Source organism: Dreissena polymorpha, chromosome 1 (genome assembly GCF_020536995.1).
Source record: "Dreissena polymorpha isolate Duluth1 chromosome 1, UMN_Dpol_1.0, whole genome shotgun sequence".
Lineage (NCBI taxonomy): Eukaryota > Metazoa > Mollusca > Bivalvia > Myida > Dreissenidae > Dreissena > Dreissena polymorpha.
Genome location: NC_068355.1, coordinates 186,039,498 through 186,183,676, shown reverse-complemented (window position 1 = coordinate 186,183,676; position 144,179 = coordinate 186,039,498). Strand labels below are relative to the sequence as shown.

Sequence of the window (144,179 nt, the reverse complement as noted above, 5' to 3'; positions counted from 1 at the left end):
AATTTACAATCCCTTTAACCTCTAAATGTGAGCAGGCAATGCAAATTGACTACCTGCTGCAGGTTAAAGGCATCCATGACTTTATATACTAGAATATATAATTAGGGTCCTTTAATTAAAGGGGCTGCGACAAACAAAGTGCTTTGTAGATTTCACACTTTATTGGTGTGAAACAACAAGTTATTGGAAGCTGATTGATTTCCAAACTTCAAAGTATCTTTTATCTTTCATTTTGACCAATTTGTTTATTGTCTTGGATGAAATTGGAATTTTTTGGGTATGAATTTGACATTTTTTGGGTAATAAAAAAAACACACACAAAAGACATTATTAAAATTGCTTAGAGTAAAAATATGCAACAAATTCATTCTTTCCCCACCCTGCATAAGACCCATGTGCATGTCTATTTGGTTTGTTTTGTTGGTTTTTTTTGCATATAATGAACACAATTTATAACAGCTTTAAATATTAAAGGGACATTTACGCTTAAACAGGCCTAAAATGGCCTTCTTCGGACTGAAAACACCCGCATGTGAAAATATGATATAAAATGGCCAAATTGACAGATAATCCAGCCAAACTTAATATTTTGGTGCAATATGCATAATAATATGCAAGAAAAACACATTTAAATAAGAATATATTTCTCCTTTAGGTTACAATATACTAACTAATTTTGGAGTGCAATGCTATACTCTCTAAAAACACGAACATCATTTATTAGCAGACACACTTCTCTGTATGGGCACTTGCCATGCCTTTATTTTAGAATGTTTCTGTGTGCATGTGGTAGAGAAAAAATTGTTGTTAACTTGCAAATCACTAATTTACTTGAAGGTAAAGACTTACATGAGACTTTGACAGATGGCCTGGAACCATCCTCAACTGCAGAGAAGCCGGTAAATAGATGGGCGTAAAACAGTTACCGCTAATTCGTGTCGAGTTCTTTCTTGCAAAACGCATGACCTATCTTTTTTATTCTTTAAATCAATTTGGCTTGGAGTGCTCTTAGAAAAGGTATGGGTATGATGGTGTCTATGCGCAAAAGTTTGACTTTATTTTGTGTTAAAGTTATTGCTTTCACATTGAATTTGAGTAGGAAATCTTTTGGTATATTGTAACCTGCAGCAAACACACTGACCTGATTTAGTTGTACTTTGCAGCAAACACATTTACCTGATTTAGCTGTATTATATGCCGCAAACACACTGACCTGATTGTTGTGTTAGGATGTGAACAAATTGACCTGATTGTATAATGCAATTTGACCTGATTTAGCTGTATTCAATTACGCAGTGAATACATTGACCTGATTGAGAAGTATTATGCAGCGAACATATTCATGTGATTTAGTTGCATGATCAAGCGAACACATTGACACGATTTACTTGTTTTTACACAGCAAACACATTCACCTGTTTTTATTGTATTATGCAGCAAAGACATTGACATGATTTAGTTGTATTAATTCATGTTAATTCATGATCTCCAAGACTGTCAAGTTAGAGCAGTGATTGATACAAGCAATTCTCACGTCTCTAAACAGGGTTCAATGACCGTTCCAAGGGTAATGAGCTTTATAGGTGGTCACCATACCGGACAGGGGGTTTCCTCAGGGCACTCCGGTGTCCCCCCACAGCATAAGACCACATTGAAATTGAATAACTTTCAGTAAAACTAAATAGCTGGAAACTGCAGCTCTAATTCATAAATTGTTTCAACTTTCGTGAGTCTAGTAATCAAATTTGGTAGGAGTGCTGAGACCCATAATACGGTTCCTGGCCTGGAAGGACCTCATTAACTTCAAAATACACACATTATCTATGATTACAAGTATGATGATTCATTTTTTATAACACCCCAACTTCAACTTACGAAGATAATGTTTGAGGTGTTAAACAACGCATAATCATTAGCATGGTTCTCCGTTTTTAACATTCTCTTAAAATACTTCGAAATACACACATTATCTATGATTATAATCATCTTTTTTTTTAACACCCCTACATTAACTTGCCCAGATCACTTTCGAGGGGTTAAACAACGAATTATCATCAGCATGTTTCTCAGTATGTAACATTCCTGCCAATCCCTCTTAGAGTAGTATTAACGTCTAACTTTAATCTTAATTTACATCACATACATTAGGGTGTTCCATTTTACTACAAATGTTTCACTGTTTCCACATAGGCTTTTTATATTAAAATTCATGAAGCACATGACCACAAAAGCCAATAAGAAACATACACATATTATTTAACACAAATAATGCTACATTTATCAATACAACCAGTCAATATGTTAGGGTCAAATGGTATACAGGGGTTTTTATCTGATTTTGGGGAAAGGGCCTATAGCCTTTTTTGAGAGGGAAAAAAATCGCGCGAAATGCCAGATTTTGGGGAAAAAATCACGCGAAACGCCAGATTTTTGGGAAAATAAGGAAAGTCTTAAATAATCAATTTAACATATTTTGCTGTTTTTAAAACAAATTAAAGGCAGCAGATAATTTGATTATGCAATATGATATATTTTCTACACTGAATCAGGTTAACTTATGTATTTAAAGTTAAAAAAAAAAAAAAAAAAAAAAACAACATTTTTTTAAGGGGAAAAAAATGAAGCTTGGGGGAAAATTTACCTGCTGAGGGGAAAAAATCAGAGGGGAAAGGGCCGTTTTTCGGCGGGTCCCAAAGAAGGAAAAAAAAAACTTAATAGCAAGACAATATACTAAAAACAAATAATATTCTTTGACAGAAAGTGACATTATTTATCCTAAGAAAATAATTAAAAAGTATTTTACTTAAGTTCAAAATGTAATTCAAGCAAAAGAAAGGGAGAACAAACATAGGTTCTCTCCAACCAGTTTATAATACACACATTATAACAGGTTTAAACAAAGTAAGCATACTAGTATGATATATGAGGAATTTGAGGTGAAACCTACATGTATATTACCGGTACTATTTCTCATACCAGAGAGAGGGTATATTACATATTCTAGTCAGATTGGGATATAGAGTAATCCAACCTCATGGCATATTAAAGTTATTCAAGGATTGGTTACATTATTTTACCAATGTGAAATGATAGCGGCATATATTAGCAATGCAAGACGAAGGGAGACCAATCAACATTTAAAATTCTACCAAACTTTAACCATTGGAAATTGTAGTGACATACACAAGTAATGCCAGTCCAACGAAGATCAATCAACATTTAAAATTGTACCAAACTTCTCTGTTTTTTCAGGAACTATAAATTAATTTATTTCATGGAATTTAAGAAGTTCTTAATTTCTTGATGAAAGTAATATACATACTGCATATATACTTTTAAACATGAACAAATGACATGAACATGTTATAAGCATGCTTTAATGTTTGAGGTTAATTTATGGAATTTATGAAATACTCATTCAAAATAATTTGAACCAGTAAATACAGGTGATAAATAACAGGCTTGATTATGATTTGATATTTGCCGAGAACAACTTGATATTATCTGCAATTAATAATAGTCTTTATAATAAAACTTCAATCTTCAACACAAATTTACAACACACTGCAGGGCCCATGCTTCACTTTGAGGGATTTGGGCCGGGGCCCTTATAGAGGGGGGAATTTTGCGTCATTTTGGGAGAAAAGAGGAATTTAAGATCTTTTCACCAACCATACAACACTTACAATTGCTATATTTTAATGTATAATTTACATAAATATACATTTAATCAAAGGTTAATAGCACGATACCAGCTGGCAACATATGAATACAATTTAAAAAATATATTTTTTTGGAGGGGGGATTTTTAGCTGAAATAAGGGGAAAAGGTATATTATTTTAAGGGGGAAATGGGGCCGAAATTTCGGCCCAAAAAAGGGCCCTGCACACAGTATAAAATATGGATTTCTTCTCAATTGGGTAAGGACTGCAAAGACATGTCCACATTTTCCTTCGGTTCCAAGTACATTGTAAGATGTCACAAGCCAAAAAATGTTACATGAAATGACAGTCAAAACACTTTTGACAGCAGACAAGGACTAATCACAATATCCCCTATCTAAGAAATTCAAGCTTGTTTGTTTAGCAAGCATTCAGTGATTGGGCTGCATGCCACTGAGGCTGTAACTGTTGTTGATATCAATGTTATCTTACCTGACCTGTCTTGAGGGCTTGTAATTCTTGACTAGACAACTATCCGAGGCACAGTCACTTCCACACAAAAAGGAGGATGGGCAGTTCAGGTCCAGTGTCTGGCTTTTATTTCTGCTGCTCACTAGACAACTACTTTCACTTCCAACTCAACAGGAGAGAGGTCAGTACAGGTCCAGGGTTTGGCTTGATTTCTATTTCTACTGCTTACTAGACAACCACTTTCACTTCCAACTCAACAGGAGGGAGGTCAGTACAGGTCCAGTGTTTGACTTGAGTTCTATTTCTGCTGCTCACTAGACAACTACTTTCACTTCCAACGCAACAGGTTAGATGTCAGTACAGGTCCAGTGTTTGACTTGAGTTCTATTTCTGCTGCTTACTAGACAACCACTTTCACTTCCAACGCAACAGGTTAGAGGTCAGTACAGGTCCAGTGTTTGACTTGAGTTCTATTTCTGCTGCTTACTAGACAACCACTTTCACTTCCAACGCAACAGGTTAGAGGTCAGTACAGGTCCAGTGTTTGACTTGAGTTCTATTTCTGCTGCTTACTAGACAACCACTTTCACTTCCAACGCAACAGGTTAGAGGTAAGTACATGTCCAGTGTTTGACTTGAGTTCTATTTCTGCTGCTCACTAGACAACCACTGTCACTTCCAACGCAACAGGTTAGAGGTCAGTACATGTCCAGTGTTTGGCTTGAATTTTCCTTTTCTGCTGCTCAATAGATATCTATCCCAACCACAGTCACTTCAACCTCAAATAGGAGGGGGCCTGTATAGTGTCAAGTGTTTAGCTTGAGTAACATTTCTGCTGCTCACAATATAACTGTTCCAACAACAGTCAATTCTACACTGTACCTAGACAGAACGGAGGTCGTAAATGTCCAGCATCTGGCTTAAATTGTATACATTTCTCTTGCCTGCAATACTTGAGCGCCTTGCTTGCCAAAGTGTCCTCTGTACATCAACTGTGTATTCAAAACAGAAAAAAATAATTAGCTCATTAATTATTTCACAAAAAGTAAACACAACTCTGTGAATACATGTATTATTAATGCCTTAATACCTGTTCAGCTATCACACACCTTATCAGATTCTTAAATTATGTATAAAAAACATCTATTTGAAATCAACTAACCAAAATTGCTACCTGATTATGTTCGGGAGGGTGCTGGGTGTGCTTTTATCATAGCCACTTATATCATATATTTCAATTTTTTATTAAAGGCTTATTATATCTCAATATAAAACTGAAATCAAATAATATTTATCTCAATCACACATGCTATGTCTGTTGTTTTTTCAATGGACATCAAGGATAAAGGATGTAGAAGTAAAGGAAAATGTAAAATTGCGATGTTTTTAGAATGAAAAAAAAATGAACATACTTGCTGAATAAATAGAAAGACGGTTGGCAAAAAAAAAGTTACGCTGAATAAAAATCAGTTAATTGAGTTGTCAAACATTTACATAGCGTGCTTTGCATAATCACCCTTTTCATAAGCTATCCAAAGTAAGGCAGCACATCTGATTCGCTGAATTTTATTAAAACAAGGGCTGTTTGTAAAACATGCATTCCCCCCATATGGGCTGTCCGTTGTAGTGGCAGCCATTGTGTGATACGTTTTTTGTCACTGTGACCTTGACCTTTGACCTAGTGACCTGAAAATCAATAGTGGTCATCTGTGAGTCACGATCAATGTACCTATGAAGTGTCATGATCCTAGGCAAAAACGTTCTTGAGTTATCATCCGAAAATCATTTTACTATTTCTGGTCACCGTGACCTTGACCTTTGACCTTGTAACCTCAAAATCAATAGGGGTCTTCTGCGAGTCATGATCAATCTACCTGTGAAGTTTCATGATCCTAGTCATATGTGTTCTTGAGTTATCATCCGAAAACCATTTTACTATTTCGGGTCACCGTGACCTTGACCTTTGACCTAGTGACCTCAAAATCAATAGGGGTTATCTGCGAGTCATGATCAATCTACCCATGAAGTTTCATGATCCTAGGCGTATGCATTCTTGAGTAATCATCCGGAAACCATTTTACTATTTCGGGTCACCGTGACCTTGACCTTTGACCTTGTGACCTCAAAATCAATAGGGGTTATCTGCGAGTCATGATCAATTTACCCATGAAGTTTCATGATCCTAGGCATATGCATTCTTGAGTTATCATCCGGAAACCATTTTACTATTTCGGGTCACCGCGACCTTGACCTTTGACCTAGTGACCTCAAAATCAATAGGGGTCATCTGTGAGTCATGATCAATCTACCCATGAAGTTTCATGATCCTAGGCGTATGCGTTCTTGAGTTATCATTCAAAAACCATTTTACTATTTCGGGTCACCGCAACCTTGACCTTTGACCTAGTGACCTCAAAATCAATAGGGGTCATCTGCGAGTCATGATCAATGTACCAATGAAGTTTCATGATCCTAGGCCCAAGCGTTCTTGAGTTATCGTCTGACAACCACCTGGTGGACGGACCGACCGACATACCGACAGACCAACATGAGCAAAGCAATATACCCCCTCTTCTTCGAAGGGGGGCATAATAATATTTTTCAGATTAGGAACATAAATAACATGCTGAAAGTTAAGAAAGACAGATGGAAAGAAAGTTAAAAAAAAGCTGATTAAAAATCATGCAATATAATTTCTACTTTAAAATGATTGATGTGTTATGTTGGATCAAGTTTGGATTTGACTGAGATTGGTTCCAGAAAAATATGTTGTGTTTTATGTTTCTTATTGAAACAAAATGCTACCAATGTTGGTCTGCTGAATGCCAGTAATTTATGTTCATACGAGGGAAATAATGCGTGTTGCTTTGACACGATTTTTTCATCACAATGAAGCATGGAGAAGACACAGGTAGAAATACGTTACATAAACACCAATTCAAATTGAAACGCACATCAGATTGTTTGACTACTATTCATGAATAAGACCTATGCCCATGAAATAAGAAATTCTATTTATTTTAATTGTAGATTAATTTAACTATAAATCAATATGGGCACAAATATATGGTTAAATTTATTAATTTTTTAACAATTATAATGAGACAATTAAAAATATATAATGCAGATAATCCTTAGCATACACATTTCAATTAAATTGATATAATAAATATTGTTCAGAAATTCAATCAAATAGATATTATAAATTCAACAATCTCTATTTATACCTTTCATTTCAAAATCATCGCTTGGGATTCATGGGACTGGGTTTGCAGGAAAAAGATATCCCCCAGTGAACAATTTACAGTGACACATACAAAAACAGTTAACATAATCTCTGAACTAATCCACACAATGCAACATTGAATGATTAATGCCTTAAAATCCATGTCAAATTTATCTAATTGCACACTGTTTTGCCATGCAAGGGCTTCTTGTAAATAAGCCGTATTCTTTCTGATAATAAGACTGGAATAAATTATATTTCAACACTAATAAAACATATATTAATTTTATTATAATTATAAGTGGTGTGGATAGTTTTTTATTTCATCAGCGATCAATAGTGTGACTGTCAGAGGTGCATTTAATCAATTATTAAACAAAGCCCTTAAAAAAGCGGAATACATTTCTATTTCTAAATATTGTTGTAATTGTTTTTTACATTGAATGAATTTTCATTTCGTTTAGATTGAATGACAATAAAAATACAATTTAGAATACAAACGGGAAAAAAAACTAGTAATAAGGAGTGATAACAATCTAGCATTTTATCATAAATGCATATAATTAATTTATTAAACAAAAGTATTTTTACATAGAAAATATTTGAGGTGGTACGCAAACTTTAGCATAGATTATCAATAATATGCACATTCTAAGTGGAAAAAGGGCCATAATTCTTACAAATGCTTGTTACAGTTGTCTACTCTTGTTTAAAGATTGGGGTCATGTTGGTAAAAAAATATGCAAAACATGAAAGCAATATTTCAAGGGACATAGAAAATATTTGAGGTGGTACGCAAACTTTGACATATATTTATCAATAATATGCATATTCTAAGTGGATAAAGGGCCATTATTCTTCTAAAATGCTTGTCACAGTTGTCTGCTCTTGTTTAAAGATTGGTGTCAAGTTGGTTAAGAAGTATTCAAAATATGAAAGCAATATGTCAAGGGACATAGAAAATAGTTGATGTGGTACGCAATCTTTAACATATATATAGATTTATCAATAATAAATTATATGCATATTCTAAGTGGTGGGCCATAATTCTTACAAAATGCTGGATACAGTTGTCTGCTCTTGTTTAAAGATTGGGGTCATGTTGGTCAAGAAGTATGCAAAATATAAGAGCAATATGTCAAGGGAACTAGAAAATATTTGAGGTGGTACGCAATCTTTAACATAGATTTATCAATAATATGCATACTCTAAGTGAAAAAAGGGCCATAATTCTTACAAAATGCTTGATACAGTTTTCTGCTCTTGTTTATAGATTGGGGGCATGTTGGTAAAGAAGTATGCAAAATATGAAAGCAATATGTCAAGGGACATAGAAAATATTTTAGGTGGTTCACAAACTTTAACATAGATTTATCAATAATGTGCATATTCTAAGTGGAAAAAGGACCATAATTCTTACAAAATGCTTGACACAGTAGTCTGCTCTTGTTTATAGATTGGGGTCATGTTGGTAAAGAAGTATGCAAACTATAAAAGCAATATGCCAAGGGACATAGATAAAATATTTGAAGTGGTATGCAAACTTTAACATTCCAATGCTCACACTTATGCTCACACTAACACTTACGCCGATGCCCGGGTAAGAAGGATAGCTCCACTATATCATTATTTCAAATATAATAGTGATAAGTCGAGTTCAAAAGTCATTGTGTGAAAAAATGTCAGTTAGAGCCGTTTTGCTTTTATCACTCGAAGTGTTCTGACTAAGTTTCATTAAGTTTGCACTAAAATATGTGACTTATAGAGTGTTAACAAGGTTTAACTATAGCCATTTTAAAGGAAAATTTCCCTGCACCTTGATACATGTAGCAATGTTTTTCCTCAAACAATAACCAATTTCAAACTCAGCTGAGCTATCATAAGAACAAAGATTGGACCATAAATGTGACTTCTAATGCAATAACACAGTTTTACTACAGAAATATGAGGAAAACTGCCATGCTCCCATCCATTTATATTTTTCAACAAACCAGAACCATTTTCTAACTCAGCTCAGGTATCATGAGGACAAATGTTTTGCCAAGTTTCATGAAGATTTCACTAAACATGTGATTTCAAGAGTGTTAACAACGTTTTAGAATAGCCATAAAAGGAAAAATGTCCCACCCTCTGGCAGTCATGTTTTTTTAACATACTGGAACCATTTTCAAACTCATCCAAGATATTATTAGATTATAAGATAACAAATATTCTGAGTAAGTTTCATTACAATTTGACAATAAATGTGACGTCTAGAGTGTTAAGAAGTATTTACTAATTTATTGGCATATAAGGGAAACTGGCCGGCCCACTGACGGAAGTGTTTTTCAACCAACCAGAACCATTTTTTAACTTGTCCAGGATATCATTAGGACAAATATTGTAAACAATTTTCATGAAGAATGGATCATAAATGTGATACCTTGAAAGTTAACAATGTTTTATTATAGCCATGTACGGAAAAATGCCCGCCCCCTGGTAGCCATGTTTTTCAACAGACCAGAACCATTTTCTATCATATTCAAGTTATTATTGGAACTAATATTCTGACTAAGTTTCATGAAGATTGGACAATGAATGTGACTTCTAGAGTGTTAACAAGGTTTTACTATAGCCATATAAGGAAAAATGCACCGCCCCCAAGTTGCCATGTTTTTCAACAGACCGGAACCATTTTCACACTCGTCTAGGATATCATGGGGACACATGTTCTGACCAAGTTCCATGAAGATGGGACATTAAATGTGGCACCTATAATGTAAACAAGGTTAATTTTGACTACACCCAACGGACCACGCACGAGGACAAAAGGCGATCACAAAGGCCCACCATGAGCATGTTGTGCCCAGGTGAGCAAAAAACATATTCTGAAAACATATTGTTCATTCAGGGCTATAGATAACAAGCGTATTTGCATTATTACGCAATTAAAATAACCAAAAACGCAATTAAATTCAAAATAAAGCGTACACAAACGCAAATACAAATTTAATAACATAATTTCCGGCAAAAAACTTGCATCACGAAACGCAATTCTTACCAACACCAGGCGTATTTTTTAGACTGGTTATGTTTGGTACAAAAATGTATCGGATAGTTTATAAATATGCTGTCCTATGAAGAAAAGGAGGCAGCCTTTCCAGCGTTTATCAATCTTTGATGTATTATCATAATTATTCGTAGACCTGTCCGATTTCTACCCTCATTTTCAAAGTATTCAACTCAAAATGACCCGAAAACGTGGTGCATTGCTTTGAACAGCCATAACTTCATCAATTGTGCATTTCACGAACTCGGTCTTATTCAACGCAAAAATGAATAAACTTTGATCAGAAATTCAGTAATGGTTTGTTATTATGTACAGGTACCTTTTTGAATTCCATTTGTATATATAATATAGTAACCTTAGTAGATTTTTATTATATTATATATGTCAGTCCCTAAATTACCCAGTTGAGTTAAATGTAGTGAAAATGAGGTCACTTTCAACAGCCTTGCTGTTGGGCTAGCTCTTTAGCGACGTGGTTAAAGTGTTGGACTACTACTGTGGACTTCAATCCCTGGCTTCAGCTCAGTGTTTTCACATTAATGGCGACGAGGTAAAAAAAATACTGTGAATGCAGGACTGGGTCTGAGCTGTTTAATGGTTTCTGGGAGAGCCATGCGGATGCAAGACATGCTGTAGCGGGAATGTTTGGGCCCTGAAACATTAACAGGTGGAGGAATGTAGTGAAATAATGTCACTTCCAACAGCCTTGCTGTTGGGCTAGCTCTTTAGCCATGTGGTTAAAGTATCTGACTACCACTGTGGAGGTCGTGGGTTCAACCCCCTGCTTGAGCTCACTATTTTCACATTATAAAAAAACGGGGGTGAAAAACCCAACTAAGCTCAAAAGTAGGGGGTGAATTTTTTTGCTAAAACTCTATTGAATTTACAGAAACCCAATTGTTATCAAAAACAGGGGATGAATTACCCAATATACCCAGAGAGTTATCTATAGCCCGGTTCATTACTGCCTCAATACTTCAGCCATCAAACACACTTTCAGATTCCCAAATAATCATTTAAAACCCATATTTTAAATCAACTTGCCAGTACTACCTGTGCATACGATATTGTTTTCGGGATAAGTGATTGTTTTCCTTCTTTATTATTTACCACAAAACAGCACTTTCCCAATATGGAAAAAACAACACATATTCCATTTGCTCTCCAAAAATGCCCAATTGAAGGTTTCCAAAACAAAAATTAGTTATCAATTTTAAAGTACTTGGAGCAAAAAATCAAATACACCAATTTCACAACATAAAGACTTCACAACACAAATGTGCCCAATGTAATGGTTTTTCGTGCAAACTTAACCCCAAAAATAACTGGAAATGGCGGAGTGGGGTGGGGGTGATTTTTCATAAACGGTATGACTGCTTTACACAAGGCATATCAAAGATGAAAGATGTAGAAGTCCAGTCTAGTGTACACATGGATTTTTTTATAATGCTTAAGAAAAATGTATTTGTGTGTGTGTCCCTTGGCTATTCAATAGCTATATAGAATTCTTAGATATTGCATTTATCAGCAGCACGACCGACATAGTTTTGGAGGTAATACCCTTTATTTCTGTTCATACTTAACTGTTTTCCAGAGCATAATTCTAAGAAGTTCATTGTGTGTATAGTGTGCTTTGCTGAGAACAGAAACAAGACACTATTTTTAAAAAAGGTAAAATGTACTGTTGAAAATTTAATTGATGATCAAAACATGCATTATTATTTATACTGAAACATCTTGAATAAATTGAATTTGATTATTGTGCGTTATGTTGGATATGTTTATTGTTATCTTTAAAGAGGAAAATGCATTTATAACAGAACAACCAGCTTCTTTGCACCCTAATATGTTATTTTAATAAAACACTTCTTACATGTACCTTGAAAAATATTAGAAAAAGTTGCTTCAAGACGGATTTATAAATTACACAGTTCACTTCTAAATCCTGATTGTTTTTGCGAGTATTAAAACAAATGCAATCTACTCACACAAAACTGGTATTATGGCATTTAAACAAATACATTTTAAATTTAAAGCAGTTTCAAACTTTATTAGGGGCATTTTAGTAATACAACAGGAACACTATTTCTGCTTCTGACACTGTTGGATGTTCAGTTATCGTAGTGGGACATTCACATGCCATATATTGTCACACAAAAACAAATAAAAACGAGCATTGTGTAATGCTTTAAATCTATGTTACCAGACCACATCTAGCATTGAAAGTTTGGCTATTTCTATAAGGAACACTGATTATGTATGTGTTTTATAGTTTATTTTTTAAATAGTGTACGAAATAGTCATTGATTATAATTGTTAACAGGCTTTTAATTGCCAAAAATCCATGTCAAATGTGTTTACTAGCACACTGTTTTAGTTTAAGAGCTGATAGTTCATGTAAACTGTAATAGCGTGAACAATTTGCATGGGCGAACTAATTCCAGTGTAATCACAGTAAAGGAAAATTACTACTATTACATTGTATTAGGCAACATTAGTGGTGTGTTAACACTAGTGCATTTGTCAGCTAAACTATGCAACTTATATTAAGAAATTTCTTGAAGGGACCAGACAAATGTGAAAAATTATGGAATATGGATACATTTGAATTATTTTAGTTAAAGTACGATTTTGAAATGCAGTACAGTCAGTTAACCAGTTTAGAATCACCTGGCTAAAAACATTAATTCTTTTGACCACAATAATTTCTTTCGGGATTTAGTGTCAATGCGAGAAGATGTAAAAATAAAGGGTAAAATTTATTTTGTATGATAACAGGTTAGGCAAAACGGCATATGCAGTATTTGTCAAAAAGAGCCAATTAAAGGGGCCGTCCAACAGATTTTGGCATGTATTGAAGCTTGTCATTAAATGCTTTAAATGCTTTATATTGATACATGTAAACATTTGAACTAAAAATCTCCAGTAAAAAAACAAGAACACAATTTAAAAAAAGAAAAAAAGGTAACCCTCAACAGAGCTAGAACCACTGACCCCTGTATTCCTGGAGTAAAAAGACACCCGCCTAGACCACTCGGCCATCCGCGCTCATGCTTAGATTGACTGTATTTTTTAGCTACCGGGGTATATAAGCAATCCTCGTAGTTTTCCAAAATATCGTTTTGCGTCGATACGACGCTTTATCTGTTGGACAGCCGCTTTAAAGTTCACCCTTTGGAAAATTATAAAAAAATCATTCAACTTACAGAATTAGTATTTCAAAACATTGTCATGAAATTTGTTTTCAATCGGCAAAAAGTTTATTTGAAAATAATAAAGCCTTATATATCTATATGCACATTTCAAAACGTAACTCATTCAATCAGTTCTGGTTAACTTTTTGCTGCATTTATCCCCCCTGTAAGCATAATACAAAAGCTTTCTTGCTAAAACTTTGTCAATTTATTCCTTAACCTAATGTATACCATAGAAACTTATCATTTTGTTTTTATTGGGGCATTATGGAAAATTATATACAAATAAATCAGAACTGCTGATAATCCGGAACTGGTTGACAAACTGTAAAAACATGTTTTTCCCCAGTTTGGTTGTTTTCTATTTATTTTCAATGGATGTGTCGATACTGGATCAAAATAGACAAAGTGCATGCATGTGACATCATCACGAAGGTCTCTTTTTAATGTAAACAGCAGTGTTTTTTTTCAGTTTTGGGGAAGGGGTCGGGTTCCCTGAGGGGGGGAAATTTGCGCGTAAAAGGGGAAAAGGGGGAAATTTCTATGCTTAGCTAGTAACAGTACAAAATCAAGTTTTAACACTATAATTCACCATACAGAGGGAGAAAAACATAATTCAAACTCTTTTATTCATAAACATGTTATGTTCATGTTCAAAGTTCAACATTTCTGGGCTTTTCAGCGAATTTATCAATTATTCTGGTGACCTCCTCTTCACCAAGTCTCTCCGTGTGCAGACAAAGTCTGATCAGGGACTCCAGTGTAGCTTCCCCAAGCCTGTTTCTCTGTGGGGTGCAAAGCAGGTTGCGCAAACTTAACAGTCTTTCAACACTCTCTTGACCGGACGTTTCTGGCGTTACACTGCCGGCATTTGAAGAAGACTGACTTTTTAGTTGTATTTGTTTGAAAAGAATATCAATTTATTTTTAAGTTAAAACAGATTTGTCAATTTTTTTACGATTGCTTTTGGTGTTGTGCTACATGTTGGAATACGTATGGTTTGCGGTAGATGTGGTAAAGCGAAATTCGTGATAATGAACTACGTACGGTTTGCGGTAAAGGCTAAAATAAAGTAAACACGCGGATGCAGTTCAGGAAAATTGAAGTAAATTCGTAATGAAAGACATATTTAAACGAGGTATTGATTAAAATTGAATGACACTTCCGAGAGGGGAATTTAAAAATATTTGGGGGGAAAATATAGTCAATATTAATTGCCGCCTTAGAGTCTTTTGATGATTTTTGCTTTGGCAGACTCTTGGCGTCAATAGTCCACTCTATCTTTTTAATAGCGAGAGTTTTCCTTCTTTGTCTATATTGATGCGCAAGGAATTTGGTGCGCAACATTCAAGCCCCGATATCAGACAGTTAATATCAATGGATTGCAATAATATTTACATACCTGTGTAGATAATTCATTTCTCAATAATGTTCTGTAAGAATTATGTAATGACTCTTTCCATTTTGCACGCCTGACCAATTTAAATCAACACACTACTCACATTTTCCATTCCAATCGCTGTGCCCGCTGTATACCGCAGGTAGATTTTAATCGATAACGCAGCCTATTACACCGTAATGCCTTCTTCTGATTGGTTGATATTTAAATATTTCATTACATGGCGAGAGGTCAGTGATTGTATTGCGATTTAAGCAGAAGTTTAACTGAAGCAAATTATGCCTTCAATTCGACGCTATTTGAGGTAAAAATCGACCTCTTAACTAAAACGTTATGAGTTGGTAATGTTATTTTGCAATTTTAAGCATATTGATATAATAGTATTGTATTTATTTTTCGTTATGGTTTTTACAGACCGGAGTATCAGCGTTCAGATTTATTCTGAACGCGAATTATTTCAGCTAGGGAAAATATATACTCTAAAGATGAGAGAATGGGGCCGAATAACGCCGAATATTTCATCCAAAAAACACTGAAGCAAAAGCATCGATATAACGTCCCTATCGATAGTTTGTCACCGTACGATATTGAAAGAAAAGGGGAGCAACTCATTCATCTTACTTGACCAAATGTACAGTGTCAGTGTACGATTCATTTGTGTAGAATATTGTCATTGTAGGAATATGACCATCGTTAATTAACACTTATTTCAGATTAATAGAAGCAAGAAACAAATGTTTACCTTTGTCATGTCATTATAAGCTTTGTATTCGTTACTAAAATGTATGTTTTATATTCGTTTACAACATGCGTTGTTTAACTCCGCCATTATAGGTTACATTCAACTAAAACATTGAGTATCCCTTCGTAGTCACGGTGTATTTATCGGGTGGGTTGTTCTGGATAAAATTCGTAGATTAGAATCTAGAATGATTTTAGGACAATAACATGTTTTGTGTATAATCTCTTTACATTTGTATTTGTAAAAGTAACTCACACTGGCTCGGCTGATAACGTTAAAAAACAAATATTGCAATAATTGTTTTTATATTTTTACTGCAGTGACTCATTTAAAATCTTATATTTTTCGCTGAAACCAAATATTCTTTAAGTAATAAAATTGTTTACTCAACTAAAAGCATATATAAAGTAGGCTTACATTATACCAATAACTACCTTGCAGCCTTGGTTGCCACATTGTGCAGTCATCTTGTTAAATGACAGAACTATATTTAAGGGAAATGTTAAAACATATAATCCTCTTTTGAAGTCAATTCGTTTACAGTAGAACAATGGAGCAATATTTAAAAGAAAAGGGATTTTACTTTAATTGAGAAATATTAAGCAATTAGTGAAATGTTCATAGATTGTTCTTATTGATGTCCTGTTCTGCATTCATTTCATGAACATATTATGTTAGAACAATATTGAATAAGTTGGTCATAAGAGTTTTTTAAAACGCTTTTTTAAAATCCGTTTACAAATATTATTCAGACAGCAATACTATAGTTTATGGAATATCCTAAAATTAGTATTAAACACAGTTAAACTCAAAAATTAAAAAGCCTTCTTTTGGGTTCTAAATTGGGATAATAAATATTTGGATTTAAAGCATCTATAAAATATACTCAGTTTAATATCCAGTAGGGATAGAGATATATATTTCCATGGTAAAAGCACTCTTATTATTCCAATATTTCGCTCAAATTGGCTTTATCAAGGTTTACAAATATAAATTTACTACATCTTTTTTTACTGTCTAAGAATACGTTTAAAAAACTTGTTAAGAAACATTTATTAGAAGAAATGGAAAAAAGTTGAGAAACAAGAGTATCTGTATTATAAACTTTTATCATTTGGTTTTAGATCTGTAAACCATATTGTAATACATTTTTAAAATGTAAACTATATTGCTATACATTTTAAAACTGTAAACCATTTTGTAATACATTTTTAAACTGTGTTTATGCAATCCTGTCAAGTTTCATTATCATACGATGTGTTTTCGTATTATAAAACAAGAATTATTTTATTAATACCATAATATGACATTGTGAACCCGTTGTCACTTTTTTCCATCATATATTACGAATTTATGATATAATATTACGTCACTCAGATCTACATGTGACGGCTTTGGACCCCATTGGAAATAAGTTTTATACGATCTTTCGTCAAAACTTTGCGGGTTATCCAGTGCACTTTTATATCTATATTTCAATTTATTTTATGCTTTCCGGTGGTTTATAGAGAAATATCAGTGAAATAAAACTGTTATTCCACTGTTTTAAACAGTGAAAAATATCGATATTTGTCACTGTTTTACAGTGAAATGACGTCATTTTTAAACGAAATGACGTCATGAATCCAGCGAAAGTATATATCTGCCTGATACAACCACTGCGCCACTCGTGAAGATATTGTTTTCTATGATCACTCGTGAAATAAAATCGATATTCCACCGAATCCAACAAATATCCTCTATATAATTTAATTTTGACCAATAAGTGTGATAAAGTGTAATAGAGTATATTATCTATGATGGTGACTATCTGTGCTATTTCTGAATTGTTAATAACTGTACATATGAATTGTAGTTTTTTGTTATGTGCACAAATAAAATTATTATTATTATTATTATTATCATTATTGTCTTGTACATCATTAAAGTAAATGTTTTTCAACCTCAAAAATGACAGGAAATGACGTCATGACGTCATACATTACCATGTGACATACAATTGCGCCAAAATAAATAAATAACATATACCGATGACAATTTGTACATATGGTACATAAAATATATGAAATGCAATATATTGGTATACTTTTTAGTTTGATGTTGTTGTTGTTTTTTATTTAAATATACAGCCGCTATCAAATGTGCTTGTTATGTCATTCTGGTCAGTCAAACTACTCAAGTACCTTTAAAATCATACACTTTCTTACATCCATGACCGCCTAATACTGCCATGACACCTCAAGGCCATTGGACCTTCAACCCTCGTGTGAGTACTTAGTCAAGATGAAACATCTTCACATCGCTCGATGCTGTGAATAGTAAGTTTATGTGCATACTTTTTACACAGTGCCTCAATGGTCAGAAGAGATCTGCTGAACGCAATTACGTTGTACCGGTGATTTTGTTATATTACTTACGCATAGCCCAGTGTAAAATGTCGTTATGTCGTCAGATTATCAAAACGTTGTTTACGGTAATCGTATGCAGTGGTCGGCTGAAAACATACACTCAGAGTAAGTATGTTTTTTTGAAAATGTTTTGTCCCCAATAGTTGGTTCTTACTTGTTATTGAGTCTCTGTATGAACACGCTTTATAATTTAAATAATATGTTATCACGTAATGAGAAACATTGCTTCTGTTTTTAGTTGTTAGCGCCAATAAATAATGGCGAAACGTAATTGCATTCTACGCATTTTACTGGAGTGAACTGATGTCAGCAAAATTATAGAGAATAACAAGTTACTGTCATATCGATGTGTAAATATATCAGCTGAGGCTTAGAATACAAGAACGGTGAGTTTCTTATGTTGCACAACGATAGGGCAGTGACCTATTTTTCTGTTTACTAGTATCATACATCTACGTCAATATTTTAAAAGAAATAATAAAATATTATCGCTATGATGCTACTTTTTTTAGCTCGATTAAATATGATGTTTAAAGTTTGACGTTTTAATAATTACGTCATACGCACTTGCGTTTATTATTTTTAAAGCGCGTTTTTAGCTGTTGTGTTGCTTTTTGTGTCTTAAATATATAACATCTCGGTTTCAAATTATTTGTTTAGTTGAATCTGATTCTTGTTTTAACAAAACTGATGAATTTATAGTTAATTCCGAGTAATATGACCTACCTCCAAACATGACGTGATATTAAAGAAATGTATCAGGCAGCGTTATATCAGGCAAATATCAATGTAGTGGTATAATAAAAAAGGCTTGACCGGTATTATCAATTTCAGACAAGGAGACAGGAGCGGACGCATCAATGTTGCTTCCGGTGATAATCATTTCTGCAGCAGTAGCATCCGTTGTTTTGGTGACGTCACTAGCAATGTGTTTATGTCACCTAAAAGCGAGGCGGAACTTAAAATCTGCGTCACACGGAAACGTTCGTGACGTCACGCGGTTCATTCACAGACAGATCGTTACCACCGACGCAGTTAAGCCGAGTCTTGTTTGAGCTGAGACCTTCTGTTGTATCAAAGATCTCGTAGGAAATTTTAAGGTACGGCGTAATTTTGCAGTTTAGAACAAAGTCGCTTGAATGTGATCTGTATGTACCTGATATAAAAGGGCTTGTGGAAATGACAAAAACAACTTTATACAATGTCAACATTAGATTTGCAATAGATATTGGTACTTTAGACGCGCACTGTTTCGAAAATAAAGATATCGCGCTGTGCATTTTCCCTACGATGGTGAATATTATTGTTTGCCCTTCATGGATATAAGGAGAAGAGTACTGCAATATTCAATATGCAGACGAAATAACACAGCGCTGTACCGATAACTTTTACATTACGCATTTGACATGCTGTCCATGCCAACCTCTATCTTGATTTGTGCGCATTTATTTAACGGAATGTTGTTAACTTAGTTGTCATTTGTTATATGAATCTCACTCTAGGAAAATCAGGATTGGTGCATGTGCTTAAAGTGTCGTCCCAGATTATCCTGTACAGTCTGCACAGACTAATCAGGGACGACACTTTGCGCTGTTATGGATTTTTTAAATTAAGTTTTTTCTTAATGCAAATCCAGTTTATTTGAAAAGTTTCGTCCCTGACTGCACAGGCTAATCTGGGACGAGACTTTACGTACATGCGTTAAGCCCTGTTTTCACAGAACATTGCTTATATAATGATGTATTGATATGCATGTATACATTTTGCATGGCGTGTTTAATTGTTTCTACAATTTATTGTTCAAATTGTTAATTGATGTTAATATACATTTGAACTATGTTCATGTATATACATGTATATGTTACTTTATTACAGTACTTGTCAATTTTTCGTCCATGTAACGTCAAATATTTATTTGAAAATATGTTTACATGTTCATGCATTTTATGGCGATTATTTAGTATGATAAATCCAACAAAAGCACATATTTTTTCTTTCCTTTTTTATCAACGTTTCGGCTTACGCCTTCATCAGGATAATACAAATAATAACAGAAAGCGGATGTTACGTCATTGACTTAACGTACATTAAAATGCGGGAAAATGTACGTCAATAAAATGAACGTTAATTAAATTAAGCTTAACTTTCGGATTCAAGAATACACAATTTCCTATAAAATTATATATAAAAATACTAATAGGAAAAAACAAAAGTAAGCTTAATTTAAATGAAGAGCTAGTCTTTTATGTTAAAAAGAACTTTGTTATTCATACCATTAGGGTGTAATGTTTTAAGTCTATGTATATAGTAAGTTTCTTTACTTTCTTTTTTTTATGGCGATTATTTTACACAATAAAATATAAGAAACAGCATTAATATAATTATGTATTTGTTAAATTGTATTAGGCATTAGCCACGGTGTTATAGACGTCCTGTCAGATATTTTGATGCGAGTCATCCTCTTTCTTTACATCAGCCGTTCATTTACAGTTGAACGAATCAAATAGGTGCGTGATTTATATTAATAATACAATGTAGCATCTTTGAACTGTTTCTCTTTTGAGTGTGGACTGAAAACAGCAGGATTTAAACAAAATATTTATTGTAAATGTGTATTTGCCGGCAATAAAATTATGTATACAATATAGTAAAAACTATTTACAAAATAATTTTGTTTTATGAATGCAACTAATAATTGAGCGGATTTTTCAAATCACAATCACATCATTTCAAAATTGAATTTCTACATAAATAACAATACATAATAGTTTTACTAATGCAAGCAATGAACACGTCAATATGGAAGCCTCGTTCTGGGAAAACTGGTTCTGATTTCATGTCCGTAAAGTCTCGTCCCAGATAAGACAGTGCCTTAACTGGATTTTCGCTAAGAAGATACTTCTTTTAAACGAAAATTACCATCACAGAGGAAAGTGTCATCCCTGACTATCCAGGGCGGACTGCACGTGCTAATCTGGGACGACACTTAACGCATATGCATTAAGCCCAGTTTTCCCAGAACGAGGCGCAACCTACCATTTTTTATTTTATCAAAATACTTCTGAGCTCCCCATAATTGGGAGATATATCTCCATTAAACGTCAACGACTTTACGTGATTTAAGTGCGAAAGCGACGTCTCAGTCACGTTAAAAACTGTGGTTCACACCTAAGGCACGTATAACGTCAAAGAGAAATACTTTATCATTCGAGATCGAACATTGCACCTTTTCCGCTGGAAATGTGCAATGCGGCGACTTCCGGTGAAGAACGAGGCTCGTACGTCTTGATTCGAGATCGTTCGAAACTAATTGTTTTAGTCCCGCAACCGTGAGATCACATGGGAAAGATTTCAATTGAAGTAGCTTTAACTTCCGGGTGAATTCTTCGACTCGTTGTTCTATGGAGAAGGCAAGCAACTTGTTTAGAAGATGCTCGTTGACGACCAGGCTATTTAGCGGGACGTGTGTAAAACACGGCTCTACGACGGAACCCGTAACCGCCTTGTACTCCACTTGTAAAACACGTACGTGATTTATGAAACGGACGAATGCAGCGAAATAAAATGTTACTGCATGTAAAGTCGCTCTGGGACAACTTGGGCAGGTGTCCCCGTATTCCCAGAGCGAGACTCATATTGTATTTACAAACAGATTTGCGCCGTTGGTTATTAACATGACATGTGCATTACACTGTTGGTGCCTTTATACATACAAGTCAGTTAAACTGTGGGTCGTTATAATGGGAATTACATGATACTAAATATAAATATTAAAACACTTAAAATAACAAAACACTTTCAAGAATATAGCTTGTTCGTGTGTCTAAAAATTGAAATGTGAATACAGGCCTCCGAAGTATTTCCAGAAACATTGAAAAATAGAACATAAAAATATGGCCTATGCACGGAATACCCAGAAATTTACATACAGTGTACATGTTTTAAAACGATATATATGTTCAATGTTATTATATGTTTTTATCGGGCAAACATAATGATTATTTATATACATTTGTATTCATTATCCGATTAAAATAATGTGCTATTATGAACACTATAAAAGATTTATGATCCAATAGCATTTAGTAAAAAAGTAGTTAAAATTTAATTGATAAGTAGTGAGCCCTACGTCAAACAATATGTTAACGTGTGGTCTGTTTAAGCAAACCGACACTTTCAAAACTTTGGGATCAGATATCATTTTTATAAGATGTTATAATACCAGTGTTTTGTGTATGCAAAAATGACATGTAATGTAAATTTCAAACATGGTAAAACAGATGAGAAAACAATGAGAAACCAACATGTTTCTGAAACACGACCCCGAATATAAATACCTGTATGGCGAACTCGGTCCTTGTGAGCACGCGCTCGGTGACCCCCTGCCCCAGCCCATTCCGGTCGAGCATCACTAGCCATTGTCAAGGGCGGCAACTCCATGTGGCTGCCTGGAATGCAGAGTTACCCTCTTGCCCTTGTCCTCTAGAATCGCCATCGTTGTCAGGGGATAGTAGTTGGTCTCTATCGGACGCTGTCAGTTATTTCGCCTGCCCATCAACATGAATCCGTTCTGGTCGGTGAAGATGTATCCGTTATCTACGTCCGTCTGAAGGCGCATTATGATTTCGGTATTCACCAGCGACGGCTCGATGTTCAAGTCGATTTCGTTCGTGATGAACACCGACGTCGCCTTGGCGTTGTACATGGTGAATTTCTGTGAAAATCCGGATTTGTAGGTCAAGCTGAATTCCTTTCCACTGATGACCTAGATCCTTGGCGTTGTATCGTATAGAACTTTGATCTCTGGGCTTGATCCTTAGGCTCGAACATGTAGGCGCCGCTCTTTCCCGGGATGTATTTAAATAACCACCGTTTATGTTCCAGTCTTCTTATCGTTAATGCTCTCTAGATTGCCCAACCTAACGTCAAACTGTACTTAAATGAAATCGTTTTCGATTAATATGTATTTCATGGAGCTTTTGCTATTTTCGTAAAAAAATAAAACGCTTGACTCGATGGCGTCGTTCTGGCATGTTGCAGACATTGAGATTGTAAATGTCCGTACCTCATACGGTAACAGTTTCACAGAAAACGACACAATACTCAGTCCATTATGTGTGGGATGGATGTGTTCGGACGCTTGGTACTGCTTTATGTTTCTTTCTTCCTCCGTTACCACTTCATGACCCTGAGCAATGCATACACCTACAACGTCCTCGCGCGCATACTCAACCGGATTCGCAACTACGATTTTCAAATTTTCAACCTGAAATTTTAGTTCGTTCAACAAGAGCAGTAATCTTGGACTCTCCTTGTCGAAGCTGTGTTTCAGTGCCGTCGTTGAGAGTACAGATCCCTTCGTGAGCAAGAGACTGAGCGCGAAGGCCAACGCTTCCCGCGCCTTTCGGAACGCGTTGGTAAGCCGCTCCTCGTCGTATGAGACAACAAACGGAAGTGCCGTACCGGTGATCTCGTCGTGATGCTGAAACATACCAACGTCCCGCCTGGCGTTCCGCAGCCTACCCATGTTACCTTTGTAGGATTTGGAGAATTCAGCGCAGACTGTTTTGGGTTTCCTGCATTGGTGAAAGGCTGAAACGCTGAACACGTCGGCTGCGCGGATTAGCAGCTCAATTTCGCGCGTGAATCGTTTCAGCCAATTCCGCGTTGTAAAATATCCCGTCCACGTGTCGTTTTCAAAATCTGAGTAAGGAAAAAGGGCACCGCTTAAAACTGGAAATGCTTTTTCCTGTCCGTTTATTTTTCGTAATTTAGACTCGACCTTAGGAATGTAATCGAAGAAGTCCCTGATCGTACCAAACTGGATATTCATCTTCAAGACCGATTTTGCGTTTATATATTGCATAAGTTTGCCGTAATTCGAAACGTCTCACAACGTCTCATGATGGGTGAATCTCGAGCAGATATTCCTCACCCGAAGCGTCAAGATTTACAACAGGAATGTAGGACGTAAGTGTGAACCTTTAATTTGGTGAAACTCATAATTAATGGGTTTGTCGTGCGTTGTCTTTTCTTGTGTGGAAAATCGTTATGAAAATATATTGTAAAATGTAAAACCGTTCAATCGTTTATATAAAAAGATTGTCAAAATAAAATGTTTCGTATCAGATGCTTTTTATTTGTTGTAAGTCAATATGTTTGGTCAAACAATGCCGTGTTTGTTAATGCATATTTACACAACTCTCTTCGGCGTATGGAATTAAGACATGTCTAGTAACAGAAAATTAACAAGAACCCTTACCATATGAGTCGCGTTCTGAGAAAAGCGGGCTTAAAACATGTGCGTTAAGTGTCGTCCCAGATTAGCCTGTGCAGTCCGCACAGCTAATCAGTGACGACACTTTCCGCTTTTATGTAATATTTCGTTTAAATGAAGTCTTTTCTTAGCAAAAATCCAATTTAGGCGAAAAGAGTTGCCCCTTATTAGCCTGTGCGGACTGCACAGGCTAATTTGGAACGACACCTAACGCACATGCATCAAGCACAGTTTTCTCAGAACGCGGTTCTTATATGCGTCGTGTAGGACATTCGTCACTTGTCTAAAATAAAAGAAAAGCAGATGGTTACAATAATTTCTGTCACGAGTATGCATCTGCAATATAGAGTGATAATTCCTATACTCAGGACTTGTCCATCGTTGCGCGTGTCAATAAAATATCAAAATAATACTAAATAAAATGCATTGAATCAAACATTGTCCATATCCAGTTCAATTCCCGTTCTTGGCAGCATGTGAGTTTGGTTGGTTGTCACCATACCGCACAGGTGGGGTTTCCTACAGCCCCCTCCCCTAAAAAAACAAAGAAACAACAACAAAAAAAACCACAAAACCACACCAGAAATTAAAAAATAATAATCCTGACTTAGAAATAAAGGTAGAAAATAGACGTTCTATGTTTTTAAAGTTAAAACAAAAGTTTAAGTACTGTTTTATTATTTTACTTCGTGAGAACACATCATGTGTCCTCACATGGTTTATTATGTATTTCTTCGTGATCAAAACATATGGTTTGTTGATTAAAGCCACACACTTTGCCTCTGACCATAAATGAAATACTTGTTAATCAATACATATAGATGCAATTTGAAAATGTGCAAAATTGTCATTAAATCTAAAGCCTAGTTAGCAAGTTATTAATAATTTTTCAAACGGTACCGCTTTTAAAACCGAAAGTAGGATTTCTAGCCGTATACGTCCATTTCGACAAACGCGATTATTTTTAAGTTTTAAAACGCAAAAAAGACGGATTTCTACCTTGTAAACACCAGATATATTTTTTAAATGGCATAGATAAAATTAAATATATAGCCTATTTAGCCAGTAATTTATTATTTTTCAACTGGTTCCGCTTTTAAAACAAACCGAAAGTAGGACTTCTAGACGTATACGTCCATTTAGACAAACGCGATTATTTTTAAGTTTTAAAACGCAACAAAATATGGATTTATACCTTGTAATCATCGGATATATTCTAATTGACATAGATAAAATTAAATATATATTATTTTTAAGTTTTAAACCGCAAACAAGACCGATTTCTACCTTGTAACCACCAGATATATTCTAATTGGCATAGATAAAATATGTTTCTTATTTATACTTACATTTAATATGCCAAATAAGTTGTTAGGCTTTGAGACGCAGTTTTTTCCCCATATTCAAATAAAACTATATCATCCGCGTCATGCGAAAATCGGTCTTATGGCATATGCGGCCAGAGTAGCTCAAGCCAAGCCCGCGCACTTTCCCATCAATGGCTACGCTTTCCGCTTTAAAAAAGGCACGCAAGGTTTGGTAATAACGCCAGGGTAGTTTATTCAGTATTCATATTCTTACAAGACTGTGCGATTGCGCAGGCCTGGCTGAAGTTACATTGGGATCATATTGCATAAGATCAATTTTTGCATGACCCGTGTACAAATCTCATTGCGTCTTATAAATAGAACATCTAAGCACGATACTTTCCGATAGAAAAGTGAATTCACCTTGTGTTGTTTATAGCAAACTGGCAAATGTCCGTAGACTATTTTGACTTGCATACGTCACACATGTGTGGTTAGATAATTAAACGATTTTCCTTCTACATGTATCATGGGCACTCTACTACTAGGTAGTTCTGTCTCACAATACAAGACAAATGGCATTTACCAATCGGTTTTCATAAATGTCTTTCCCTAAAATGTGTGTTATTTGATATATTGAAAACAATACTGTGTTATCAACAGAGAGTAGTCTGCATTTGCAAATTTTGCTTTGACCAATAGCATGCAGCTATTCTGGCGACATGACTTCGTCAGCATCAAATTGCATCACAGCAGTACTCAAATTTAGGATTTACCAGCATGATTTAGTAAAATTATTATATATGACGACGTCTCAATAACGTCTCTGTCACCATTATGAAAAGTGTGCAAACGTCTTAGTGGTGTCTTTCCTTAAAGCGATTTCCTTAACGTTACGTCAAGTTTATACTGAACGACGGTGTGCTCAAGTCTTAATCCAGTCATTGTTACCATTTTCACATTAGAGACCCCTGTGACATTGACACTTTACCGGAGAAATCCAAAATCAAACGATATTAAATCTCCGCGAACGCCAATTACAATGTGAAATTTGAAAGCTCTTAACGGAATAGTTCTTAAGATATTGACTGTAAACCAATGTCGACCAAAGTATGACGGGGAACTAATGGACGGATAGGCCAAAATCAATATGTGTCCCCTAGTTTCAATAGGGGAGCCAATATAGTACTAATACAACGGTTCATAGTATTTTTATTTGAACTCACAACACTTTTTCACAGTAAAATACTATTTCCATTTGAATGAGATAACTTGTAGTTATCTACTTTAAATAGTGTGCAAGAACATACTTGGGTCAGCAAAAACACATCACTAACATAAACATGTATATCTCTTTAAGTCACATAAACTATATTATTTCCATAACAAAATCAATGTTAAGCAATAACTTGTACAGTAAATAAATGCAACATTTTGCACATAGAGACCCTCATAACCATACCATTTCTTAAAGATAATTCAGATCCAAATTATTTTAAAAAGATAGTTCATGCATATCGCATGCATGACATATCTTGCGTGGAGTTCTATCTTACATTGTTTAACAGCAATCTTTTCCCCAGCTACTCTGCAGTTAAATGTTTACTGCCATCTTTCAAGATGTCAACATTAAGTTTCTAACCTTCCAGCAAACAATGTTTTCCCTACCGCACATTCAAAGAAATATTCACGAATAGTCATGATAACCTGGTTATAGTTTAGATAAATATTTTAACATTATTAAAATACTATTTGCAGTAATTTAAGGACTGTGAAGAGATAAGTAAGACATAGGCACACACAAATATGCAATACATAAAGAGTCTTTAATCAATATGACGTACACAAGCAATTTAAAACAGGCATCTAAGCAGTGTATATACACCCTATATTTACGAATGCACAATGCTTATTTGGAATGGATGACAATATTAACACATTATTGTAAAAAATACATCTAAAAGTATTAATTAAGTTTAATACTAATATGATTGTATGGTAACAATTGTTTGTTATGCATTCAAAGTAACGCAAAATGTAATTTTATTTTCTATGTAATCAATATGATTTATTTGAAACATTTCATACAATTTTACAAACACTCTAAAGCTATTTTCAGCTGTGAAGCAACAGAACAACAATGTTTCATGCATTCAATTAAAGTTCAATATAAACAATCACATTTTTAAGGAAATATGGTCTAATGGTCAAGTGAAACAAACTGTAACACAACTAGTATACTGCCGCTATCATCAGCCATAAGTCAATTCTTATTATGTATAATTTAAATACAAGTACAATATGATTGCTAAAAAGACATTTTGAGCAGAACATTTCCTTTATCATCGCAATTGCAAAACTGTAAGCATTGTATGGACAACTAAATTTTATGATTTCAAATAAATGACATTATATTTTTATTACACATGTTTTGTAACACTCAGTATCCTATTGTACCATAACTATTAATTCATTAAACAGACCTATATTAGTTTAGTAAGTATTCCACAAAATCCCAATACAAACTGATGGCTGAGAATAAAGAGTGTCATATTTTTACTAACTGTATGAATGTACTTGTTATGTTGAGAGATCAACAAAAGCATTATCTTACAACGGATACAACTTTGTTTTTCAAGCAACAACATCCCTATATCTTACGTACAAAGAGAGACAATTCAATTATTGTCAAGTGTTAGCATGTTTATTCACTCTCGCTTGATTTGCAATTGACTGATTTCCAAGTAGAAAAGATTAATTTTTCTTAAGATAATGCAAAACAAAGTTACACCAATCTTTCAATAGTTGCTTGACTTTATTTAGTGAAAAGCATTACATATACTAGTAACAAGATGTTCCTCTTGTCTAAAGGATATTTGCCTCTTCAGAATGTGTTGTTCTGTATCATTTAGAAAGGGTCAAATGAGCATCTCCACAAGCAATTTTTGTTTTTATTATCTGGCATCTAAAAGATGTACACGATGAAAATTGTTTGTACAAATACATGTTAACAGCGAAAATCAAAATGGCAGTAATAAACGCATGATTTTCATTAACAATACAATCATTTCGCAATCGCTCTATATACAAAAGTACTGACCGATATACACATTGATCAAGAATTCTTGGTCAGGTTAATCTTGTCGTCTAAATGTCTATACACAAACATTTAAGGCATAATTAACTTTACAAAAACAAAAAATAACTATCATAACTTTAGACATTATTCCCACATCTTATATTTTCGTTTTTAAATGCTTAGTTTTAAAACATATAAAGCATTTAAAGCAACAAAAAAGTCATTATTAAATCATGTTCAAGTAAATTAATAAATAACTGGTAGTCAATACCGAATAGACAATTTAAGGAAGATTAAATGATTTTGTCTAAAATTAATGAATATTGTCTTGAAATACTAAGATAATAAACAAGATGCTTGACAAAAACACCTGACACCAATGGGCACACTTAAGAGTATCAAAGCCTTAGCATTAAAATTATCCACATGTCTAAACAATGTGTGTAACTACCACCTCTATATTACATGTTAAGCAAAACAAACTGAAGCATGTCACTTTACATGAAAATAATACATTTTCTTTCAATTTTGTCAAAGTTACCAGCATCATTTAAACAGCTTTGACAAATGTTAAAATCAACATTCATAGACATATATTGAGTAACATTATATTTTCCTTAATATTTTCAAAATAAAATTTCATAATACAGACACAGTAATTGGATAGACTTGCTAATTTTGCTCTTAAAATAATATTGTTCATTATTGCTTTTATCAAGTAATCTTAATCTTATTATACTGAGTATTTAAATATAGTTCATAAAAGCCTTATACATAAAATGACTATCAGCATCATAGTTCCAATAAAAAAGAAATATTGTTTTCTTTGAACACAACTTGGATGGTCACATAAAAACATGGCTGGCCACAAGACTGTCTGGATTTCCACGTTTTGTTTGATTTGTCATTATGCGACTTCTGTCTGCATCAATTCATTAATTTTCCACCTGTCCCGATTACAAAGATGAGACCTTCAATTGTACATGTTCATACCGGACACGGGGTATGTAGATACCTTCAATTGTACATGTTCACACCAGACATGGGGTATGTAGAGACCTTCAATTGTACATGTTCACACCAGACATGGGGTACGTAGAGACCTTCAATTGTACATGTTCACACCAGACGTGGGGTATGTACAGACCTTCAATTGTGTATGTTCACACCAGACATGTGGTATGTAGAGACCTTCAATTGTACATGTTCACACCAGACAAGGTGTATGTAGAGACATTCAATTGTACATGTTCACACCAGACATGGGGTATGCAGAGACCTTCAATTGTACATGTTCACACCAGACATGGTGTATGTAGAGACCTTCAATTGTACATGTTCACACCAGACAAGGTGTATGTAGAGACCTTCAATTGTACATGTTCACACCAGACATGGTGTATGTAGAGACCTTCAATTGTACATGTTCACATCAGACATGGAGTATGCAGAGACAAGCACATCTTAAACAGCATTTATATCTCTGAGCTTCTTCCGTATGACTGGGGTTAATATGATAACAACTGTAGCAACAGGCTGTCCTTCTGATTTGCTGGTTTGATTTCGTCAATGGTCGTCTGAAATAAAGAAAGACTCATAACAGTAAATGTCAGTTTTTCATTTTATGTGTGTTACCCATTATAAACAAGAATACTAATAGCACTTTTATACATTGAGTTACATTAAAAGTTAATTATAACCACTTTACTACCAACTAACCTTAAGTCTCTCCATCAATCAAGAAATATGGGATGATATTCGATAAACATACATTTTTCCATTGGAAAAATATTTCCTTATCATTTACAACAATTTAGAAAGGGCCAACTAGCCAATAGAAAATAAAACATGTTGAAAAAGAGTTTTTCTGAGATGTCTGCTGTGAAGTAGGCAAAAAGTCACCGATGCAACCACATTTTACTTTTGACTGAAAACTTTACTACTATGAAAGAACAAGAGCGTCGCATCACGGGTGCCATGCTCGACTGCGAAAGCTTGTCAGAAATTATTATTTTTTGTTTAGAGATCACAGTGACCTTGACCTTTGACCTAGTGACCCAACAAGAGATGTGTTCGTCAGAAACAATGGCCCCTACTGCGCCGCTTTGAAATTAAATTTCTATTTATCATTTGGCAGGAATAGAAATCATCTCCCTTTAAAGCTTATTACTTCCCTTGGATTTTGTCCAATCCAACTGGGGGGGGGGGGGTCTGTACACAGTCAAAAATGACCAAGTCAGACAACACTGACAACCTAGGCCTGTGGTTTATCAAAGAAATCATAGCCATAGTTCATCATGTATCTATGGACATAAGTCCACTGGTATTTAATGAAAACTAGCATTTACAAATTAGAACAGATAAGAAATGATAATTATATCATTTAAAACGAGAGAAGTGTTCGTCAGAAACACAATGCCCCCTATTGCGCTGCTTTGAAATAAAATTGCTATTTATAATTTGGCAGGTATAGAAATCATCTCCCTTTCAAGCTTATTACTTCCCTTGAATTTTGTCCAATCCAACCGGGGGGGGGGGGGGGTCTCACAGTTAATTATGACCATGTTAGACATCACTGACAACCAAGGCCTGTGGTTTAAAAGAGATAATAGCCAGATTTGATCATGTATCTATGGACATAAGTCCACAGGTATGTAATAAACATGAAAGAAATGATTATTATATAATTTAAAAAAAACTTTGACAAATCAATCATTTGAGTTATAAATAATCAAAATAATAACTCTGTACAGTAACTGTGAAAAGAACTTCAATTCTTGGTAAGGAAATATATAATATGACATTGATAATCAAATAAATTACTTCCCTTGAAAATAATTGTCTCTAACAAATCTCTATTTTTAGTAGCAAATAATTAAAAGCCACTACCGTGACTGTAGATTCACCACTCAAAATGTGCAGCTCCATGAGATACACATGCATGCCAAATATATCAAGTTGCTATGTTCAATATTGATTAGGTATCGCCCTTTAAAGCTCATTACTTCCCTTGGATTTGTATTTTTTACCGTAGACCGTAAAGGATGACCTTGACCTTGACCTTTTACCACAATGTGTTTGTCAGAAACACAATGCCGCCTACTGCGCCACTTTGATTTATTAAACAAAAATATATACGTTGGCAGGTCAGATAACTATGTCCATATAAAGCTTATAACTTCCCTTGGATTTGTTTGTTCGACCCTAGACCTTGAAGGATGATGTTCACCTTGAAATTTTACCACTCAAATGTGCAGCTTCATGAGATATACATGCATGCCAAATATCAAGTTTCTATCTTCAATATTTAAAAAGTTAAGGCCAATGTTAAGGTTTTAGCACGACACTTACGCCGGACGACGAGCTGTCTATGAAAATAGCTCGGGTTTTCTCCGAAAACAGCCAAGCTAAAAATTAACCAAAACTAGAGCTTCGTCACAGACGTGACTAATACTCTACCTGCTGCATTGACACTGAATATTTTGCATGTTGCCTTCACAAAAAACAGCGGACACCATCCTTAATGTTTAAAACACACTAAGTGACCCCGTAACCTAGTTTTTGACCCGGCAAGGCACATGTTCAAACTTTACCTACACATCATCTAGATTCAAATTCTAACCAAGTTTGGTGAAGCTCTGATGAAAACTACTTGAATAAGAGAGCGGACACCATATTTAATGTTTAAACGCACTTAGTGATCCAGTGACCTAGTTTTTTACCCGGCATGATCTATATTTGAACTTGATCTAGACATCATCTAGATACAACATCTGACCAAGTTTGGTGAAAATCGGATGAAAACAATTTGAATTAGAGAGTGGACACTTAATACGAACCGACCGACTGACAAGCTCACTCCTATATACACCCCTAAACTTCGTTTGTAGGGTATAATAAACAAGAAGGAAAGTTCACATGATTGTATATATGTCTGATTTTATCATACAAGAAGCAATACTTTTCTAGGTCACACATGACAAAAAAAAACCACAGCTGGATTGAAAGATGTATGGACACAAAAGGGTAAATCTACATGCACCCACCAATCTCTGAAAGTGAGGCCACGAAAAAGCATGCACATGACACGAAAACTCACCCAAGGTTTGCTCTGCATGATGTTCATAGACTGAGGGTTGTGAAGCATGGGGATCTCGGAATCTAGAGACGATGACTGCCGCTGGTTCACTTGCTGTGACTGCAAATGCTCCTGGGATATACTCATTGCTCTGCTACCACGGTTTTCTGGTATAAAAGTAAATCGTGCGTCAAACAAATTCAAGACAATACTAGCGTTTTCAAGGACAAACAAAACTAATTTAAACCCGACAAAACACTTGTCAGTGTTTCGACCTTTCATATCGACAATGCAATGTCAAAAGATTTAACTAGAGCCTACATTGTGCCCACGATGTTCTAGAGTTGTAAAGCGACTTGAAAATGTGAACGCATTCAATGTAATGAAGCTAAAATAATTAGAGAGGAAACATTAGTTCATTTTGATTTATCACCAAACTTTTTTTTAAAGAATGTTTAAATAAAAACAAGAGCTCCGCAGTTTGAGACAGATGCCTCCCAAAACAGAGCTTTGACTCCCATCACTCAATCCTTTTATGACATATCGAATGAATACCAATTTAACACCTAATGTCACAGTGACCTTGACCTTTGAACTAGTGACCCAAATTTCAATAGACATCCTCTACTGTCCAAGACCGATGCACATGTTCAGTATCAAGCCAATTGGTCAATTTTTTAACAAGTTATTAATCGGACACGATTTTCGCACTTATAATTGCGACAATGACCTTGACCATTAACCTAGTGACTCTAATTTCTTTAGGGGTCATCTACCGTCCATGGCCAATGCATATGTGAAGTATCAAGCCAATAGGTCAATTTGTTGACGAGTTATTGATCAGAAAGGATTTTCACACGTATTGTGACTGTGACCTTTGACCTAGCGACCCCATTTTCAATAGAGGCCATCTACTGTCCAAGGCAAATGCATATATGAAGTAACAAGCCAATTGGTCAATTTGTTGACAAGTTATTGATCTGACATGATTTTCATAATTATTGTGACAGTGACCTTTACCTTTGAAGTAGTGACCCCAATTTCAATAGAGGTCATCTACTGTCCAAGACCAATGCACATGTGAAGTATGAAGCCAATAGATCAATTTGTTGATGAGTTAGTAATAGGAAATCAACTGGTCTACCAACACACCCAACAACAGACTGGCAAACATCCTGCAAAATAATATACCCCCTTTTCTTTGAAGTGGGGCATAAAATACACGAGGCGGGTTAACAAAAAAGGGTTTAAATATACTTGTTCTAGAAAAAGTGTTATTCATAAATGAAGATTTACCAAATGCAACACTTTTTTATGTTCAGTACAATAACAAAAACTTACGTGAGAACAGTTTAAAAGTAATTTACTTGTGTTTTATTTTGAAATAACTTGAATTTACAGAGTTTACATTTACGCACTGTTATTTTTTAAAGTAAAAATTAACCTTGAATACATTGATATAGTGACTCATCTGAGAAAACCCCAAAGACAAGTGCAAGAATGACAGCTTGTTTATTGCAAAAGACATGTGCACAGGTCGGTACTGATTAGTCTCTTTATAGGCAGGGCTCTACTTCCAATAGGGGTCAGATGCAAAGTCGTATACACACTTTTTTTAATTGCATCCTTACAAACCGACAAAAAGTATGGTGGAAAAAACGTGTCAGAATGCCAGTGCACTGTTGTATATTAATTTAATATTTTAAATTCATTTATGACAAACACAATGTCCTAGTGATATTCGACACACATTTGCATTTTTTAGAAAAACAAGAGCTTGTCATAATAGTGCCAAATCCCTGCCGACATGTGTTTGCGTGTATGATAACATTTGTTTTAGAGAGTAGAATAATATTTGTAAAACATGGCACCTGTGCCATCCATTTATATTTCAAGGATCAATTAGTTATATAGTGTTTGAGATATGCTGTAGAGAAAAAAATATAAGGAAATAAAAGAAAGTTAGGTAATTAAAGAAAAGGACTATAAAAAGTTACTGTTCTTTGTCACTGTATTTTTCCTTAAACTCATCTATTTATTTTACAGTGAATTCTTTGTTGTTCAAATTAAAATATTATTGTAAAATAAGATAAAGGGAGATATTAAAAGTTGAAAAGCTAAAATATGTACTATAAAATTTGATTAAATATAATTAAAAAATATAAATAAATAAAATATAATATAAAAAAATAATTTAAAAAAATAAATTTAAAAAATAAAGGGAGATAATTAAAAAACTACGGCCAAAAGAGTTATGGTTCATGTTCACTGCACTTCTCCTACTTGCCATCTGTTTATATTTCTAGTTTCAAGTAAATCCGTTCAGTAGATTTAGAGTAATGCTCCGGACAAAATTTTTCTTTTAAATAAAATAAAGGGAGGTAATTCAAAAACTAAGGAAGATAGAGTCATGGTTCTTATTAAGTGCACTTCTCCTAGTTGCCATCTGTTTACTTTTTTAAGTTTCAAGTTAATCCCTTCAGTAAATTCAGAGTTATGCTCCGGACAAAAATTTACTTTGAAATTAAATACATGGGGATAATTCCATAACTAAGGTAGATAGAGTTATGGTTCTTAGTCAATGCACTTCTGCTTCTTGCCATCTGTTTATATTTCAAGTTTCACGTTAATCCCTTCAGTAAATTAAGAGTTATGCTCCGGACAAAAAATTACTTTGAAATTAAATAAAGGAAGATAATTCAAAATCTAAGGTAGATATAGTTCTAGTTCTTAGTCACTGCACTTTCTCTACATGCCATCTGTTTATATTTCAAGTTTTAAGTAAATCCCTTCAGTAGATTTAGAGTTATGCTCCGGTCAAAAATTTACTTTAAGATTATATAAAAGGGGAGATAATTCAAAAACCTCGGTAGACAGAGTTATGGTTCTTGGTCACTGCAATTCTCCTAGTTGCCATCGGTTTATATTCTAAGTTTAAAGTAAATCCATTGAATAGATTTGGAGTTATGCTCTGGACAAAGTTTCCGACGGAAGGACGGACGCACATACACACAGACGGACGGACGGACGGACAGACGGACGGAGACTAATGCTATATGCCCTCCGATTTTTTTTCGGCGGGGATAAAAAATAATTTACTGGCTGACTGATGTTGAACACAAATATTGTTATAATTGTTCTCATATTTTTACTTCAGTTAATAATATTAAATCTATATTTAAACTACATACATATATATTCTTACCTAACTAAATCATATAATAATTAGGTTTAAAATAAACCCATACATACCAGATAAGGTAAGCCGCTGGAAACTCTTGTATTGTGTATTGGCCTCCACTGCTGAAGTGAGGACACTCATTTCGTCATTGCAGTCTCGGATGTCCTATTGTGAAGTCATCTTCTTTATTGAAAATGATATACACTATATTAAGGGAAATGTTTAAATATATAGTCCTGTTGTGTGTTTTTTCTTTCTGTAGAAATTCCGTTTACTGTGAGTGATTGAGCAATATTTAAATGAAAATGTTAAAACAGATAGATGGGTCGGTTGATGCCCTGTTCTATAGTCATTTTGACAAATACAAACATGTAAAAAATACAAATTAAAAGGTAAATGTTTATAGATTTACTTAGTGATGCCCTGTTCTGCAGTCATTTTGTTGACAAAACAGATGGAACAATATAAAATAGCTTGATCATCCAGTTTTCAATATCATTTTTCAAACATTATTAAAACCACATCAACACAGTTTATGGAATAACCTTAAGTAATAAATATACAAAATTAAAAAAAGAAAATCATAAAAGCTGCCTTCTTTTAGGTTCTAAACTGAGATTATTGATATTATTATGTATCAAAAGCAGAAAAAGCAATTTACAATAACATACTGCAAAATATTGGTATACACTGTGTAGTTATATGTAGCCACTTTTAAATGTGCTTTAGTTATGTCATTAAGGTCAGTCAAAGTACTCATAAAATTTGTGAACAAGTACCTTTAAAATCTTAAACATTCTTACTGCAGTGACTATCTAAGCCCATGTGACCTTGAACCTGACCATTAGGTGAGTCCAAGGGCAAGGTCACAGTCCCGTTGGAGGTTTTCATCGTAAGGCACTGGGTGGTTTTGGTCGACCCTCAACCTGGTAAGTAAAAGAATGGCAGAGTGATTAAATCAAACAATAAATCAAAGCATAGTCAATATATTGCTAGGCCGTTACTCCTCCAATTGCCCATTCCGTAATACATGGTGTAATGTAAACAAACACTCCTTATTAAATTAACATTCTTATTATCTAAATAAATTTATATTCATAAACACAATATTTATTGATTTCCGTTGATGTATTTTGCTTAACTTAAGTTTTTGTCATTGTATTTGTATAATATTATTGTTCAAACTTGATTCTCATTCATTCAATAAATCCACCATTTCACATTACGTTCATTGGTATATATTTTACTTTAACGGTCGTCACTTGTCAGTGACGTCATGCCCAAAAAAGTATAAATAGCGGATTCGAAAGTAAACAAGTTTCAGTTTGGAATACAGATTTAAACGAAAAACATCTGGTTAAGATTATTTAAACAAGAAAAAGATTATGATACAGAATAAGATGCAGGTACGAATATTTTATTATTGATTGTATATGATATTTTTTGGATATATGCTTTTGTTGTAATGAAAATAATAATGAAACTGAAATTGAAAGTAAAATTAGAACTTTTGAATGAACCCTTTGTTTTATTTTGTTATACCGCATAACAATATCAATATGCTTAAATACGTTTGGAAATGAATTTTTGATAATGACTAAAAATTATAAAGAAATTCATTCTTTAATTTGTGCATGAATACTTGTATTAGCTTCCTTTCATATGCGTCAGTGTTGTTCATGTATTGTTTCATATACAATTAAGATCATACACAGGAATCAGCAAATATCTTCTTTAACTCCATTTGTTTTATTAAAACAATCCATGCTGAGTGGACTTTGCAACAGACCATGGCAAATAGGTAGATCAAACGTGGCAGACAAATTACTTGACTGCTGCTGTTATTGCTGCTTTGGCGACGTGGCTTGGTCGTAAGGATACTGCTAAACACTGACCAAGATCCGTAAAAAACAAATATATTCTGGAGTATTGGTCATTTTCAAAATGATTGTTTCTTCATCGAACACTATTGATTACAAGTTATGCAAATGCTTTACTCTTTTTTTTATACAAAAATATTCACACAACTTTACACAACTGTGGGCACAATGTTAGTTATTAACCCTGAATAGAATATAAGTTACACAGCCTCTGAATTCCCATGTGTGGTGAGATACAGTGTTATTAATTTGATCTTGTGCAAAAGTGACTTGACCAATGATAATTTAAGGCTTTGTCACAAGATGACCATCTACCAATCAAAGCAAGACTTCATGGCGATCAAACAACTGAAGTATCAATTTAATCCTGTGAGAAATGTAGATGTTGTTTGATAAAATCTTTTTACATTATATGCAGACAAAACGCTCATTTTACTGACCAACTACATGTAATGGTGGATGATTTCATCGCTAGGCAGTGAACGTTGCGGGGTGACCCTTGACCTGGTTAGGAAAAGAAAGGCAAAGTGATAAAAATCAAACAATAAATTAAAGCAAAGTAAAAAATATTGATATGCTTAAATATGTTTTGAAACTAATGTTTGCGAATAAATTAAATTATCAAGAAATTCATACTTTAGTTTGTGCATGAATACTTGTATTAGCTGTCATGCATATGCATCAGTGTTGTTGATGAAAGTGCATTATAAAAGTACGATCTTACACGAGAATCAGTAATTATGCTCTATAACTCCATTAGGTTTTATTAAAACAATCCATATTGTGACAACGTTGCTGAAAACTGCTACAACTAGGTAGCTCAAACATGTAAGACAGCTTACTAGACTGCTACTGTTGTTTTTGCTGCTGCGTTGACGTGGCTATGTACTTCCAAACACTTAACATGATAAGCTAAAAGACATATACTTGGCAATTTGTCAAAATGCAACATAATATTTCACAATGGCTCCTTCATGAACATGATTGATAACAAGGGATGCAAGTGACTATGCTTTCTTTGTTTTTAGACACTACTATTCAAACAACTTTGCGCAACTGTGGACACAATGTTAATTATAACCCAGAATTGCATATAGGTTACAGCGCATCTGTGGGCAAAATGTTATTTAAAACCCTGATTAGAATATAAGTTTCATATCTTCTGATTTCCCATGTATGGTGCGATACTGAAAGTATTATAATACTGGGTAAAAGAGTGACTTGGCCAATGAAACAATGGGGCTTTGCATGCAACAAAATCACCACTTATAACTTACTGTTCAACGGTTTTACACAATTTAAGTTTCAATTTAATTCTTTGAGAAATTTAGATTTGATACAAATCTTCTTATAATATATGCAAAAAATGCCGCTTTGACTAAACAACTTACAGAACATTGACTCCAATATACCCTCTCCATAACGTGGTTTGTGGAGTCTTATTATCATTAATTCACATCAATTGCTGTGAGATTGAGATGTTCAGAAATAAGTAAGGCCATGGGTGCATCATGAACCTGCGTCCAAGGCTGAGGCTATTTCTGGAGACCTGAGTAGTACCAGTTTGACATTCCGCCTGGAATCTCAGTTCACTGAAGGGTCACGTATGGCGCAGTCGCACTCAGCGAGGTTTTCAGGAAGGGTGTCCTCTGAAATCAAATATCAACAAAGTGCATCAGCAGAAGGTCATTCTTATATTTACTGCAAGGTCCAACCTTGACAAAAAGTCACCATTTGATATTAAATTAGGCACAGTATAAAGAAGTGAAACTCCAGCTGCTGGAGTAGTATTGAATTATTATTATAAACAATTAGTTGGTCCTTTATTTAAGGCAAGTGACCAATTGCCCAAACAGTACAAAACAGCACAATACAAAACAACATAAACACAAATAAGAATAAAGCTGGGGTCACCGCCTTGGAACGGTCAATGCAAAGCAATGGGGGTTTAAACGGGTTTTGGAGCGCTCAACCTCACACTTGGCCCAGCAATATTCATAATACATCCAAGTGTATATAAAATTTAACCTCATAGCATTGTAACTCAAATTAAACAATAATAAAAGGGAATTAAAAAGCATTCAATTTAATTACTATTTAATTACTCAATGGTATTGAAGATACCAGAGCAACATAGTTACAACTTTTTGAGGAACAATGGAATGAAACTATGAACAAGGGTCAACTACATTCCTTCTTAATAGAAAAAGATTTAAAACAAGGGCTGTTTGTAAAACATGCATGCCCCCCATATGGGCTGTCAGTTGTAGTGGCAGCCATTGTGATTACGTTTTTTGTCACTGTGACCTTGACCTTTGACCTAGTGACCTGAAAATCAATAGGGGTCGTCTGCCAGTCATGATCAATGTCCCTATAAAGTTTCATAATCCTAGGCGTCAGCATTCTTGAGTTATCATCCGGAAACCATTTTACTGTTTCAAGTCACTGTGACCTTGACCTTTAACCTAGTGACCTGAAAATCTATAGGGGTCATCTGCCAGTCATGATCAATGTACCTATGAAGTTTCATTAACCTAGGCGTAAGCATTCTTGAGTTATCATCCAGAAACCGTTTTACTGTTTCGAGTCACTGTGACCTTGACCTTTGACCTAGTGACCTAAAAATCTATAGGGGTCACCTGCCATAAATGATCAATGCACCTATGAATTTTTATTATCCTAGGCCTATGCGTTCTTGAGTTATCATCTGGAAACCATCTGGTGGACGGACAGACCGACGCCCCCTCTTCTTCGAAGGGGGGCATAACAAATTGATAGTATATGTATATATAATATATATAATTATTTCCAAACCAGTTTTTGCGCACCGAAAAAACAAAAAACTGGTTGGCTCAAAGAAATTTTGGGACAGCACTAGCCCTGGTAGAAAGACCCCACGACACCAGTACATAATATAATCTGCAAATGTGGACCTAAACTGCATCCAAGAACGAGTCACTGTGACCTTGACCTTTGACCTAGTGACTTCAAAATCAATAGGGGTCATCTGCGAGTCATGATCAATGTACCTATGAAGTTTCATGATCCTAGGCCCAAGCGTTCTTGAGTTATCGTCTGACAACCACCTGGTGGACGGACCGACAGACCGACCGACCGACATGAGCAAAGCAATATACCCCCTCTTCTTCGAAGGGGGGCATAAATATAGCATCCACACAGGCCATAAACTATTTAAGACAATATAACATGGTTTTGCAATGTGAGAGTACACTTAAAACTGTAGAAACTGTCAGGAAAATTACGCTGATTGCATAAATTCTGATGGCATTTATGCTCAGACAAGTCGCATTTTTTAGGCAGTTCATACACAAAAATAAATTAAGAACGAGAATGCCAACAAAATACACCCAGTTAGAAGACTGGTTTACATTGATCGTGAGTACATTGGCACACATGTTTACTGGTCATTTTTCCTTCATTAAACAAGTACAGAGAATCTGGCTTGTTACAAAACTTGTAAAAGAAATTCTGCCCGAAAACATTATTGATAACTTGCATGAAGAATTAACTTAAATTGCCTTGAAATAGTGAGCAGATGTAATAGTGGATGCCAAGTGCCCAACAGCCAACATGCAGCTGCTGCTGGTTGTTCTATTATACATGAACCTTCAGGAATAACCAGGCTAATCAGGGACAACACTTTCCGCTTTTATAGAATTTTTGTTTTAAAGAAATATGTTCTTAGCAAAATCCAGTTTAGGCGGTAAGTGGTGTCCCTGATTGGAGTCAAACTCTTTACGCATTCAGCCCGTTTCCCAGAGCAAGGCTCATATCTGTTTTTAAAGCTTCTATTACTCTTATAATTACAACACAAAGTGAACATAATCTGTTATATCTAATCCTTTTAACGTGTTGTTGTTTCTGTTTTAATTTTTGATGAATTGCTATGTGTAAACATTGAACTCACTTTGCCATAGACAAAAGTAACCCAACAATGCTGAGGTTGGCATAAAAAAGACATAATTTTGTAACTCGTGAATGAAATTAAAAACATGATGAATTTGCCTTGTTTTCAATTATATAACATTTAGATTGCTTTAGAGAAAAATCTTTACATATAAGTTTTTTTTATTTTCAGTTACTTAAAAAACATATGGAATTGATTATGCTCTAAAGCAATCTAAATGTTCCGTAATTAAAAACAATTCAAATGGTAGCTATTGATGCTCAATTAAAAATACAAATTTGAGGGTCAAGCTTGAACCTTATGCATTTTCTTCACATGTCTATATACGATACAATAGTTTGTGGCTGAAACCTAAAACTAAAATAAGATAAACTGGTCAATAAATTGGAGAGCAGAAACCTCAGTTTGCATAGGGTTTAACCTTATTTGTTAAACCTTGATTCCATCTAAAGTATTAGGCAATGCCACAGTGACCCCTTTTGCAATGGGAAGAGGACTTACCTATTGAGACGTACTGGTTGTGTTGTAGTTGGGGAACACCGTTCTCTGGGCCTGAACTTGTGAGTATAAGGCCTCTGTGAACAGATAAAAGGACCTTAGCGCATCCCAGAAATGTGTCCCTATAAACCAAATAATTCATTGCATTCTGAAATGTCATCAATTACATTGGATGTAAATCAAGTTTGTTTGAGTAAAAAAAGGAATACATTATTTTTGAAAACTCTTGATACAAATGAGATATACACTAAACACTTCATACAAACATAGACTACTATATACTGTACACTAGAAGCAAACATTTTTCATCCATCTTAAACCAATATTTATTAAGTGCACTTCAACAGCAAAAAGGTGGCACGGACATAAGGAAGATTGGAAGGAAGGATTGAGAGAATTACAACCGACAAGGACAAATCGGTACGAACCCCCCTTTGCCATTTCAAGGCAATTATGAATATTAACGATAGCATAATGATTTTATTAAGTCAGCAGCCATGAGAAAGTTTTATTAATATATAAAACGCACAAACTATTTAAATTGAAATTTGAAGTAAACAAGAGATGTGTTCGTCAGACACACAATGCCCCCTATTGTGCTGCTTTGAAATAAAATTTCAATATATCATTTGGCAGGTTTAAAAATTATCTCCCTTTTATAGCTTATTTCTTCCCTTGGATTGTATTTTTTGACTTTTGACCTTGAGGGATTACCTTGACCTTTCACCACTCAAAATGTGCAGCTTCATGAGATACACATGCATGTCAAATATCAAGTTGCTAGCTTCAATATTGCAAAAGTTATGGCCAATATAAAAGTTTTCGGACGGACGGACGGACAGACTGACTGACTGACAGACAGTTCAACTGCTATATGCCACCCTACCAGGGGCATAAAAACTGAACATTATACATGGTAAATGACAGTACCAATGTACCTTATGGATGAGGTAATCTCGGCCCCACAGCAGGAAAGTTTGGAGCCCAAGGTTTAGACAGGCTTCACCATGCAGATAGAACATGTTGAGCATTTGCCCCAAGGTCCTGGGCCAGGAAGTGTTGCTGGGCGTCTGGGCCCAGCTGACCAGAGATCCTGTTTTTCAGCAGAGTACCAATCTATTGATTGCTAGGAACTAGCTCTTAAAACAAAATTTGGCAATTTAAATAAATATTGAAAATAAATGAAGATAATAATTGTATAATGTGCTGAAGGGATTAAATAATTGTTTTACTTAAATTTAATAGAATTTAATAATTAAATTAGATTTTTTTAAAATCAAGGAGAAACTGTTGTTCAAGGGCTAAATTTCAGCAGAAAAATATACAAAACTATGCCCTGACCTTTGATTAAAACTGATATCAGATTAACTTTTATTTGCTATTTATTTACCAAGTTTGATAAATTTAAAATCACAGAATTCACATTTTATGCTAGGAACTTTTCCTCAATCAGGTAGAAAAAGGACTGACGTTAAGTGAACTATATGAGCCTCATTCTCGGATAAATAGGACTTGATGTATGTGCAGTCTGCACAGGCTAATCTGGGATCTTATCTGAGATGACACTTTAATAGGACTTAATGTATGTGCAGTCTGCACAGGCTAATCTGGGATGACACTTTAATAGGGCTTAATGCATGTGCAGTCTGCACAGGCTAATCTGGGATGACACTTTAATAGGACTTAATGTATGTGCAGTCTGCACAGGCTAATCTGGGATGACACTTTAATAGGACTTAATGTATGTGCAGTCTGCACAGGCTAATCTGGGATGACACTTTAATAGGACTTAATGTATGTGCAGTCTGCACAGGCTAATCTGGGATGACACTTTAATAGGACTTTATGTATGTGCAGTCTGCACAGGATAATCTGGGATGACACTTTAATAGGACTTAATGTATGCGCAGTCTGCACAGGCTAATCTGGGATGACACTTTAATAGGACCTAATGTATGCGCAGTCTGCACAGGCTAATCTGGGATGATTCTTTAATAGGACTTAATGTATGCGCAGTCTGCACAGGCTAATCTGGGATGATACTTAATATAAAGAAGTGAAACTCCAGCGTCTGGAGCAGTATTGCATTCTCATTATATACAATTAGTTGGTCCTTTATTTAAGACAAGTGACCAATTGCCTTAAACAATACGAAACAGCCTAATACATACATATAAGAATAAAGCTGGGAACTGTCCGTGCAAAGAATTGAGGGTTTAAACCGGTATTGGATCGCTAAACCTCACACTTGGCCCAGCAATATTCATGATATATATGTGTAAATAAAATTTAACCTCATAGCATTGTAACTCAAATTAAATAATAATAAAAGCGAATTTAAACGCATTCAATTTAATTACCATTTAGTTACTCAATGGTAGGAAAGAGACCAGAGCAACAGAGTTTTTTGAGGAACCGACGATGACATGAAATTACCAACAAGAATCAACTACATCCCTTATTTTTAGAAAAAAAGATTTAAGAATATAGCATCATAAAATTAATATTTTAGATATTTAAAGCACATACATTAAGCTCCATACCACAGAGCATCGCTCAAATAATACTTGTTGTTCTTGTTGCTGCTGCCTCTGCGACCAGGCAATAGAAAGAGAGTCCCGACGACAAAGTCACCACCCCAAACCCGGGAATTCCCGACTACTGTTGTTGGATCAGATCGTTTATGTTTGAGCGACTCGTACGGAACAATTTGTTAATACCAAGCATCTAATTGTTGCTAAGCGACATAGAACCTTGGATGGAAGTCAAACTCACCAAGGCTCCGCTGTTGGAAGAGTTGCTAGGAGGCACATTAGGCTGACGCAGGACATCTTCGTGCTGAATTTCTTCAGCAAGTTGTAGTATTTGTGCCCAAAGATTGTACAACTTTAAATGTGATACAGTGTTTTTTTTTCACCATTTTGGGAATGAGGCGTTTTGACTAAATTGGGAAATTAGTGTTGTTGTTCTTTTGTTAACGAATGCTTCAGAATTGAGGATACAAGTGTGTCCAGTATTATATTTACTAAGGTTGATCTTATATGGATGGAAGATGAACAAAATATTGATCTTAACAAAATATTTTTTTTTGTTTCCATTAGGAATTTTTAGCTCCCAGTTGGGAAAAATATATACTTTTTCCTATTGGGAATGGGTCTGGTTACCGGACCCAACCGGACCTGATTTTGAATGAAAAAAAACACTGTGATAGTATATAACTTTAATAACTGAGACTAAACAACTTTAATGTAAGACAATACAACTGTATTACATATCATAAGAAACAATTGTTGTGAGTTGAATACATGACTGTACTGTAAGTGCATGAGTATTTGATTTTACACGTTTTGTCGATGGATTAGCCGAAATGTAGAAATACAGATGACCCTATATGGTGAAGTCTGTCTATCTTGCTACCAGTGGTCTTTATACTCAGTAACTATAACATATTCTGGTTAAACATATTAGCTGTATGTGATATGGAATTGATATTAGTTGATTTCTTCATTTTCTTTGATGGCATTGTTTTTGTAGGACAGATATTAGATTTAAAGTTTCAAACCTAAAAGCAATATATTGCTATTGTTTTGCAAACATCCGGGCTCTACTTAAATTAATCATTTCCCCTATATGTGACATAAACAATTTTTAAAACACAAGAACTTCAAAATAGTAATAAATCTTAGTGAACTAAGCATATAAAGCCAGTTATTTTTATAAAAGACTTTAAATTTTGCTAGAACTATCGTGGCTAGCTCTGTGCAGAGTTTATTTTAACCGTGTTTGAAATTGGGCCAATTTGGGAAAAAATCGTGCTGTTTTGATTTTAATTGGGAACATGGGTTGTTGTTTTTTGCTAACAAATATTTAAACATTGAGATTAAGTGCTATCAAGATTAATTGCACTAAGGTTCAACTTAAAGAGCTGAATAAGGAACTTAACTCAATGTCGCAACCTGTTAAACAAATACATTTGTGGGCAAACCTTGAATTGAGAATATAAGCCAGTAATTAAGTAAAAGTATAAACTTGTTGAGACTAGGAATGATGCCGACTTTCGGCCCCAAATTAAACAAATTAAATTACACTGTAATGTCTCACCTGAAGCTCAAGAAGCTGAGATAACATGATGGCCTCGCTGTGATTTCTATGGTCAAGTTTGAGGTCTCATTAACGTCAGGTTCAGAGTCGAAGTCCTTACTGGATCACACAACAAAACTGCTGTCATTTTTCTAAGCATTTTCTAACGTTGATTCTATGTGCTTTGGGCTTGGAGTGCGAAGTGCTCGTAACAAAACCGGATGTGTTTACTTTTAGCACCTTGTTTACAATATTGGGCGGAATTCACATTTGAGGCAAACCCCATGGGTGTATTGTGCCCTGGGTGTTCACAATGAAGTAGTTACTGCCTTTCTTTGTCAGCAACAGCATCAAAAGCGCATTTGTAACTCTATTACTGTCCAAACTATAGACAGAAAAAGTATCCCGCTTGGAAAGCTTACACATGTTAATAAATCGCTTCAATTGTAACAATTTCCTTGATTTTCTCCTGTTCCTCGCTGAATTTATGTTTGTCCCATAAAGAATGGAACAAATTAATCAACTTTTTATTCTTTGTGATATTCGTTGTGATGTCATACGGCAAGAACTGACTGTAAGTGTAACCATAACTACTTCTGTAACTCCTTGTGTCTGTCCCACTCTGGCACTCAAGCTTAACTCAGTCTGGAGTGTTGAAAACTCGGCACAGACATTGCGGTTGTTGAGTACAGCGCTTGATAACTATATTCTCAGAATTTCCTACAGAACTGAATTGTTCAACTATGATGACCCTTTGAGGCCAGAAGTCAGGGTGGAGGAGCTAGGGGTCGGGGGGAGGGGGGGGGGAAAGGATTGTCCTGGACTGGGGATTCTTCAGGCAGACTGGTGCTGTTCCTGGGCAAACTCGATATCAATGCTGGTGCTCTCCTGAAAACAACAACAGCACAGTGGGTGGTATGAACTAGTAACAAATGTTAATACTACAATCTATAACAAACTATGCCTTTTGATTGGATGTGAAGGTTTTCAACAGCAAAACTTTATTCTAATGAATTTCTAATCTGGCATTTGATTGGTTCCTTGTAATCAATAGCACAAACATTAATATAAACAAGAGCTGTCACCATAGGATGACTTATGCCCCCTATAAACGCTTGATAGAATTTATAAGCTTTTTTCGAAACCTAAAAGCAGATTTCGAAACCTAAACGCGGACCGGACCCTAAGTTCAAGGTCAAGGTCACAGAGGTCAAAATTTGTGTGCATATGAAAAGGCCTTGTCCATATACACATGCATGCCAAATATGAAATAGCTATCTGAAGCGACATAGAAGTAATGAGCATCTTTCGAAAACCTTAACGCAAAGTGTGACAGACAAACTGACGGACAGTCTGATCACTATATGCCCTCCTTTGGGGGCATAAAATGTATAGAACTGGTTTTATTATTATTATTTGAAGTATTAGAAAGAGTAATATAAAATTATTATTCCCAAATCAATTTATTTTTCATGCGAAACAATTCACTATCCAAAAAAAGAATTTTCGCCCAAAATGGCAAAGAAAACACCTGACAAATAAAGCATCTATTTTACCTTCTGCATATTCAGGTCATTCTTGTCCACCACATCCTCAGCATCTTTGTCCGGACTCAGAAGCGACTGGAGCAGCAGAAATAAGCTTGATGTATACTTAGGATTCACACACATTTATATAAATGTTATTAAAATCAATAACAAATGTTCAACAGCATAAAACAAAGTAAACTAGAAATAGAGCGCCAGAGGCTGACACGTATCACCATGCCGCATGTTTGACCAGGGGAAGCCCCAGGGTTGGTAATGGGGCTATGCACAGTTGAGATTGACTGTATAGTCATAAATGATATTCAGTATAAATTTGAAGTAAATCTGTGTGGAAATGAAGAAGTTAATGTAAAATAACCTAAAAAATGAGTAAAAATCTCTGACCCGGCCCCCACCACAACCCCCATAACTTTTGATCCAGGGGTCAGATCAAAATTCCAAATAATACACTGTCGCACATATGCTCACAGCTACTATGCGTGTAAGGTACGGTTTTAGTGCTAACAGTGTAGGAGAAGATAGTGGCCAGGACGGACGGACAGACGGAGATAACCACATAATAGATTTCGCAATCTGAGCGTTGACCCTAAGTTCAAGGTCAAGGGGTAAAATTTTATACGCACATGGAAAGGTCTTGTCCAGATACACATGTGTACCAAATATGAAAGCAATATCTGAAGGGACACAGATGTTATGAGCTTTTTTTGAACCGCGGTCGCAGATTTCGAAACCTGAACGCCGACCCAAAGTCCAAAAATTTAATGTGCATGTAAAGGTTTTGTCAAGATACACGTGTACCAAATAAGAAAGCAATATCTGAAAGGATACAGTAGGAATGAGTCTTTTGCGAATTGTGGTCGCAGATTTTGAAACCTGAACGCTGACCTCAAGATCAAGGTTAAGGTCACAGGGGTCAAAAATTATATGCGCATGGAAAGATTTTGTCCAGATACACATGCATACCAAATATGAAAGCAATTTCTGAAAGGACACTGTAGTTATGAGCATAATTTGAATTGCGGTCGCAGATTTTGAAATCTGAAAGCTGACTTCAAGGTAAAGGTCAAGGTCACAGGGGTAAAATGTTCTATGCTCATGGAAAGGTGTTGTCCAGATACACATGCATACCAAATATGAAAGCAATATCTGAAGGGACATAGTAGTTATGAGCCTTTTTCGAATCGCGGTCGCAGATTTCAATACCTGAAAGCTGACCTCAAGTTCAAGGTCAAGGTCAGAGGGGTAAAAAAATTGTATGCGCATGGAAAGGTCTTGTCTAGATACACATGAATACCAAGTATGAAAGCAATATCTGAAGGGACACAGAAGTTATGAGCCTTTTAGGATTGGGGATGCAGGAAAATCTCTGACGTGGCCCCACCCCAACTTTTGTACCAGGGGTCAGATCAAAATTCTGTCACTGTCACTGCCGCACATATGCTCATAGCTACCATGTGTGTAAGTTTCAAGGTTCTAGTGCTAATAGTGTAGGAGAAAATAGTGGCCAGGACAGACAGACGGATGGTGGAGATAAACACATAATCCCCACTTTTTCTCCGAAAAGCGTGGGGATAATTAATAAATCTCACATCATGGTTCAACATTCTGTAAACATTACTCAAAACATCAATATATATTCCTCCAAAGCAGGGACCTATACAAACAAAGGGATTACCAACCTCGCAATATCCCACTTCAGCATGCGCAAAACAAACCGGTGTGCGAGATTTGATAATCTCGATGCGATAAAACGATTACTGTATCGACCATGCGTCTAAGTGATATCGACTGGGAGCGATTTCGCCCATTTATGGTGATAGTTGTTTCGCAATATTGGACTTTTGTTGTGTAATAAACAAGTACATATTCGTTCATTTTTTTCCTTGTTTGCCTTGTATTGTGCTGTTTTGTACTGTTTGGGCAATCGGTCACTTGCCTTAAATAAAGGACCAACTAATTGTTTTTAATGAAAATTCAATACTGCTCCAGCAGCTGGAGTTTCACTTCTTTATATTGTAAATAATTTGTAATATTAACACGCAGTATGCTACACGGAACCCATTTACCGGATGCGTTGACGAGTAACAATACCATTTGTTTCTCAGGGTTTGAATTGCCATTGTATATCGCACATATGTGCATGTAGCAAAGACCGGTCTTTCAATTAATTAAAAATGTTAACTCTGCTGTGTGAAAAATATCAACATTATCAATGTCTGTCAATGGCTTACAATTTAAAATGTATAATTGTTCTTTATCATTCGAGACCATGAAGGTTCGCATGCCATTATATTATTCTGTTTAACTCCTTTTGAACATGATACCCATAGTAGTACTGGAAGTCTTTTCGTGTTCAAGTAATTATCAATAATTTTCACTGATAATTTTCACTGTTTGAAACAGTTTTAATTCACTGATATTTCTCTATAAACCACCGTAAAGCATAAATAAATAATCCAAACTATTTCAATTGAAATTTGGAGTAAAACATTGCACATTATACATGATAAATTACAGTACCGATGAACCTTGTGGATGAGGTCATCTCGGCCCCTGGATGGGACAGATTGAAGCCCCAGGTTAAGACTGGCTGCATCCTGGGGGTAGGACTAGAGCATTTGCCCTAAGATCCTTGGCCAAGAGCCCATCAACCCCACGCACAGGAAGTGTCCCTGGGCGTCTGGGCCCAGCTGACCAGAGAGTATGGTGTTAAGCTGGGTACCGATCCATAATTGCATGAGGTCCTGTAGGAAACAGCTTTTGAAACAAATTCCAGAATAAAAAATTAATGTTGAAAATAAATTTATAAAAAAAATTGTACAATGTTCTGAAGGCGTTTAAATAACTGTTTTACTTAAATAGAATTTGACAATCATATTATAGCGGATGTTTTTAGGCAATCAGAACATTTTGGTTCAGGGCTAAATTTCGACCAAAAAATAAACTATGCCCTAATTTCTATGATATAAACATATATCAAATCAACTTTCCTATTTATTAACCAAGTTTGATCAATATAAATACAAAGAATACACATTTGATGTTAGGAACTTTTCCTTAATCAGCCAGAAAAAGTACTGATGTTAAGTAACTATATGGGTTGCATTCTGGGAAAATAGGACTTAATGTATGTGCAGTCTGTACAGGCTTACTATGGGATGATTGTTTAAGCATATACATTAAGCCCCATATCCCAGACCACAGCTCAAATACTACCTGCTGTTCTTGTTGCTGCTGCTGCTGCTGCGACCGTGCCATATGCAGAGATGAAGCGAGTCCCGACACCTAAGTCACCAACCCAAACCCGGGAATTCCCGACAACAACTGTTGTTGAATGGCGTCAATCGCAGACAGCTCTCCTGGTGAGGTTCACATTATTCGAGAGCAACATATTAAGGCCAGTCACATTTACGGACGAGTCAATCAACGCCTGTTCTATCTGTTGGAACAAATTGTTTCACTTTGAGCGTCTCTACAACTGAAAATGTGAGACTCTACAATTTAACATATGAGACTATACAATGTTAAATGTGAGACTGTTTTAAGCTTTAAATCTGAGACACAACAACTTTAAATTTGACACAATATAACTTTAAATGTATGACAATACACCTTTAAATCTAAGACTACACAACTTTAAACAAGAGACTGAACACCTTTAAATGTGAGACAATACAACGTTTAAAAATTTTCCACTATACAACTTAACATGAATGACTGTACAATTCAAAATGTTAGACTATACAATTTTAAATGTGAGACTTCTAAAATCATTTAATCTGAGGCTATACACCATTCAATTTGACACTGTACAACTTCAAATGTATGACTATACGCCTTTAAATGTGAGACAATACAACTTTAAACGAGAGTCTAAACAATACAACTTTAAACGAGAGTCTAAAAAACTTAAAATGTGAGACCATGGTAAGTAGTGATATTGATTTCTACATTAAATGGCCTCCTTTTGTAGGACAGACCTTCTAGTTACTGGTGTTATCATCAGGATATAAAGCAATTTTGCAAACATCCAGGCTCTGATTGAAATAATAATCATATCAAATTATATGTGAAATAAACAACATAAACATTTTTTTATAAAACAAACTACTTCAAAATTGTAATACAAATTAGTGAAATAAGTAAATTAAGCCAGTTGTTTAAAAAAAAGACTTCAATTGTGATAAAAGTAGGTGCTAACTCTGTGCTGAGTCTATTATAACTATTTTTGAAATTGGGTCATAGCCTGTTGGATTGGGAAAAACCTGGATATTTTCACTAAAATTGGAATATTGGGGTTTATTTTTTGCTTACAAATACTTAAAAATCGAAAATCAGTACCATCAAATTTAATGTATTAATTTAACTTAAGTTCAATTTATAGAGCTGAATCAGGAAATACACTCAATGTTGTGACCTATTAAACACATTTTTTGTTGGAAAACCTTCAATTGGGAATGACAGCCAGCTATTATGGAAAAAATATAGATGTTTGGAGATTAGGGCTGTGGCTGAATTATTGGCCCCAAATTTAACCAAATAACATCTGACGCTCAAGAAGATGAGAAGACAAACTTACCTGATATTACTAAGGCCCCAGTTTGAGTTCTGACTAACTCTGTTGAGAGTCGAAGTGCGTACTGTACGACATTACAAAACTGCTGTCATTTTTCAAAGCCATCTCTATTCTCGATTCAATACAAGTGCCAAGTGCTCGTAACAAAGCTAGACATGTTCACATTTTGCACCTTGTTTACAATCTTGGGCGCAATTTGCGTCTGAGGCATGCCCCATTGATGTATTGTGCTCTTGGTGTTCACAGCCAAGTCACTACTGCCTTTCTTCATCAGCAACAGCGTCAAAAGCTTTATGTTCCCTTTGGACAGTTTAGACGCCTGTGAGGACAAACCAAGACGGTCCGTAACACTACTACTGTCCTAACTATCAACAGCAGAAGTATCTACTTTGGAAAGCCTACACTTCTGCATAAATCGCTTCAATTGTTCCTTGATTTTTTTGTCCCGTTCCTCGCTGAATTTGTGTTTGTCCCATATCGAATGAAACAAGTTATTCAACTTCTCATTCGTCGTGATATTCACAGTGATGTCCAACAGCAAGAACTGACTGTTGATTGAGCATTACCATAACTACTGATATAACTCCTTGTGTCTGTAACACTCTTCCCACTCGGACACTCAAGCTAAACAAAACTACTCGGGCTCGACAGTGGATAACTTGACGTGGACATTGCGGTTGATGAGAACAGTGCAAGAAAACTGGATGTGTTCAGAATTTGAGGCTGGAGGTCTTGGGGGAGGAGATATGGATCAGGGTAGGGGAAGGGTTGTCCTGGACTGGGGCAAATGCATGCCGAACTGGTGCTGTTGTTGGGCCAACACAATATCAATGCTGGTGCTCTCCTGAAAAACAACAACAGCACAGTGGTTAATATGAACTTGTAATAAATGCTTATATTACAATCTATTACAAACTATGCTTCTTGGTTGGCTGTGCAGGTTTTCAATAGCAAAACTTCATTCCCATGAATTTCTTATCTGGTGTTTCATTAGTCCATAGTCCTTTATAGCCTAAACATTGATACAACTAAATCATTTCGTATTAAAACATTAAAAGTGTTGGCTAATGCTATACTAACCTGTAAGTTCAGAATGATTATTTTCCCTTAACTTGCAGCGATGTAATTTCATAAGCCAATATGCCGCTCATCAATATCTGAAAGTTTCGTCCCAGATTAGCATGTTAAGTCAATATAAGCTAATCAGGGAGGACACTTTCAGACTAGACTGGATTTTCCTAAATATTTCTGTTCAACCAACATACCTTTAAGAGAAAAATGTTGTCAATGATTAGCCTGTGTGGACTTCACAGGCTAATCTGGTTCAACAATGCATTACGCTCCATTTTCCAACAGCACAGCTTATTTATCTTTTTAGTCAGTTTTTTCCATTGAGAAAAATTGATACTCATCTTGTTAAAAATGTCATATATTTCAATTGTTCTAATGCGTTTAATCACTTTACTTTTACTTTGCTTTCACATTTGTTTTATTGTTAATATATGTTTCAATCAATAATGTCTTCCCAAAGTTGAAAAAAACACATTTTTTCTACTATTCCTTTACAGATCTTTGATTGTTTAAATCTGTTTTATTCAAACTGGACAACAGTTCCAAAGTAAATCGACATGTAACAAAAGTTGTAAGACATAATAAAAAAAACAAAAAAAACAAGAGATGTGTTCGCCCGAAAAAGAATGCCCCCTATTGCGCCGCTTTGAAAAAAATAATTATTTTTTTTACCTTTGACCTTGAAGGATGACCTTGACCTTGAACTTTCACCACTCAAAATGTGCAGCTTTATGAGATACACATGCATGCCAAATATCAAGTTACTATCTTCAATATTGAAAAAGTTATGGCCAATGTTAAAGTTTTCGGACGGACTGACGCCATACATTTGACATTTTACATTGAAGGATGACCTTGACCTTCACCTTTCACCACTCAAAATTTTCCGCTCCATGACATTCACATGCATGCCAAATATCAAGTTGCCATCTTCAATAATGAAAAAGTTATGGTTATATGTTAAATTTTTTGTACGGACGGACAGACGCCATATATTAGACATTTGACCTTGAAGGATGACATTGACCTTCACCTTTCATCGCTAAAAATGTGCAGCTCTGTGAGATGCACATGCATGCCAAATATCAAGTTGCTATCTTCAATATTGAAAAGGTTATGGCCATTATAAAGTTTTCGGACGGACGGACAGACTGACTGACATACACACATACACAAATGCTGACATACTTACACACTGACAGACAGTTCAACTGGTATATGCCACCCTGCATAAAAACATTTTGACTAAGTTTCATCAATATTGAGCCACACATGTGGCCTCTAAAGTGTTACATGTAACAGTGATTTCATATGATTTAAACATATGTGATCTTGTAACAACAAGGCTTGTTGAAGGATTCATGTGACACAGGTGTGAAATTGCCTAGATATTGTCTAGGACCAATCAGACCAACTTTAATCAATATTTTATCAAAAATCAGGCTTCAAGCTTAGTAACAAGCTTAACATAGAGTGATCACAATTGCTTTTAGAATTGTGTGCTCAAGTCAGCTAAAGCAGATCTGTAAATGTGTTGCATCACATATCACTTTTGAGTCTTTTTGGGTCAATGGCCATATGGGAAATTCCTGATACACTCAATAAAACGCGACTAACACCACTTAACTATCATGTGCTTTTGTTGACTATTAAAACTAGAGCTTTGTCAAAGAAGTGAATTGACACAGAATATTTTGCATGTTTTCTTCACAAAAAATAGCAGACACCATGCTCAATGTTTAAAACGCACTTAGTGACAATGTGACCTAGTTTTTGGCCCGGCATGGCCCATGTTCAAACTTGGCTTAGACATCATTTAGATACAACTTCTGACCAAGTTTGGTGAAGCTCGGATAAAAACTACTTGAATTAGAGGGCGGACACCATGCTCAATGTTTAAAGGAACTAAGTGACCATTTGACCAAGTTTTTGACCCAGCATGATACATATTCAAACTTAACCTAGACATTGTCTAAATTCAACATCTGACCAAGTTTGGTGAAGATTGGATGAGAAAAACTTGAATTAGAGAGCGGACACTGAATACGGACCAACCGACAGACTGACCGGCAGACCGACAGACAAGCTCACTCCTATATACCCCCTTAACTTCATTTGAGGGGTATAATTATCATCACATAATTTATAGATTATAATTGGTCATTAAAGTTGATAACCGGATATCAATAAAGAAACAATCATGTTATGCAAAGCTACAAACATCACTGGCCCACCTATGTATCAATGGTAGTTTTAGAACCATAATTACAATTGATATAGAACCTGATTTTGAAAATAGTTAAAGAGTCTGATATGTTGGTACCTGCCGATAAATGGCTCGTTTGTTGTTGTTGTTTTTTTTAGTTTTAATATATCTCTGGATGTTCAGTTTAAAATGCAAATTTTAGGGTTAAGCTTGACACTTTCGCATTTTCTTTACTGTTCTATATACGATACAAAAGTTTGTCACAGAACTTTTAAACTGAAATATGGTTAACTTGTCAATTAATGGAAGAGCAGAAACCACAGTTGGCATTTGGTTTAACCAATTAATTAAAGTATGATTGCATCTAAAGTCTTAGGCTATTAAGAGTGGGTCTCCTGAATGCTTTGCCACAGTGACTCCTTTTGCAATGGCAAGGGCACTTACCTATTGTGATGTCGGGGCTAAGTTGTAGTTGGGGATATTTCTCTCTGGGCCTGAACTTGTGAGTATAAGCATCTTTGAACAGATACAATGGTCTTAGCGCCTCCCAGAAATGTGTCCCTGTAAACCAAATAATTCAATGAATTCTGAAATGGCATCTGCTATATTGAAAGTCAATGAAGTTGGTTTGATTAAATAAATGCTTAAATATTGCCTTCTATATATGTACTCTTTATACAAACAGTGTTTATCCCTCTGGAGCTAATTAAGTTATGTGCAAAAGCAAAAAAAGTGGAACGGATATAAGGAGGATGATATGAAGGACGGAGGTTACTGGTAAGTAAAGACAATCACAAATCTTACACCCCCCCCCCCTGCACCATTTCATAACGTGGTGACTTAAAAATCCCTATATACTGCAAAGATCTCAAGGCTATAGGCAGCTAATATGCATATTTACGAGTGCATAGTAATGTTATTTAATTTTTTTAAGTAATTAGCAAGGAGTTTAAACAACACGTGAAATTAGGAGTACACACCTGCACATTATTCAAGGTAAATTACAGCGCAAATATACCTTGTGGATAAGATAATCTCGGCCCTTAGGCAGGAAAGTTTGAAACCCCAGGTTTAGACTGGCTGCACCCTGAAGGATTCGTTGAGCATTTGCCCCGAGGTCCTGACCCAAGAGCCAACTACCCCGATGCATAGGAAGCGTCTCTTGGCGTCTGGGACCAGATGACCAGAGCGCCTGTTGTTAAGCTGGGTACCAATCAAGGATTGCATTAAGTCCTGACAACAACAAGGGCTGTTTGTAAAACATGCATGCCCCCCATATGGGCTGTCCGTTGTAGTGGCAGCCATTGTGTGAATACCTTTTTCACGGTGACCTTGACCTTTGACCTAGTGACCTGAAAATCAATAGGGGCCATCTGCTAGTTACAATCAATGTACCTATGAAGTGTCATGATCCTAGGCAAAAGCGTTCTTGAGTATTCATCCGAAAATCATTTTACTATTTCGGGTCACCGTGACCTTTGACCTTGTGACCTCAAAATCAATAGGGGTCATCTGCGAGTCATAATCAATCTACCTATGAAGTTTCATGATCCTAGCCCCAAGCGTTCTTGAGTTATCATCCGGAAACCACCTGATGGACGGACAGACCGACCGACCGACCAACATGTGCAAAGCAATATACCCCCTCTTCTTCGAAGGGGGGCATAATAAATTGATATTTAGGATATCGCAATTGATTGTTCACCAATAACAACTCAGAATAGCGTTGTATCAATGTTTAACGCGCATCAACTTGAAATTGAATTTTTGGGGTTTTAAACCTCAATGAATACATGGTAAAGTACAGTTTGTAGCAAGGTGTAATACTTAATTTTTTTAATAAAAAACAGGCCTTACTTGAGCAATTTAGAATATGAGACTGTACACCTTTAATTATGCGACTATACAACTTTAAATGTGATAATAAACAACTTAAAATGTAAGACTTCATAATTTTAAATGTGATACTCAGCAACTTAAAATGTGAGACAATACAGCTTTAAATGCGACACTGTACAGATTTAAGTGTATGAGTACTTGATCACACACGTTTTATCTATGGATCAGACAGAAATACAGATGAACGTCTATATTGAATTCAGTCTATGACACTCTATCTTGCAACCAGGGGTTGTAATAATTTAACTAGTAATTATTGCCTATTCTGGTTAAAACTATTCGCTGTAAGCATACATGCCATACGTCCCGGATCGTCCGGGACAGTCCCGGAAATGCATACCCTGTCCCGCAGTCCCGGAAATTTGTCAAATGTCCCAGATTTCAGTAAAACCTGTATGTTCCTTATATTAGCATGCAAATCTGTCTTGCCACTGATATTGCGTCATCTCCAAAGCAATGCCTGTCCGATTAGGCAAAAACACTACGTGTCAAAATCGATCAATTAACAGGGGTCCTATTATCTTGTTGATTGTCTCGTAATCACAGTCAAACAAAAGGAGTTTAAATTCGTTGTGGCTTGGCTTGCTCAAATTTGATGGCTGTGTAGTTTTAACGGATTACGCGATGCACATTCATGAATAAATCCAGTTTCACCCGGATTTTCGCAGTGTCAGATTCATTCACACTCATATTGCGACAAACAACACGACTTTACGCTCAGCGCATACAATGTAAGTTGTAACAGTTTGACGTCATAGCCTACACCGCGCACACCACCCATGACAACGCCTGAATTCATCACCCGTGTTACACGCAGTCCACGTTTTAAGTGTATACAGTGACTGAAAATTAAATCAGCACTGAAATATCTCATGTTTATATACATGTGCTCTTTTCAAACACGCAAAACACGTGGCTTGTATCTAGTAACGGATGTAGAAATGTTTAATTTGTCTATTGTTTAAAAGCAATTTACGATGTTAATTATAATTTCTTCTTCTTATTTAAATAACTTTTTTTTGTGCATTGATCTTAAATGGATGTTAAATTTGTTTATTCCTGGTAAGTTACATAAGTAATTTAACTAATTGGATATCGCGAAAAAATGCGTACCAAAAATACATGTATTACTTCATATATCGCTATTTGTATACATGTCCCGGAAAATCGGCAAAAGTCCCGGAAAATTTAGCACAATGTCCCGGAATCGGTCTGAAAATTTATGGCAAGTATGGCTGTAAGTGATTTTGAATTGATACTTCTAGCAACTGGTGCTGAAATTGTGTGCATAAGGAAATGAAAGCAATATAGTGCTATTGTTTTGACAACATCCGGGCTCTAATTAGAACAAGGGCTGTTTGTAAAACATGCATGCCCCCCATATGGGCTGTCAGTTGTAGTGGCAGCCATTGTGTGAATACGTTTTCTGGCAATGTGACCTTGACCTTTGACCTAGTGACCTGAAAATCAATAGGGGTCATCTGCGAGTCATGATCAATGTACCTATGAAGTTTCATCATCCTAGGCGTAAGCTTTCTTGAGTTATCATCCTGAAACCATTTAACTGTGTCAAGTCACCGTGACCTTGACCTTTGACCTAGTGACCTGAAAGTCAATAGGGGTAATCTGCGAGTTACAGTACAGCTCACGCAAAACCAACAAAATCCGCGGACACATTCTTTTGTTTTCGAAATTACTCCGCATCCACAACGAGTCTTAACACGCGGCGATTCGCCGAAAAAAAATACAAATATTTATTATATACTATAACACATGTTAAATAAGAAACAGATACAAATAAAACGTTGATATGTTTACTTCTGCGTGATCGTGTAAACCTTTGGTAAGCTTCTCTGCATACGGAACTTCATACATAATGATTTTGTAGGTCATTATAACCATATCAATGAACCTTGCACAGTTTAATCCCGAACATGATCTCGGAAACAACATTTGCTTTAAACATCGAAAATAACATATTGAGTATTTTAGTTTAGTTTAAACCTATTTATTTTATCTCAATTGCATAGAAAGTAATTCCTACTTACTAGTATTTGAAATGCTCTTGAGTCCGTTTCCTGGGCCTAGAACCAGTACTTGGTGTCTATATGGGAGATCGAAAGAACGCTCCCACAGCGGGGATCGAATCCGTGACCTCACGGTCGCTAGGTGGACACCATATCCATTACACCACGGCGACCTTCACATTGAGCTTTGAGTATCATAAGATTTGCGAATATACATATGAGAAACAAACAACTTTACACATAGAAAACAAACAAATAATGTTGACAATTTTAATAAAAACTTATATTCGTTTATATTTAAAAATGATTACTTTCACTTCGTCCCGATTTTCAGAAATGGCCAAGCACATGTTGCATCTAAATATAAATTGAATAAACGAAATTATCGGGCAATATATTGAAACATTTAACTCGGCATAAATGTTACCACCAAAATAATATTGTGACGCAAAACAGTATCATTATTGTGACAATTAAATACACTTGTAAATATGCTGTTCTCTTAGAAATTGCGCGAAAATAAAGATGACTTGTGTAATATCACGTTATCTGCCCGGAAAGCGTGAGCATTTTCATTGTAATTTTAATAAATCTGTGCAAATAATACCAGGATATAACAAGTTATACAAGCGTGTGCGAATGCAAAAGGAAATGCAGTGAGAACCTCACCTTAAAATATCGAATTTTATACTGAAACATTAGGCGGTAATTTTTTTTATTTGTCTGCATTTTTTTATACTGAAAGATTAGGCGGTTTATCTTTTGATATGTCGGCATTTTGTTTCATTTCAGACTCCATGCAGTTTTCAGATCATAATCTCAGTGCTTTATTACCCGAACTGCTCGTTAGTTTCTGGACACGCGTGCTACTGAAAATAACCACCGGTTATGGCCCAAACAAGCACAAAGTGTCAATTCTCCCGTGTGTTTTATCCCTAAATGTTAGATAAGCACGTGCACTATTAATTATTATGTTGGTCAGTACAAAAGGCCTTCTGAAAACCGCCGACTGCGTCTTTGTTTTATTGCTTAATCAAGCACCGATAATCCAATATCCCGTGAATTACAAAAACATAAACTTTAGGTAAGCGCGTGTCGTCTGTCAAAACCATAATTGTATCAGTAAACATATCGAAAATTCTCGTATATGATCTCGTAAACGGGACTTGCTTAAAACATTAACCATAACAATATTTTTTTTCATATGTTTTGCTTAAAACAATTGAGAACCAGTCAAACATACACAGACAAAACAAAATATAAATAATTATGAAAATTAAATGGAAAAAAAAAAACAAAGTTGGTTTATATTCGAAAAATCGCTTTTCCTTTCTCCCAATATTCAGAAAATGACGTATACATGTTGCATAAAATCTAAATACATGTATAGATGATGCTGTTTATTGGTCGTTGTAAAAAAATATTAACTATACACGGCACTTTGTGTACAATCAGATACAATACAATAATTGTTGTGATATTGAACAAACAAAAATATGAAAATGATACAGCGTTTTTGACTTTTATTTTATTCAAGGATGTCAAAATCATTTGCGAGATACCCCGATACTCAAATGGAAATTCACTACGAAGCTTTTACAATGTCGTCTGCGCTACATAGTTTTGTGTATCAATAAAATCACCCACGCCTATTTTCGGGCGCTTTTTGTTTTAGACAAACACTGGACACGAAAATATCATGGGCATATACACGTATTTATTTGTGTTACCCTTGTCCCGATTGGACACTTATTTCATCATATCTTTAAATAGAAACATATAATGCCGAAATGCATTTTATATTTTAGAAAAATGTTGGATGTCTGTGATTATGAGTTTTATTGAGCACTCTTCTCCTCAGTATTAATCAGAATTTGCATTTGAAAATGGAATACACGGGATTAGCCGGTAATGGATAGAGACGGAAAATTTTGCATGTATGTGGTAATCGATTATGACAGTAATAAAAACATGTATCGGGGAAACGATAGACTCGGGATTATACGCATCTATCAGGGAAAGGGTTAAGAAACAGTTAATAAAGATAATTTGGACAGATGATGCAAAACCTTATTGTCAATGCATTATATAGTGAATTGTTTCGCAACGTAGTAACGCCCCATGTAATAAATTTTACGATGCAAAACTCAAAGTCCATTTCTATCCGAGGTACATGTACATTGTAAATTATAATTAATACGATTGTCTGCCAAATGACTCGACACCATCAACAAATTCCTCGGCATCATGCCGAGACGATATGAGGAGTGCCTTGGCGGACAGACGAGGCTACTCGGCGACCAGATAGTCGATTCCAAGTCGACTCCGCGAAAACAAGATGGCCTTTGACTCTGCGGATCACGGAATATGTTTGTTTTGCGTGAGCTGTACTGTATGATCAATGTACCTATGAAGTTTCATGAGCCTAGGCATAAGCATTCTTGAGTTGTCATCCGGAAACCATTTTTCTAAGTTGAGTCACCTTGAACTTGACCTTTGACCTAGTGACCTCAAAATCAATAGGGGTCATCTGCGAGTCATGATTAATGTACCTATGAAGTTTCATGATCCTAGGCATAAGCGTTCTTGAGTTATCATCCAGAAACCATTTTACTAATTCGGGTCACCATGACCTTGACCTTTGACCTAGTGACCTGAAAATCAATAGGGGTCATCTGCGAGTCATGATCAATGTACCTATGAAGTTTCATGATCCTAGGCATAAGCGTTCTTGAGTTATCATCCAGAAACCATTTTACTATTTCAGGTCACCGTGACCTTGACCTTTGACCTAGTGACCTGAAATTCAATAGGGGTCATCTGCAAGTCATTTTCAATGTAACTATGAAGTTTCATGATCCTAAGCATAAGCGTTCTCGAGTTATCATCCGGCAATCATTTTACTATTTCGGGTCACCATGACCTTGACCTTTGACATAGTGACCTCATAATCAATAGGGGTCATCTGCGAGTCATGATCAATGTACCTATGAAGTTTCATGATCCTAGGCCCAAGCTTTCTTGAGTTATCATCCGGAAACCACCTGGTGGACGGACCGACAGACCGACCGACCGACAGACCAACATGTGCAAAGCAATATACCCCCTCTTCTACGAATGGGGGCATAATAATAATAATATCCAAGTATATGTGAAATAAATAATTCAACTTCAAAATAGTAATAAAACTTAGTGAAATAAGCAAATTAAGCCAGTTATTCTTATAAAAGACTTTAAAATGTGCTAGAACTAGGGGCCAGCTCTATGCAGAGAGTTTATTTTAAACATTTTTGGATTGGGACAATTGGGAAAAAATCATGCTGTTTTGAATTAAATTGGGAAAATGGTTGGGTTTTTTTTGCTTTAAAAATTAAACATTGAGAATAAGTCAGGGGTGTGATTGAGGCAAAGTCAGAGGGGAGGAAAATTATTAGTTAACTTAACAGCATGACAAACATAATAAAGCAGAATATGCATATGAATCTGACTATACACAGACCCACTATCATATAAATCAAATCATGTTTGTCGGCATGCCTGTTTCAGACCCACTAACATATACATCAAATCTTGTTTGTCGGCATGCCAGTTTGTCTATTTCCGTGTTCGAAGGATACTCTTCTAAAGTGTTTTACTTCGCGAGTAGACAAAACTCCAATTTGCAAACACTGGTTTCCGTGACACAAATTCACTGCGCACATTTCTTAACAAAATATGTGTTGCTTGTATCTAAAATGTAGTTTTTTTTCCGTTGGCAAACACATTTCATTATTCCTATCAGACTAGGTGATGTCAGTCGCTTATTCGATTGTTATTTGTCATTTCAATAATCTTAATTTTTGCTTCACAACGGCGCCATTTGCAAACGAATCAGCTAAGAAATACCAAACACATTTTAAGAAAACGATTTTAATTGGAAGATTGGGCAACGACAGCCAATTATATCGCTCGTTTTAAAAATGCTTAGTAAGAATCTACCAGTGTTGAATGCGGAGAGATTTGGCAGGCCTCGGATATTTCAGGCCGCTTATGAAATATGTCCGCGGAATCGGTGGTAGCCCCTCTCCCCCACTATTTTTAAAACGGATTTACGCAAATCTCAGAAGTGTCCCCCCGGGACAACCCGATCCGCGCAAATCCGCGAATCCGCAGAAATATCACACCCCTGTAAGTGCTATCTATATTAATTGCACTAAGGTTCAAGTTATAGAGCTGAAATAAGGAAATGAACTCAATGTTGCAACCTATTAAAACTTTTTTGGCGGGCAAACCTTGAATTGAGAATTTTAGCCAGTAATTATGGGAAAATATAGACTTTTTGAGATTAGGAGTGGGACTGAATTTTGGCCCCAATTTCGACAAAATAAATAACACTGTAAGGTCTCACCTGAAGCTTAAGGAGCTGAGCTGATATTGCTAAGGGCTGAGTTTGAGTCCTGATTAACGTCGGGTTGAGAGTCGAAGGGCGTTCTGGACCACACAACACAACTGCTGTCATTTTTCAAAGCCTTCTCTAGCCTCGATTCAAAACTAGGCCTATGGGCTCGGAGTGCGAAGTGCTCGTAACAAAGCTAGACATGTTCACATTTTGCGCCTTGTTTACAATCTTGGGCGGAATTTGCGTCTGAGGCATGCCCCAATGATGTATTGTGCTCTGTGTGTTCACTGCCAAGTCATTACTGCCTTTCTTCGTCAGCATAAGCGTCAGAAGCGTGTTCTTTTTGGACAGTTTACACGTCTGAGAGGACAAACCCAGATGTCAGTAACACTATTACTGTCAAAACTATCAACAGCAGAAGTATCTACATTGGAAAGCCTATACTTCTAAATTAATTGCTTCAATTGTTCCTTGATTTTTTCCCCGTTTCTTGCTGAATTTTTGTTGGTCCCATAATGAATGGAACAAGTTATTCAACTTTTTATTCTGTGATATTCTTTGTGATGTCCAACAGCACGAACACTGGCTGTTAGTGTTAACATTTCTAGTACTTATATTTAACAAAACTAGGGCTCACTCAGGCTTGAGTGCGGAAAACTCGACCAGGACATTGCGGTTGTTGAGAACAGCCCGTAAAAACTTGACGAGCTGAGAATTTCCTGCAGATGAGAATTGTTCAACGATGCTGATCCTTTGAGGCTGCAGGTCAAAAGTGAGGAATTAGGGGTCAGGGGAGGGGAAGGGTCGTCATTGACTGGATCTCCTGCATGCTGGACTGGTTCTGTTGCTGGGCCAACTCGATACCAATGCTGGTGCACTCCTGAAAACAACAACAGCACAGTGGGTGATATGAACGTGTAACAAATGTTTATATTACAATCTACAACAAACTATGCCTCTTGATTGGATGTGAAGGTTTTCAAGAGCAAAAATTCATTCTCATGAATGTCTTATCTGGTATTTCATTGGTTCCTAGTCCTGAAAAGCACGAACATCTATACAATTAAACCATTTTGTATTAAAACATTAAAAGTGTTGGCTATTGCTATACTAACCTGTAAGTTCATAATTATATTTTTTCATAACTTTCAGAGATACTTTCATAAGCCAATATGCAGCTCGTCAATATAAGCAAGTGTCGTCCCAGATTAGCATGAGGGAAAAAACTTTCTGACTAGACTGAATTTTCATCAAGATGATTCTTCTTTTTAACAAAAAAAAATACCTTTAAAGAGGAAAGTGTTGTCTCTTCTAAGCCTGTGCAGAATATCTGGGACAACAATTAAAGCACATGCATGAAGCCCCATTTTCCACAGCATGGCTTATTTATCTTTTTAGCCATTTTTTCAAGCATAACAAGACCAAAGAATGAAAAATTATCTTGTTAAAAATTTAATATCGTTTGAGTGTACCCATTCTTTTAATCACTTTACTTTTACAAAGCATTCAAATATGTTTTACTGTTAATATATGTTTCAATAAATGGAGGGCAAAAACTAAATAAAAATGTCTTCCCAAAGTTGCACAAAGACACATACATTTCTTACCATGCCTTGAAATGTCTTAGCTTGTTAAAATCTGTTTAAATTCACAATAGAAAACATATCCAAAGTAAATCAATATCCAACAAATTAAATGTTCAGTTTCAGTGCTCATTTCATTATTCCACTAGCATATAAGGAAGCGCCTATTATGGTGTACTTTATAAAGAAGGAAAGAAAATCTGTTCAGTTTTCACATACACCTGGGAGTAAAATTATGTTACAGGCCACCTGCCCTTAATTACTTCTAGCTGATAACACTACTTTGCTCTTACTTTGATGACGCCCACAAATCCAAATTTTCACAGTAACCAATACCAAGACATGAATTTTTTCTAAGTAAATTGAAAACATTAACTTTGTTTCATATGTTTAGGGAAAATGAAAGTTTCAGTAAAAATATTACCCAAACACCCTCAAACACAAATCATATACATGTAACAGGGCTTGGTTTGTCTCATCTTTGTGAAGGTTTCAGCCCACTCATTTAAAATTTGTTAAAAGTTGTGAACAAATGAGGAGCAAACTCCTTAAAATTGCCAAAATTTGAGTCACAAATTTGTTTTAATTGTGAAACTTTGAGTCACGAAATTCTCAAATTTGAGGAATTTGACCTAGTGACCTGAAAATCAATAGGGGTCATCTGCCAGTCATGACCAATGTACCTATGAAGTTTCATGATCCAGGGCATAAGCGTTCTTGAGTTATCACCCGGAAACCATTTTACTATTTCGGGTCACCGTGACCTTGACCTTTGACCTAGTGACCAGAAAATCAATAGGGGTCATCTGCCAGTCATGATCAAACTACCTATCAAGTTTCATGATCCTAGGCATAAGCGTTCTTGAGTTATAATCCGGAAACCAGTTTACTATTTCAGGCCACCGTGACCTTGACCTTTGACCTTGTGACCTGAAAATCAATAGGGTTCATCTGCGAGTCATGATCAATCTACCTATCAAGTTTCATGATCCTAGGCATAAGCGTTCTTGAGTTATCGTCCGGAAACCATTTTAACATTTCGGGTCACCGTGACCTTGACCTTTGACCTAGTGACCTCAAAATCAATAGGGGTCATCTGCGAGTCATGGTCAATCTACCTATCAAGTTTCATGATCCTAGGCATAAGCGTTCTTGAGTTATCATCCGGAAACCATTTTACTATTTCGGGTCACTGTGACCTTGACCTTTGACCTAGTGACCTGAAAATCAATAGGGGTCATCTGCGAGTCATGATCAATCTACCTATCAAGTTTCATGATCCTAGGCATAAGCGTTCTTGAATATCATCCGGAAACCATTTTACTATTTCGGGTCACAGTGACCTTGACCTTTGACCTAGTGACCTCAAAATCAATAGGGGTCATCTGCGAGTCATGATCAATGTTACAATTGATATAGAATCTGTTTTTGAAAATAGTTTAAGAGCCAGATATGTTGGTACCTGCTGATAAATGGCTTGTTTGTTGTTGTTGTTTTTAGTTTTAATATATCTCTAGATGTTCAATTTAAAATGAAAATTTGAGGGTTAAGCTTGACACTTTCGCATTTTCTTCACTTTTCTATATACTATACAAACGTTTGTCGCTGAACTTTTAAACTGAAATAGGATTAACATGTCAATTAATAAAAGAGCAGAAACCACAGTTGGCATTTGGTTTAACCAATTAATTAAAGTATGATTGCATCTAAAGTCTTAGGCTATTAAGAGTGGGTCTCTTGAAAGCTTTGCCACAGTGACTCCTTTTGCAATGGCAAGGCCACTTACTTATTGAGATAAAGGGGCTAAGTTGTAGTTGGGGACATTTCTCTCTGGGCCTGAACTTGTGAGTATAAGCCTCTGTGAACAGATAAAATGGTCTTAGCGCCTCCCAGAAATGTGTGCCTGTAAACCAAATAATTCAATGAATTCTGAAATGGCATCTGCTATATTGAAAGTCAATGAAGTTGGTTTGATTAAATAAATGCTCAAATATTGCCTTCTATATAATTATGTACTCTTTATACAAACAGTGTTCATCCCTCTGAAGCTTATTAAGTGATGTGAAAAAACCAAAAAAGTGGAACGGATATAAGGAGGATAAAATGAAGGACGGAGGTTACTGGTAATTAATGACAATGACAAATCTTTACACCCCCCCCCCACCCCCTGCACCATTTCATAACGTAGTGACTTAGAAATCCCTATATACTGCAAAAGATCTCAAGGCTATCGGCGGCTATTATGCATATTTACGAGTGCATAGAAATGTTATTTAAAATTTTTAAGTTAGTTGCAAGGAGTTTAATCAACACGTGAAATTAGGAGTACACACCTGCACATTATACAGGGTTAATTACAGCCCAAATATACCTTGTAAATGAGATAATCTCGGCCCTTAGGCAGGAAAGTTTGAAACCCCAGGTTTAGACTGGCTGCACCCTGCGGGAAGGATTCGCTGAGCATTTGCCCTGAGGTCCTGTGCCAAGAGCATACTACCCCCAATGCACAGGAAATGTCTCTGGGCGTCTGGGACCAGCTGACCAGAGAGCCTGTTGTTAGGCTGGGTACCAATCAAGAATTGCATTAAATCCTGACAACAATAAATTGATATTTAGGATATCGCAATTGATTGTTCACCAATAACTCAGAATAGCGTTGTATCAATGTTTAACGCGCATCAACTTGAAATTGAAAGTTAGGGGTTTTAAACCTCAAGAAATACATGGTACAGTACAGTTTGTAGCAAGGTGTAATACTTAATTTTTTTAATCAAAAACAGGCCTTACTTGAGCCATTTAGAATGTGAGACTGTACACCTTTAATTATGCGATATACAACTTTAAATGTGATAATAAACAACTTTAAATGTAAGACTACATAATTCTAAATGTGATACTCAGCAACTGAAAATGTGAGACATTACAGCTTTAAATGTGACACTGTACAGCTTAAAGTGTGAGACTGCACACCTTTAAATGTGACAGTTTATGACTTATATGTGAGACTAAACAACTTTAAATGTGAGACAATTAATACAACTGTATGACATATAATAAGAAACAATAGATGTGAGTTGAATACTGTAAGTGTATGAGTACTTAATCACACACGTTTTATCTATGGATCAGACAGAAATACAGATGAACGTCTATATTGAATTCAGTCTATGACACTCTATGACACTCTATCTTGCAACCAGGGGTTGTAATAATTTAACTAGTTATTATTGCCTATTCTGGTTAAAACTATTCTCTCTAGGTGATTTTGAATTGATACTTATAGCAACAGGTGCTGAAATTGTGTGCATACGGATATGAAAGCAATATAGTGCTATTGTTTTGACAACATCCGGGCTCTAATTTCAATAATAATCATATCCAATTATATGTGAAATAAATAATTTATATAACTCCAACTTCAAAATAGTAATGAAACTTTGTGAAATAAGAAAATTAAACAAGTTATTCTTATCAAAGACTCTAAAATGTGCTAGAACTAGGGGCCAGCTCTACGCAGAGAGTTTATTTTAAACATTTTTGGATTGGGACAATTCGGAAAAAATCATGCTGTTTTGAATTAAATTGGGAAAATGGTTGTTGTTTTTGTTAAAAAAATTAAACATTGAGAATAAGTGCTAGCCTATCAAGATTAATTGCACTAAGGTTCAAGTTATAGAGCTGAATAAGGAAATGAACTCAATGTTGCAACCTATTAAAACATTTTTTGGGGGAAAATCTTGAACTGAGAATTTTAGCCAGTACAGGCTTTTTCCGCTCCATTTTGGGAAAACGCCACACTGGAATTTTGGGAATTTCGCATCGTGAAAACCCCCATTTTGGGAAAAAAAATTAAATCGCAAAATTGGCTCAATTGGGAAAAACTATCGCATGTGAATAGTGTTTCATATATTTCAAAGAAGCCGTTAACTGGTAAATAACGACTATTTTGATAACTTATTATTAAAATTTTACAAAATATTATGAACATGTGTGATAAGTGCAGGTTTTTTAATCTGAATTTGGGGGAAAAGGCCTGGCCTTTTTTGAGGTGAAAAAAATCGCGCGAAGCGCCGGATTTTGAGGAAAATAAGGAAAGTCTTAAATAATCATTAACATATTTTACAGTTTAAAAAAAAATTCAAGGCAGCAGATAATTTAATTAAGCAATATTTCTATTTTCTACACCGGATGAGGTAAACTTATATATTTTATGGTTTAAAAAAATTTTTTTTTTTTTTTTTGGGAATAAGGAATTTTTTTTTCAATTGGGAAAAAAACAACCAGATTTGCATTGGGAATGGGGCCGAATTTCGGACCCGTGGCATAGGGCGTAAAAAGCCTGCAGTAATTATGGCAAAATATAGACTTTTTGAGTCTAGGAGTGGGACTCAATTTTGGCCCCAATTTCAACAAAATAAATAATACTGTAAGGTCTCACCTGAGGCTCAAGGAGCTGAGCTGATATTGCTAAGGGCTGAGTTTGAGTTCTGATTAACATCGGGTTGAGAGTCGAAGGGCGTACTGGACCAAACAACACAACTGCTGTCATTTGTCAATGCCTTCTCTAGCCTCGATTCAATACGAGGCCTATGGGCTCGGAGTGGGAAGTGCTCGTAACAAAGCTAGACATATTCACATTTTGCACCTTGTTTATAATCTTGAGCGGAATTTGCCTCTGAGGCATGCCCCAAGGATGTATTGTCCTCTTGGTGTTCACAGCCAGGTCATTCTTGCCTTTCTTCATCAGCAAAAGCGTCAGAAGCTTTTTCTCTTTGGACAGTTTACACGCCTGAGAGGACAAACTGAGACGTCCGTAACGCTATTACTGTCAAAACTATCAACAGCAGAAGTATCTACTTTGGAAAGCCTACACTTCTAAATTAATCGCTTCAATTGTTCCTTGATTTTTTGCCGTTTCTTGCTGAATTTCTGTTGGTCCCATAATGAATGGAACAAGTTATTCAACTTTTAATTCTGTGATATTCTTTGTGATGTCCAACAGCAAGAACACTGGCTGTTAGTGTTACCATTTCTGCTGCTTATATTTATCAAAACTACTCAGGCTTGAGTGTGGAAAACTCGACCAGGACATTGCGGTTGTTGAGAACAGCCCGTGAAAATTTGACATGCTGAGAATTTCCTGCAGAACAGAATTGTTCAATGATGCTGATCCTTTGAGGCTGCAGGTGAAAAGAGGACGTTAGGGGTCAGGGGAGGGAAAGGGTTGTCCTTGACTGGATCTCCTGCATGCTGGACTGGTTCTGTTGCTGGGCCAGCTCAATACCAATGCTGGTGCTCTCCTGAAAACAGCACAGTGGGTGATATGAACGTGTAACAAATGTTTATATTACAATCTACAACAAACTATGCCTCTTGATCAGATGTGAAGGTTTTCAACAGCAAAAATTCCCATGAATGCCTAATCTGGAATTTCATTGGTTCCGTGTCCTGAATAGCATGAACATTTATACAATTAAACCATTTCGTATTTAAGGATGTTCGATCGTTTTGTGATAATTTTCAAAATATCCGGAATGCTATAATTTTTTGTATGGTGATTAATGAATCTGTATCTGAAATTAATATAAAATAAAAAAGAGAGGTCACCGTGAATAATTTTGAGATAACGAAGGTTTTTAAATGCCATGTGCGTTTGAAAAAAGGTCATTTTTGCGGGGCATAAATTTGGGGGTATGGTAAAATGTTTTTGTGTAATACATTTAAAATGGCATAATAGTATTGAGATTGCATTAGATTAGCAACTGTAACATGTGTATTATCATAGTGAACAGTTTTAAAACCAAAAATTATGGAAATCGTAAAAAATAATGAGAAATAAGTATGAATAGTTTTTTGTTTGTTTTGAATTTTTTATTGCACAGTTCAAAATAGATAACATGCAATACAGATACATATTTCTGTTGATGTAATATTCATATTCATTTGAAGTTCTCAATAATTAAAGGAAACTAGCTAAGCATTAAAATGAAGTAAAGAAATTGATAGGTCACCGTGGATTTTTTTTTGCTATAGACATTTTAATATGGACTTAATTTCAAAAATACAATGACTAACATTGTAATAGTAATTAAAACATATCTGTATAATAACTGCTCCATAACAATCAAATTATCAACTGAAATGTGATACACGTAGAAATATTTATAATTTATATTGTTATGAAAATATTTCAGATGTAACAACTGAAAAAACAATGTTGATGTTCATATAAACATCTTAAATTACCCCACCCACCTGTTACCCATGTTGTTGGTTGTAAATTGAACATATGTATTAGGTATTTTAAAATTATTTTTAGAACTGTGTGATGTGTATTTAAAGACAAGAGGCCATGATGGCCCTGTATCGCTCCACTGCTGAAAAAAAGACTGAAACAAATATTCTCCGCATGTGCAGATACTTAAATATAGGCCCTATTTAAGCACATGTACAATTTTGTGACCACCTGGGCTGGGTCAAATTTAACATCAGGGGCATAATCTGAGCAAACTTTGTAGAGGACTACTATATCTCACTCCATACAAAATGTGGTGGCCCTAAGTCTTAGATGTAGAGTTAAGGACAAGAATATTTTTAAAGTTTTCACAAAATAAGCAAGATACAAGCGTATATAATGTTCAATTTTGTGACCCGCAGGTCAGGGTCAAATTTGACCCAAAGTAACAAACTTGGTAGATGACTATAAGATGTTCCTGCATACCAAATTTGGTAGCCATAGTCAGAATGGTTTTTGACAAGATTTTTTAAGATTTCACAAAATAGGCGCTTTATAAGCGTTTATTAAATTTTGTGACCCCCCGTGGCAGGGTCAAAGTTGACCCCAGAGGCATTATTTGAACAAATTTGGTAGAGGTTTATAAGATGTCACTACATACCAAATTTGGTAGCCCTAGGCCCAATAGATATGGACAATTTTTTTTTAAGTTTTCACAAATTAAGCACTTTATAAGCATATGTTCAGTTTTATAACCCCCGGGGCAGTTTCAAATTTAACCCAAGGGGCATAATTTGAACAAACTTGGTAGAGAACTATTACATGTCACTACATACCAAATTTGGTAGCCCTATGCCATACTAATATGAACAAGAAGATTTTTAAAGTTTTCACAAAAAATGCCTAATATAAGCATATGTTCAATTTTGTGAACCTCAGGGCAGGGTCAAACTTGACCCTAGGGGCATAATTTGAACAAACTTGGTAGAGGACTATAAGATGCCACTACATACCAAATTTGGAAGCCCAAGGCCCAATGGTTATGGACGAAAAAATATGTGAAGTTTTCACAAAATAGACCCTATATAAGCATATGTTGAATTTTGTGACCCCGGGGCAGGGTCAAATTTGACCCCAGGGGCATAATTTGAACAACGTTGAAAGAGGAACATTCCTGAGAAATTTCATCACAATTGGACCAGTAGTTTAGGAGAAGAAGATGTTTAAAGGAAACGTTCAGGCACGCACGCACGACGGACACAGAATCATAACATAAGCCCCGCTGGCCTTTGGCCAGTGAAGCTTAAAACAACAAAGAATACAATAAGCTGGGCAATTATGTTTCACACACCATCTGTGGTTTAATGCACTGCCAAAAATATCTTACAACTAAGGTGAAACATGAGAAATACAACTGACATAAGAATCACAACTATGTTCGTCATCGAGAAGGAAAAACAATTATGTAACAGCTATTAGATTTCATAGCTTATCTATATACAAGATGCAAATTACAATTGGTTAGATGTCAGGCAACAAATAACTCGCTTTTGTACATATTATTTTCTTTGATTTTGTTACTCTGATTTGTCCGTTTGTAACCTCTGACAGGGGGCTCCTCAAACCACTCAGTCCGTTTCTTTTTGATACAGGACTCAAATGTTTAAGTTGAAATCCACTTCCTGCAACTTTCCTTGCAACACCTTGACTTATAAATTTTGTATCAATTATGGTTTGTAAAGATTTGATGTTGGAAGCAACATTTAGTTACACATTGTATGTTAACACTGCTCGGTAAAAGCTGAATGAATATTTGTTAACAATTTTTGGTCAAGAGGAACAGAGTTCACTAACTTTTGTAAAGCTAAAATATCCTGTATAGCGCCATGTGCCATGTATAATTCACCAATGACGTCTTTAACTAAATGTTCCCGCTTATATGATTTCATATTTGGTAATATTTCCTTTAACATTTTTAAGTATCTAAAAAGCCACAAATATTTTGCTGAAACTCAAACATTTTTCAACAAGTATGGATAGCACGGAGCAAAACTTTACAATCAAAAGACTCTATATTATGCCCAACTAAAATAATTGGTGAACATTTCTGTAAGAATGTTATAAAACTTGTCAATGCAGATTTGATGGGGACAGCTGTTACTGTTTGTCTCTTGACAAGCATAGAGTCGCTAACAACTGTCACTCCAGTTATTTCTGACGCTTGCAAGGAAATCTTCTTCTCATGCATCACATATGTTGAAAATTGACCAGTTGAATGCACTGCAGCTATCTGAATTATGTGAGAAGTGTGCTCTGAAAAAACAAAACAAAAATTTTTAATAGAAATTGCACAAAATCCATTTTAGCCCCGTTAATCACAGAGCCCTGGGTCGCTCCCCCAAGTACAATGTAAACTTCTTAAAATACATTTGAAGTGTTTACAATAAATATAAAAGGGAAAAACATTGCCCCCCACCAGGACAGGACTTTTTTTTAAGCTTAATGTGAACAATCGTAGAAGAGGTTCCTTCACATCCATTCTCTATGCATTGTGGTTTAAGAGAATGTTCAGTTGAAGGGTTATTGATCGGAAACAATTTTCACACTTATTGTGACCTTTGACTAAGTGACCATAATTTAAATGGGGGTTATCAACTGTCCAATCCCTATGCACATGGAGAGTAAAAAGCCAATCAGTGAAAAAGTTGACAAATTATTGATCGGAAACTTAATGATCTACCCACAGACAAACATCCAGCAAAACAATATTAACTCTCTCTTCCAAGGGGGGCATAATAACTGTTATTATGAAAATTGAAACGCTCTTTTCTTCCATTCATGGATATATCAAAGTAAGTTGTTGGCATCTAATGATCTTATGTATTCATAAATCTGAAGAAGCGAAGAGAAGAGTGTTTAAATTCTTAAATGATGCACAATAATGTACTAAAGCCAGTTGTGGGTAATGTAACATTGCATCATCTAAGTGGTATTTACTATCATTTTATCAATAAAGATTAAGAATGATGTATTAAATGAAAGCAAAATGAGAAATTAGTCTGAACATAACTCTTGTTGCAATTCAATCATATGCTAGGTTGACCAACAATTCACACGATATCTCTTACACATTGAGTTACTCAGCAATAGCAGGTTGAATTATGTTATACATGTAAGTAAATATGTATATTTTTTAATAGAAGTTCAACTTAGGAGATTTAGAGTACCTAAATACCTGAATTGGACCAAGATAAACTTCTGTATGTGCAACACTGCCCTTGTCAAATAAAAACGCACTTTTTACCAAAACACACATTTAGCGCACTTAAAAGTGCGTTAATTGTGTGTTTTTTGTTAATATGTGCGTTTTCAGTGTTCAAAAGTGCATATAAGTGCGCTTTTTTTGTGCGTTTTTTCTTTTCTAGTGCGTTATTTAAGTGAAAAAGTGCGTTTTTTTGTGTGTTTTCTTCATCTGTAAGTGCGCTTTTGAGTGTAGATGTGAGCAAAATGTGTGTTTTTATCTAAGAAGTGCGTCTTTTATTTAGGAAGTGCGTTTTTTGTGTGTTTTCTTCATCTGTTAGTGCGCTTTTGAGTGTAGATGTGAGCAAAATGTGTGTTTTTTATCTAAGAAGTGCGTCTTTTATTTAGGAAGTGCGTCTTTTATCTAAGAAGTGTGTTTTAAGGTTTACAGATGTGGTTTTTTTCTCACAAAAGTGCGTTTTTCTAATTTGATGTGCGTCTTATTTAAGCATAAGTTAGTCTTTTATTTCATAAGTGCGTTTTTATCATATGTGTATCTAAAAAGACACATGTTTAACACACTTCTTAAAAAGTGCGTCTTTAACAACCGTTTAGCAAATGTTGTACAGAAATTGAACAAGAAACAAAATTGTTGCAGGCTCTAACAATTTATTTACATCAAATGATTAAACATAGACATATATCTCAGTAACCTGTAATAATATAAGGGGCAGTTTGAATAATTAGTGGTTGTCCATATTAACCTGTTTAATGTTTACATACTTTATCATACAATGCATACCCTATTGCTTACGTTTTAATCTCAAACATTTCTAAAAATTTCCACCTAAATCAGACTTAAATAACTAATTTAAAATATTGAAAGTGTCAAAAGTATTATATGGGCTTGATAGTATCAATTATATTTCCTCAACATAAATAAGTATTTGAACTTTCTTATACTGATATTTATACCCTAATACAATTAATGTCTACCACATTGACCATAAACATACATTTTAAAAGGCAATTAAAATAATATTTATACTATTAATATTTTTTGCTAAAACCATTCAGCATGTTATATTTAAATATTTACAATTAAATATAATGTGTCAAGGGTGCTGTGTATTATTCAATAAATATTTTGGTGTTGAAATGACTGCCTTATCAGTATTTCTCAAATTATGCAATTTTTGGCTTAGACACAGCATGGTATCAGATAAGAGAATAGCCAGTCCCTATCAGTCCTCCATCTAAGCCTAACTAAGGGGTGTTGATATACTTATGATTTGTTCAGGCACCATCTATTTGAGAACCACAGATAGGAAGTTATTTTTTGAAAACAAGCAGCACCAGCGACTGACTTTAAGCTAGAATTAAGACTTATTATTCTAGTGTAAAATGTCTTGAAATACTTTCAGCATGAAGTATTGTGTGATGAAAAAAATGTGTATTTACTACAATGTGTAAATCAACAATAAAGGAGATTAAAAGTGGGTGGTTAAAGACATATAAAGTGATATGGTCTAGTTCAACAACTTCCTGTATTTTTGGAATACTGAAGAACAGTCTGTTGTAACAGGTTCGTATTTTCAATTCTGCATCCCTTTTTTATTTAGTTTATTGAATTAATTATGATCATTATCATATTTATGTATTGTCACTGGGAAATGTAAATGGATGAGTAAATGCAATGCAATTTTAAAGAAAAACAACACCATTTGAATTATTATGGCTGTATTTTATGGTTATTGTCATCTTAAAGTTATTTATACCTATTTTTGGTCATTAATGAACAGATTTTTCACCCATATTAAATGAGAACTTTTAAATTTAAAGGTTAAACCCCATGGAAAGAATGTGCATCATCGCATCGCCTGCCAAAAAAGGGAGCAAAAGAGAGACTTATACCTGATGTATGGACTTGAATACCAGGTTTTACCCTGCACAAGCTGGCCGACATGAGGAGAACAGGGAAAACCGCGCCCTCTCCTTGACCAAGAAAAGCTGGATTTGTTTAGAGGTAAAACTATACAGGGTACTGGTTATTGCATTTTAAAGGGGTCACACTTCCGACCAGTCCACACAGCAAAATGAGACCACATAAATTGGTACATTTTCGAACAGTATTTTCTATCAAACGTATTTATTTATGAAAAGCGTTAAGTCACATGTGATCAGGGGATAAAAATTGCAAAATAAACAACCAAAAACAACAAGCAAACAAACTAGTTTTGATTTAAATTTATAATTTTTATAGCAACAAGATTACCATAACAGCAATATTCAACACTTACATTATAAAATATCTTTCAGGACCTGATCAAATGAGATCATGCACGAGACGCATCGCGCAAAGGCCATGACAGTATAATAGTTGCAAAGAAGTTTGACCGGCTGGTGGCAGACTTGGAGAGAAAGATGAGAGCTGCACTCCGCTGCCTCAAAGAAATGCTGAAAGGCCTTGATTGATATGCATCTTTCTTATGTATAAAGCTGTTCGTGTGTATATACTGTACATGTTATTATAGTATGCTATTATTTTTTGTTTATTTATAATCAAATTATGTTTATATTTATTTCATCAAATTGCCATTGATATTTAATTACTCATGTATGTTAAAAAATGTTGGTGTACATTAAAGTATAAAATTGAATTATCTTGTAATTATTAAAATACACAAATATATATGTTTATATAATTTTTGGTTTTTATTGCATATCTGAATTAATAAAAACTTTTAACAGCATATAATTGAATCAACTGTTAAGGCAAAAGATGCACCTTTAACGCACATGTGTGCTTTTTGTGAGTGCGTTTTTTGCTGCCATTCATGTGCGTAAATTGTGCATTTTGTGTGGGTTATAACTGCGCTTAACGTGCGTTAAATGTGCGCTTTTTGTGAGTTAAATGTGCGCTTTTTTATTTAAAAAGCGCACATTTAACGCACATAAAAGCGCACATTTAACACACATATGCGCTTTTATGTGGGTTATAACTGCGCTTTTCGTGAGTTAAATGTGCGCTTTTTAAAATAAAAAAGCGCACATTTAACTCACAAAAAGCGCACATTTAACGCACTTAAAAGCGCACATTTTACACACATAAATGGCAGTCAAAAACGCACTTATAAAAAGCGCACGTTTAACGCACATTCACAAAAAGCGCACATTTAACGCACTTAAAAGCGCACATTTTACACACATAAATGGTAGTCAAAAACACACTTATATAAAAAGCGCACGTTTAACGCACATTTAACGCACATAGTAGGGCACATTGAACACACTTAAAAAAAGCACACGTTTAACGCACATAAAGAGCACATTTATCCACAAAAAGCGCACATTTTCTTGTTTGTTTTTGTTAAAAACTCACTCGGTAAGAAAAAGCGCACAAAAAACGCAGTGCCAATACCGCCACGTTTAACGCACGCAAAACGTACGTAAAACGTACATTTCACACACTTTTTTGAGAAGGGTGTGAATAAGGAATATGTTAAAAATAAACTTTACCTAACCCTCTTGTTTCCAAATCAAAGAAAACAAATTCCTTCCCAGTAGTGTCTAGCCCTGCTGGACCAGGCTTGGGTATAGGTGGGGGTATAGTTGTAACTTCAACGTCTTGGTCCTCTATGTTTGAACTGTATGTTGGTCCCGCTCGTACTTCTTGCACTGTCCTTTGAATGCCTAAACAGAAAAACAGAATTTCAAATTGGAAAATTTGCTTGCACCTTCATGGGTTATCTCCGATTTTTATTTAAAGAAATTATTACACAGCACATTTATGCTTTTACAATAATCAATTTACAAACATTAGCATATGCTTTTAAATGTTACTACTACTTTGCATATATATAGAGGATATTTGTTGGATTCGGTGGAATATCGATTTTATTTCACGAGTGATCATAGAAAACCATATTTTCACGAGCGGCGCAGCCACGAGTGAAAATATATATTTTCTATGATCACGAGTGATATAAAATCGATATTCCACCGAATCCAACAAATTTTCTTTTTATTTTATGTTTTTTTCACCGTTTATTTACATTGTAAATGAGTTAATCTGGACACTTTCGCTGGAGTTATGACGTCATTTCGTTGAAAAAATGACGTCATTTCACAGTAAAACAGTGACGAATATCAATATTTTTCACTGTTATTTTTCACTGTTTAAAACAGTGGAATACCAGTTTTATTTCACTGATATTTCTCTATAAACCACCGGAAAGCATAAAATAAAATTGATGGATCTATTGATACAATCTACAACAAGAAATGTGTCCACACGACACGGATGCCCCAAACTCCAACTTTGTAACTATATAAAAAAATAATCCATACAATTGTAAGAAACCCAGTTTGGTGAAGATCGGATGAAAACTACTTGAATTAGAGAGCAGGCACGAAAAGTGTGAGGGACTGACCGACCAACGGACAGTGCGAAAACTATGTCGCCAATTGGGGGCATACAAATGAAGAATACTGTGTTTTAAATATAAAATGCCCATAATTAAAAATACCGTTCGAGTTTTAAGTCTTATGCGTCACTGTTTTGCTGCACGAGTAACAGCTATAGCCTTTCTTTTTTTGTGCTGAAGGTCATGGAGAAGGGCCAGTTTCGATGTGAAAGTCCCAGGTGAAATACCCAGTTTTTGATTTACCTGAAACAGATTGCAGTAAATGACAGAACAGTTGACAATGCACAATGCTAGAATATGCTTATGCGGAATAAAATAATATGAAATAATGTCACTAATTTACAAAAGTTACAACATTTTATAAGACCTAGTGATCTACATACACACAAATAATAATTAATGCAAGCCCTTTATTTTCAAAACCAATACGTATTTGACAAATTGAGAATATTTATGTTTTGTAAACTTGTAAAATTTCATATTTATTACCGGTATTAATAACTAGGACTGCAGGAAGAAAATAAACTTATGTCACTTTAAAATATACATGTTTAACTAAGGACAACCATTCACATTCTACTGTAATTGTGTTTACTGGCAGTAAATCAGACAAAATATGAAGGAAAAATATAGCAAGTACAATATAAAAAGTGTATGCATGTAGACTACATGCGAATTACTTAGAGATAACTATCTGAATGTATTCAAAAGTATCAGTAATTTAGACAATAAATCATGATATAATGCACCAATGTACCAATGTACCAAAAAGACAAAGAAGTCTTACCCAAATGCAAGCTTTGTGATCATGTCATAAACTCTGCCATGTTTCCGTCCAGTAGCCGCATTATTCACTGCACCACAATTGCTAAACTGTATGTCCAAAACACATGCCTGTCGAAATCCATGCTTTCTACAGTGTTAAGTAAATTCATGGGCACTTGACAAGCACTGCATGCTAAAAGCGATTCGGTCAATGTGTCGAGTTCAACGACACGTCTACCAATTTTATATCCAACTAGCATCGCTGTTGTCACATGTGGTCACGCTTACCGACGAACCGATAGAAAAATCGTCAAAATAACAGTGGTCATACCGGAAATCCTGATTGTCGGTGGAAATAGTCTTTCTATTGAAATCCACATTGTTCTTTTGAACGTTGTTGTTTTCAATACCTTTTAAGTTTCGTTTTGTATTCCGAATTATATCCAAATTAGACATTTTAAATGAAAATTATTAAGCCAAGTATCTGATTCTCATTGTTGACAAATTATCGTTTCGTTATCAATAGACGCTTGCATTTGCACAGAAAATAACATCTACAGCGTAAGCAAGCGTTTCATCGATGTCAATCACGAAGTGACGTCAAGCAATCGAACGCTTGGTTTCAATGCAGTAAATCTCGAAAATATGTAAATGCCGAAAATTTGAAGGCGCATTATCAAAACAGTAAAACTAGAATTTACACTCGTTTATTCCAACCTAATATTTTGAAACCGTGAAAATATATAAAGGTTTTTAATTTTCACGATATAGTGAATCAATTACCGTAAAGTGGAAACGATCGAACATCCTTAAAGGCAAAATCTCACTACTGGTGCAGATTTTTTATTATCTTCCTTGTTAGTGTCAGCTAAAATAATTAAAAAGCAACTTAAGAGGAAGAACTCACTGCTGGTGCAGATCTACAGTTATCTCCCTTGTTAGTGACAGCTAAAATGATGTAATATATGGATATGGATAGGCCGCGTCCCCGCACATTGCTGGACTTTGATACGGCTGAGCCTTTCATTAAACAGTCTTCCGCTGTGCTCAGCAATTGCTGTAACATTAAGGGGACCAATATGATATATTTTGGCTATGTCAGTATTTTGAACTTGTACATGTAAGTTAGTAATACACCAGCATTTTTTGCAAATTCCTAGCATAAAATCTTCAAATTGAGAATGATGGGTCTTTTTAATTGCACGGAACTTAATTGTAAAAACCCATCAAAATATTATTTTACATGCTTTTTGTGGCAATGTTAAGTGTCAGTGTTCATTTTATTATTCCACTTGCAAATACAGAAGTGTCTATTATGAGTGCTTTAAACAAGATGTGTTTGTGAAACACAATGTCCCCCTATATGACGTTTGAACTTGAAGGATGACCTTGACCTTGACCGTTCACCACTCAAAATGTGCAGCTCCATGAGATGCACATGCATTTCAAATATAAAATTGCTAGCTTCAATAGTGCAGAAGTGACATTGCATGAGCGATTTTGACCCATATATTTGACCTTGAAGGATGACCGTGACCTTTCACCATTCAAAATGTGCAGCTCCATGAGATACACATGCATGCCAAATATCAAGTTGCTATCTTCAATATTGCATAAGTATTCATAAAATCAGTGATTTGGGCCACATATATTTGACCTCTGACCTTAAAGGATAACCTTGACCTTTCACCACTCAAAATGTGCAGCTCCATGAGATACACATGCATGCCAAATATCAAGTTGCTATCTTCAATATTGCAAAAGTAATCATAAAATGAGCGATTTTGGTCACATATATTTGACATCTGCCCTTGAAGAATGACCTTGACCTTTCACCACTCAAAATGTGCAGCTCCATGAGATACACATGCATGCCAAATATCAAGTTGCTATCTTCAATATTGAAATACTGCAAAAGTGTACATTAAATGAGCGATTTTGACCCATATATTTGACCTTTGACCTTGAAGGATGACCTTGACCTTGACCTTTCACAACTCAAAATTTGCAGCTCCATGAGATACATATGCATGCCAAATATCAAGTTGCTATCTTCAATATTCTAAAAGTTATTGCAAATGTTAAAGTTGGCGCAAACCAACAGACCAACAGACAGGGCAAAAACAATATGTCCCCCACTACTATAGTGGGGGACATAAAAAAGGGAAATAAATGGCTGTTCATATACACCTGGGAGTAAAATTATGTTACAGACTACTTGCCCTTAATGACTACCTCCTGACAAAACTAGTTCTTTCGTACTTTGATGAAGCCCAAACATGGAAAATTTCACATTTACCAATACCAAGACACGATCTTTTTTTGAAAGTAAATTGCAACATTAACTTTGTTTGATATGTTTAGGGGAAATTAAAGTTTCAGAAAAAATATACCCAAAACATCCACAAACACAAATCAAATCACAGGGCTTGTTTTGAGTCATTTTTGTGTCATCCTTCGGTCTTGAAATTTTTTTAAATTGCGAAAAAGAGTACATTGTGAAAATTTCAGTTGCAAACTTCTTTAAATTGTGAAAATTTGAGTCACGAAATTCAGAAATTCATGAAAAATGCCATTCCCTAAGAAGGAAAAATAGCCCTGAGTCATGGCTCCTTTCTGACAGACTATTATTTCAAAAAAGGCCCTGACAGATAAAACAAAGCAAAATATTAGTCACCAATTCAAGATGGAGACTGGAATGTTTACCCCCTGATACTGGATAATGATTTATATTTGTTGGCACCTCCAGGTTATAAAAAAATACTTGTTCATGGACACGTAAATTTGTGGATTCCTGATTTTGTAATAACACGAATTAGCCCCGGGTCATTTTGTTATGTGTTTGAGTTTATTTAGTGGATTAGTAAACCCACCAAATGAACATTAATTAATTTCCAACAAATAATAATGAATTTAGAGTATTTTTTCAACATTTTTTTAGTAAAGTGTTTGAAAAGCTTTATTGTATTTATTTTTTAATTTTGATACACAATTGTTCATTTAGAACAATAATTTTAAATCTTTTTTAGAGAGGTGTATTCCTTGCTCAATACAGGCGAAAACCAATAACTAAACCTCGCTGGGACAGACGACAAAAGTTAGACCCATCTGGAATTTGATCGAACTGATTTCAAATAGATGTATGTTTACTAACATAACTTTGCAATAATTTGTTGAATTAGTAAGAACAGAAAATATATACGTCATATTTTTAAGTCATCAATATTTTAAAATAGTTAAATATACAATCAAAAAATTATCATATGTAAGGAATAACGCTAAGAATCAAAGCAATTATAAGCATTTTATACACATCACCGAAAAATAAAACAGCACGATATGTATTAATTCATTTTTTTTTTTTTAAGAATGACATGATGTAAAGATACAAAATTAGAAAGTATCCTCTATGATTAGTCTGTGTGTGCAATACACAGACTAATGTGTGGATGACACTTTGAATGCGTTAAGAACCCGTTTCCCAGAATGAGGCTCATCTTGTTAAACTCTATGACAGACTGTAGGTGGAATTGCTTTGAGCCTCCTTTTGAGAAAACAGTAATTTATTATTAATATTGCGTAAAGTGTCTTCCCAGATGAGCCCATACAGCCACACAGGCTACTCCGCTAGACGGAATTTCGTTTAGAAGAGACTTCCTATATTAAAAAAATTCCCTAAATGCATGGATGACATTAATGAAACTACATACTGTTCTTTTCCACCTCATCTTTTTTTGCATTCTAAATAAACAGGAAATACACATGCATACATTTTCCTTGCCAAGTTATGGGTCTGTTCAACAGACCCAAACCCAAAGCGTTTATTAAAAAAAATAATATCCTCAGGATAATTATATCTCAATCATATTTCGATAAGATCTAAATAAGAGATGTGTTTGTCAGAAACAGAATGCCCCCTATTGCGCCGCTTTAAAATTAAAATGCAATCCCCAGCCATGGAAAGGCCGCGTCCCCCGACATCACTGGACTGTTATACAGCCAGCCTTTCACCAGACAGTTGTCTTCTTTGCTGAGCAGTAGCTGTAACGTTGAGCGAACCAATATGGAATATGCAAACTGCACAGGCTAATCTGGGACACTTTACACACATGCATTAAGTCCTGTTTTCCCATGCAACCTTACATTGTTGCCAATGCATGCATGAAAACTAACTCTAAAACTTTTATTACACTGTTCTGGGAATGAGGCCGGGGTCCTTCTTATTGAGAACAAATGCATTCCATGGAATCATATTTATAAGCTTTATTAAATATCTCACAACTTTATAAAAACTCAAGGCCTTATGAGGATGACAGAAATTCTCGGGGTGTTGTGTAACTGAGGTTCCTGTATGATAAGTTGGAAAGCATCGAGCTGAAGAAGAGTTTGAGTTATTGATCCTCAAGTAAAACAAGTCCTGCTGTAAAATTGACATACACAATAAAAGACGCCATTTTATGTTTTGTTAAATCATATCATTCTTGTCAATTTCATCTTGTCAAAATTCCCCCTATTAATGCATGTGCTCAAATTCTTATCCCTTATAAGTCTGCGCAGTCTGCACACACTAATAGGGACAACACTTTCCTCTTCAAAGGTTTTTTTCGTTGAAAGGAAGTGTCCTTTTTACAAAAATCCAGTCTAGTCGTAAAGTGTCCTACCTGATAAGCTTATGTGGACTTGACATGCTTATCTGAGACGACAACAATTAATATTATTGATGAGCCGCATATTGGCTTATAAAATAACAGCTCTGAAAGTTTAGTGAAAATTATCATTTTGAATTCACAGATTAGTATAACATTAGCCAACAATGTTTTAATACAAAATGGTTTAAGTATGCCCCCTTTCAAAGAAAAGGGGGCATATAGTGATCTGACTGTCCGTCTGTCTGTCTGTCCGTCTTTCCGTCACACTTTGCATTTAGGTTTCGAAAAATGCTCATAACTTCTATGTCCCTTGAGATATAACCTTCATATTTGGTATGCATGTGTATATGTACAAGGCCTTTCCATACGCACACCAATTTTTACCCCTGTGATCTTGACCTTGAACTTAGGGTCCGTGTTTAGGTTTCGAAATCTGCGTTTAGGTTTCAAAAAAACCTCATAACTTCTATGTCCCTTGAGATATAACATTCTTAATACACAGGTTACATTGTAAACCATTATTATTTCAGGGACATTATTTTGGTTGATTTTAAGGGTTCACTGATCCACAAATTTATCACACACAGAAAAGTAACTGACACAAATTCATCATTTATTTTTCTGAACTGAGAAATCCACAAAATAAACTAATGTGTCCGTAAAAGTCTTTTTGACCACGAAATTTCGGATGAATATATATATATATATATATATATATATATATATATATATATATATATATATATATATATATATATATACATATATATATATATATATATATGAGTTTACACTATACAAACAAGTAAAAAGGGTATTTTATCTTAAGTAAATTCATACTTTTCTTTTCCACCTCATCTTTTTTGCATTCTTAATACATAGGGAATACATAAGCAGGTCTTTTCCTTTTATGGGTATGTGAAACGAACCCATACGCAAAGCGTTTTTCTTTCTTTAACAAGGGCTGTTTTGTAAAACATGCATGCCCCCAATATGGGCTGTCAGTTGTAGTGGCAGCCATGGTGTTTATATGTTTTTTGTCACTGTGACCTTGACCTTTGACTTAGTGACCTGAAAATCAATAGGGGTCATCTGCCAGTCATAATCAATGTATCTATGAAGTTTGATGATCCTAGGCTTAAGCATTCTGTAGTTATCATCCGGTAACCATTTGACTATTTCGAGTCACTGTGGCCTTGACCTTTGACCTAGTGACCTGAAAATCAATTGGGGTCATCTGCGAGTCATGATCAATATGCCTATGAAGTTTCATGATCCTAGGCTTAAGCATTCTGTAGTTATCATCCGGAAACCATTTGACTATTTCGAATCACTGACGCCTTATATTATATTTCAATAAGATCTAAAAAAAGTATATTACTAGCGTAATATGATTTTATTCTTTAAATTTAAGTTTTAGAAATAGTTATATTAAATTTGTTTTTCTGAAATCAATGGACTTTTCGCACACAAAAAATAAAAATCCCAAAATTGCATTTTTTCCCAAATTGGCCATGAAAAGGCCTGATAATTAAAAACGTCTTTGTTACCTTCTGTGTATTCAGGTCATCCTTGTCCACCACATCCTCAGCATCCTTGTCCTGACTCAGCAGCGACTGGAGCAGCAAAATAGCTTGATGTTTTTCTTGTATGTATATTTAGGATTCACACAAATTTATATAAATGTAATGAAAATCAATAACAAATGCTCAACAGCATAAAATGTGGCAAATTAATAAATCTCACATCAAGTGTTACCTTTCTGTAAACATTGCGTAAAATTCCAATATATGCGTCTCCAAAGATTACTTAAACAATATTTTATATAAAAAATATTCATCCATATACATTTCTTACATGGCATGGTGTTTATAGAAATGAAAGTCTAAAAATAGCCTTAGTTGCTATGTACATGTGCATTTATGTACAAATATGAAATTTTCAGTTGAAATGCTTTGTTTTTTCATGCACAGTTTACAAGAACTAAATGTTAGGACCATAATGACACAAATGTTATGACAACATAACATAATATGCATTAGATCTAATGTTCTAACAAAAACCCTCACAGTGTGTAATTAGATAACAATATGTTCACATAAATCATTTGTATCTTTAACTACACATTTAATGTTGTATTGTAACATCACACACTACTATGTTTGTATGCTAAACAACACATGGTAATTGAAATACTAATTACAACAACTCATACATACATGTTCACACTATTCCACTCTGAACACCAGGATGTTGTCACCCCACCACTGTCCCACAATGATGGATGATGTGTTGCTGCTGTAGCAGACTGACCATGGGCTCCTCACTCCATCTTCCCGTGTAGCAAGAGTAGCCAGCTTACTCTGCCCCTCCCAGCCCACCTGTAGTACAGTGTCGGACAGGTATCCACAGACCAGCACCTGGCCTGCAGGGGTCACATGTAGACCCCATGGGCTCTCTAGTGCTGGGTCTGAGTATGTAGCCAGGAGTGTGCCATCCCTGGCCAGGGTGAGAAGCTTGTGCTTGTAGTAGCTGGTGATGTACAGCCTGTCTCCTGTGGGACTCACAGCACACTTCACTACTGCAAAACAGAGTAACATCAAGATATTGAATTACTGTCAATGTTAAATAATCTTATTAAACATACTGCAGTGATATTGTATTACGCATATGTTGCTATAAAGAGGCCTTTACACATCTAAAATATATGCATACATTTCAATGATTCAATAGTTAAGCGTGACAATAAACTTCAGTAGCAGAGCTATTGTGTTAACGTTTGACATGTTGAAATGCGACTGGTGAGTAAGATATGAATTGAAGCAAAACAATTACACAGATGGAAACAATTACACATACTGAAACAATTGAACAGTTCTATCAACAGGTAAACATATTGTACATGTACAATCATTTTACAACCACAAAATTAAGACAGGGTCAGAAAGTGTCTCTCTCCCAGGAACACAGTTTCTATTTATAGACATGTCATGTAGTGACAGTCAAAATACTTCATTACTCATGATTATAAATCAATATTTCTGAATCTTGTTTTGGCTACAATGTACTGTAGCATTCAAAGGGCACATATGAATTATATAACAAATATTTTATAATACCTCAGCGGGTTTTCTGCTATTACATCTGAATTTTATTTTATTATCATCTCACAAGTATATAACTATAATTTATAAGATTTTTTTTTCAAAATAATAAGATAATGGCCTAAAGGGTCAATATTTGTTGATTAAAAAAATAAATACCAATTCGGTTCATTTACTGGATAAAAATTCCCAAATTTGCCATTGTATGGATTTAAAATAAAACAATTTGACTAGACATAATACGAATGTTATCAGGATGAATTCACCATGATTCTTACCTGTATAATCAGATGACCTATCTTCATAGAGTCTGCAGAGCTGTTTGCCACTCAGTGCGTACTTGTACAGAGCAGTCTTAGAGCAGATAAACAGTTCTCCCTTATGGCAGGCAATACCTGTACATCCATGTTGTAACTCAAGCTTCCTACCAAGAGTGAGCTGGCTCTGGGTGACTGTAATAAACTGGACATTATGTGTGTTGCTAGCATTCTTATCCAGAGCCACCGAAACCTCACTGGGTGTGATCTGACACATGTCCCTTACATATACAGTCACATCACAGTGACTCACCACCTGGTACTGCTGGTTCAGCAGCTTGCACCTCTTATTGTTCCAGTCTGCGACCAGCACCTGCCCATCAGTCAGAACATATATGCCTGTGATATAACATGTACGTGAATCACTTGGTATGCTCACATTGTGCTTAGTATTACTCTGGACATTAAACGCCTTGCCTGACTTTCCCAGCAGAGTCAGTGCCTGCTGTATTATATGCTTACATTTTATGCTGGCTATAAGGCAGAGCTCCTTATGATCTCCAATTTTCTGAACAATTTCATGGAATTGTGACAAGTCATTGTGAAGACTGGTGCATTTATGAATAGAACTTGTAACTGACCCTTTAATGCTTATAACTTCATCTTTCATCTCGTTAAGTTCCTTCGCAGTAATATTATCGAATTCATTCAAGATAGAAACAAAATTCCTACACATCTCTTCTTTTAAATATTGCTCATTTCCGCCTGATGTTCCCACAGAATTATTATCACATTTATCTATATAAGTATTTAAATTGCCACACATTTGCTCTATCATAACTTCCCTATGTTCATTGTATGTTCTCTGCAATGACTGAATGCTGGCCTCCTGACTGATCTGCAGGGTTTTAATTTCCCCCAGGGCAGTTTCCAGCTCCACTGACAGCCCCTCTAGGCCTGAGGGCTGCGAGTTGGTCAGCTCCGAAATCTGGGTCACTTCTCGGCACTGGCTAAAATAAAAAATTTATACATGTACATACCAAGGAAAAGTCAGTGATATTATGTAATGCTTCAAACAAGAATAAAGTGTCAAATAAAAACATACATGGACAATAAATTAACACTTCTTGGGCTTAATATGGGGGTTCATAGATATGCACTTTTCCATCCATCTGCATGACTTTTCTGTTGTATATAACTCAACATGTATTCCTGCAACTTAACAAGTACAGTAACCAGGCATGTGAGCTAATGCGCACTTCTATATGTTGTTTCTGTTGTTTTCATCATCATTGTAGTAGTCTCATATTTATACAAAAATGACATTTTAAACAAGGGCTATTTGTAAAACATGCATGCCCCCCATATGGGCTGTCCATTGTAGTGGCAGCCATTGTGTGAATACCTTTTTTGTCACTGTGACCTTGACCTTTGACCTATAGTGACCTGAAAATCAATAGGGGTCATCTGCGAGTCACGATCAATGTACCTATGAAGTGTCATGATCCTCGGCAAAAGCGTTCTTGAGTTATCATCCGAAAATCATTTTACTATTTCGGGTCACCGTGACCTTGACCTTTGACCTTGTGACCTCAAAATCAATAGGGGTCATCTGCGAGTCACGATCAATGTACCTATGAAGTGTCATGATCCTCGGCAAAAGCGTTCTTGAGTTATCATCCGAAAATCATTTTACTATTTCGGGTCACCGTGACCTTGACCTTTGACCTTGTGACCTCAAAATCAATAGGGGTCATCTGCGAGTCATGATCAATCTACCTGTGAAGTTTCATGATCCTAGGCATATGCGTTCTTGAGTAATCATCCGAAAACCATTTTACTATTTTGGGTCAACGTGACCTTGACCTTTGACCTAGTGACCTCAAAATCAATAGGGGTCATCTGCGAGTCATGATCAATCTACCCATGAAGTTTCATGATCCTAGGCGTATGCGTTCTTGAGTTATCATTCAAAAACCATTTTACTATTTTGGGTCACCGTGACCTTGACCTAGTGACCTCAAAATCAATAGGGGTCATCTGCGAGTCATGATCAATGTACCTATGAAGTTTCATGATCCTAGACCCAAGCGTTCTTGAGTTATCGTCTGACAACCACCTGGTGGACGGACCGACAGACCGACCGACCGACATGAGCAAAGCAATATACCCCCTCTTCTTTGAAGGGGGGCATAATTATGTCCAAATGACCAAATATAACTGTTTAACAATTTGAAGTGAGATGCTTTATTTTCTGATGTTTTATATGTCTTTTTCCCTTTTAAATGATGTACATTGGTGTGATTCTATGTTTAAATAATTAATTTTGAAACATTCATGCAGCATACTGTTTAATACATTGATGTTAACATTATTATATTGTTTTGGTTACCTGTGTTGTTTATCAAGTTGAAAAAATGTTATTTATATACAAAAAAAGCTTATTAAGACTTATGAAGGTATGATTTATGAAGGAACTTATTGTTTTTTATGTAATAACATACTTTTTAAAGTGATAATATAGTCAATGACATGAATGTAGTAAAAAGCTTTCTTTGAATGATTGTTCTTATTAATAAGATTGGAATACCGGTAACCGACAGTTTTCACGCCGCGAAAAAGTGGCGACAACTTCTTTGGGCCAGTGAAACCCCTGTGATCTATTTGTGGAAAAGAAAAGACACCATTGTTAAATGTTTGAATGATCAGGTTAGTGTGTGCAACTCCATATGTTTGTTCAAAATGTTCCTAATTATTCTCTAGTTATCATCAGGAAACCATTTTACTGTTTCGAGTCACTGTGACCTTGACCTTTGACCTAGTTACCTGAAAATCAATAGGGGTCATCTGCCAGTGATGATCAATGTACCCATGAAGTTTCATGATCCTAGGCGTAAGCGTTCTTGAGTTATCATCCGAAAACCATTTTTCTAAGTTGAGTCACCGTGACATTTTAATTGTCAGGTAAACTCGTGCAACTCTATATGTTTCTTCATAATTTTTTTACATAAATGCAGTTGTCTTAAATGGATTAAAATTCAATGATTAAATGCATTTAATAATGGCATTACTGTAATATAACTTTTATCATAATTGAAAATCTGCTTATAATATTATTATGGGTATAACAGGAACTAAAACTGACTACTAAATCTTTATAATTTCATGTTATAATCTTCTGTGACCTTTGACCTATTGACCTTAAAATGGATTGACCTCTTAATTTTCCTCGATGTTAACATAAAACATGTTGCCTGGCTGTAGGTCAAAGCTTTCCCTAGATATATTGTGGAACACAATTGGTCTACGGACCAACGAACTAAAGAACAGATGCAAAGCAAAATAACCCTGCTTCTTACAAAAGGGTCCTCTATTTCTAAATATAGTCTAAGTATTAACACTCTAGCCTGTGATAAGCGGCTTATGACATGTAACACAGCGATTTTTTTTCTTCTTTATAAAGTACCTGTAAAAGGTATACTTTCCCAATTGAAGAAAAACTACGAAATTCCAAATTGCTGTCTGAAAATTTCCAAAAAAAAAGGCAAATTCATTCATTTTTTTTTCAAAAAGTGCATTTTCTGCAAGTTATCAAACAAGTACAAGAGGGCCATGATGGCCCTGTATCGCTCCACTGCTGAAAAAGGCTGAAAATATTCTCGGTGTGTGCAAATACTTAAATATAGGCCCTATTTAAGCAAATGTACACTTTTTTGACCCCCTGGGCTAGGTCAAATTTAACCCCAGGGGCATAATTTGAGCAAACTTTGTAGAGGACTACTGTATCTCACTACATACCAAATGTGGTAGCCCTAGGTCCTAGAGTTAAGGACAAGAATATTTTGAAAGTTTTCACAAAATAAGCAAGATATAAGCGTACACTACGCGCCCCGCGATTTTTGTCTAAATAACAGACCACCGCGTTAAGGCCAACGTGGCAAATCACAGTGATTCGCCGCAAACTGCGGTGAATCCACTCTGTGGTTGATTCACGGTGATTCCGCGGTGATTTCACTGCGACCATCTGGCGATAAAGATCAGCTGTAGAATCATTGCGAAAACACTGCAAATCGCCGTGATTCGCTGTGACTACTAGATTTAAATTTCTACTTATTAACTAATGTCATCACTATTGACGATTACATTAGATCGCGAAAATGTATTCCAATATGAAAGTAAACACCGTACTTGCTGAATGTCGAATCCTGATTTACAAACAATATCTTTATTTGTTGAAATAACAATGGTACAGTACGGCTCACGCAAAACCAACAAAGTTCGCAGCTACAGATTCTTTTGTTCTTGAAGTTTCTCCGCAGCCACAACGAGTATTCACTTCGAAAGAAACAGGTACAGATAATAACCTGATATTTTTACTTCTACGCGATTGTTTTAACATTTCATCAGCTTCTCTGCATACTTCATACAATTACCATCGGATGTCATCTGTCAATGATTGTGTAGGTCAGTAACCATACCGAAGAAATTTTTATAGTTTAATATCGGAAACGAGACTTGCTTTAAACGTCGAAATAAACAATATCTATTTGCTTAAGAGTTGCTCAAATACACAGACGACACAAATATAAATAATGTCGACGATTTGAATAAAATCAAATGTTAGTTTATTTGTAAAATTAATACTTTCACTTTGTCCTGATTTTCAGAAAATGACTTACATGTGCATCTAAATTTAAATTTACACATTGCTTCAGGTGATGTACTCTTCTCCAATCGCCATTGGGCTGCTAGATCTATTTAATAAAATAGAAGCGTGTAAAATTCATTTAATGGAACATTACTAAACATTTGTCTTTACAATTTCTCGAGCAATGTTGAACAGTCTATACTTTTGAAAATGGAGGCTGTGATCATTCGAAATTATCGTTATTTTAAATGTTTCAAACATATTTTGTTACACTTAAAATTAGGCGGTGAATCGTTTGGTTTGGTGGCATTCTGTTACATTTCGGACCCCATGCAATTTTTCAGATCATAATCTCTTTGCTTTTTTACTCGAACTTGTTAGTTTCTGACCACGAGTGCTACTAAATGTAACCATAGGACTGTGTATTATGGTCCATGCAAGTTGCTTGGACCCGTGTTGAATGATCCTTAAATGTTAGATAAGCATGTGCACTGTTGATTAAGTTGGTTTGTACAAAAGTTCTACTGAAAACCGCCGACTGCATCTTTGTTTTATTATCCAATCAAGCCCCAAACATCCAATATCCTGTGTATTACCAGAAACAAACTTAAGATAAGCACGCGTTGTCTGTCAAAACAATGATTGTATAGCTGTTAACATTTTGAAGTAGCTCACACAGTTAATTCCCATATATGCTCTCAGAAAAAGACTTAAATTGCTTAAAACATTTAAAATAACGATATTTATTTTCATTAGAATTGCTAATATATATATATATATATAAAAGTTTGACAAATTCAATAAACAGATATTGGTTAATTTTCACAAAATAAACTCGCTTTCTTGATTCCCAGAAAATGATGTGTACATGTTGCATTTAATCTAAATATAAATTAAGTTGTTTATTGGTCGTTGAAGAAGATCATGAACTGAACATGACACTTAAGTGTGTAGTCAGTATACAATACAATAATTGTTTCAATAATGAAGGAACTGAAACAGCGCAACGGTTACAAAACAGCGTGTATGACATTCTTTAGGACTCTTATCATCAATATTAACCAGAATTCACTTTTAAAATGGAAATAAGGCATATGCGGGATTATCGAGCAATGGATAAAGACGGAAGAAGTTGCATGAATGTGATTGAGACAGTTGAAACGTATGTATCGGGGAATCGAGAGACTCGGAGAAAATACGACGATTACATTACAATCAGTTATGAGTTCTCCATGGCTTCAAACTGTTAATTGCATAACCAATAACGCAATTATCACTCCTCCAGTTGCGGCATCATACAGCTAGGTATGAACACTGTTTTGTTTTATACGCAGCATTTAAAAAGTAAAAAATAACCTGTCAGGGACATGGGTGTGAAATACATGTTGAAATTTTTAAAAGGCTACTCTCTTGTATCTGCCAACAATGCTAATAATCCCATATTGCTATAATCTTTGTGAAGATTAGACATGTACATGTAACGTAGGAAAATCGTTCTTCACTGCGTTGACCGTGAACAGGGTGAATCGCGGTGAATTTCACCGCGGAGGTATTTATGCATACACGGTGATCATGCTCGACCTAGCGTGATGAAACGCGCGAGATCGCGATAATTTTTAACCCAAAATAAATAATGACCACCGAGTGTTGGTGATTTTGGCAAAAATCGCGGGACGCGTAGTGTAATATGTTTGTAAAAGCATTCAAACATTATACACAATAACACTTGTCATCAGCAAAATTTCAATCGCAACTTATATACCAATTATGGCCATACAACTTTTACAGTTAGCACTTTGAAGGCTTTTTTTTACCTGACCCGAAAAAATATTATCCTTAAACAATTGACATGTGTTGAAAACCATATAGCATATCCCTTTATGCTATGTACTTTGTGAAACAATTGTTTTAATGTATGAAACCAATTTGTGTATAGTACTACTATTAGTATTATCTGTCTACTCCAAATTAACATTGACCAACTCTAAAAAAAACTATTTTGGTAATAAATAATATTTATTTCATACAATATTTGTCTGTAGAAGTGTAGTGTTAAGCACCCGCTTACAGTTTACAGTTTTTAAATTATACTATGTTAATATGACAGAAGTGGTTTCATTTTTTTTAGATGCTTGATCTACATTACAGCCAACACAGAACAAACATAATCTGCGGCTACGCCACGGCCCAAAATTTAGTTTGCGGCGGCCGTGTCGAGTGTTCATGCGGCGTATTGCTGAGGCACTTGGCATCGCTCTGTGCAACGACGCAGTCTGTTTTAACCTCGCCTACTTTCACAGAGTAAATCCGCCACATACATACGCGGCAGATTGAGTGAAAAGATATACACCTACATGTACATTTGTGTAGCATAGAAACCTAGATTTATGCTACTTTCATATTAATTATTTTCACGTTTTAATAAGCGATATGGCACTAAGTGCGCTTTAACAAATTATCGTTGAATAAATTACGCACAATGTTAATGTTTCGTTTGATTCTGAAATGAGCTTTCTTAAATTTGTAATCCGCAACACACTTCCGAATTTTAATGCTAATGCTACATTAACAAATTCTAGCGTCAAATAAATAGTGCTAAAATATCCTTTGTCTCCATAAAAAGCGCGCGAAAATTATGCAGACATGCACAACGTTGCATGGAAAGTTTGGTTGTATTTTGTGTTGTATAAAAACATTTATCATGTCAGATAATTTATGCGTGTTCAATGGGGAAACAAGATGTGTTTGTGAAACACAATGTCCCCCTATATGATGTTTGACCTTGAAAGATGACCTTGACCTTGTGAAAGATGACCTTGACCTTTCACCACTAAAAATGTGCAGCTCCATGAGAAACACATGCATGCCAAATATCGAGTTGCTATCTTCAATATTGCAAAAGTATTCATAAAATAAGTGTTTGGGCCACATATATTTGACCTCTGACCTTGAAGGTTGACCTTGACCTTGAAGTTTCATCACTCAAAATGTGCAGCTCCATGAGATGCACATGCATGCCAAATATCAAGTTGCTATCTTCAATATTGCAAAAGTATTTATAAAATAAGCGATTTGGGCCACATATATTTGACCTCTGACCTTGAAGGATGACCTTGACCTTTCACCACTCAAAATGTGCAGCTCCATGAGATACACATGCATGCCAAATATCAAGTTGCTATCTTCAATATTGCAAAAGAATTCATAAAATGAGCGATTTTTGCCACATATTTGACCTCTGACCTTGAAGGATGACCTTGACCTTGACCTTTCACCACTCAAAATGTGCAGCTTCATGAGATACACATGCATGCCAAATATGAAGTTGCTATCTTCAATATAGCAAAAGTTATTGCAAAATGTTAACGTTGGCGCAAACAGACCAACGTACAGACCAACGTACAGACCAACAGACAGGGCAAAAACAATATGTCCCCCACTACTATAGTGGGGGACATAAAAACCGCCCCGATTGGGCGTTATTTCATCACATCTTTAAATGGTAACAAACGCCAAAATTAACTTGATACTTGAGAATACAAAATGTAATTGCGAATGTGTGTGTGTCTTGAGCACTTTTATCGTAAATATTTACCGGAATTTCCTTTAAAACTGGAATATACGGGATTATCGGGTAATGATTAGCGATATCAACTGCATAATGTAAACAAAATGAAAATAATTTATATACACATAGTCAAACAATAGTTATAATAAGCTGATAATTAACAAAACAACAATTAAGTGTTGGTTATTGATGTGGCTTCAACTGCTAATTGTCTCAGCTAAAATATAATAGCAAAAACAACAAGCAATTATAAATCAACCAACTGCTGGATTCTTGACCACTCATATGAGCCAACACATAATTACGTGACATTTATGTGTGAAATACATACACTACGGGCAGGAAACAAACTAACTTGGGGCCAGCCACATTAAATATGCTTATATGCTAATACACTTTGTCGTAAAAATTAAACCCAAAACAAATATGTCTGTTGATCGTTTTAATATAAAGACAATAATCATACAGTGCAATAAACGCACACAAAGTAACTTAAAGTACTTAAGCTGATTCTATAAATGACGATGGCAAATGATTATTGGAATCTTATTAATACATGCCTGTGATAATCGTATTTTGTTTTAATTAATTCGATTTTTTTTATTTGCATTCTTTTAAAATAATAATTATTTATATCCGGATGACAGCAATTTCTTTAGAAATGGGAATGCAATCACTAAAAACAAAACAACAGCATATTTTTTTATTAACTAATTTATCTATTTTGAATCTGTGCGCATTAAATTAATTATGATTTTAAATATAATTATAATTGTTCTTTTAAATTTCTTTGACTAACTAATCATTTAAAAAAGATTTTGATTTGAAGAAGCGCATGGACTCGGTGTCATGTCGCAGATCGCGGCTTGCCTCGGCATGTCTCGGCGGAAAGATGCGAAGCTTCGCTTCGAAATACTTCAACGGCCGACTCGGCATCGACTCGTTTCGCATTGCCGCCGCGGTTCGCAAAATATGTTTGTTCCACGTTGGCTGTACTGTAATCAATCTATTCTAATTTTTTTTTAAACTTTGATCATTTTTGCCTCTTTGTTCTTTTTTTTTGGTACTAATGTCTTAAAATTTTACCATGTTGTATTAGTCAAAGATTGTTGATGAATGTCCCAGAAGTGGTTTAAATGCAATGCCAAGAGCTTGAATAATGACAATAACGATAAATCCAGAAATAAGCATTAGTGAAAAATATAATTGCCAACTAAGGCAAATGTCAAGTAAAGTACAAATGGACGGTTTGGTCAATCAATATATACCTCACACATCAATCAAGGCTGGACATACACACTATTGACTCATAAAATCCTAACAAGGGCTGTTTGTAAAACACACATTCCCCCAAATTGGCTGTCAGTTGCAGTGGTAGCCATTGTGTGATTATGTTAGAAACCATTTTACTGCTTCAGGTCACTGTGACTTGACCTTTGACCTAGTGACCTGAAAATCAAAAAGGGTCATCTGCCATCTGTCATAATCAATGTACCTATGATCCTAGGCATAAGCGTTCTTGAGTTCTCATCCAGAAACCATTTTACTATTTCGGGTCACCGTGACCTTGACCTTTGACCTGAAAGTTGCTAATCCACCGATAATTACGAGTAACGCCCATATTATATAAACTGGAATCACATTTTATTTTTTATACTAACAAGTCATAATACTACACATAAACATTAAGAAAACACATTTCCTCGATGAGATACATAAATTATCCGAGTAGAATTAAATTGCTACGTCATGACCTTGGACATTGTAAATGGCGGACGTATTGTAAATTAACATTGAACCCGCGTTCAATTAAAAAATGGCGATTCAAATTACAAGTAATGGTGATTCAATAATGGAGAAAGCATTAACTGGATGTAACAAACATTTGATAAGGTTTGTTAAACCAGATAACAACAAGGAAAATTTGGATAATTAAAGTTAAACTACTACTGGTAAGGCATTCTTAAGTGTATATATTTTGGACATGTATAGTAATCGGATAAACAGTAATAGATATACAAGATGTTCCATGCATTAAGATTGTGTTTTTGTACAAAAGCTATCATAGGGATGATGATAATATAATGAGGATAAATACACTACGCGACCCGTGATTTTTGCCTAATTAGCGAAGTCAAGGCGGGCATTTTGCTTTTTGGGTGTAAAATCACCGCGATTTCACATGACTCGTCACTCCGACGTCGCGCGAGAGCAAGATAATCTTCGCGCTAAATCCCCTCAATGTTGTGGAGATTCGCTGCGATTCGCCGCAATTCGCCGTGATCGCAGTGGATATCATTGACATCGATGATTCGCCAATTCATGCATATAAACCGAATCGTATTGATAACTGTATACATAACGCTTTTCTATTGTTCACAATTATCAAATAATCCAACATAATTGCAACATTACTTACCAAAAAATAATCGTAAACATTTATGACGGTAAATATGTTTGAGAATTTCATTAACACAACTATATGACTACGCCATTTTTCAGAAGTGTAAAGAGCATAATGTGGAAAACAGCTTTTATTGGACGAGCGTATTTAAATTTAGATCGAATGCAATACGATCCTACAAAAAAACGTTTTATTGCGTCATACGTCATAATGTAAAAAACATTTTCCTCCTGGAAATTGTGCTATTCATGCATAATATTATCAAAACATTTTTTCGACACGTAAAGCATTGTAACAAATTAATATACAATTCAAAACAATTATACCATAAGTATTAATCTTCCGTTAAATTCCCAAATGAGAATAATAATTTATAATCCGAAACACACTTCCAATGTTTTAATGTTAACACGACGTTTGCAAATGCTTCCAATATAGCCATCAAGTATATTTCCCGACAAAAGAGCGCGAAAATTATGCGGCAATGTACAAGGTCAAGGTATAGAGTGTGCAAGTATTGATTTTTTATACAAACTGCGTAGCGCAGAGAACATTGAATTCTGTTGATTTCGGTTAAATGTTTCTTTGATATTTTAAAAACAGTTATATCGCCAACAATTTGATATTTCTTTTAAAGTCATATCAAATCAAACACGCCGTATCCGTATCGTTACTGAAAGAAGTAAAACATAATACCTTGACTTGAATAGTTTTTTTGTTGTGACAGACCATCTGAGTAAGCGCCGAAAAATATATACAAACTGTTATTTTTTGTCAATGCCCTTTGATCCATTATCACACTAAATTGGCACCGCCATCTTGTTGTTTCTGTGTTTGTCACATCTTTTCACAGTTTGAACACGTACAAAGAGTGCCAATTAGACACTAGAATAAACACTATCACCCGCTGGACAGTACACAATAAATAATCAAATGTTGAGGGTTTTTTGTTTTGGACGTGAAAACCCAGAGAAATGCATGTACATTATACATCATCATATTTATTGAACTTTGCGAATGCTTAGTGCTACGTTGATATACTCGTTTTTTTTTTCAGCAAAACAAACACAATGTTTAATGGCTTTAATATATAGGCAATGATGTAATAACAACATATTATATAACACGATATTTAATAACATGTACTTAAAAATAGAACAGTAATGTATTTCCGATTTCCGGCTTATCAAGCATTGTGAATGTATGTACAATGCTCGGAAAGTAACGCGAGTAACACGAGCTATCCGCATTGAAGCCTGAAACAGAAAATAAATAAGTATAGCATAATTTAGTCCAAATAAATAGACGTAATCGGTAAGACGTAATCTACCGATTACATTTAAACTCTAAATGAAAGTGTTACTTAAACAATTTTCCGTGCCTTAAGGCGCGAATATTTTGCTAAACACTGTTAACAAAAGGGCTACACGTTATAATTCTTAATGAAATGCAAAAATAAGTATTAACATAATTAATAACGTCAATAAACACACACGGTAAGATCAAAGTTTAAAAGGAAAACTTATATCATATATCTCGTAAATTACCAAATTATTAGTTTCGTCTAAATCAAATACCATGTATAGAGAAACAAGGTATTTATAACCGACCAATGACGAAACACTATGCAACTTTCAATTTACACAGTGCTACGCTACATGTATATGGCAACAATATGGAATTTGAACAGTGGTAGTGTATTCGGGCCTGGAATATAATTGATTGTAAGTTTTAATAAACATTCTGCTAATGCAATCAGTTAAATAATGTTTACTTGTTATCTTCAATAATTATTGCATGATCATTCTGCGCTGTTATATCAGTTTGGAGCCGTTAAAGCTTCCGACATTACTTCATCAAGTTCATGTCGGAACAGGAGTATTTTAGCTAATACAAAAGCTTTCTTATTGCAATGTATAATGTAAGTGTATACATATATGTTACATGTACATGTAATGTAGTGTAACCCTCGACGTAAATTGCTAAAAAAGGGGAATCACGGCGGTTCGCGGTGATTTGTGCCGATTCGTGCTGATTGCGCAACAGCGAGATACATCGCGCGACGGTCGCCGAGACATCACCCAAGTTTTCTTGTCGCTCAGAAACACCGCGATTTGTCACGTTGCATCGATTGCGGTGATGCGAGAATCGCGGCAAAAATCACGACTTGCGTAGTGTATGTGATGAAAAGGTGCTACTGGTACAAATCTTAAATTACTTAAATGTGTTAAAGACTTAAATGTGTTATGATCAAGTAAATTTAATGAGCATTTATTGTTTTTACAAATAAACATAGTATAGTGATAGAAATAATAACAAGAGGGCCATGATGGCCCTGAATCGCTCACCTGACTCATTAAGATCAGATGAAAACTATGACCTCTATTGTCTACACAATTTTTTTCTATGATTTGACCTAGTGACCTAGTTCCTGACTCTAGATGACCCAAATACAATCCCAATCCAGATTTCATCAAGATAAACATTCTGACCACAGTTCATAAATATTGGATGAAAACTGTGACCTCTATTGTCAACACAAGGTTTTTCTATTTATTTGACCTAGATTTTTACCCCAGATGACCCAAATACAATCCCACCCAGATTTCATCAAGAATTCTGACCAAATTTCATAAAGGTTGGATGAAAACTGTGATCTCTAATGTCTACACAAGGTTTTTCTATTATTTGACCTAGTGACCTAGTTTTTGACCCCAGATGACCCAAATAAAATCCCAACCCAGATTTCATCAAGATAAACATTCTGACCAAATTTCATAAAGATTGGATGAAAACTGTGACCTCTATTGTCTACAGAAGGTTGTTCTATTATTTGACCTAGTGACCTTGTTTTTGACCCCAGATGACCCAAATACAATCCCAAACCGGATTTCATCAAGATAAACATTTTGACCAAATTTCATCAAGATTGAATGCAAACTGTGACCTCTACTGTCTACACAAACAAATTGTTGACGGACGGACGCACGGACACACGCAGGCACGCACAACGGACGCCGGACATCACACGATCACATAAGCTCACCGTGTCTTTTCATGACAGGTGACCTAAAAATATGTGTCGGAGATAAACATGAACAGTTGTGGTTAAAATCCCATAGAAACAAGGGCTGTTTGTAATACATGCATGCCCCCCTATATGGGCTATAAGTTGTAGTAGCAGCCATTGTGTGAATACGTTTTTTGTCACTGTGAATGGTGGTGGTGGTGGTGGTGTAGTAGTAGTAGTAGTAGTAGTAGTAATAGTAGTTGTAGAAGTAGTAGTAGTAGTAGTAGTAGTAGTAGTAGTAGTAGAAGTAGTAGTAGTAGTAGTAGTAGAAGTAGTAGTAGAAGTAGTAGTAGTAGTAGTAGTAGTGGTAGTGGTAGTAGTAGTAGTAGTAGTAGTAGTAGTGGTAAAAGTAGTAGTAGTAGTGGCAGTAGTAGTAGAAGTAGTAATAGTAGACGTGGTGGTGGTGGTGGTGGTGGTGGTAGTAGTACTAGTAGTAGTACTAGTAGTAGTAGTACTAGTAGTAGTAGTAGTAGTAGTAGTAGTAGTAGTAGTAGTAGTAGTAGTGGTAGTAGTAGTAGTAGTAGTAGTAGTAGTAGTAGTAGTAGTAGTAGTAGTAGTAGTAGTAGCAGTAGCAGCATTACAAGACCAATACTTAAGAATGATCAAATGGGAAAAGGTAACATAGCACCGGCAGTAAATATGGGGCTCATTTACAGGTCAGATTTGGAATCTCTGCTGTAAAATGAGATTTTGAATGAATTAAAGGGAGGCAAATCTGTAATAAAAGAACATGCATAAACCGTAGTTGTTTCCCTTGTTTGAACCATGCTAAATCCTTACAAGTTTGGAAAGAATTGGATGAAAAATTTGTACTTTATTGCATAAACACCATTTTCTCAATTCAAGGGGAGGTAATTCTGTACTTCATTGACCAATAATGCTTATTTTTTGTAGGGTTCGTGTCCTCATTGATATAAAGACACTGTGCAAATTTGGTAAGGATCGGACAAAAAATGTGGAAGATTTTTGAAAGTTTTCACAAAATAGGCAAAAACGAATAAACATGCAAAGTTCAACGAGCTCCTGCGGCCATGTTTTTTGACGAATCATATTTCTTTGAACAACTTTTTCAGGGGAGCCCTCAAAGGTCATCCCTGTGAAATTTTTTGAAAATCTGATGAGCGGTTTCTGACAAGAAGATTTTTTAAGGTTTTTACCATATATGGTCATGGCGGCCATCTTGGTTATGCATCAAATTTTTTTTAACAATTCTTTTTTCCCCATGACCTAGGGATGCTCCACATGAAATTTAGTTGAAATTGGCTCAATGGTTTAGTAGAAGAAGATGTTTACAAATTGTTTACAGACGGACGGCCGGACGCCGGACGCTGAGTGATCACAATAGCTCACCTCGAGCTATCGCTCAGGTGAGCTAAAAAGGGCCTTAATTCCGTAAAAATGACAACCAGAGTTATGCAACTTGTCCTTTTACTGTACCCTTATGATAGTTTGCGAGTGTTCCAAGTATGAAAGCAATATCTATGATGCTTAAGGGGTAAAGTGGACCAAAACACAAAACTTAACCAAATTTTCAATTTTCTAAGTATAAAGGGCCCATAATTCCGTCCAATACTTTGCCTGCACAGTCCCCTTATGATAGTTAATAAGTGTTGCAAGTATGAAAGCAATAGCTTTGATACTGTAGGAATAAAGTGGACCTAAACACAAAACTTTACCAAATTTTCAATTTTCTAAGTTTAAAAAGGGCACATAATTCTGTCAAAATGCCAGTCAGAGTTACATAACTTTGCCTGCACAGTCCCCTTATGATAGTTAGTAAGTGTTGCAAGTATGAAAGCAATAGCTTTGATACTTTAGGAATAAAATGGACCTAAACACAAAACTTAACCAAAATTTTCAATTTTCTAAGTATAAAAAGGGCACATAACTCTGTCAAAATGCAAGCCAAAGTTATCTAACTTTGCCTGCCTAGTCCCCTCATGATAGTAAGTAAGTGTACCAAGTTTGAATGCAATAGCATTGATACTTTCTGAGAAAAGTGGACCTAACCGCAAAACTTAACCAGACGCCGACGCCAAGGTGATGACAATAGCTCATAATTTTTTTTCAAAAATTAGATGAGCTAAAAATCTGTGGCCTTCAAATTGTTTTATTAAATGCTTACAAGAAGAATGACCATGCCACAAAACCACCATGATACAAAGCTTATTATCCCCATGCTTTTTGAAAAAAAGGTGGGGATATTGTGGTTATCTCCGCCGTCCGTCCGTCCGTCCGTCTGTCTGTCTGTCTGTCCGTCCGTCCTGGCCACTATCTCCTCCTACACTAAAAGCACTAGAACCTTGAAACTTACACACATGGTAGCTATGAGCATATGTGCGACCCTGCACTATTTGGAATTTTGATCTGACCCCTGGGTCAAAAGTTATAGCGGTTGGGGTGGGGCCGCGTCAGAAATTATCACTCATTTTTTTAGGTTATTTTACATTTACTTCTTTATTTCTACACTGATTCACTTCAAATTGATACTAGACCTCTCTTATGACAATACGGTCAATCTCAACCATGCATGGCCCCATTCCCAACCCTGGGGCGCTCCGCCCACATAGGCCACACCCACCAAAAATTTCCATTTACTATAATTTTTTCATTTCTACACGGATTCACTTCAAATTGATACTGAACTTTTGTTATATCATTAGGGTCAATCTCAACTATGCATGGCCCCAATCCCAACCCTGGGGCGCCCGCCCACATAGGCCACACCCACCAAAAAATTCCATTTACTATAATTTTTTCATTTCTACACGGATTCACTTCAAATTGATACTGAACTTCTCTTATGACATTAGGGTCAATCTCAACTATGCATGGCCCCATAACCAACCCTGGGGCCCCGCCCACATAGACCACACCCACCCAAAATTGCCTTTACTATAATTTCTTCATTTCTACACCGATTCACTTCAAATTGATATTGAACTTCTCTTATGACAATACAGTCAATCTCAACTATGCATGGCCCCATTACCAACCCTGGGGCGCCCCGCCCACATAGACCACACCCACCCAAAATTGCCTTTTACTATAATTTCTTCATTTCTACACCGATTCACTTCAAATTGATACTGAACCTCTCTTATGACAATACGGTCAATCTCAACTATGCATGGCACAATTACCAACCCTGGGGCGCCCTGCCCACATATGTCACACCCACCCAAAATTGCCTTTTACTATAACTTCTTCATTTCTACACCAATTCACTTCTAATTGATGATGAACTTCTCTTATGACAATACGGTCAATCTCAGCTATGCATGGCCCCATTACCAACCCTGGGGCACACCTAGGTCAAACATTCGGCGTGGGGATACGCGTCGGCCTCTGCCGCGCCATTTCTAGTTAATTCTAAATAACTACAGCTTTCCAGATAAGATGGGTATCAGCGTAATATACTTATTAGATATATCAAGATACACGCAATTTATGATTTCCGTGCGTACATTTAAGCAAGCCCATCTGGACTTACGCAAATGATGTAAATTCTCTGCGTACAACGTAAACAAAAAATATAAACAGCTGGTTGTCTTTCGTCAAAATATGAGACTGGTTATCATAATAATTAAAGCTAATTTTTGCGCCAGATTGTAAAAAAAGTTAGCCAGTCTGTATGTATACTCTGTATCATCTAGACGCATGGTAAATTTAGTATTGATTTTTTAACAGACTGAGTCAAGCGCTTATATGTTTATTAAATTACATGAAGAGCTCAGCATGGCTTCTTTGAAGCCAAAACAAATTACTTCTCAAAGTAAAATGAATTATTTTTATACGGCAAAAGTTGTATCGAGTAAAAACATTGTACTGCAAATACTGAATGATTTAATTTCCTCTGTTTTAAAATCAAAAAGGACACATTAAACGCTAATAAAACAACTGCTGAAAGATGGCAAAATTTTTTTGGCTCACGGTGGTGGATGATAAGGACGAAGTGTATTTTTAATGTAAAATCTGCCAACAATACAAGGCCGATAATGTTTGGCCTATAAACCAAGGACCTTTTAAAAAAGAAACACTTTAAGAAACCTACTACATGTATGATGAAGGAATACACATAGTTAATGGTTTATTGTGTTTAACATTATTAAGTAGTGTGTCTGTACCCCGGATATATTCTTGTTTTACTTTTACCAAATAACCCTTCAAGCATGGCACAATTTGACCAATTAATCCCCCATGCTTTGAAAAGTGGGGGTAATATACCCCCATTGGTAAAAAATTATCTATAATGCTGTAACTATTTAATCCCAAGCCAGGTCTTCAAGTTACTAAGCTAAAAACATATAATAATTTTCAACATAAATCCTCCAACAGAACTAAAGTTATTATGTGCAAACATTTTTTTTATTTTGACTTTTAACTGACTGTAATCTGAGCTAGGTCTCCATGTGAGTTACCAATCAACACAATACCTACATCAAAACTCAAGTTGTTTGGCAGAAACGTTTAGTTTTTTTCGGCGTCAGCTGTATTAAGCCAGCTTTTCACCTCTCCTGACCTTTGTAAGTGTCCAATAAAATTCAAATAAAAGTTCCCGCGGCTAGGTACGAATGAATACACTTCATTTATTCCATTGGCTGATTTGAGTATTCCACCAGAACATTGGAAACATATCCGCGTCTTTGTAACACTGTTTTACTGCATGAAACAATTTTATTTCTAATGAAAAGACTTAATAGATAGAACAGTTTTACACTCAATTCTCGACATCAATACAGTTTTTGCGTGCACCTTTTATTTTCAGATATTTAGTACTTACTTCCATATTCTTGTCAACATGTTAACATGTAAAAGTATAAAAAAGCAGTGGAAGCGAGGCCTCACTTTAATACATTGCATTTCAACCCGCGAGGTATCGGGTCAATTCGCGGTCAGTGTATGAAGGTCAGAGTTTATATACAGGTCATCACCGGAGTTCGCGGCCAGTAAAATAATAGTTATATAATAAATACGCTATCCGTGAACTAGGTGACCTGGAATTTTCTTTAGACCAGAAATATGTAGATTATTAATGTGTTTTCAACAATACAATGATAAATATTATTTTTTATTAATTTAACAATAATTATTCCACCATATTGACCAATGTATTAAGCATGAGCGCGATGTTTATCGATACTGTTAATAATCGAATCAAATAGCAATGCCCGACAAACCGACTGTTTTAGTAAACAGGTTTGTTCGAAGAACGCGCCTATAAATACGGATACTTCTCGTGTGGCCGGTTGACTCGTATGTTTTAATTTCACTTCCATTCTGCTTTTGGTTTTCTATTTTGTATCTATAGGTTTATGACCAGCAATATGTAATAATGTAAAATAAGCCGCGAAAATTCCGCGTAACATCCCGTACTGCGTGTGATGCAGCTAAGAACTGCACAGAAAAAAGACATTCGGTATCCTTGATCTCATTCATTTAACTATCAACGCCGTATATCTTTTTTAAAGATATTTCTTGTCTGTCATAACAGGGACTTCGACCCAACAAGCCCCAGTTGTAATGCTAGGTCTGCGTGTAGGCTACCTTACATCTCATGGAAATGAAATATCAAAATAACAAGAGATGTGTTTGTCAGAAACACAATGCCCCCTTATGCGCTGCTTCTTTTACCTTTGACCTTGAAGGATGACCTTGACCTTTCACCACTCAAAATGTGCAGCTCCATGAGATACACATGCATGCCAAATATCAAGTTGCTATCTTCAATATTTCAAAAGTTATTGCAAAACTTTATTGTAAGGTTAAAGTTTTGGGACAGAATGACAGACATAAAGATAGGCCAAAACAATATACCCCCGATCTATCGATCCGGGAGCATACAAACACAAGTTCATGTACAATAGATCCTTCTTATTTAGTTAAAACAGTGTTAGGCTAAGGAAACCATACTTGAAGAACAATCATTGTAGCAATATCCCTGATATGAATGTATGATATATAAAACAAAACAAAAATTGCGTATGCAATACATGCTAGTTAAAAAAAATGGTATTTGTTGTGATAAAAAAGTAAGTTATCTAGTTAATTTAAACTAGCGTACAAGAGTAATATGGACATAATTCATTGATAACACACTCTTCTCTCAATATATACATTATTATACCACATGTTGCATTTTTTCATTATTGATCCGTACAAGTTGTGTACGCATTTCTTCAATTAAAAACAATTTCTTTACTTCTTTGTACTTGTTTGTGGTTAAAGTTATTTTGGCTGTTAATTTAATATGAAAATGACAATTCATAATTCTCATTTTGAGACACATTTAAGTGACACTTAAATATCTGTAAGAGCAAACTTTATTAGTGAAATAGCTTTAACAAGGCTATTGTCAATCAATATGGTCCCCTACCGGGCTCCACCATTGTCAGAAATTCCACCATTTTCAGATTATTTTTTGGGGTTGCTATAGCAACCACAATTTTTGACGTAGGAACAAAATGAAAAGACGTGCATAATGTCCATATTGCCATCTATCCATGTTGCAAGTTTCATGAAAAAATATTAAGAACTTTTAAAGTTATCGAAGGATCCAGAAAAGTGTGACAGACAGACAGACAGACTCACAGACAGACAAACAAAGCGAAAACCTTAAGTCCCCTCTGGTGAAACCGGTAGGGGACAATTAAGGCAGGTACGTTTCAATCAGCACAGCTTTCTAAGGTCACCACATAACTTTCTTTTAATGAAAATAATTTGCATTGCATTGTAAAATATGATAGTACACATTGTGACTAATAATAAGTATGTTAATTTGAAGGGAGGCTCATTGTAATTTAAGTAAATAAAATGTTAACTTTGTGTGTAGTTATATGATTATGCCAATATAGAAACAATTATGATGTATAGATCCCTAAAGAAAGTACTGGCAAGAGCTTAACAAATGAAGGTGAGTGTACAAAGAGACAGGCTGTCTCGTTAGTGCAATAGTTGGTACACTTGCTGTTCAAGTTGGGGACGCAAGTGTAATCCTAAAAGCGGCATGCACATTGGTTTTGTGATCATCATAGCAGACATAGTGGGTTTCCTCCTGGTACTATGGTTTCCAGAAAAGCACAGTACTACAATCAAATTGAATATCTTGTCGTATAAATATATACCCCCAGCCAAAAATGTGAGCTAGTAATTAGTAATTTTTAGTAATTTAAAACTTTGAAAGAATGCCACCAAACCGTAATTCCTGAGACAGGGCTCAAATTTATTATCTTAAGTAGTTCTTACTTGCAAATTAATATGGGCAACTTTAATTCGGACAACCACAATAATAATCTTTCTTACACAGTTTTCCTGGCCAAAAGAACAGTTTCAAAATAAGGATTCTCCAAGACAATAATACAGACAAAAGATATAAAAAACTTCCATGTCTTAATACATACATTTTCTGTCTATTCCTCAATAATCAACAATAATCAAGATTTTTCATTTCAAAAGCAAAATTTTGCAAATATTGAGATTAAATTTGTTTGAGAATTTGTAAACAAAATCACCGTTTACTGGAAGTATATGCGTTAAGGCTCAGGTGAACGCAGAAATCATTTATTTCAAAACTGTGAAAATCAAATGTATTGGCATCTTAATTATTATTAATAATAATCATAAGTATGGCGATGTCGAGGCAATTTGCAAGTAATTGTGCAATCTGTTACAATTTCACAGACAGTATTGTGAACCATACTCTCTGGTTTTGTGAAAAAACAGAATCCAAAAGGAATAAGCTTATTGTTGAACTGTACAGAGTGATCAGGCACTGCAAATTTATGCTATTTATGACTCTTCCCGTATTGACAATGAGTAGACATCTAGTGTGCCTTGCATTAACAGTAACTGAAGATGGCCTTTCTAGCAATTTTGTTTCACTCAAACCCATATGTGATCTGTTTTAACTTGTTTATATTATTTTCGCTTAAATCGACTATAGTGTTTCTTTGTAATAACTAACAGGATGATATTGTCAGTATATTATGGATAACCTTTAGCTTGAATTTCGTTTTCGTTTAAGGTAAAGTAAATTAAGTTATTGATAATAGCGAAATAGTGTGGTAATTGAATACTTCATAAGTTTATAAGTTTATAAGTTTACAAATATTACACCAACTTTCGCTTTCGACTTTGGTATGTGATATTGTAAATACATGTATAATAACAGCTGAAATGATATCATTAAGAATTTGTTTTGTGTGTGTGTGTGTGTGCGCGTGTGTGCGTGTGTGTGTGTTTGTATTTATTCATGATTATATATTTTGTAAATTATGCCACTCTTCCTATGTTTGACATGCTTTGTGATTATAGTATAGTTATGTTGTTCGCATCTTCGATATCGGAGGAAATAAAGAATACATATTATAACTAAAGGAATATAAATGTGTGAGATACCTGTGAATTGTTCCATAACAATCAGAGCAGCACAGCTGACTGTGGTCATGGCAAAACTGTGTCAATGTTTTCTCCTCATGCACCTCACACTTCCTGAGAAAATCTTCCACAGCCTTACAAACTGGCCATTTCTTAATATCCTCCCTTCCACATGTCGTATGTTTTGTAAACAATTGATTGTGATGGATAACACATTTTTTACAATAAAACCTCAAACATTTCTCACAATAAATATCTGCAGATTCCGCAAGATTCTGTTCTAAACATGATGTGCAACAAAAGTCTTCAACCATACGCAAACATTTTGGAACCGAAGACAATGAAGCTGCCATTTTGTTACTCTGTTTATAAAGTTAAACTCTTTTTGTTGAAATATTTTTATGTTTCTTGTAAAATATGCAACAAATGAAAGGAATAAAGCAAGCTCCAAAGGTTTATCAACCTAAGAAGTTAACATAAACACTAAAACACAGATAAATTTTAACACAATGTGTGCCATAAAACTGTTCATCCATAGGCCAACTTATCACAACATAAGACAATGAACCTGTCGCCAATTTTGATACTCTGTGTATGAAGTTTTACATGTAAAGTAGTTGAAGTTTAATTATATTAAAATAGTTTGTTATACACAAACATAGAAGCTAGTTTATTAAGTTAATCAGCCCAAGAAATTAATATTAAAAAACACAATAAATTCCAACACAAATCAAGTTCAATCCCAATATCACCCAGCTTTACCGTCTCTATGTAACTATGTAAAATACCATGTGACCTTAAATTCATGGTTTGAGTAAACCATATGTCACACACTACAAGCAGGTAGTTTTAAACACTGTGAAGAAATCAATAGAATTATCTAAGCTCTCGAAGTTTAACAGTTTATCTATATTGTTCTTACTCCCTTTTGGGGTATTATTAACAGGTGCGCAAACAGTGCAGGTAAAAGTGTTAAAAGTGAAAGAAAAGTGCCCCCCCCTGGCGGCCATGTTTTTTTACCGATAAGGACCATTTGCGAACTCCTCTGAGATATATATAAAACCAATCATTTCACCAAGTTTCATGATGATTGGGCAAAAAATGTGACTTCTAGAGTGTTCACAAGCTTTTTTTTACTATATAAATATAAGAAAACTGCCCCCCCCCCCCCCCGGCAGCCATGTTATTCAACTGACCGGAACCATTTTTCAACTCAACTCTCGTATCAAGGAAACAAATGTTCTGACCAAATTTCATGAAAATTGGGCCAAAAATGTGACTTTTAGAGTGTTCACATGATTGTACTATATACCGATAGAGAAAAATGCCCCAGCCATCAGTTTTTCACCAATCGGGACCATTTTCGAACTTGTCCGAGATATCAATAAAACCAATGTTTTGTCCAACTTTCATGATTGGGCAAAAATTGTGACTTCTAGAGTGTTTACAAGGTTTCTCTATAGCCAAATAAGGAAAACTAACCGGCTAGTTTTTCAACAGACCAGAACCACTTTTGAACTCAACCAACATATCATTAAAACAAACATTTTGACAAAGTTACATGAAGATTGGGCATGAAATGTGACTTCTACAGTTTTTACAAGGTTTTTCTTTTTTTGACCATGTGACCTAGTTTTTTACCCAACATGACCCAGTTTCAAACTTCGTCGATACATCATTGGGACACATCTTCTGACCAAGTTTCATGAAGATCGGACAAAAAATGTGGCCTCTAGAGTGTTTACAATGTATCTATATATCAAAATAAGGAAAACTGCCCCGCCCACTGGCGGCCATTTTTTCCAACAGACCAGAACCACTTTTGAACTCAACCAACATATCATTAAGACAAATATTTGACAAAGTTTCATGAAAATTGGGCATGAACTGTGACTTCTACAGTGTTTACAAGGTTTTTCTCTTTTTTTGACCTAGTTTTTGACCCGGCATGATGCAGTTTCGAACTCTACCGCAATATCATTGGGACAAAGCTTCTGATTAAGTTTCATGAAGATCGGAAAAGAAATGTGCCCTCTAGCAGGGTTCGACACTAAGGCACATCCAACAGACATTGTCTAGCAAGATCGGTGGTCGGGCTAGTAAAACTGCAGGCTAGCTTGTCCGACTGGTCGTACATAAATTAAAAAAAAATCTATACTGATTCATAAAACTATAAATTACTGCTGTGAAAACCTTTACTTTTAATGTGTAAGATTACTCTTGTATCCGTTATTTACATTAAAACAAAACTAGTATATTTAAATAAACGCGGAGCATTCACATGATTCATCGCTATTTTTAGACGCAAAGGAGAGCTTCCTGCAGAAATTGCTTGTTTCTGCAGGAAATAATAATATTCAAGTTGTCTTGAATATTAATGATTTTCTGCAGTGTCGTAAAACTGTAGAGCATGATTTTACGACTTCTATCGAAAATCGGTATCGTCAATGTAATCATTTTTGTGTAGCAGACAAGATAATGTAATTTATTTAAAGAATGGCTCTGTTCAAGTTGGGATTTTTGTCCGACAAATCAGTTTAAAAAAAAAAAGCATCCGACGCTTAACTGACACGAAACGTAAATATGAAGAAACACGAAAACGTCAATTTTATCCTAGATGGAAAATCGAGTCAGTTCCCATGGCGTGAATTTGACGAAGATAAGCAAAAAAAAAGGGTTATTTTATTGTTTTACTCTATGCATAAAAAAATCTGGTGTTCACTGATTATTTACTGATAAATCCTGATTAAACAGTTACATGACACAATTGTGTTCATTTGCTATGTCATTTATGGTCTAGTAGACATCAGGTTCAGGCTAGTACATTTTAAGAGGAGCTGGTCTGACGGTCTTGCTGTAAAAAAAAGTTAATGTCGAACCCTGCCTCTAGAAAATACACTTGATTATTATGAAAACATAAATAGTTAAAGGGGAGTAACTACTGTAAACTTAAATGCAATATTTAGAAGAGTTGTCTCGCATGTTACATGACCTTACAAGCCTTTTTACTATATAAATATAAGGAAAACTGCCCGTCCCCCTGGCAACCATGTTTTTCAACGGACCGGAACCATTTTCAAACTCAACTCTGACATACCAAGGAAACAAATGTTCTGACCAAATTTCATGAAAATTGGGCCAAAAATATGACTTGACTTAGAGTGTTCACATGATTTCACTATATACATATAGAGAAAAATGCCCCTCCCGCTGGCGGCCATGTTTTTTCACTGATCTAGACCATTTTCAAACTTGTCCGAGAAATCAATAAAACTAATGTTTTGACCAACATTCATGATGATTGGGCAAAAATTGTGACTTCTAGAGTGTTTACAAGGTTTCTCTATTGCCAAATAAGGAAAACTGCCTCGCCCACTGGCGGCCATGTTTTTCAATGGACCGGAACCATTTTGAACTCAACCAACATATCATTAAGACAAAAATTTTGACAAAGTTACATGAAGATTGGGCATGAAATGTGACTTCTAGTGTTTTTTCCTTTTTTTTTACCTAGTGACCTAGTTTTTGACCCGGCACAACCCAGTTTCGAACTTGACCAAGATTTCATTGGGACGAAGCTTCTGACCAAGTTTCATGAAGATCGTTCAATAAATGTGGCTTCTAGAGTGTTTATGAACAAATGTGGACGGACGGACTGACGACAGACAGACGACAGACAAAGATCGGTCAAAAAAGCTCATCTGAGCAATCAGGTTAGCTAAAAAGCAACCCAAGAGACAGCAATATTGTCAACCAAGATTGTTATGACCTTTAAGTGGTGACCTTAATTTTGAGAAAGTAAGACTGACTCAGGCCTTTTGTACATTGTCCCAATCACCTAATCCTTATTGCAAAACTTGATAAAAATCCTTCAATGGGTAAAGTAGATGTAGAGTGAACATGTCAAATAGACAAGTTAGGAGTCGAATGACTCCTGTTTTAAAATCATAGTGGCAGGTACATGTATGGTATGAAAGCACTTCAATGGATTCTAGATCTTTTTCATATTGCCTCACACTACATTAACACAAAGAGATTTGCAGAGCAGTTATATCTTATTATTACAATATATTACAATATACAGGTATTCACTGGGTATTCACTGGGTAGGGTAATCTGATTGTAAGAGCTATTGAAGCATGTGTACTAAATAATCTTCAAAAGTCATAATTGGACCAGAGAACATTTTAAAGGTATACTATTTTGATTATAATTATTCAAGTGTGTTATCAATTCAAAAGATCAAATAAGCAATGTCAGTGTACTGCCATTAGTATAGTAAAGAGAAATATGTTAATTATAGATATGTTATTCAGCTTTTACAAATTTCTTTCACATTCCAACAGACTTCAGTTAAATGAATATACTCTTTGGACATTTCTGTTCTGCAAAATTATTTTAAAGCTATCGAGTTGGTCACAAGTGATACATTATCTTATGCAACTAAATTCTTAAGTTTATAATCATACTTCACATAATTATATATAAACCATTAATGCACTGATTTATTGTTAAGTGTATATTTCATGTTGAAAGTTATCAATTTAATCGTATGCGGCCTCCTAACAATGGACACCAATCATGAAGGACAAAAAAACAATATGGAATTTGAACAGTGGTAGTGTATTCCGGCCTGGAATATAATTGATTGTAATTGTTAATAAACATTCTGCTAATGCAATTAGTTAAATAATGTTTACATGTTATGTTCAATAATTATTGCATGATCATTCTGCGCTGTTATATTAATTTGGAGCTGTTAAAGCTTCTGACATTACTTCATCAAGTTCATGTCGGAACAGGAGTATTTAAGCTAATACGCCCATTGTATACAACAACATCAAAAGCTTTATTATTGCAATGTATAATGTAAGTGTATACATATATGTTACATGTAATGTAGTGTAACCCTCAACGTAAATCGCTTAAAAAGGGGAATCACGGCGGTACACGGTGATTTGCGCTGATTCGCGCTGATTGCGCAACAGCGAGATACACCGTGATTTGTCACGTTGCATCGATTGCGGTGATGCGAGAATCGCGGCAAAAATCACGGGTCGCGTAGTGTATATAAACCCATGAAGTTTCATGTTGAAATCTTGTAGTTTGAGATAAAGCCCTGAAAAGTTACATCATACAAAAACAACAAAGGGCAACAACTTTTATTTAAGAAAACATAAGGTTAATATGATTCTCGTGCAAGACCATTCTCCTTATTGATTTCTACACACCCTTGAAGTTAAATATTGAAATATTGTATCATATCTAAAATATAGCCCTGAAAAGTTACATGATACCAAAACAGCAAAAGTCAATAAATCTTATTTGAGAAAGTGTGGGGTTATGGTTCTTGTGCATAGCAATTCTCATTAATATCTACACACACATGAAATTTCATATTAAAATATTGTACCATATCTGAGATATAGTCCTGCAAAGTTACATCATACAAAAATAAACAAGGGCAATAACTCTTGTTTTAAATCAAGGAGGGTTATGGTTCTTGTACAAGGCATAATTCTCCTTATTGATATATGCACCCATGATGTTTCATGTTGGAATCTTGTATGGTATGTTAGATATAGCCCTGAACAAATACATCATAAAAATAACTCTTATTTGAGAAAGTGTAGGGTTATGGTTCTTGTGTATGGCACTTCTCGTCACTGATATCTATACACACATGAAGTGTCATGTTGATATCTTATTTAATTTCTGAGATTTAGCCCTGAAAATTTAGTGACAGACGGACGGACTGACAGACTGAGGCACAGTGCCATTTCTATATCCCACCACCTTTTGCTGGGAATAATTACATGGAGCTGATTATTTCAGAACAGATACATACACTGTTTTGATGTGGTGAAGTACAAAGGTTTAAACACATTTTAAAGTGCTCCATGAAAATAATTATGTTAACCGCAGACAAAAGTGTTTCTAAAATAGCATAAAGACATTTCTCTAGAGTACTGGTAATTACTACAACAATAAAATTGTAATTTACCAAAATCATTCATAATTTATTAGTAAATTTAAATCAAAATTATAAGTGTGCTTTCTTGTGTTACCATAAATATAAATTACTTTAAATGGTGAAATTGGGCTGGTTTATGTTATTATGTGTGACTGATTTGTTAAATTGGTTAATTTTATTCTTAGTGTTATCCTTCCAATTATAACAATTCATATTACCAATATTTTCTAAATTTTTCTAAATTAAAGTCACTTTAAGTTGATTTCACCTCTTTGTATTTGTAAACACACACACATAACAAACTGTAATTCATGTACTTTTACTGCTGTAATAATTATTTAAGTACAATCTATAGTGTACAACCTGTTAGTGTAGCAGTATTAATCAGTATATACAAATCAAGACTACCAGACCAAAGACATGTATAAGAATACATAAATAGGAGATTGTAAAAGTATTGATAAAAACCCTCAATGTTGCAAGTTAAAATAACTTAAAATAAATGAAAATTATCAAAATAAATTGTCATAAACCAATAATTAAACCAATAATTACATTTTTTGGCCATGTGGTTTCAGAGAAAATAAAGTTATTCTGCCAAAAAAACAATGTTACATACATGTATGCCCCAGGGATTTGATTTATTGAAACACAGTAAACCAGGCCTTTTTCTGTCTATTTTGGGAAAAAGTACTTAGCAAAATTGGGATTTTTCGAGTCGCAAAATCTTCCAAATTGGGAAGAATTTGCATCGACAAAAGCATTATTTGGGAAATAATTGTTCTGACTTTTTCTTATTAAATCTAAGGTTTTCATAGATAGGCATTGCCCAAAAATGTTAAGAAAGTATTAAACTGTTTTTTTTTACCACGCAACAGTCATTGTCCACTGCTAACGTAAGTATGTGTATGATAAAAAATCAAAGAGCTGAAGGCACTGAAGATGCTCGCTATTGCATAATTTAACACGCAATTTATTTTTGAAAATCAATCGCAAGTTTGAAATGAACACAGGCCATTCAACTTTATTAAGTGTGTGTCATAGCGCACGGGTCGAGTTTTGTGTGCACTTTTATCAGCCTTATTATTTCATAGAAATAACTCAGACAAAATAAAAACAACATGCTTTTTGGAAGTTCTGAAAGCATAGAAAGTATGATGAAAATGGTAATGATAACTTAAAATAAAGAAAATTTGCAGTCACCATCATATTAAAGGAATATTTTTTTCTAATATCAAATGACTATCACACCAAGAATATAAATTCATAATGAAAGTTCCGTGTACAAAACTTTTGATTTTTGACACCATATACAAATTCAAAATTTACAACAATCTTCGTATCTTGTATATGGAGGAATAAAAGTATATAAACATTGCTGTTTATGCTTTACTTATTACCCGAGCAGTTCACACGGTGTCAACAACGCTAACATAAACATAGGTATAGAGCACTAATGCGCTTTTAGGCGTAGCTGTTTCAGTTTTCATCTTAGTGACTTTTACATAACGCCAACAGACACGCATGAATATTTTTGAATATTTAATAAGCTGATTCGAGATACAACCTCTGAATTTTTGCTACATCACTGCGTATGTGCTCAATACAAAGGATGTAGCACTGTTCAGTGTACGGAATTCCGGACTACACACTGTATGCTCAAACGACACAAATTGTGGCCCTGTTACAATTACGCGTTACAATCCATCTCGCAGAATTTCACTTTCGCCTCCAAGATGAGAAAACAATCATTAGCGAAATAGTATAGTGTCACGACAAGAGAAAATCGTTTAATTATCATACCACAATGTTTGCCGTACTTGGTCAGCACGTCTGGAAATCATTCCTTAATGTGTGGATAGGCTGCCATTATTAACAAGTTTGCTATTTTCAATTCAATTTTGTATCAAAAAGCATTGTTCTTAAATGTGGCATTTTCAATTCGCAATGAGATTTGTAATGACCCTCGTCATGCGAAAATGGGTCTTATTCCATATGCGCCCATCATATAAATAGCCCACTCAGCTATCTCTCCTTCTGGTAAGGAGAAACATAACATATTGAGTGATTTTAAAGCGAACAGTATCGCCTATGGCCTGACTGCGCAAAAGCACATGTTGGGTTTAACAAACGCTTGCCGAAACGCATAAGACCCATTTTCGCATGACAGCGCTATTGACGTGTGATTTAAATGTGTCGAAAGAAAACTGCGTTTAAATAAAATATAAACATACGATATATTTCGATAGTGAAGAAAGATACTCATAACAAGGCATATGAGGACACATATGTAGTGCTCTACCGTAGTATATTTTTTATTTACTCACACTAATGTGTGTTTGACAATGCTAACACACATTTCATGCGGTGAATATGCAGCTTACAAGTGAAAAACACAACACAATAGTTTAACTTTTGTTTAATTGTATTTAATTATTTAGAAAAGTAAATTGCTAATTTTATTTCAAAGTCAGCGTATACGCCGACTACATTTTTAAAAGACATTTATTGTTATAAATATATTTAATATAATATATTAAGTTGTTTTCGGTTTTAGCGATTAAAAAGCATTTTCAAGGTTGCCTATAGTATGCCTGTAGTAATTGATGAACTCATATCCAACTGTCTATGTATTGAGAACTGTGAATATAAACAAGCTTAACCTTCTACTAACCTTCTACTATTGCATTCGTATTATTATTATAAATTGTTTGTTATATTCGGGTTTAGCAATTATGAAACTTTTTTTTGTCTATCGTATCGCTGAAGTTATTGTTGAACTTATGTTCAACGTTTTATTAATTGAGAATATAAATAAGCGTCAACTTTTTCCCGAATCTCTCAAATTACGACCTGCACTACGTCATTGAGTTGTATGCGAGAGCGTAACCTATTGCGTTGTTATAACCCGTAAACTTTCCTTTGTTTATCGACAGGCGCATCTATTAATAGCCTCATATCATGAATGCCAAAACAACCAGGAAAAAGAACCACGTGACCAAATAGGACGCAAAACGCAAATACCATGCGACTACGACTTTTATTATGTAAGAACACTCCGCAAATCCTTTGAAGTCGGAGCCTTGTGATTGCTATTACGTAAATAATTGACCTCTAACTGAAGTAAGCAAAGGAAACCCATTCCTTCTATGTGCGAAGGCAGATTGAATTTTACTAATGTATGGTTTGCCTATTATAACACACATTATAATGCGGTAAATATGCGACTAACAAGTAAAAAACACTATAATTAAACTTTTGTTTTAAATTAAGTTATTTAGAAAACATTATTCCAAACCTTATTTCAAAACAGCAAGACTACATTTTTTAGAGAATATTATTGTTATATTTAAATGTTTTTTAACAATTTCAGCGATAATGAAACATTGTTGTATGTTGTCTATCGTATCCCAGTAATAATTGTTGAACTCGTGGTCAACGTATTATTAATTGAGACCTGTGAATATAAACAAGCGTAACCTTATACTACTGCGTTATTCTCACACGGACTCCCCTTTGTTTATTGCCAGCCTCAGATTTATGAATGAGCTGAGCGAAAATACTACGTCACGCACACGCAGCAGAAAGTGAACTATTTTAATCATTCATAAACAATCTCCTCCGCGACACGTACAATACGATCATTGTTTATTGATTCTTTTCTATAAAACACCGTTCGAAAATATTGAATGTAACACGATATTAATATAATGTTTCCATTTGTGAATACACATAATTGAAGAACTCAAACCTCTTGCATAAATTATACAACTCTTTCTTGCGCGGATACGCAACGGGTATTGGGTTAATCATACCTAGGCCGTATCGACCTGAATTTCACACTAAGCACTTTAGACGGGCGCTAAAGCGCCCATCTAAAAACAACATATTTTGTTATGCTTGAAGTTCAAATAAAATACATTATGGATCAATATGTCATTAAGGATTTTTAGGATTTTTTATGAATATTCACAGTAGAAGGACCTTCATCCAACATATTTTTATTCAAAATTCAAGTTGCCAAATGTCTGGAGGCAACCATTTTTTGAAACACAAAAGTAAAGCTGAACATCATAAATGTACAGTATTGAAATGTTAAGAAGCTACAAAGGGTAGTGACTCTGAATCTGGCAGTGGCAAATGTTCATCACTTGCTTGCTAATGGGCGAGTCAGATTCTGGGTTAACCCTAGACTGACTGGGGGTAGTATATCCCCACAAAACATTCAGTTTGTGTGTGACTTTCGAGTCAATTTTTCGTATTTCACTTCCATAGTACATGTACTTCAAATTATGCTAAATTTTTAGACTGCGACAGATTTCCGTATTTTTTTTACCCAAATTTACTATTTCGAACCACAGTAACGTTGAAAGTGAAACTAGTCCATATTTATTTACCTCAGACCATCGATATTGATTCTCAACCAATTTACAATAATTAATGCGTACACATACCTTATAATTCTGAATAATCCAGCACTTCAATATTTAAAAGCTAAGTCTCAAGATCGCAAAATTGCATTATGGAACACTTGATACGATGACGTTCTACTCTTTGGCACATTCAGGGTTTTTTCTCCACTTTTTGGGAAGATAGCCCATGGCTTTGGAATTGGGAATTCTATCAGCATTTTCATGAAATTGGGAAAATAAATTCATTAGCCTTTTTTTCCACATGAAAAGTCCACTAATTAGGGAAATACTAAATTTGATATAACTCTTTATAATCATTCAAATTAAAAGAACAAAATCATATAATACTTTGTTATATGTAATTGAATTGAAATTGAGATATAATATGCATTAGACTTCTTTCTAAAAAAAATTGGGAATTTTTTGCCACATTTTGGGAAAAAAGTATACTTTTTGGGATTGGAAACATAGCCGACTTTCGGCTATAAAATCGGGCCAAAAAAAACCCTGCCATTAAAACATGGTGCCTGATTATTTGAAACATGGTACCTACCGGGAAACGCATTTTTCGGCTTTCATTATTTTGGTCGGAAATTGGGAATTTTATTTTGATAATTGGGAAAAAACATCCATATTTGGCATTGGGAATAGGTCTGACTATCAGACCTGTGAGATAGGCAGAAAAAGGCCTGAGTAGACAACCACTAAAACATGTTAAATAATCCCAGGGTCATGATTTATTGAAACATAGTAGTCAGCCACTAAACCATGTTAAATAACCCCACGGTCATGATTTATTGAAACACAGTGAGTAGACAGCCACTAAACCATGTTACAATTACGCACCAGGGTCTTGAGTAATTGAAGCATACAGGGGTTTCACTGGCCCCAAAAAAAGTTGTCACAACTTTTTGGCGACATGAAATCCTTCGATTAATATGAACTTATCTTTCACGACAATCAATAAAAAAATATGTTCAACTTAATAATGTCATTGACTATGTTATTACTTTAATAACTATAATTTTCTATAATTATCCAAATTACAAAAAATAACTTTAATAAGTCTGAATATTATTTGTATATCAATATGATAAACATCACAGGTGACAAAAATAATCAAATAATGTTAAGTTGAGACAAGCTAAACTTTAAATTGACTTCAATGCAAGAGTTTGCACTGACTAGGAAGGAGTCCATGGACACCATGGAGTGGTCCACTACAACAGCAATGGTCTTCTTTTACTCCAGACATGAGATGAACATAAACTTCTGATCACAAACACTTATAATCTTGCCCCTCAATCATCTCCCATTAACAAACGTCATGGATGCACCCTCGCTTAAAACACTGGCATCTTATTGACTATGGTATCTTGAGAAAAGATGTACAAATGACCAAATCAATGTCGGTTACCAAATTCTCGACACACTACCGCCTCATCATTACCAAGCCCAACATATACATATTCAGCCCAAACAATGTTGGCAAAGAAAGAAGTGCCCTTTACCCTTGAACATTGCCAAGTTAAATACTGCCAGCTGCATGCTGTCTTTTGTGAATGCTCTGGAAGAGCGTTGGATTGGGCATCACTCAGAAAGCTGTTTAATGCTACAGCTACAGCCACCCTTGGTGCAAGAAACTCAAGGACTGGTTTGATGAGAGGACATTAAGCAGTTATTGGATGAGAAACACCATCTCCACAAAGCCTACAACAGAAACCCCAAGTCCATGGCCAGGAATGATGCATTCAACAACATAAGCATAAACTTTGTAAGATGCAAGATGCTTAGATTAGCAAACAAGAGCTGTCAGAGGACAGCGCGCTCGACTATTCGAGTGCTTGACAGTATAACGTAAGCCACCATAGGGAAATTTTTCATATTCAATATTTTATTAGACTATCTTTCAAAAACAAAAAAAGGAAAAAAATATTTTATTTTTTTTTTGGGGGGGGGGGGTAGTGGGGGTAGGGGGGTGAGAGGGGGGAATAATTTTGGGTGTGTTAATTTATTAGATGATTTAAAAAAAAATTGGGGGGTGGGGTTGGGGGGTGGAAGGATTCTGGGTAGGGGCGTGGGGTATTGTTTGGGTGGAATCCATTGTGGTTTTCAGGTAAGTGTTGTTTTGTCGAAGTAATAATAAAATATGATCATAAATAAAGAAGTTATGGCAATTTAAGCAAAATGTTCCATTATCTAAGTGTAAAAGGGGCCATAATTATGTCAAAATGCTTGATACAGTGGTCTGCTCTTGTTTATAGGTTGGGGTCATGTTGGTAAACAAGTATGCAACATATAAAAGCAAACTGTCAAAGGATATAGAAAATATTTGGGGTAGTATGCAAACTTTAACATAGATTTATAAATAATATGCATATTATAAGTATAAAAGGGGCAATAATTATGACAAAATGCTTGATAGAGTTGTCTGCTCTTGTTTATAGCTTTGGGTCATGTTGGTAACCAAGTATGCAAAATATGAAAGCAATATGCCAAGGGACAATGAAAATAAATGGGGTAGTACGAAAACTATTACATTTGCTGCATATTATAAGTGGAAAAGGGGTCATAATTATGACAAAATGCTTGATAGAGTTGTCTGCTCTTGTTTATAGGTAGGTGTCATGTTGGTAAACAAGTATGCAAAATATGAAAGCAATATGTCAAGGGACAAATAAAATATTTGGGGTAGTACGAAAACTTAAAAATTTGCACGCTAACGCAGACGCTAATGCTAACGCAGAAGGTCACGCCGACGCCGGGGTGAGTAGGATAGCTCCACTATATATATTTCATATATAATAGTCGAGCTAAAAAGCTGTCAAAAGCTGTGCCGATAGGAACAATTATAAGAAATGTTACCAGTCTTTGAAATTAGATTTGAAATGTTACATGCCAGTCATGCTAGTTACTTAAGAATGGTTACATGCCAAACTTATTGTTTACATGCCCGAACTTTTTAAACCAAAAATATAACAAATCACAACATTTTAGCACTTAAATGCTACACATAGTAAAGCAGAACATGTGTTTCAATGGTAGTGAATACAATGTCATCTAATCAGTCACTAGAATAAGGACGGTCGATTGTTACACCAATGCTCTTAAACAGAGCGTTCTTTGGTGTCCTCGTACTGTTTCTTGGCTTCCCTTTTCTCTAAATCATTGTTCATTCTCTATTTTGGAAGTGCTTTACTGGGCTTAGCCCCATGAACATACCTTAGATACTCAGGGATCAAGCTAGACTCCAATTTTTGAGAGAAGTCACTTCTCCCTCAGCTCTGGAGAGGGAGAAGTAAGGCAGTTTTAGGGAGAAGTGGATCTTTTGCGATCACCAATGGACAATTGTGAACCATGACCCAGGGGTTTCACTGGCTCAAAAAAAGTTATTGCCACTTTTACGCAGTGTGAAAACTGTCTGTTATTCCAACCTTATTAATATGAACAATAATTTAGGACGATTATCAAAAGAAACCTTACTACATTACATTAATGTCATTGACTGTATTATCACTTGAAAAAATATGGTAATACATAAAAAAAACTACACTGTAACTCCAATATAGCGCGGTCAATGGGGTCCAAGCCGCGAAACAGCGTTATAACGAATCCGCGTTATAGGTTTTGAGCTCATTTACTGCAGGGCGCTATAAAAAAAACAGGTATAGAATAGCCCATAATAAAGGTCATGTATATAGCCATGCTGTTTTTACGCAAATACATGCATATAAACCGAATCGTATCGATAACAATATACATACCGCTTTTCTTATGTGCACATTTATCCGATAATCCAATAAATTGCAACATCACTTAAAAAATAATAATCTTGAACATTAATGACGATAAATGTTTAAGAAATTCGTAAACACAACCGTACGCATATATACCATTTTCAGAAGTGTTAAGAGTACAGTGCATTATGGGGCAGAGCTTTCATTGGACGAGCGACTTTAAATTTAGATTGAATGCAATATGACTTATGTAAAAAAATTGTTTTATTGCGTCATACGCATGCAAAAAACGTGTTTCCCGGGGACTTTCTGATACCACGCAAAAATTAAAGTGAAACTCTGTTAACAATTACCGGTACACTGCGTTCGCATGTAAATAAATCGTCTGCATTATTTAATTTCTTATACAAGGACTGAAAGATTAAATGACATAATACAAGAATGATAATGAAATGACAGAAAAAGTTGTTTTATACAGTATGCAGTAAATTTCACAGCCGCTCATTTAATATAGTCAAACTGCAACCATATCAAAGTAAGAATGTTTCAATCGTTTTGAATTACTTTAATTGTATGACTATCCCGCTTGCACTTAACTTATGGAAATTATCGCACTGAACCGCTCTGATGAGGAATACACGTAATAAACACTGACACGCGAGTTTTTCACACCTTTATTGACATTACACAACAGATTAACACCAATTAGCTGTCGGTGTTGTTCAACCTCGAGGCGATTATAATCCGTTCAACGGACGGTTGAATAAAGCAATCAACATGTGATTGCTGCCATCTTTGAATTGTCTGAAAATACATGAAGTTGCATATTACGGATTTGAATCAGAAATCAAATGGAAGGTTGGAGAAAAAATGGGATCCAAGTACCGTCCGCGTTATATTGGATTCAGCGTTATAATGGAGCGCGTTATATTGGAGTTACAGTGTATAAGTACCTTCATAACTCATACCTTCATAAGTCTTAATAAGCTTTATGTGTATATAAATAACTTTTTTCATCTTGATAAACAACACAGATAACCAAAATAATATAATAATGTTAACATCATGCAATTTAACAGTATGCTGCATAAATGTTTCAAAATTAACTATTTCATTTTAAACATAGAATCACACCAATTTACATCATTTGAAAAGGATCAGCGAAAACATCAGAAAATAAAGCATCTCACTTCATATTGTTAAACAGTTATATTTGGTCATTTGGACATGATATACATCAGCTTTGACAGCTTCTGTTGTTAAAACGTTTTCTGTAAGTGGTGGATGATTTCTAGGCTCAAATAAATGAATGTTTTTCACGCATATTTCTTGACAGAAGGCCCAGATAATTGTCACCATCCATTCTAGTTGCCGGAAATATCATACCATAATTTTACAAACTATAAACAACAAACCAACACATAAATGTCCCTATCTTTAAATGTCCGAATTTTTAACATATCCGAAATATAGTACAACGAGTGAATGGTATACTTTTTATTTCCGAAATTGTTGGTTTCTTAATCAAACTTTACCTTTCCCAAAATATTATAATAATGAAACTATTAAACAGAAATGCTCACAAATTCGTGTTAAAACAAGATTTCATGTGGAGAAATTGTTTTTGTTAAATGCTTTTGCCAGGCCCGTGGTATTGACAGTCACTTTTGATTAAATGGTTAAGAAATAGCGACCCTAATAATTGTTATAATTTTTTTTCATGGTGAGAGTTTGTCACAGTGTTTCTTTATTTATTGCTCACTATCATAAAGGCACCGTTCATCCGATAATAACCCCCATAAAACTTGACAATAGCAGGAAAAACACCGTTTGTAAAACTTACACGCTTCAGTGATTTCACTCTGCTTGGCCAAGAGATTCCTGCCAAATACGCAAATGAGGAGCGCTGCGAATGGTTGCTTATCAACTTTCAATAGGTAATTTACTACGCCAGGGGGTGGAGTTTCGTCGATTCGGTCATTTGATTGACTTTGGCAAGTATTCGGTAATAAACAGAAGCCACTTAGATAGCGCTGCGGATATAATTGCCTGATTTTAGGGCGAAGTGATATCGCCTGTGCTTTTGATCCGGGCGATTAAAGGGAAGCCACGCCGATATACATTTGTAATCACCCAAATCGCCCAGTTGCTTGATCCCTGATACTGAATAGCCTCTTTGTCGACAATGACACTTGTTGACATTGACAAAAACGGAAGCGTATTACTTGATTGAAATAATAAATTCAAAAAGCATCTACTCGATTAATTTCTATAGAAACTGTCATTAAGAACCGAATGTGACGGCAATGCATCGGTCAACAACAGTAATGATGACAAGCACAAGCAGGTGCTTGTTGCATGTTAAACCAATCAAATTTCATTGTTTTACAACTTCCGACAAGGTGTTTGTTCACAAAATTGAAAAATATATATGCAAATAATTTATCAAGAACTTACGATTTTTGTATAAACTGTCAATTGGCTTCAATAATTTACATGCCTGGCGGGCCACAAACGTGATTTTTTATGTGCCCAGCAGTAATTTTACTCGCCTCGGGCCATCGGACATGTGCTTATTTCAAAGACTGTTTTACGGGGCGTTGAAAGAAGTGTACAGACCCACTATGTTTGCTATCAAGCTTGCATAGACATGCACATGGGGTCAACACTTAATGACCCTTTGTTATTGAGTGTTGTGACTGTTGCATGATATATCACAGAAACTCATGTCTTTGAAATAGAATAAGTGAAAAGAAATGTTTTCAGGAAATGTTAAGTAATGCAGACCGCCATAGAGACACATTGACTAAGTGATTTAAGTTTCTCCCCATTCACATATATTCCAAGTGGAAATATATTACTTGTTATGCAACTTGCCCTGTACAGTCTCCTTATGATAGTTAGCGAGTTTTCCAAGTCGAAAAGCAATAGCTATGATACTTAAGGAGTAAAATAGACCAAAACAAAAAAAAAATATCCAAATGTTCAATTATCTAAGTATAAACGTTGCCATAATTCTGTCCAAATACCAGTCAGATTTACATAACTTTGCCTGCACAGTCCCTTTATGATAGTAAGCGTTGCAAGTACATGTTTGTATGAAAGCAATAGCTTTGGTACTTTAATTTTCTAAGTATAAAAAGGAAACATAATAAATTCTATAAAATGCTTGATACAGTTGTCTGCTCTTGTTCATAGATTGGGTCATGTTGGTAAAGAAGTATGGAAAATATGAAAGCAATATGTCAAGGGACATAGAAAATATTTAAGGTGGTACGCAAACTTTAACATAGATTTATCAATAATATGCATATTCTAATTGCAAAAAGGGCCACAATTCTTACAAAATGCTTGATACAGTTGCCTGCTTTTGTTTATATATTGGGGTCATGTTGGTAAAGAAGTACGCAAAATATGAAAGCAATATGTCAAGGGACATAGAAAATATTTGAGGTGGTACGCAAACTTTAACATAGATTTATCAATGATATGCATATTCTAAGTGGAAAAAGGGACATAATTCTTACAAAATGCTTGATACAGTTGTCTGCTCTTGTTTATAGATTGGGTTCATGTTGGTAAAGAAGAATGCAAAATATGAAAGCAATATGTCAAGGGAAAAAGAAAATATTTGAGGTGGTACACAAACTTCAACAAAGATTTATCAATAATATGCATATTCTTAGTCCAAAAAGAGCCTTAATTCTTACAAAATGCTTGATACAGTTGCCTGCTTTTGTTTATATATTGGGGTCATGTTGGTATTAAAGAAGTATGCAAAATATGAAAGCAATATGTCAAGGGACATAGAAAATATTTAAGCTGGTATGCAAAATGCAAACTTTAACATAGATTTATCAATAATATGCATATTCTAAGTGGTTAAAGGGGCATACTTTTTACAAAATACTTGATACAGTTGTCTGCTCTTGATTATAGATTGGGGTCATATTGGTAAAGAAGTATGCAAAATATGAAAGCAATATGTTAAGGGACATAGGAAATATTTGAGGTGGTACGCAAACTTTAACAATCCAACGCTCACGCTGACGCAGGGGTGAGTAGGATAGCTCCAATATATATATTTGGTATATAATTGTCGCCATGGCAATTTTAGTATGAATTGGCAGCGATTTTCCTCCTTCTTTATAAAGTACCGGTAAACTTCCCAATCGAGCGAAAATTCCCAAATTCCCAATCGGCATCTGAAAAAATCCCAATCGGCGTCCGAATTTTTTCTCAAAACGATCGAAAGTTTCGTAACAAAACCCAACTTTCGGCGAGCGAACAAAGAAAATCGTATAGTTGTGTGTAACCACACGCTCGATAAATATCGGGTTTTATTATTCAGCGCGTTCAATCAATAGAGTCGTTACTGTTTGCGGTTCTTTTGTCAGGCAGCCAGCGTACTGTTTGACGTCGGTTTGAAACCTTATCGTAGTTTGAAATGCCCTCCAGCACTGCCTCTGTGGAAAGGTTGTTCAGTCTAATGAACAATCTTTGCACGACCAATCGGAACCGTCTATCACAGGACACATTGACAGCTCTAATGATGCTGTGCAGAGAGGGATGCCAGCAACTGAGTGATGATCAAACATCAAAGATTGTTGAAATTTTCAAAAAAATGAAAGAGAGAGACATTGCTTTATAAGAGATTAAAACAACTAGTAATTGATTTTGTGTCTTCTTTATAATATTTTGTTATTTATATCAACTTTATTACTTTAAGTAATGGTCATTAAGGCATGCCTGCAAATGATTATTTTAATGGGTATGTTCAATTAAGTTTGAACTGTATAATGTATTCAATAAGACCCAAACTTCACGACGCGATTTTCCCAATTTAAGGATTTCACGACTCGATTTTTCCCAATTTTGAGGTTTTCACGACTCAATTTTTCCCAATTGGACCGGTACAGGTACTTTTCCCAATTGGACAAGGAAAATCGCTGATTGGACAATTGTTAGTAGTAATGATTAGTGCTGCAACAATACGCCAAAAATTGTATTGCAATATATTGTCAGTTCAAAAACCCGTATGGCAATATATTGCAAACTTGTGCCAGAATTATAACTCACCATGGCTGCAGCTAATCACCAAAAACCAACTTAATTACATGAATATAACCTTTGTATTGTTTGTTTAGATTCAAGTTATAGCCTGACAGAGAATTGCGGATGTTTAAAAGCTGGTTGTGTAACTTATCAGAATGCTGTTACGTAAAACATTTTTTTAATCATTATTACTCCTGTTTATTATTACATCAATTTACAGTTTTACAATGTATTATGCATTTTTTTCCTATTTCCACAAGATTCATCTTAAATTTATCAGTATGACAAGCAAACGCAGATCATATGGACTCCCATGTATAAACGCTACTCCGTATAATAAACTTTTTAGAATGCGATTTTTACGTAACAATTTATTTTTACTAAACACCGATTTGTTTTGTTTTTGTAACCTTGATATCATTGTTTCGGATGGCTTTTCTGGACAAAATGTGGATGAAGTTTTGTAGAATGTTGTACCGGTATGATGAAAATCGTATCGCAATACAATATGTGGATTGCGTATTGTGATATATACCGATATACCGGTATTTTGTTGCAGCACTAGTAATAATATATGATGAAATTTACATAATGTTTCCACTATACACATGCACACTATTAATAAGCGGACTTTAGTGAAGTTAAAATTTCATGGAAGTAGGTTTTGTATAGGCATAAGTTCGAATCCCACTTAAGGCATGTATGTAAAACAAAAAAATAAAACATCTTTTTATACAAGAGTTCCGCGGTCGGAGATGACCGCATTGAAGCCGGATTTTTGATTTAAATGACAGGAAAGTACCTTTCGTGTTTTTGTCAATGCAATACTTAAATTACTGAATGACCTTGAAATGACCAGTGGTCATCTAAGTGTGCTTGCAAACCTTTACGTCAAGTTTGAGATTCTAGGTCCAAGCATACCAAAGTTATAACAATTTTAACATTTTAACATTGAAGGTCACAGTGACCTTGACCTTCAAATGAATGACATTGAAATGAGCAGTGGTGATCTTCTAGTACTGGCCAACCTTTATGTCAAGTTTGAAGACTCTAGGTACAAGCATACCAAAGTTATAACATGGAATAAGAACTTTAACATTTTTACCTACCAAAGTTATAAGAACTTTAACATTTTTACATTCAAGGTCACAGTGACCTTGACCTTAGAATGAATGACCTTGAAATGACCAGTGGTCATCTAAGTGTGCTTGCAAACCTTCATGTCAAGTTTGAAGACTCTAGGTACAAGCATACCAAAGTTATAACATGAAATAAGAACTTTAACATTTTTACATTCAAGGTCACAGTGACCTTGACCTTCAAATGAATGACCTTGAAATGTCCAGTGGTTACTTACTAGTTCTGGCCAACCTTCATGTCAAGTTTCAAGACTCTAGGTCCAAGCATACCAAAGTTATAACAACTTTAACATTTTTACATTCAAGGTCACAGTGACCTTGACCTTCAAATGAATGACCTTGAAATGTCCAGTGGTTACTTACTAGTTCTGGCCAACCTTCATGTCAAGTTTCAAGACTCTAGGTCCAAGCATACCAAAGTTATAACAACTTTAACATTTTTATATTGAAGGTCACAGTGACCTTCACCTTCAAATGAATGACCTTGAAATGACCAGTGGTCATCTGTTAATCCTGGCCAACCTTCATGTCAAGTTTGAAGACTCTAGGTCCAAGCATACCAAAGTTATACCATGAAATAAGAACTTTAACATTTTTACATTCAAGGTCACAGTGACCTTGACCTTCAAATGAATGACCTTGAAATGACCAGTGGTTACTAACTAGTTATGGCCAACCTTCATGTCAAGTTTCAAGACTCTAGGTCCAAGCATACCAAAGTTATAACAACTTTAACATTTTTTATATTGAAGGTCACAGTGACCTTGACCTTCAAATGAATGACCTTGAAATGACCAGTGGTCATCTGTTAATCCTGGCCAACCTTCATGTCAAGTTTGAAGACTCTAGGTCCAAGCATACCAAAGTTATACCATGAAATAAGAACTTTAACATTTTCGAGCACGCCGCCACCCCCGCCCGCCCGCCCGACAACATCAATCTATAAGCCGAGATTTTTTCGAAAAAAATCCGGCTAATAAATACCGTTTTGAAAACAAAGAATATGCATTGTCATGGGGAAATACTATGCATATGCCCCCTTCAAACATTTTGGATTTTCTGATACGATACTTCACTCAATTAACAAACTTTGATTGAAAGAGGATAGGTTTTGAGGAGCCTTAAATCTTCTTGTGCCCACTGATGTCTGCTGATACTTTTCAAACCTTTTGAATCTGTATATATTATCATAGAACAATAGAACATTTATAAAGACGTATTTGTCACAGCTTAAATTGTTTTCAACAGAGAGGGTCAAAGACGCTAAAGATAAATCAATGACCAGAATGATAATAGACCAGTGTTGGTCGTGCTTTTGTTATTTAATTATGGCTATAACATTCAATCAGATTAAAGAGATATTTTCCATTGTTTAAATATGCTTTGTAACTGAAGGATCTCAAAGCCCAAATTACAGCAATCATGTTAGAGGTCAACTTGTTATTATGTTGCAAAAAATATCACTGCTCAAGGAATTTTTAACAGCTAAACATTAGGCATTTTTTAAATAATAAGATTTTGAGATATTCTTTATAATTTTTTAGGGCTGGAAGGAGGACATAGTTTTTAAAACATTTATCCAATACTTAAGCAGTGTCTTTTCCGTTAAGAATCCAGTCCGGTATTTGGCCCCATTCTGAATGGAACAATACCTGTGTTTGTGAAACACAATGCCTCCTACTGCGCTTTGAAGCCGCAAGGCAGCTTATAATTTTAGAAAAAAAATACCTTTGACCTTGAAAGATGACTTTGACCTTTCACAACTTAAAATGTCCAGCTCCATGAGATACACATGCATGCCAAATATCAAGTTGCTATCTTCAATATTGCAAAAGTTATGAACAACCTTAAAGTTTTGGGACAGACACACGCATACAATGACAGACAGACAGACAGGCCAAAAACAATATACCCCCAATCATTCGATCCGGGTGATACAAAGTATACGTTTTTCCCAAAAAGGGGACCTAAAAATTCCCAAATGAAGGTTTCAAAAAACATTTTTTTTATTTCAACATCTTGTTCATCTCCCATCCAGCCATATAAGTCATTAGTACCTTAGTAAAATAATACTGAAAACACTTCTATGCCTAATTTGAAGCATTTTTTTTATTTTATAGCTAAGCAATAAAAAAAGATATGTCACGTTCAAACAAAGAAATAACTAAAAATCGATTTTGATTTTTGATCAAAAGTCACTAAACCATTCAACATACACCCCAGGGTAATGGTTTATTGAAGCATAGTTGACAGTCGCAAAACCATGTTCCATAAACCGCAGGGTCATGATTTATTGAAACCTAGAAGACAGCCGCTAAACCATGTTACATACGCGCCATGGTCTTGATTTATTAAAACATTGTAGACAGCCACTAAATCATGTTAAATACGCCCCAGGGCTAATGATTATAAATAGTAGACAGCCGCTTAACCATGTTACGTAAGCCCCAGGGTCATGATTTATTGAAACATGGAAGACAGCTGCTAAATCATTATACATATGCCCCAGGGTCACTAAACCATATTACATAACCTCTAGGGTCATGATTAAATAAACCATAGTAGACAGCCAATAAACCATGTTACATAAGCGCCAGAGTCATGATTAATTGAAACATTATAGTAGACAGCCATTTCACCATGTTACATAAGCCTTAGGGTCATGATTTAATGATAAATAAAAGACAGCCACAAAACCATGTTACAATACATTTAAACCTAGTGTTAAGTAAATATTCCAGGGCTTAACACTGACTATTTTTTTCAACTAGCCCATTCGGGCTAGTAAATGCTGAACCTACTAGCCCTGACCAATCTTTCATGTGCCCCGACCAAAGTGTTATCAAAACCTTTATATTTATCATTCAACTTGTATTTTCTTGTGCGTGGAGATGCGCAATTATGATTCAAAAATTCTTATTAGCTTGCCTTACTAATGCTAATAAATTCAATATTCATCTACTTAAGACATCTATTTGTTATCTTCACTCCATTTCCGGAGAAATTTCCTTGTTTTTTTTCCCTCATACTTTCTATTACTTTCCTCCTTCCCTTTTCTTTTCTTATCCGAGGAACCCCTATACCCACCCGTAAAGCCAAACTTAAACAACGACATGAATGTTAAAACCTTTTTTACATAGATTGCCGCTGTTGCCGTCTGACGACAAATGGTAAGTGAATCTTAGGTGTCACAAAATAACGTGTTCCGGTAGTCGTAACAATTGAACAGGGTTAACTCTCTTCTAAAAGCCGGGATAAACCATTAATATTAGTTTTGCTAATTGAATTGCGTAAAAAAGATTGTCAAAACACTTCTAATCGATCAAACAAATTAAGATTATTTAAAATTGGTAAATAACTAATAATTTTATAGTAACTTTGTGTTAATGTCGAGTTTTATACCTTCATTGATCCCAGACGAACCAGGGCGATCCCCGCTTTTAGTTTAAAACGTATTTTTATCGAGAAAACACGTCACTTCCAGAAAACCAATCAAAAACCGTATCTAGCGGAATTCTGTTTTAAAATAGGTACTGACGTGTTTTACCAGGAAAACCGCCAGGGATTGTTTGAATTGTCGGCCTCTTTTTGATTGCAATCAGGGGGTTCCAAATATATTTCGAGATACGATCCGTTTGTTGTCTTCAACTTCACTCTGGGATTTAATTGTCATCTTATCCTACTGTATTAAGATTTCTGCATCTTTGAAAAGCTTATTTAAAACACAGTTTATTGATAAAGAACACATAATCCCGCCCAAAATACACACGACCGGTCGGGCATGTTCCTCGGACTTTGGCTAGCCCAGACCTAAGTACAGGCAGTGAATGTCGTTCGGACGTGCCTTAGTGTTAAGCCCTGTATTCTTTCTGCACAAATAGTTTTGGAATACCAACATTCTTAAAGGCACCTCTCACAATGCAATAGTTTCCAGTGAAATAAACATAATTGTTTTGCATAACAACTGATGCCTTTCAATTTACATTTAATTATATTTGGTGAACTGAGGCTTTAAGAATCTACTCAATTAAATAATTTCATTTAGTAATGTTACTTTAAAAATGCACCGCTCCACGGATTGGCAAAAGGACATTTATATTTTTCAATAGATCCCAAAAAAGAAACAAGAAATCTGTTTGTCAGAAACACAATGCCCCCTATTGCGCCGCTTTGAAGCCATATATTTGACCTTTGACCTTGAAGGATGATCTTGTCCTTTGACCACTGAAAATGTGCAGCTCCATGAGATACACATGCATGCCAAATATCTTCAATATTGCAAAAGTTACCGCAAAACTTAAACAAAGGTTAACGTTTTGGGACAGACAGACAGACAGGTCATAAACAATACATGTATACCCCCAATCATTCGATCCGGGGGCATAAAAAGTACATTACCCGGTTATATTGAAAAACATGTTTGCATAAAACTCTAGTAACATTTTTTGATGCTAGTTTGGAAATGACATGTGTCACATACTTTATATAAAATTACACAGAAGATGTATACGTGAGTAGTAGAGCTGTGAGCACATTGGGCAATGGTGATATTCATATTTCAACCTATAAAGCTAAGACAAAATCTGGAATACAAAAGGTGCAGGGTGTTCCCCTGAAGGAATAAGGTTTTAGAGCACACACTACTCATTAGCCATTGTATCTTTGCAAAATTGTATTACAGTTCCACACAATTCTTCACATTTTGATATTAACCAACATGAACTTTAACTCATAAAGTTATTATTCAGGCCATATTATACTTTTTAGTCATAGTCTACAGACTACATGTATAAACACTGTTACTCCAATATAACGCGGATGATGGGGTCCAAGTCAAAGACAGAGTTATAAACATATTATCATTATAAGTTCTGAGCATAAATAACGTATATGTCTGCTTGTAAGACGCATTTTTAAGACTCAAATTAATAAGTTAAAGTGGGGGTCGCGTCTTATTAGCGGGATACTTGTGAAAATAAGCAAAATTTTCAAAATATCGAGTTTACTGGGCTTACGCTGGCCAAGTTGAACGCTTGTCAATTGTTTTGAATCATCGTGGCAGCCATTTGCATTTTCTCTAAAGTCTGTATTTGCCCGTACCGTGTATCGGAACGCTATGTTCAGTTACCGATTTACTTGAAATAAAATGTATCCTTATTGATTTTGTTGTCTATTATTTTTTACTTGAATTTTGTTATTTTGGGGTCGTAAGGCGTTATATTGTCCATGGTTATACTCGAAAAGTTTGTATCACCCGATTGTCTGCGCGCGACGTTGTTAAATGTCATATAAATTGGACATAATAGTATACCTGTGTAAGCGGCGACACGATGCCAAACATGCTTAAAATAACAGCAAAATCAGTTCGCAGTTTGAAACTGTTAATTGTTAAATAAACACGCGATTACAAGTGCTTCTTGACAAATTTGTATAACCTGATTGTCTTTGTTTGACGCTGTTAATTGTCAATTTAGACATTATTGGCAATAAGGGTATCGTCTGAAAATAGTAACCAGTTTGCAACTGTCAATTGTTAAATCAACAAGTTCATTCAGACGACACCCTTATGCCGATGACACCTTATTTATTAGGGACCCACGACAGCGGGAGCAAAGAGGGACCGCATTCAATTATCCACAGGTGGCTTTCTTTTTGACCTGTGATTTCACTCTATCACGCCATTGGCTAATTTTATGAAAGTAGGCATTACCTATAGACAATGGGCGTAACATTTGCATAATCAAGGTAATCTATATCTGCCAATTAGTTTTCAATACCCGTCAAACAATACAATTATATTTACAAATTACAACTACTGGAATCGTCAAAATGAAACGCAAACGTAACTCTTATGATTTCAAACTCAATGGATGGTACACAGGACGACGAGTTGTTTGATGATCTTGTGGAAAATCGTGATCAATCTGAGGATGTATCGACCTGTGCAAAGGTTAGTGATTGCGACAGGTCAGGGTTGGCATATTGACCGGTCAATTGAGTATTGACCGGGCCGGCAGTCAATACCCGGTTAAAACCGGTCAATACTGATCATTAGTGGTCATTACGATTGAAAATTGTAGCATTTAAACATCACAAAGGGGCTTTTTCATATTAAATCAATAATTATTCTGTAATTGATTTACTTTTTTTAAAGTTATTTATTGTAAAAAAATCTTAAAAGCTGTAAAAATTACTTCTTTATTATTTATGGAAATGGCCTCAAATACATAAGGACTGAGGCAATATCTTTATCTCAGTGTATCACATCTGTTACTAAAGTATTATTACTATTGTAGTTACCACAGTATTCCACTTATCTATTGATATATCTATTTGATAAGCAGATGGACAAACAGAACTCTGTGTTTTCTAGGGTCATAAATTTGGCCCCTAAGCCTTAATTGGTAATAAAATGCATGCAGTGTTATGTCTCTCATATTGACAATGAAACAAATCTGCCCTTAACCAATTCCGTGCGGGAACCGAATTTTAAAGGCCTTTGCAAACAGTTTGGATCCAGATGCGACGTTTGTTATTATGATAGTATTCTTTGAAAAAAATAGAAGAAAATGCTAATTTTAGAAATTCTGCAGACGACATTTTAGCAGACGACAAATTTCCCAGCATGCAAAGGGTTAAGCTATTTCATATCACTCACACAAAAGGAGATTACTTGCTATTAATTAAATAGTTACTTCTAACTTGTCTCCTTTCTGTATTATGAGGGTTTTTCTCCTTTCATATTTAAAGTTCAATTGGTATTCAAATGAATAAGCAATCAAAGTTCTTGATTTTGACAATAAAAAATGTTTTCCAATTGTGGGTCTACTCTAGACTCTTCTTTTTTCTTATAATAATTATTTCTTATTATGTTTTTTATTTTTATATCAATGGAAAATAAAAGATGTTTTGACTATTTTGTTTAAAAAGTATTTAAAGAAATCTATGCAAGAATACATGACAAGTAAGGGTCGTGTCAAAAAGGTGCCATTTAAGGCCCTATTATCAGTTTTGGATGCCCCAACCTGTAGAGGTGAGAAGACTGTAAGAAATCTGTGGGGACAGTGGGGCATGAGGAATAACTCATAACCAGTAATTGACAGGTTCTTGTAGAATCAAGCACAGAATTATCTGAGCATTAATAATTCATTAGAATTGAAAAAAAGTTGTATCGACCAGAAAAATCCAATTGACCAACTTTGACTAATTTGAAATTTTTTGAGAGATTGGCCTAAAATTGCATTAACAGGTATAAAATAGTGGGTATTAACAGCTTAAGATATTATTGGCAATATGTCTTTTTAATTGATATTATCAATATTGTTTAATTAGGCATGGAATATTAATCAAAATTGGGGGCAAAGTTCAATCGACCAGTATTGACCAGTAATGACCACTTCGGGAGTATTGACCGGGACGGTTTTAACCAGTAAAAACCGCCGGTTAAAACCGGGGGCGGTCGATTGGTGCCAACCCTGGATTGCGAAGATGATGATGATGATATCGGCGACTGGGTTTACAATGACAATTTCACCAGTGAGGAATTCTACGAACTGTTCGGTGAAAGCGATGATGAGGATTTTGAGGGAGTTTAAGATGACTGATACGATCAATTATGAACGTAATATGTTTGAAATTGTTATAGCAAATTGATTAAATACGCAATTGTTAGAAATTGTGTTAATTTGATAATTATTTTTACTGTATGAATAAATACTTGAAAATAAATTAAAACCTACTTATATATCATGAAATAAACAAATATTATTTACTTTCTTGTTCGATTGTTTTATTTTTCGGACTTGTATGAATTACTAATTGTATGCAGCACGAGTTTGAAAAATTCTCAATGTGTTTCTTATTGATTTTCTTCAACATTCTGCCATTTTTCGGCCGATGAAAATGGCAAAATTTGACCGCGCCTTACACGCGGGTCAGTCTTAAATCCACTGATTAGAAAGTCCAAAATCGGGGTGCGTCATATAAGCGAGGGCGTCTTATAAGCGCACGTATACGGTAATTACACAATGATTGAATGATCATCAGCATGTTTCTTAGTATTTAACATTCCTGCCAATCCCTCTTAGAGTAATATTTAAGTCTACCTTAAGTTTCAATTAACATCACACACATCCGGGTCTTTTATTTTACTATACATGTATCACTGCTTACACATAGGCTTTTTATATAATATTTAAATGAATAACACTACCATAAAAGCCCATAAGAAACATTGAAATATGATTGAATATAAATAATGCTAAATTCATGTAAAAATATATTACGGTAAAACAGAAAAGCAAGACGGTATAAAAAAATACTATTCTGTGACAGAATGTGTTATTATCTGTTTCAAACTTTGTTTACTTACATGTAAGTTCAAATACTTCTTCAGAATGTGAATCAAACAGAAGAAAGGGAGAACAAACAAATGTTTCTTTCATACAAGTGTATAATACACAAATTATAATACGTTTAAACAAAGTAAGCATACTAGTATTACACATGATGAATTTGAGTTGAAGCCTATGTTACTATTTTGTATACCAGACTATTGGTATATTTAATATTCTAGTCTGATCGGGATATAGATTAAGGTAGCGCACCTCTAATGATTTCCCGCGATTTCTTCGAAGGTTGAAGAGCCTACTATTAGGTGCCGTAGCCTAGTGGTTAAGGCGATAGACTAGAAATCTTTTGGGATATTCCCGCGCAGGTTGGAAGCGACGCGTTTTATTTATTTTCTAACGTAATTTGATTTAATATGGCATAAAAGCTATATTTATTATTAAATATGTTGCAATTTTTATGCACATTCTTCAATTATTAAAATTAAAACAAAGTTATGGCGAAATTGGGTGATTTACTGTTGAAAATACGAACCATGCATGTTGCATTTTTATGTTTATTTCAAAAAGTAAACGGTAAATCTGTCTAGTTCTTGGTATTTTTGCTGTATATAGTGTTTCTATAAAAACTAAGTTTAAAATATGACTTAAATGATACTATTTTGAATTTTATGACATTTTGTTTTTAACCGACCCAATTTTTACTTGGCTGAAATCACTTACATTTCATGGCGCTCTTCCATAGATAAAAATTTGTAAAAAATAAATGTCTGTAAAAGAATACTTATTTCATCTTGTTTAAACTTTAAACACCTTTACAGCATCTGTACACACCAACTGCATGCCCATATTTGGAAATTTGAATGAATTATGGAACTTTTATATACCCCAGGGGTGAAAATAAACTGGACAAAAGCCGAGCGTGGGGGTGGTTTTGAAAAAATCGGTATATTTTTTTAAAAAGCATGGAACGCCTTCCTACAAATTTGCATGTAGTTCAGTGAAATGATGCTGATTAAGAAAATAATTAATTAGATTATATTTGGATATGTGCCCATTAGAGGTGCGCTACCTTAATCCAACCTCATGGCATATTCACATCATTCAGGGATTAGTAACAACATTTTACCATTGGAAATGGTAGTGAGATATATTGGCAACCCAATTCCAAGGGAGACCACTCAAAATTTAAACATTTTACCAAACTTTTACCGCTGGAAGTGAGATATACGAGTACAGCCATTCCAAGGGAGATCACTCAAAATAATAAATGTACAAAACATCTCTGTTTGTCCAGGAATTATAAGTTATTTATGGAGTTCTTAATGTCCTTATAAAACTGAAATGCATACGGCATATTTTATACTTTTAGACATGAAGTAAAGACATGAACATGTCATAAACATGCTTTAATGTTGGTGGTAAGTATATGAAATTTATGGAACACTCATTCAAAATAATTTGACAGAGTAAATCAGGTGATAAATACCAGTCTTGATAATTATTTGATAATTGCTGAGAACAATTTGCAATTTATAAATTACAATGTTCAACACAAATTTACAGCACACAGTGTAAAAATGGATTTCTTCTTAATTGGGTTAGAACTGAAAACCCTTGTCCAGTTTATTTAACTTCTTTTATGTGGTTACAAGGAAGATGTAAAAAAATGGTACTTGAAATGACAGGCAACACACATTTGACAACAGACAATGACTGAAAAAATTGCATATATCTAAGAACTTTCACTTCAGTTGAGCATGCAATATTTGATTGGGCTGTGACTGGTATTGGTATCAATGTAATCTTACCTGACCCGACTTTGCGACCTTACGGCTTGTAATTATTGACTTGATAACTATTCCAGGCACTGTTACTTCCACATTAACAGAAGGTTGGTCAGTATAGGGTCAAGTGTTTGGATTGAGTTACAGTCCCACTGCTCATTATACAACTGTTCCATCCACAATCACTTTTATCTCAACAAGAGGGAGGTAAGTACATGTCCAGTGTCTAGCTAGAAATATATTTATGTAGCCTACTAGACAACTATTCCAACACAGTCACTTCCACCTAGACAGTTTAGATGTCAGTACATGTCCAGTGTTTGACTCGAGTTTTCTGCTGCTTACTAGATAACTATTCCAACCACTGCCACTTCCACCCAAACAGGAGGGGGCCAGTATAGTGTCAAGTGTTTGGCTTGAGTAACAGTTCTGCTGGTCACTAACTGTTCCAACAACAGTCTCGTCCGCATAGACAGGATGGAGTTCCGTGAATGTACAGCGACTGGCTCAAGTTCTATTTCTCTTGCCTGAAATGCTTGAGCTCCTTGGTTGCCAAAGTGCCCTCTGTACATCAACTGTGTATTTTAAGCAAAAAAAATAATTAGCTCATTAATTATTTCCCAAAAAGGTAAACACAACTCTGTGAATACATACTATTAATGCATTAAAACTTCTTCAGCCACAAAACGACCTATCAGATTCTCAAATCAAGTGTGAAAAACATGTAATTGAAATCAACTTACCAACATTGCTACCCGATTGCTACCCAATATAATTTCGCTGTTTTATTAAAGTTTAATAATAATTTAGTATAAAACTGAACTCAAATAAAAATGATCTCAATAAAATGTGTTGCTATGTCTGCTTTACATAAAAGCTTTAAATCTTGGATACAAGATCTAGAAGTCTAAATCACAAGTTTAAAATTGTGTTTTTTTAGAATGCAAAAACAGAAGCTCAATGAAAATATTTGTGTTTTGTGTGTTCCTTGGCTATTCAAGAGCTCATTAAATATTACATTTATCAGCTACTGTGGTGTTTTCATGGCTCTATTGATAGTGAAACAAAATACACAAATTAAATTGATGAGATGTCATCAGGGCATTCTCGTTCTTAATATAAACAAAATCATTCGCTACTTGCTTGGGTGACGTAGTATTGTAGTGAAAATAAGGTCACTTCCAACAGCCTTGCTGTTGGGCTAGCTGTTTAGCGACGTGGTTAAAGTGCCTAACTACCACTCTGGAGGTCATGGGTTCAATCCCCGGCTTGAGCTCAGTATTTTCACATTAGTATATTATGATTTCACACATATAATTCACTGCTTGCTTGGGGGACAAAGTATATCATTATGTCACACCAAAGGAGAGTTCTCTGTTGCAATAGGCATTAGGCCATCTGAACTTAAAAATTCTATTCACTGAACATATTTTTTATATAATTGTAACAGTGTTGTTTTTTGTCATTCACATTCGGGTCCGGCAAGAAGACCCATTCCCAATGGAAAAAAGTATATATTTTTCCCAAATGGAAGCTAAAAATTCCCAATTGAAGGTTTGCAAAAAAATAAATATGTTTTTTAGATCTTAATATTTTGTTATCTCCCATCCAAGTTCAACCATAGTAAATATAATACTGTACACACTTTTATTCTCAATTTTGAAGCCTATTTTGCAAAACAACACCACCAATTTCCCAATTTTAGTCAAAACGCCGCGAATTTCCCCAATTCAAAGGGGCCTGGGCCTAGTATCACGAACGTTCTCAGCTTTTAAACTCAACTCAGAAAATTGAGATCGATGGGGAGCTCCCGAATGAACTCAAAACTCATCTCAGTTGAGACCGACTCAACTTGCAGACTCGACTCAAATATTTATTATTTGTTAAAGATGTAAGCATCGTTCCTCAAAAGGAGATTAATTTTAACATTTTTACGGGAGATAGTGTAAATTTCTTTTCGTCTGGGACAATGCCTAGGTCTGATAATTTTTCCGAAAATGAAAGGCTCTGCCTGTTTGAAAAAATTATTAATCAATACGATGAGCTTTACGGCCAGCTGAAAAGGCTCAAACGGCAAGGCGATGTTAGCTGAAACGTGGAAATCTATACTTACAGATTTGCGAAGGTAATTAGATAGTCCGTGTGCAAATTATAATAACAAAGCAAACTATTTACTGTGTCTAACATGTGATATACATCTAGATGAAGATGCTTTAAGGCCTTCAAAAATAATGAATGTATGCATTAAATTCAAACATAAATATGTTCAGTTTTCTGCCTCACTGCACTAATTTATGCATGTTAAACCCATCACATGCTACAAACTCATAGAACTTAGAAGGAAGACCCAGTTAAAACAACTTACATCACTTAAAATGATATGGTTGCTGAAAATGTATTATATTCGTCACCTCACAGTTTAATCCATGTTGTTTTCCACTTAAGTGTAATGGTTTTTATTAATTGTTCGGATTCTATTGGAAATATGTCTTTATTTAATGCATTTCTGTGGTTTATACTTGTGGTATGACATCATCATTCCAAAAGGAAACTTACTGTAGATTAACAGTTGAAAAAACACATTTTAAAAAATGTCATATTTTAGAACATTAAATATTTGTACACATTTTCATTGAAAATACTGTAATTAACTCATAGACTGCTCCACTCGCAAACAAATTAAATTCTCTCATCACTCATGTACAAAAATTTATGTACTGGTTAGCTAGTATTTGTCGGACAGCAGTTTTTACCAGACGTTCTATTTATTTTGTGTATTGTAACGCTGAAACACAATTTGCTTAGTTGTTTTATTGAAGTTGATAGAGCAATGTTTTAAAAGGCTGCATTATAGTTAAACAATTGCAATTGTTACATTTGCTTGTAGATGACAAACCCAGGATGTATCATTTCATATTCATGCAATATTTTTTATTATTAAGAGAGTTTTTCAAGAAAAATGCTATATTTAGTCAGAGAAATACTCGTTGACCAGTACTGAAACCAAAAAATATCCTCTAAAATTTTGTAATGACAATATCTGACTATAAGTGTCAGAAGTAATTAAGACTGGTGTGGTATGCCAGTATGTAGACTATGTTTCTTATGGATACATTTTATATAATTTTATTGTACATGTTATTTATGTTATTTGGAATAATTGGTACATGTAATGCCATGCCTGTTGTACACATATATATATATATATATATATATATCTTTACTCAATTTTACCAT

The 144,179-nt window shown here is 35.1% G+C and overlaps 1 protein-coding gene and 1 long non-coding RNA gene across 4 annotated transcripts; both read right to left on the bottom strand.

Annotated features, from left to right (window-relative positions):
• Window positions 1-26,936: 26,936 nt before the first annotated feature.
• Window positions 26,937-47,196, bottom strand: LOC127864248 (uncharacterized). 3 transcript variants are annotated; one of them, XR_008041638.1, is made up of 10 exons: window positions 44,382-46,441; window positions 43,319-44,328; window positions 42,384-42,457; window positions 39,346-39,603; window positions 38,797-38,866; window positions 38,395-38,458; window positions 36,854-37,000; window positions 36,146-36,257; window positions 32,915-33,060; window positions 26,937-30,392 (listed from the first exon to the last, which is right to left on the bottom strand). It is a non-coding gene; the product is annotated as an uncharacterized LOC127864248 (long non-coding RNA). The 3 variants fall into 3 exon arrangements; XR_008041636.1 differs by lacking the exon at window positions 44,382-46,441 and adding an exon at window positions 46,482-47,196 and having other exon boundaries at window positions 38,395-39,603; window positions 43,319-43,519; XR_008041637.1 differs by lacking the exon at window positions 44,382-46,441 and adding an exon at window positions 46,482-47,196 and having other exon boundaries at window positions 38,395-39,603; window positions 43,319-43,473.
• Window positions 47,197-47,240: 44 nt separating this feature from the next.
• LOC127864230 (uncharacterized) lies at window positions 47,241-110,830 on the bottom strand. Its single transcript, XM_052403920.1, has 11 exons — window positions 110,512-110,830; window positions 88,446-89,434; window positions 87,283-87,644; window positions 86,614-86,679; window positions 81,322-81,471; window positions 70,186-71,047; window positions 52,583-53,427; window positions 51,224-51,485; window positions 50,528-50,751; window positions 48,017-48,082; window positions 47,241-47,348 (listed from the first exon to the last, which is right to left on the bottom strand). The coding sequence occupies exons 1-3, from the start codon at window positions 110,802-110,804 to the stop codon at window positions 87,292-87,294; spliced, it is 1,635 nt and encodes a 544-aa protein (XP_052259880.1). The 5' UTR covers window positions 110,805-110,830; the 3' UTR covers window positions 47,241-47,348; window positions 48,017-48,082; window positions 50,528-50,751; window positions 51,224-51,485; window positions 52,583-53,427; window positions 70,186-71,047; window positions 81,322-81,471; window positions 86,614-86,679; window positions 87,283-87,291.
• Window positions 110,831-144,179: the final 33,349 nt, after the last annotated feature.

Excerpts from the sequence above, each read along its gene's own strand:
- LOC127864230 (XM_052403920.1), bottom strand. The coding sequence starts at position 110,804 with ATGGTTGAAGACTTTTGTTGCACATCATGTTTAGAACAGAATCTTGCG. Across the intron at positions 89,435-110,511 it reads TGTTATGGAACAATTCACAG|CCAGTGCCGAGAAGTGACCC; the intron begins GTATCTCACACA and ends TTTTTATTTTAG. Across the intron at positions 87,645-88,445 it reads TAGGTCATCTGATTATACAG|TAGTGAAGTGTGCTGTGAGT; the intron begins GTAAGAATCATG and ends TCTGTTTTGCAG.